At 43.2% G+C, this 144,179-nt stretch overlaps 1 protein-coding gene across 1 annotated transcript; it reads left to right on the top strand.

Annotated features, from left to right (window-relative positions):
• Nucleotides 1–25,648: 25,648 nt before the first annotated feature.
• Nucleotides 25,649–93,095, top strand: MKX (mohawk homeobox). Its single transcript, XM_063128340.1, has 6 exons — nucleotides 25,649–25,833; nucleotides 33,756–33,915; nucleotides 42,253–42,406; nucleotides 43,695–44,030; nucleotides 88,935–88,968; nucleotides 92,791–93,095. The coding sequence occupies exons 1-6, from the start codon at nucleotides 25,649–25,651 to the stop codon at nucleotides 92,975–92,977; spliced, it is 1,056 nt and encodes a 351-aa protein (XP_062984410.1). The 3' UTR covers nucleotides 92,978–93,095.
• Nucleotides 93,096–144,179: the final 51,084 nt, after the last annotated feature.

Here is a 144,179-nt window from a genome sequence, read left to right as displayed (position 1 = left end):
CAGCTCCTGCTGTTTTTTTTGGCAACTGAGATGTTTTATCCAAATTTACATGGAATACAAGTAACTCATGTGTTTCATCTTTTCTTTTCTGTTTTTATTAAACAAAGACTGTAGTCAATTGTGTTTAGAGCTACAAATCTGTTTCTCTTCCAAAGGGCTCATAAAGCCCACATATGAGAGTCCTGCATCAGGTATCAGATTGCTTAATGTTGGGTTGATCCTGGCAGGCCTCATGAAGGACATTTTGCATTCAGAGGTAGCATAACGGGAGCAGGGAGGGGAGAGCAAATCCATGTGACTGTTTCTGAGGTTGAAAGGTCACCACAAGATGAAAGCATATATCCATGGAAAAGTGATCTTGTGAATGCTAACGCCTTATATTGGTCCTTCCAAAGAGTAGCTACAGTCCTTGGTTGCAGCTGAATAAGAACAGGGCAGTCCTTTGCAACCCTATGATCTTGAGCAGTTGCCTTGTCAACTCCAGCATACCTTGCACTCCACTTGTTCACAAGTTGTTTTTCACTATGAATCCTGATCAGAGAATTCCAAAAGTAATTCAGAACCCCTCCCCACCCTCCTTTTGACCAACCCAGTTGTGCTAACATATAATAATAATAATAATAATAATAATAATAATAATAATAATGTATTTATTTCTTACCCGCCTCTCCCTTTGGATTGATATAAGCAGTGCTAGCTCCAAGTTTTTGAAGGCAAGAGACCCTCCCTCAGTGAGTCTACCTTCCCATCACCGTTGTCACCAGCTGCGGTTGCTCCTCAAACTCTTTCTCATCATTGCTGCCATAGGTGTGCACAAGGGGTGTGCCCGAGCACACCCTAATGTCTCTAGCAGTGAATTGAGGAGGCCATTGAGCAGGGATCCATAGGGAGATCCAAACAGTGGGAACAGTCCTCCGACTGTTCTCTGGCTGTGGAGTAGGGCATCGGTGCCTACAGTGTTTAATCATAAATGAATCAAAACAATGACCTTTAAGACTGATATTCAATAAATGTTTGCTTTTAAAAAAAATTCCTGGGTGCACACCCTAATGAGATGTGCTGCACACACTTATGATTGCTGCCACTTGCTTGCTTGACAGGCAGAGAGAACGTGAGCAAGTAGGCAGTGGCCTCCTTACCAGTGTTTTCTGGCCCAGAGCAAGAGGCATGTGAACAAGCAGGTTGCAATGGTGAAAAGGAGAAGCAACTCCAGGGAGCTCTTGCCAATAATGGGCCCCTGCTAGGATGTAGACCCTGTGCAGGTGCCCAACCATGCTTACCCTTGACTCCAGCTCCACTGTGTATGAACATATCAACCCGATCAGTATTGTCTGCTCTGGCTAATAGAGGAGTTCTACAAGGTCTTTCTAGCCCTGTCCCTGAGATAAAGATATGTGGATATATGCCAAGGATTGAACCTTAAGTCCTTCTGTTTGAGATCTCATACTTTTGCTATTTTAACTTTCTTTTTAACAGCAAGCCAACAGCATTTTCTCAATATTTAAAGCTATGTGAATCAAACTATTGTCACAAGTACGATACACACATGAAAGAACCAAAACATCCATACTGATAACTGTTTAGCACCTTTTTGTTGCAAAGTCTGCATGCATGTGAAAACATTTGTGCTTCATTAAAGTGAGAAATTAATATGTGATTGATATGTGACTGAAGCCTGGTGAAACTCAAAACAGCGACCTCTGTGCAAAGAGGTGATGGGTTATTGGGGAAAATGTGAGACAAACTACATACTATATTGTATTTTATATTATGGTTTTATACTGTTGTTTTATATTTTGAATGGTTTTAATTTTTGTGAACTGCCCAGAGAGCTCCGGCTATTGGGCGGTATAGAAATGTAAATAAATAAATAAATAAATAAATACTACACACAAATATGTGTGGACACATGAAGTCCTGCTACCATTTTTTTATTTAAGGGGGGATTTTGAACAGAAACTTAACAGAAGCTGCTTAACACTTTCCATACTAACCATTTTGCTGTTCTTAATTCTTCTCCAACTGCTTTCCCACCTCAGGGTTCTAGGTGCTTGTTTACCCTTGCAAACATTCCTTTGGAACCAGAGAAGCAGTGTGTGTGTGTGTGTGTGTGTGTGTGTGAGAGAGAGAGAGAGAGAGAGAGAGAGGAAGAAGGACAAGGATAGAAAGAAATAGGTGGTGAGAAAAGGGTTAAAAGTCTTCCTCTCCCCCAACTGCTGCTTCCTTCAACATGGTCTCCTCCCAAAGCAGTTCTTAGGACATCCTTACAAACTTTGCTATATAATGTACAGTTAGTCCCTCAGGTAAAATCTGGTAAAAAAAAGAAGAAGTAAGATTTGTGAGGTCCTGAGAGGGCTTGTGTAACTTAGGCAGGATCTACACTACTGCTTTTTAATGACATTCGCAACTGTTGGGGCTCATGACCCATTCCATATACCATTTTCAAAGTGCTTTCAAAGTGTTATATCCTGCTGGGTGTAGATCTGGCCTTAAAGAGCTGCGCAGAACACAGGATTTCTCCTGGCGTTGCTTTTCTCATCACAGGACTGCAGTGATAGGGGAAACCACATCTGTCAGAATTTCCACTTAAAGGTACAGGAACACACTTGGCATTTAGAACTTCATTACACGCATCTTCCTCTCTGTTTCTTAATGTGGTCAGAAGCCCAATACTATGCTCACCTAAGGCTGGTTCAGATGTGAATGATTTGGTTCTGATAAACCATGGTGTATTAGACCAAGAATGAATGCATTATGCGCATGCGCTCCCTACGAAAGCCCTCAGGCCATAACCCTTCGGTCTCCATCGTTACAAGCACCTTTCATCTATGGATCAAAGTACACATTGCATTAAAGGTGTAATTGCATTTAAGATACCTGTGATTTTCTTTTTATAACAGCCACACTGGGGGCGGGGGAGCTGCTTTTTGCTTCTGGAAGAACACTGCCATTGACCACACACCCTTGCTCCTGGTCACCCCTGCTTTCTCATGACCACAAAACACTTGGCGGCTTTTGCATGGTTTTTCCTCCCATTCTGAAAGGTTGTAATGTCTCTCCTAATGCTTAGATACTGACAATAAGACCTTTAAGCTACCAGATGCAGGTATTTTTGGCCTTGCCCCTTTGCCTTTGACCCCACCCACCACTAGAATGTGACCCTAAAGACCTTCTCTGAAATTGAATTTGGCCCTCGGACTGACTGAAAGAGGTTTCCTGCCCTTTAATTAAATATTAAGAAGGTCTAAAGAGTCACAAAAGTCATAGCAGTATGGTCAAGATGCTAATTGCTTCTATCTGTGAGCATTCTTCACAACTAACTTCATTTTGTAACCTGCAAAAGGTGGACTCCAGCCTGTGACTTGCCCGTCCCTGTGTTACAGCAAATGGGATATAAACCACTATCTCCAGAGCTGGAGCGAAAATGATTCATCTGCAGAAGTGTTACGTACCTAACGAATGGACCCTCAGGCTGCCACTGCTCTTTCTGTGTCTAATAGAAAAATAGTGTGCAAAAGAGAATGCGTTCATTGTCTGGTACAATCGGTCCAATATCCCCTTCCTTACGAGTTCCCTAAGTTGCTATATGGCAGTGTTTCCATTTAATTCTCAATGAACAATTCACTTTTGTGTTATCCATTCACTGTTTGGGAAAACAAACGTGAGAGGGGAGGAAAACCATGTTTGTGTATATTCTTTCCTAGTATTTACATAGAAATCTGGCCTCAAACACTTAAGTAGCTTTGAGGAAACTTTAATGGATGAAATAGTTCAAATAGCAGTGCTGCTGAGAATTTTAGAAGCAGTTTAGATGTTAAAGAACCATTTTACCTTCATCTCTTAATTCTAGGACAAACAGATGGAAATCAAGGGGAGTGCACAGTCAGAGATGAGGACAGAGAACGAGGTGTTCCAGCTTCAAAATTCACTTTCAAGCTATATGTTCTGGTGATCTGGCTTGTTTGAATTCACAGTGAGAGCAAGGAAGCTATTCAGGAAGGATTGAGGGACTGGTAGAGGTAGTCACGTACACAGATATCAATACACACTTCATGTTTCAGAGCACATATGATTGTTCTTCAAGGGCATGAATATTTCTCTGGTTATTATGAAATTTAAAAGTTAACCACAAAGAAATGCTCTTAGAATGTACTGCCTTTTCAAATCTTTAGCATATCCAAGAGGGAAAAATTATATATTTTTAAAATTTTATTTCTATGTTGCCCAATAGCTGAACCTCTCTGGGAGGTTTACAAAAATTTAAACCATAAGTACAGCATAAAATATAATATGTAGGCTATAATATAAAACTACAATACAAAAGTACAACCAGAGTAAAACCATGCAGAAATGCAGAGATTTAAAATGCAGATTTAAAACAGCAGAGTTAAAAGACTAGGATAGTAAATTGCTAAAATACTGGGAAAATAAAAAGAGTACAACGTTGCTTTCCCTTGCTTTCCCTCCCTACACACAGATATCTCCCTTTCTCTCCATACCCCCGAAACCTAAAATAGTGTCCTTGAGGAAGAGGAGAGCACAAAATTCAATCCCAGGCTCCCCAAAGCAATGGGGAGAAGTTGCATGGCTCCTTCTCATTTGCCTGGGACATTTGGTGACACTTTATCTGTCCTCAAACCATCACAAGAGAATTCACCTCACCCTCATTGCTTTGGTGGGGTTGGGCATGGCCTCATCTCCTTTGCTGAAGCGGCAGTAGCCATTGGCTTTGCTACACCAGAGCTCTGGGATGGCCCTTTTGCAAAAGAGATTTTCAAAATGGATCAGGATCAGAGCTCCCTGCACCATCTCACATGCATCCTGATCAGCCCCTCTCCCTATTACCAGCACAACATTGCACGACCAAATATTATAAGGGAACCGGAGGGGGACATTACGTGTGTGTGTTTTGGAATGACCAATGCAGTGTGGTGTAGTTGCACGGCTCTTTCTCATTTGTCTGGGACATTTGGTGACATTTTTATTTATTTATTTAGTCTCACCAGTTTGCTATTGGGGGAATGAGTCTGATGTGACTGGCCATGCCCCCATGGCCGCCATTTTGTGACAGCACCCATGGCACTTTTTCAAAATTCCAAATGTGTCCACCAACCCAAAAAGATTAGGGACTCCTGTATTAGACAATACAGGTATCTGTATGTTTACCCCCTCCATAGCAGCACTGGGGTCTGTGTGATTTGGATTGACACAGTTTGGATATTGCTCAAAGTACTTTGCCTTCCTGATAGGGAGACTATTGCAGAAATTACATGACACTAATTTTGTAATTCTAGGGGAAATTCCATTGTTTCCTTTCCTCCACCTTGTTCTCTTGTTGCTTTATTTCACAATAGGGAAATATTTAAATAAAAAATGTGTGTTTATATGTAATGATGTGGGGTTTTGGGTCGTTTTTTGCTTCTGGCCTTAACCAAAAGTGGAGATACTGAAATAAAATGAGAAGTGTAAAGTTAGTGTGTTGGAGAAAGTTGCTGAAAGCTTTTTCAACATATTTTCTGGATCAATGAGATCTTAATGAATATTAAATAATCAAATCAAAGTTCAACTCACCAGTTTGGTTGAAGTGTTCGGTTCCCCTATGGAATGAATGCAAGCTGTGACTAGTCATAGTGCTCTATTTGAAATGACTAGTCTGTGCTGAAACATTAAGGAACCTTAGTTCTCTTTCCTTTCAAAGCTTGTTAAAAGAATTGCTACCCTAAAACCTCTCAGAGTATATATGGGACAGATTAGTTACCTGTTTCTTGAGTAGACTTTTGACTCTGTTAGATCCATCTGCATTTCCTCAGCATTACCAAGAGATGGTGCTCTCAGTTCCTAAGTGATGCCACTTAAGTTATGGTTACTAATACAAAGGGAATAGTGCTTAAAGAAAATATTGTGCACACCAACTGTACAACTTCAGCAGATTATTGAGTATTATTTGAAGAATCACATGCTTACAGACTGACATTTTGTTCCTCTTATGTCCTTGTGTCTAGCAAACTGTACTAGCAGAGTATTCAATCCGTTCAGAAGAAGAGATAGATCCATTAAGTTCGCCTGACTTGACATGTGCTAATTTATTGAACAGAGGTAGATAATTGTTTTAATTTGTGTATCATGGAGACCCCAATGTAAGTCAATGCTCCTCCATGGATCCCAGAATTTTTTAGATATTTTGTGAAACTAATTCATTAAATATTGGCACAGAAATCAGGCAAAGTAGTTTTTGTGGTTGTATAGTGCTTCAGTTTGTGTTTCAAGTATAACCGTGAAGTCACCAGGCTGGTTCAGGGAGAACAGAAAATTATGGTTTGGTGCATCATGGAAGAGTCTTGTTTGTGGCTTGATTATTTGTCTTAGTTCAATCAGGCAAACTACGGTTTGTCCAAACCATAGCTTACCTGCAAGCCCAAATGAATTGCAATTATAGTTTACAGCCATTTGTTGGGAATTAGTACTAAGCGGGGAGGGGGGGGGGACGAGTGCACAGTAGGGAATGAGTGACCATGTGGGCACTAGACTCATTTATGTAGTGCCAAACAGTTGTTTGACATTACGTCTGAAGGAGACCATGGAATCATACGAGTAATAGAGGGGTCTTCAGGAATGTAGAGAGCAACCATGCCTACTGCAAGAGGGGTGTTTTGTTCTTTTAAACTGAGTTATTGAAATACCTCAGTGAAACTGGAGCAGAGGTGAGAGTTATCTCATTGGTACAAGTAATTTTTGCCAACTTTTGAATCAAAGTGATTCTTCTTTAGGTCTTGACATGCCAAACATGGGGGACCACATATGTACTTCAGTGCACACTAGAGTGACACTACCTCATACTTTGGCCTTGATCTGTGGGACACTTGCCAAATGGACTGGCTACCACCAGACCACATAATGCCGAATCCATCAGGTGAAAGAGTTCATTAAATATCTCCATTGCTTTATATGAGGAAGAAAAGTCAGAAGGAAAACCAAAGCAAAGAGGAAAATCAAACAAACCGCAGGAAATGAGGGAAATATGGCAAGCAGAACAGAGCATGTCAAATAGACGGAATACCATGCAAAACCAGGAAACTAGTGTCATACATCAATGACATCAGCCGGTTGAGCATAGCAGTCCTCAACTGAGCCCTTAACAGACTCCTTTGCTGTGAGTTTTGCTCATAAAGCCTTCTCAGAACAAACCTGGAATCACAGAGGAAGAACTGTGGGTTTTTCAAACTCTGTAATCTGGGCTTTGTGAGGCACGTCAACACAAGCACTTATTTCCTTTTCCAGACTGACAATTGGAAGCAAGAGAGGTAGGAGGTGAGGAAAGGAGTCATGATTTATGGCACTAGAATTTGCACCATGTCATTGCTCCTTCCTCCAGACTGCATCACTCATACACAGGACATAATCATAATGTTTAGTATTGATAAAGCCCTTTGCATACATTATCTTAAAAAAACAACCATATAAGGTTGACCAGTATTACCCTCCCATAGAGCAGATGGTTTTGTGTGTATTTGTGGCAGGGTTGAGGTTAAAAGATCATTGCTTGCCCAGGGTCACCCAGTAACTCTAGCTACATTGACCAGCTCATTCATGATTCCAGATCGTTACAAGTGCCATGCACACGCATGGCCATGATAATCTTCTGGGAATGGAATGCATTGCCTCTCACTAATTCAGTGGCTGGGATGGGGAATGTGTAGCCCTCCAGATGTGCCCATCATGCCTCACTGGCTATGCTGGTGTTGTGATTCCAAGTCCTCCCACCGAGATGTGACATACTGAAGAGGTCTGCCATGCAATCCACAAAGTTATATATAGTAAACAGACATCTCTTCACTCCTGAAAGGGGTGTGAATGCTAGGAGCTATCCTCTAAGATTAATTTGCCTAAAAAAGCAAGACAGTTGCCTATCAACTAAATGGACAGTTTCTCGCCATGTCCAACAGGCTTTTCCTGGACCCCTCCTTCATGCAGGATCTTCAAGCTGTAACCTCTGGCATGCGGCTACTCTAGTGGACCTCCTCTCAATTCCACCCACTTCACCCTGCAGCAGACTCTGGGATCTGTCAATTCTGATGCTGACAGGGGGGGAAGATGATTTCTGAGCCTGGCCTTCCTATGTGATAAGCTCCTGAGAAGAGTCCACCTTGACTCATGAAGGGTCTTGGAGAATGCCCTTCTCCACTTCCAGTCTTGGCTGGTCTTCCTCAGGTTCTGAATCTAATCCAGGATCCACACCAGGGAGACTGGGCCTGATCCTGACATTTATTTATTTATTTATTTATTACATTTCTATACCGCCCAATAGCCGGAGCTCTCTGGGCGGTTCACATCTGATGGGAATTGCAGTCCATCAACATCTGGAGGGCCACATGTTCCCCACACCTGCTCAATGCATCTATGAAGTCCAAGCTGCCTACAAAGACTTCTATGTTCATTTCAGTATAGGGGGTAGTTAGCACTTGGATAGGTGTCCATGTTTCATGCTCCCTCTATTGAAGTGAACAGAGAATCCCACTTCTGCCAAGAATTCCTTGCTTCATTAGCGCACACATGGAGTTCCAGATCAGGGACAATGGGCGTGACCTTCACAAATATACCCCAAGGTGTCCTTGCCAAAATCAAAAGCCCATTGGGTCAAATGCTGATACCTAATAAGGGGACTACAGGAATTGACCAGTAGTTTCCACTAATGGCTGCAGCAATAAAAAAAACCCCATAACCCTCTCACTGAGTGAGGAATTGTTATCACAATTAGGCACAATAGATGAAAGGCACACAATGACATGCCTTCTTTGAAATGTCATGGTCCTCACCAGAGTGGTTGTCTGAAGAGTACCTGCCATATATAGCAACAATGGCATAGTTTTCTTTCACAATGATGCATCATTGAAACTGAGCAAAATGAATGTATCCTTGGAGACGTTTAAGCATTTGGAATGTTGATATAACTCCTGAGGAGATGGCGGCTGATGTGGTCAACTGGACGAAGCTGGTGTTGCATTGTTCTCCCTTTCCAGAACAGTGGAAAGTTCAGGAGAGCCAATACAGGGTCAGTTTCTTTTGGAAGAGAGACAATACTGGAGACGTATGGTACCTGTGTAATAATATTGACTTACAGATCTACATTGCCCCAGGTGATGCATCCTGATGAATAGTAAAGTAAGCTATCTTTGCCACCTTCACTGCCATGCAATAGGTACAATGATACATTCTTACACATGCTCCATCACCTTCATGATGAGTCTTATGCAACTTATGCTCCAGCTGTCTTTTGACCTGTTTCATTGTCAAGAGCTCTCCAGTAAACCAGCTCCACAGTGCCAAAGAGGGTACTCAGGAGCAATCATATCAGTGGACCGTCACAGCTCACCATTCCTCAGTGTGACAAGGGCCTTGACGGAATCACCGGCTCTGGCTACTGGAAAATTCCCCCAGAACATTCAAGAACCTATTGGATTTCAGAAGTCTCTGTAGGTAGACCCTCTTAATGGGTCCCCCACCCCTGCAGGCACCATGAGACCAAATTTCATCAGAAAGTGATCTGCTCATGGTAACGAGGACATTTCCATTCCACCCTCCAAAATCTAGGCTCATGCCTAGAGACAAAGGCCAAATCAAGGTTATGCCCTGACCTACGTGACCCATCATTGTCATGGAAGATATGAAATCCCAGCAGGTCCTCTTAAAGCAGTCTGTATATCTATCAGCATATTAATTCTGTACATAGCTGATTAACAAGCAGGGAGATGAGGGGTGGAAACAGAACTAAGTCAGGATCTGCTGCTGCTGCTACACAGTATTTATTTAGAGCCCACCCTGCACGAGATGTTGTGACACGTCTTCAGTCTAGAGGTCTTACGATCGGCAATAATCAGCAATAATATTCTAGCAACCTGGCACATGCTGCAGTGCAGCTGATTAAAAATGCTCCATTAAGCTATGCTAGTAAAGAAATATTAGTACTGTTGGTTGCCATAAAAATATTTTATTCAGCAACTGGAGGTGGACTGGAAATAAAACGATTCCATTTAATACTGTTATGGCTGCCCAGATGGATGACCTGAAGTACAAGGGGTTTGAATCTCTCCCCTCCTCCCTTTTATTACAGACCATTAAGCATTTGCCTTTACCTCCTTTAATTCATTATTGGCAAATTAGCATGGCAGCTTATAGGATTTTAAGGCTTGCATGGCACTCAGTGCTCATCTATTTCAAAGAACTGCAGCATGGATCCAAAAACAAAAGTCTGCTAAAAAATCTGGGGGAAAGAGCCCATGGTCCTCCAGATGTTGTTGGACTCCACCAGCCCCTGCCAGCATGCCCAATAGTCAGTGATGATGGAATTTGTAGTCCAACAATATATGGTGGACTACTGGTTCCCTACTCCTGGTTCAACTCATATAATGCACCATAAAAATCACTATAAGGGTTCAATCAAATCACTATATGCATGCATACAAATCACTATAAGGGTGCAATCCTAAGCATGTTTAGGCAGAAAAAAGTCCTACTACTCCCAGCATTCCTCAGCCAGCATAATGGGGAATTATGCCATTATTCCCTAATACAAAAGCAGGATTCAGTATGCTGCCCTATATGGAAGCGTCTCTAAAGCAGTGATTTATTGCATGTTTGTGATTGACCACTCATGGAAGTTTGTGGGTCTATTACACAATGCCATCAATTTCCAGGATGTCTCCCATGCTATCCCCCAGAAATCCTGCTTTTAAAATAATAATAATAGAGAAAGTGTAGTAATATCTGGGAAATAGCAGGATCACCCAGTGGGTAAATTTGGCATTGCGCTTTAATTATGACACTAGATGGCGCTGTCTCATTAAAGTGAATGGGATTGAATGAAGTGTGCAGAGAGAGAAAGTATTCAATTCAATCCATGTGAACACCCGTGGCTGCCCATGTAATGGTGCCAATCATAATCCCAGAAAGAAAGCGGAAGCAGAAAGCCTTGGTAAGGCAGCAGGATTTTTAAAAATATATAGAGAGAGAGAAACTCTGGAAAGCCATAAGCATTCTACCTTCGTGTTTTAATTGTAGGCTGCTTTGGGATTTGATCTTGGCTGAATAGGAGAGTATACATATAATAAATATATTAATATTCAGCTGATTTCCCTCTCTCTCTCTTTGAGATTCCAAACAACAGCTCTAGCAAGGTCTGGTTCATATCTTTCTCTCTTAACAAGATGTGTGTGTGTGCGGGGGCGGGGGCACACCTTCCAGTGGTTATAGGTGCTGTCTGTCCCCAAAGAAGTTACCTGCAACTGTGCTTCACAGTTCCCCTTCAAGCCTTCTCCTCACTTCACACTTTGGACATGCATACTTGCCTTCTCTTGGAAATATGTCTCACAGAAATCAATGGGACTTGCTTTCAGATAAAGAATGGGGTAGGTAGTTCAAGCTGCAAATCCCGTGAATTTAAAGTTGAATTTAATCCTATGAATTTATATTCTTATAATGCAAACCAGACCTTTGAGGGCCCCAAATCCATGAGACCATCAGGAGGGGGGGGGGAATCACAGTTCCCTACCATCTCTTCTCCCACCCCCCTTCTGTCGCACAATACGTCCTCTTTCTAACGGAGAAGAAAGTGGAAGTAAACAAAGGCAGGATCTACACTACTGCTTTAAAATGGTTTATAACAGGAGTAACAACTGTTGAGGCCCAGGACACACTCCGTATACAGTTTTCTAACCGTTTTCAAAGTGTCATATCCTGGCTTGGTGTAGATCTGGCCAAAGACCACGTTCAGTGGGCATTTTTTATCAAACTGCTTATCCTGCATTCAGCAGGAGTTCGAGGCTAGTTTCGCCTCTAAAAATAAGTTGGACTTACTGGGGTCTTATTTCGTGATGGGAAGAAGGCCAGATGGAATGGGAGACACATGGGAGGTGGACAGCGTTATTAAAAGGACCTGTGAAAAACCGTGAGTGGTCAGTAACAAGAATGCAATAAACTGCTCATCTGATTATGCTCCATGAGCACTTTAATTTTCTGTGTCGGTGAGGTTAATCTCTCACAATAATATCTAAGTTGGCTAAGAACGGAAGGGGGGGAAAGCATTTTTGAACGCTTGCACCAGTAATGGCAGGCACTTGTAAAACTGATTTGTTGCTCTTTTCAGTTCAGTGATAGCATTTTATGACACAGTTTGCGATGTCCCAACCCTCAATAGTTGGAAGCATTTCTAGATCTTGTTTCTGTTTTAAAGCTTTTGTTAACACTGAATTACAAGGAAACAGAATAACCCTTTTAAATCTATCTAACATCTGAATCCACTCACATAATAATGTTTCCTGGTAATTAAAGTTATCTCCTGCTCTTACAAATCCTCCCTCTGCCTTTAGATGTTAGCTGATTATTCCGTCCGTTTGTTTCTCCCACGTTTAAGTTTACTTTGCCTTGCTGTACTCTTGAGCACCTGTCATTCATTTCAGGGTTGGTGCAGGTGGATTGCACACTTAATTGGGGGCCTACTGTGGTAGCTTTGACCTCTGTTCCAAAACCTCAGCTACCAGCCCTTTCTTTTGCGCATGACCTCAGGAAGGATTGGCTTTTCTGCAAACCTTGCATGTTTCCTGAGACAGCTGCTGCCTGTTGTCATCTCTCCTCACCCCTTGCAGAGAGGATGAAGTGTGACTGGACCAGAGTTAGGAGCCGACTTCCTGGCTCAGAGCAACTGATTTACTTTTCAACACAGTTTTGGGCAAAGAACCTTAATTAAAAACACAAAGCCTCCATTCTGTATCCCATTGTGAATGTTAAACAAGCTCTGAAAATAGAAACAGGAGTTAACCTTGTTTTCATTAACAACTCTTTTTTTTTTCAGTGCGTGATCTAAGGAATGAAATATGGAAACAAGAGGAGGTGTGTGTGTGTGAAGTTTGCATGCAATTATTTGGTAGATCTCACTACAGTAAAGGCGTGGATGGCGTTGCATTGGTGCCATCTGCTCCTGCCTCTCCATCGCTGTCTTTGGCAGCGTTTTCCCCAGCACAGCTTTTGCTTTTTCTCAGCACTGGTTTCCAAATGTTGGTTTGTGTTTTTCATCCCTCCCCCTCAAAATTTAACTGCTCCTCATCCTCCATTTCCCAAATGGAGCAGCAGAATTCTGTCCCCTGATTCTACTTCCCTGATACCAAGAAACCTGGGGGCTGCCCATACACAGCCAATGGCCTGTGGTGGCTGCAGATCTGCGCAGCATCAGTTATATGATGCAGCCGCAGATTCACAGCCACCGCGGGGCTTGTCCTGCAAAGCTGTGCTTTGAAAAAGTCGGGGGCTTACCCTGACTTTTTTGGTGGGAGTGAAGTCAATATGGCTCTTCTGCCATCTGACCTCGCTCTGGGGCCAATCCGGGGGTGGGGATAGTCCTGTGGAAGGCAGCTGGCAATTGGTCATTGGAAACCAGGAATTGGGTGGCGGTGGGTGTTTCCAGGACCTGGATTACTTCTGGAAACCCCACTCTCTCTCCTTGGCAGCAGGATTACCCGATGCCACCCTGGGTAAGGAAAACCACACAGTTTTGGGGGAGGCAGCACCAACTTGGAGCCATGAAGACAGCCCCCAGGTGGCTGGAGATGCAATCTAATTGACTCTAGAGGATTCTTTCCTTTGGAAACACAAATAGAAACAAAGTTGCCGGAATACAGAACATCTGCATTAGCTTTAATAAAGAGGAGACAGTACTGATAAGAACATAACAATTGCTAAGCTGGTTCAGGCTAAAGATCGTTTGAACACAGTGCCCTTTCTTGGACAGAAGTCCATCAAAGAGATATGCTATGGATGCTCTGCATGTTGGAGGTAGCCATTCCGTATTCTTTATCCCCAGCATTTGGTAATCAACTATATATTCCTTTTGATCCCAGATGGTCCATTCTTATCTATTATGCTTAATAGCTATTGATAGACCGATTTACTATGAGTTAACTTAGGCCTCATCTACACCAAGCAGGATATTGCACTATGAAAGTGGTATGAAAGCAGTATATAAAAGGCAGGAGCCACACCAAGAAGGATATAGCAGTATGAAAGTGGTATATGGTATTTGTCAATGGGCCCCAACAGTTGTCAGTGCACTTCAATACCACTCCTGTCTTTTATATACCGCTTTCATAGTGCAATATACTGCTTGGTGTAGATGAGGCCACAGTCCTTACAAAACCTCTCATCCATGAGTGGCAAAGCGCATCATCTTGACACAGAATCATTATGGAATTCAGTTAATTATGCATTTTGCAAAGAAATCCCACAGCCATATCTGGGGTTGGGGATGCCCTACAGGCCTTCTGCTGAATTCCTTCTAACAATGAGTGTCATCAGATGGAAGGAAAATTATGAGTCCCTACCATCGCTTCTCTGTGCCCGCTCCTGTCCCACAATACTTTCTCTTTCTTTCATGAGAAGAAAGAGGAAGTAAACAATGACCATGTGGCCCATTCAGGGGCTGTTTTTATCATGCCACTTTTCTTGCACACAGCTGGAAATGGTGGAAAATTTGTTTCCACAAAAAAAAGTCAGACCTTTTTGGTGTCTATTTTGTGATGGAAAGCAAGCAAGAAGGAGCCGGAGGCATACGGCAGCATCTAAAAGATGCATGAAAAAACGTGAATGGGCAGTAGTGAGCATGTGATAAAATCTGATGAACCCCAATGTTTCTAGGGTTGGAAGAAGAAATTTCAATGTTTAGGAGGTACAGCCCTAGATAACCTATTCTCTCCTAGTTCAATGCTGTTGCAACAGGTATGGTGGGCAGCTGTTTTGCAGTGCTGTCACTGCAATGCAGTGGATGAGGCCCTACATGATCCTAGAACTGAAAATCAGAAAAAATGAACAAAACTGCAATCCTGGTTGAGGGTTGAGGGGAAATGCCCATCCTGATCCATGCAGATGATGCTCATGCATATCTGATCCCTCCTTGCTTGCATCTGAAGGATGGGCTTGATGCAGATTGGGTGTATCCCCATCCAGGGCCACTAGTTCCATACAGGGAAGTGTCACTAAAGCTCAGTTGGGGCTACTGTCTGCAGAGAGGGGAGTTCAGACAGCATGTTCTAATCTGCGCAACACTTTCAAAGTCTGTTAACACAGTCTGCACCAAATCCTTCTTAGCAAGCTGCTTGTGCTTCCTCCCTCAGGGTAGCTTGTGGGTCCTTTACATGATGTCATCCTCCTCCAGGACCTCTCCTGTGTTTTGCAACTATTATTGTGGGGTGTGTGGTTTGGTGTGTGTTTTTCTTAACGAGGAAACTCTGGTATTTTTTCTGAATGGCATTACAGAACCCTCGTGAATTGGACAATTCTGCTATACCACAGTGCCACATAGTGGCTGTGTAATGGAACACATAGAAAAGCAGAGAAAGACACACACCCAGGGTGTGTGTGTGTGTGTGTGTGTGTGTGTGACCATGTGTAAAGGAGCTGATTTTAATACCACAAAGAACCCAGAAGCAGAAGCTTCAGTAAAGGTGCGGGTTAAAAGCCTCATGTAGAAAAGCCCTAGATCATTGTGGACACTTACCGCTCACTGACTAGTTAAAAGCTAGCTAAATACCTTATTTAGCAAATGTCACATTTGGCTGTCTCAAATCTGTAGGCATTATTTGTCTCCCCTCACTCTGAATTGTGAAACAGCCTATAGCCTGTTTGAAACAGCCCCTCACTTTGAAACAGCCTATAGCCCATCTTTGATCAACGTGGCTTTGACACAGTCCTGCAATCTTCCATCTTGGACTCACTTCTGCTAATTTCTGCTTACTTCAGCAGATTGTAAGGTTATAGAATGTATTGCTGAAATAACCTGACTACTGCCAAAACCCTCAAAGGTATTAATTAGGATTGAAAGCAATAGCAGTCCAATAACTGAGCTATTGGCAGGGGAAACATTGTGTGGGAAAGGGGGGCAATTGTACATTATGCACCTTATTTTAAAAAATTACTGCTCTTGGAACACTTTAAAATGCTTCATTAATCCTATATAAGAAAACAAATATTTCAATTATCATTTAATATAACAATATCTGTTCACAACAATTATAGCATCAGAATTAGAATTTCCTTTCTTCTAAGAACCATGCAGTCTTGATCCCAGACTATTTGTCTTTTGTGTGGAGAATAAATGTTTACCAAATTGTTGGTCATGATCCACATGATGTTCTCTTCTGCTGGTGGAGAGTATTGTCCAAGAGCTCAAACCTTTCAGTTTGTGTTCCTAAGCTTATGTACTAAGGAGTAAGTCTTCCTGAACACAATGGGGCTTACTTCTGAGTAAACATGCTTAAGATTGTGCTGTAAATCCAGTTGCTGGGCAAATTTAGTTCTTGGTCCAAGAAGCAGAACGCTGAACTAGATGGCCCCTTGCTCTGATCCAGCCTGGTATTTCTTATGTTCTAAGCAAGTATAGGTAGCATTGGAAGTGGCTGCACAGTTGTCACAATCACCTTTTGCCATGACATCACTAGTCTGGAGTAAGTACACTTCCTTTCTCTTCTCAATCAATAAAAATATGGGCTGGATCTAGATTTAGTCAATCTTAGAGCAGACCCATTGAATTGAATGGGACTTAAATTAGTCACGAGTAACTTGAGTCCCATGGATTTCAGTGGGTCCACTCTAAGTATAACTAAATTTGGGAAGAATATGTAGTTATCCACTGAGTAAGTCTATCTATATTTCAGAGTGTCAAGTTTTCTCTCTCTCCTCTCTTTCTCTACATAGACATAGGTTAGACAGAATAGCTTTCTTCCGTCCTGTGCCCTCCAGATGGCCATGCTGGCTAGTTATTATGGGACTTGCAGTCCAACATATTTGAAAGGCACCAGGCTGGAGAAAGCTGAGATATGCACTTATGACACAGCTGTTTGGTTACAAACATCCAGCATACATCATAATTGCCACACTAGTTTAGTTTACCTTTTTATTAAAAGGTAAAATTATTAATTTTATTATTAAATTATTTATTATTAAAATTAAATTATTAATTTTTCTTATTAAAAGAAAAAGAAAAAAAACCCCAATTTACAATAAGCAGTTTACAGTATTAAGTTATAACAATACAAGAGGCCATATGAATAAAACGTCAAAATAAACATGTTAAAATCATTCAAAGGCGGTTTGTAAAATCGGGGCCTCAAAAGCTTACATTAGGTGAGCTTTTGTCAGTTCTTTCAACTGTTCCTGCTGCTGGACTGATCTTCTGCGCCTGCAACCACGTCCTGCAGCAAAGGAGAGTATTCGCCACAGGGTTGGAGGACTTGGATCACGAAAAGAGGGACCTGGAGCAGATCTTCAAGCAGGTGATGAAAGGCGGCTCCCACAGGACGGGACGTTAGGCCAGATCTACACCAAGCAGGTTACAACACTTTGAAAATGGTTCAGAAATGGTATATGGAGTATATGGTATATGGCCCCAACAGTTGTCAATGCTGTTATAAACTGTTTTAAAGCAGTAGTGTAGATCCTGCCATTAACAGTGTGTGTGTGTGTGTGTGTGTGTGAGAGAGAGAGAGAGAGAGAGAGAATGGATGAACAACCTGAACTAAAGTCAACCCCACTAAAGTCAAGAGTCAAATGGCTGAGCTATGCACAGTTGTGGCCCGGGCTTGAACAATTTAATGTAAACTGTCCCAATAGTGTGGAAAGGGAAGAATTAAAGTACCCTTCCCAACCTGAGGCCTGCCAGATAGGTTAGACTGCAACTCCAATCATTTCCAGGCACCAGATAATCCTCTCTACTCTTTTGTCTATTTTAAGCCTGCCAGGGCATAAATGGCTGCTTTCCTGTTTGCCCAGGATTAACACACACACACACACCCACACCCAATTCTTTATGGATGAGAAGAGCATTTCTACACACTCCTCCTTAGGAAGAACATCTTGGCTCTCGAGAATTCAGCATAAGACGACTTCTTTTTTGCCTTGGAAATGGACACGCTGCCCAACCCTATGAAGATTTAGGCATGGCACTGCGTTCAATAGGGATGATTTACTCCCATGCATGTGTGAATAGGATTGCAGACTTTTCTAGTCCCACCCCCTGCCCATCCTCACCCCGTTTCGGTTCTCTGCCGTGAAGTTATTTGGTGTCGTGTATTATTCGTTGCAGTGTTTACACAGTTCTCCGCCGTTGATCCACAAAACACATATGCTGCCTTGGGTTCCTTGGAGGAAAAAAGGAGGGATAGAAATGCAATAAATACATAAACAAACCGTAAAGCGCTTCAAACTACTGTCGATGACCTCTGTGTGTGTTGTGAGATGACATTTGATCACCTGTGGTTCAAACATCAACAGGTGAGTATCGGGTCTATTCTGAGAGATATAAATATACAACATATACATTGGCGCCTCGCACAAATTGTCATCGACATGAACAGGTACAAGGCATTTGGGCACGTAAATAATGATGGTTGTGTAGATGGGTGAGTTACTATCACGAAGTCAGTGACTGACAGGGCAATGAAAGAACCCCCCTTTCTCGTTTGAAGTGTGGGGCAATCAGAGATATCTGCCCGGAGTTATCTGCCTCGAAGGAGCCCCCGTCCCCGTCTCTTCAGGCACTCCCTCCCCCCAGGACCGGTGCTACCATAGAGGCCACTCAGGCGGCCGCCTAGCGCACCAAGCTAAGAGGGGTGCCGGGCACAGCGCAGCACTCATGCGCGTTGGCTGTCAGCTGGCCTGGCCAGACAATTCAGCTGGGCCTGGGCGGGCGAGATGGTGCCCCGTGCCTGCCCAGCCAGGGACGCTGGGGTGGGGCGGCTCCACGTTCAGACTTCCAGAACGCACGGGGGGGGGGGGGGAGAGAGAGAGAGAGAGAGAGAATGTATGGGTGCATGGGGTCTTTGAGTGAATGCATGTGTTCATGCGTGTGTTTGTTTGGAGTGAGCGATGCTGAGTGTGTGTGTGTGTGCGCACGCGTGTGAGTTGGGGGGATGATTTGGAGGTGATATTCCTCTTAAATAATGCATTTTAGACCCATAGACGTTCCTTTCCAATTTGTTTGCTAGAATTGGCATGACGTATTTCTTGCACTTTAAAATAAATTTAGCAGTTTCAAGTTTTGTGCTTCTTATTTTTTCCAGGAAACATATGTTCTTAAAAATCAAAGTTGGCGTTTTTGGTTTTTTTTTTAAAAAGTAGCTCACCTTGCCTAGGGCAATGCACCACCCCTGCCTCTCCCCCTTTCGCAGGGATACCAGGCGGCGACTCAATGGCCACGGCGCGTCCGTCTCGAGGGCGTTCCCAGTCCGATGCTGGGCGCATGGACTGGGAATTTGCCCCCTTCCTTGCCTTGGCCTTCCAGGGGCCCTGCTCCCTATTTACTCAGAAGTGAATCCCGCAGAGTTCAACGCGCTGAAGGTGCGACGGTCTTGGACTCCCGTTCCTAGAAACAATTCCCATTTCATTCAGTGGGACTTCGGGGTAGACAACAGGCATAGGATTCGCTCTGCAAAGTCTACGAGAAATGGGCACGGGCTGGCAGCCTTAGACGGTAACGTGGAGACAGCCGGCGGCTGGCTGTTTGGGGGTGGTTGGGGGGGGGACGGGACACGTCTCTTCCCGCCTTCTGGCTCTCCTGGAAGGAGAGGTTATTTCTCCTCCCAGCCGTCTCCAAAACAAGGGCGGCCTCAGGGGCACTCCAGAAGCGCCCCCCAAGGAGGAAGGAGCAGCCTGGCCCCGATCCCGCAGCGTCCCCTCTCGCGCTCCTCCTCCGCCCCCCCCTTCCCCAATGTCCTCTTGACAGACAACGCCGCGGGCTTTCCAAGCCGCCGCCGCCCGGGAAGCTGGATACGCCAATGGGAGGATGTTCGCAGACTGAGCGGGCCAGAGGGGAAACATGAGAAGGCGCGGCTATTCACGTTCCCGGGCCCGGCAGCTCCTGCCTGGGCAATAAAGGCGAGCGGCGGCCGCGGTCAGAGCTTGTGGTTCAAGAGCTGCCGGGGGCTGCGCTCGCGCGCTGAGAACGTGTGGAGGCAGCTGGGATGGGAGTGGAAGCAGCAGCAGCAGCAGCAGCAGCAGCAGCCGCCGCCGCCGCCGCCGAGCAAGCCAAGCCGGAGCCCAGCCGAACCGCGAGAGCCGCAGCTCGCCTCAGGTAGAGAGACCTCCTCTGGGATCTATAAATGTGCGTGCGTTTGGTATGCGTGGCCTCTCACCTCTCACCCCTTCCACGCACCCAGCCGCAGCAGCTCCGGATGTACAGAGTCGTGCTTCGGTGCTCCCCCCCCCAAGCCCACAAATACACCCTGCCTTGTGCTCGCCAACGCCCCCCGTTTCAGGTCGTTTAACGATCGTGCTGCCCCGCTCTTTCAGCGCGCCCCTGGCGAAGGCGGTTCCACCGCTCGCCTCACGCAGCTCTGCCCGGGCATGGCGTCGGGAGACCCGGGCTGGCGACGCGCAATAGAGACCTGGCAGCTCGGCGCGTGGTGCGTGTGAGTTTGTGTGCAGCGTGTGTGCGCGCGCGCACGTGCGTGCGTGCAAATCAGGACAGTGCCTGTGTGTCCCCTCAGCCTGGCACACTTTCTCTTCGTGTTCGGGCGTCTTCTTCTCCTTGTTCCCGTTTCTGAAGGGAACTTGTCTGGCTTTCAACGAATATCTGAATGGCCCTTGCGATGGCTTCATCGTTGAGAAGAGAACCGGCCACCTACAATTATTTGAGACAGAGAGAGAATTCGGGGATATGTTTCTAAGAGTCTTGGGTGTGTGTTTTCTGTTCGTGCCAACACGAGTGTTGCAAACGTTCTCGCGTTTCCATCCACTGAACGTGTGTGCCTGCTCGGTGCGCGTTCTCGCAAATACTGGGAATGGCATTAATTATTATTATTGTTGTATTTTATTATATGGTTGAATCTCTCCTTCAACTGCCTCTTGTCCCTTTTGTGAGCGCGATTGGCCTAACGTGGTGGGGGGGAGAGAAAGAGACAGAGGGAGGGAGGTCCGGGGCGGATCGAGGGAGCTTTCTGGGCGCCTGGGCGAAGGCAGCGCGCTTTGTTGCCCTCCGTGGGCGACCTCCGCAAGTCCAGCGGGAGGCGGCGCGCGGAAGGAAGGAGCGAGCGGCGGCGGTGGCGGCGTGAACGCGTCGCCTCCTGGTGTGCTTGAGCGGATGTGATCGGACTGTCAACGGCGCGCTCTCGGGTCCTTCGCATGCGGCGAGGGCTCGCTGCGGACGCCGGCCGGGCAGCCTGGCTTTCCTCCTTCAGGAGTTCGCGGGAATCTGGGTCACTCCCCCGCCCCAGTCCTCCTCCTCCTCCTCTTCCCAGAACCTCATCTAAAACACGCGTTCTAGACACCGATGTGCTGCGTGTGTGCATCACTCAACTAGGAATGCGAGACGTCTGTCGGAAGAGTTGTAGGTCAGAAGGCCCTCCCCCACCCCACCCCATCCCACCCCCGCGGGGTTCGGTTTCTGTATTTGGGGATTCTTGAAACAGGTCATTTAACGCAGTTTTAATTAACTGCTCTTTAACGACTACTCCTACTGTTATCCCCCCTTGCTCCCCGCCCCCTCTGAGTGGTAAAACCAGATGGATTTCTTCCCTCTGTGTAAGCATACTTGTGGCCAACGCGGGGAGTCTCTCTAATCCCGTTTAACAACTGTGGTATTTACCTCGGATTAATTTAAAAGCAGAAGTTGGATCTCCCGTATGCCTTCGCTGCCTACGCCGTAACGTGGGAAACCCCTTTCCCCCTTCTTCTCCCTTGTCTGCGGCGGTTACAAAACTAGCAAAGCGCGTGCAGTGTTCCACAGGGGGCGGGGAGGGGGGCGAGAGGAGGGCCCGAGGCCTTCCTTGCAAAACAAGGGGGTGGGGTGGCGTGGCGTGGCGTGGGGTGGGGGAGCGCGTCCTCTGAAACGTCTCCACGAAGAATCCTGTCAAAGGACGGTTTGGGCTCATGGATGAGACCCGCAGAGGGACAGGAAAAGGTGCGAGGAAAAAGCGGCGGCGGCATAAAGAGGCGCTTGTAGCGTGTCCGCGCCGCCTATCAATGTGCACACAAACGCGCACCGCCTGTCCCATTCCGCGAGGAGCGTCGCCCGGGCCGTCCTCGCTACGCAGGGGTCTTGGAAGCCGGCCCTGCGGCGGAACGAATCCGGCGGGGGCTCCCGCGCTCCTTCCAAGAGCGGCCCTGCTCGTTTTTCATGCGGACTCGTCAAACAGCGTCTCAGCTACATCCTCGCAAATATTGACAGTGGCCATCGCGGCTAATTCCTCGGGTTACTCGGACGTTTTTCGTTCGAGGCAAAGGGGGCCGCTACAGCAGCAGCAGCAGCAGCAGGCCGGCTAAGCTGCGGCACGCTTTCTGGGGGGCAGAGAGGGGGAGGGCTCAGGTCTTGTTTCTCAAGCCAGGATGAAAGCGAAAAATGCCCTCTCGGTTGTGGGGGAGGCGGGGAGCCGCTGGCTGAGCGGAGCCCGAGCTCCGAAGACCCCGGCCAAGGCACAAAAGCGACGCGCCGATGCCGGAGCTGGGAGGCGCTCAGCAAAGCCCTGGAGGAGATGGCATCCCCCGCCCATGGACGGCTACAATGCTGAGGTTTATAGGGAAGGAGAAAGAGGAGGGGAAATTTCCCAGCTCGAAAGGCGTCGGCGGGGATCGTGAGCAAAATATTTTTAAAAAAGAAAAAAGGGCAAGAAGTTTATTAGTTTTCCCGAATCCCGTCGGAGGAAGAGCTCACCACGAGAAAAACCCGTTTCTTCTCTTCCGCTGTCTTGTCTAAAAGCAGGCGAGAAGGGCAAATGGAGTGCGGTGCCCATCCTGGAAAGTTGCTTTTCCTGTCTTATTTAAGGTGCCCGATAACAATCCTGTCCCAGGCAAGTTTACTGGGAACTTGGCCCCACGATGGAGTTCAGTGGGGCTTACCCCCGGGGAAGTGTCTGTAGGATTGCAGCCTAAAGATCTTACCCACCCAGCCCCGCATGCACACGGGTGAAAGTGCGCCTCTTAGGAAGTGGACTCCAGTTCATGGAAGCTTGTGCCAGGACACACGGGTTAATGCGACAAGAAGACGCTGTAGTTTGGGGGACAAGAGTCACGCGGCAAGCCTCTGCGAACTGTTCAGATGATGGGTGTTGATTGGTACTTACTTACTGTCCGAGCACGTGCTTCCGGGCATCCCTGTGAGATTGGCCATTAGCCAGGTGAGACAGGTGAGAAACAGGCCCGCCCTGTTTTTCCTCCTGTACCATTCGCGAAGACGACGGCGAATTCTGGGCTTCGGGGCTTCAGAGGTCCGTGGGCGCCAGCAGGCCCGTTCCCTTTCGCCGTGTGCCGTGACCAGGGCCCCTCCGCCTTCCATTCCTGGTTCTAACAAGCAAATCCCTAAGCCTGCTTTTACGTTTGCTGAATGGGAGCTCCGCTCTTTGCTCTTTAAGATGTGAAAATACAACGAGCGTGACTTTGAACTGATGCAGAACAGCAAGAGGAGCGGAAGGGCTTCCGACCTTGGTTTTAGGGCTTGGAGCTGGCCTGGAGCCCAAATACCTCTCAGTTCGTTTGAAGCACCGAAGTGTCCGTCCCCCCTTTCGAATATCGTTATTTGTACTACGTGTGCATGGCTACTTCAGGTGGAGAGAACGCTGAAGAGAAACTTTAATCGCCCAGGGCGCCCCGTGTACCTTCGTCATGGGCCTTTACAGTCACGTTTAAAGAACTTTCACACAGGCGGGTTGAGATGCGTCTCTAAGCTTCTCTGGTGCTGTTTGTGCCAATCCTTAAAAATAGATATAACGTGGGGGAAAGGGGTATACATTCGCATTTAGCAGGGTGGGGGAGGTTAAGGAAAAGCCGATTTAAGCCTCAACTGAAACAAAAAAAACTTGGGACCCCAAAAGTTGGTAGGTGACCCCTCCCCCACCGCATCTCTCACGCCATCCATGCTTCGTCCCGCATTCTGTCCTGCTGCCAGAACGTAAAGGGCACCTGAGGCTTAAAACGGTTTCGCCCGATTGCTTTGTAATGCCCATGTAAAAGAAAATGCCCAACAACGAATGAACAAACGCTTTTCCCGGGTTCAATAGCGCATATACAAGGGCCACACGCATTCCCATCAAGAAAGGGGGTTGAAGCTCAAAAGAGTGCAAAAGATTAAAAAAAAATAAACTAAAAAGGCATGGTAGGCGTCGTGGGACACAATTCTGTCTAAACGAGTCTTTAAAATAAACTGAAACAAAGGTATTCCCCTCCCCCTTTCATTGCTGGAGGTGGGAAAACCTAGCATGGGGTTGCGGTCTTCAGATATCCTGAGCCCCCTGAACTATCTCTGGCCACAGCTAGACCTAAGGTTTATCCTGGCATCATCCAGGGTTCGCCCCTGCCAGAGCACTGGATCCCCTGTGTGTCACCTAGATGAACAGGTTTGACCCCTGGACGATCCAGGGATAAACCTTAGGTCTAGCTATGGCCTCTCTCGCTCAAGTTTTTGAGAGGTTCATCAACTTTCTCAAAAACCATCATTTTGGATTCCAAGGTTACCCATGACAGTTTATTTCTTCACGGGTGTTGAGGGGAGGAGAACGCACTTCGGAATACTTGCGGGTAATAGCATCCAGACGTTAGCAGCGCGACCCAATCTCTTCGTATCAGTTTAGCCACGACAGCAGGGAATGGAATTGTGGCGGCCTACGGCTCCATTCTCCATTCCGAGAAAGGGCTACGCTTCTTTTTGAAACATTCGTGGGCCGCTAACTAGTGTGTGTGTGTGTAGGTAAGTAGGCAGGTATAAATGTGCGGGAAAGGCGAAACATTTGAAGCAGCCATGTGGCGTGGGAAGAGAGGGACACTCACACCCCCTACCCCAGCGGTGGGGAAGGTGCAGCCATCCAGTGTTTGTCGCACTGCAATTCCCATCAGCCTTAGGCGGCATAGCTAAGGGCGAGGGGGTGCTGGAACCACCACAGCCCTGCTCTACACGGGCTAAAACAGCATCCCGACTCTTCAAGCGCACCACAATGGAAAGTCGAATCCAGGGGAGAGCCAGTGTGGCCTAGTGGTTGGAGTGTGGGACTTGGAACTCTGGAGGTCCGGTTTCTAGTCCCCACCCCACTTGGCCCTGACGATGCTTACTGGGTGGATCTGGGCTCTCGGCCTTACCTACCTCACGGGGATGTTGTGAGGATAAAATGGAGAGGAGGAGGGGGGGCATTTTAATCCGCCTTTGGTTCCTTGGCAAGAGGAAGGGCGGAAAGGCGTAACATGAATGTGGATCAATCGATCCATCCACTGAATTCCAAGAGGCCTGACGTTGGTGTAAATCCGGCTGGGCTCGGGGGGGGGGGGGGAAGGGGGCTCAGCCAAGTCGCGTTGGCGAGTTCACGCTGCCTACCCAGGGCTTACGCGAAGCGGGCGGGTTCAGTAGCCGCCGCCGCCACGGTCTCCGCGGGCCGCTCCGCCCGCCCGCCCGCCTGCCAAGTCCGCTCGCTGCCTGCCTGCCTGCCTGCCTCCCGCCGCGATGCGTCTGGCTGATCTGCCTCGAGTAACCTGATGCTTCTCCTTTGCAGCACCCGCCCGGTCCCCCGCACTTCGGAAGCGCCGCGCCGCTCTGCCCGCTGATCCGCCTCGCCCGAGCCCCGGCCGGGCTGCTGTCGCCTGAAGGAGCTCGTCCGCCCGCCCGCCCGCCCGCCCGCGCTCCCCCTCCGCCACCATGAACACCATCGTCTTCAATAAACTGAGCAGCCAAGTGCTCTTCGAAGAAAGCGCCGCCGAGCGGGACAGGAGCGGCAGCCGGCCGTACGGGGGGGTCCTGGACGTCTCCCCCCACCCGGAGGTGCTCATTCCGGACAGCCCCTCCATTAAGGACAACCTCAGCCTTCGGCACAGGAGGACCGGGTAGGAGCAGGCGGAGGGATGGAAGGATGGTGTTGGGGGTCGTGGGAATGCGGGGTGGGGGAGGGAGGAGGAGGAGGAGGAGAGAAGCAACAGGCATTTCCTATCACTGCGGTGCTGGAATGCTTGTCCTGATGGGAACCCAATTCACACGCCTTTGTCAAGGCTCAGTTTGTGAACAGCTTGGCTACTTTAGCTCTCCCGCCTGCCCCCCCCCCCCCGGCCCATGTTAATCGGAGGCAAATCTCGCTAAACTGAACTTGCTCCCAGTTATGCCTTAAGATCGTGGCCCTACAGCCCAAGCGGATATGCATGTTTACTCAGAGGTAAATCCCACTTGTGATTACTGAGACTAACTCCTTCACTGTGCAGAATTCTGCAGAAGATTGCTGTCGAGCAGTATATTATCATTGTTGCTCTCCAGATGTTTTGGCCTACAATTCCCATCAGCCCTAGCCAGTCTAGTCAATGTGGAGGTGTTATGGGAGTTGTAGGCTGAAATATCTGGTTGGCCACAGTTGCCCTCTCTATGATAATTGTATCACTTCTTCAAACGTATTGAGCTTGTTGCTGTATATGGATGGGCTGAGTGTCAGAGAGAATAAGGCGTCAGTCCTATACACACTGAGCTGGGAATAAACCCCTCTAAATATAATGGGACTGGGGGCTGTATAGGAGAGGGGCTATGAGTAATTCAAGGGTAAACATTAAATCTACCATACCCAATCCAAAGGTAAAGAAAGCATAGTGATAAACTTCAGGAAATACTACTTGATATTACATATGAGAAGCAGAACAAAAGATATGTAATAAACCACCAATAGACAGAAACAGTGAATTGACTAATACAGAATTCATTGGTTTAAATGGACATCCCAGCAGCTTTATTTATTTATTTATTACATTTTTATACCACCCAATAGCCGAAGCTCTCTGGGCAGTTCACAAACCACCCAGAGACAAGGAGATAATTGTTCTCTATAGTTCTTGGGTTATATATCCAATATTAGTCTAACTTGTGTCCCATTCATTTCAATGTGTCTACTCTAAGTAGGACAAAAATGTATTTCTAAAAAGGGTTGTTTGGTGTAAGCTGCATGTTTATTACAATTTCCTTTCTGCTGAAGAATGGGATATGGTTATTCTGTATTAATTGCTACAGCAGCCGTAGAGATTCAAAGTGCTTTGGATTTTTAAAAAACTAATCCATTATAGTACATATTGAATTATGTGCCCCAAATGATCAGTTGTCCTTTTTGTTCAGAAACAGTCAGAAAGCCAGGGGAAGGAGGATGCCTCATTGCCCACTCAACAATTCTAACAACAAAGAGTCTTGTGGCACCCTAAGGACTAACAATTTTATACTGGCATATGCTTTTGTGGACTGTAGTCCACTTTATCAGATGCATTGTGTTATTGAGAGTTTCAGGTATATATGCAGTACATGTGGTGGGGGAAGAATTGTAAACAGGTCGGAAGGAAATTAAGTGCAGAACGTACTGACAGTGACAATCACATTCTACACGTTCATTTGCAAGTTGGTTCCACTTTAACAAAGTGAGGCAGACTTAAGACTAACCATATATAAGAACAGGCTGCAAATATGTGGATAATTGGATAAATATTATATGGTAAAGAGATATCCAAAATGCAAAAGATTTGGGGAAAACATCAGCTCATACTTCTAGCAGCATTTCAGGTTGGTAAGATGGTGACTGTGTTCCATCAAGGTTTTATTACCAGCTGATTCAGGCAGAATTAGATTTCAAATAAAATATTAAAAAGCAAAAAGCCCAAGAGGCTAGAAAAAAGGTGAGAATTGGTGGTGGGGGGAATAAAACAAGTAGCAGATGTAGCTTAAGAGCAACACCTTCTGGAAAAATATTGGTATTACAGTCTCAATCCACAAAACCTCTCTTTATCCAAGTCAAAGTACCCACCTCTGTGCCCCATCTTAAAATGTAAGTGCTTGTGTGTGTGTTTTCTGCCCCAGGCACCAAAATGTCCTGTGCTGGTTCTGTGTAGTGAACAACTCCCCTCTCCTGCATGTGATTGAGTCGTATGTGTTTTTGTGCATGTGGTTGTTTCGGACACTATGGCTGCAATTCTGTGCAAATTTACCTCTGTATTAATCTCCCTGGATTCAATGGACCCCCTTCCACTGCACACAATTGGGCTTCATACTTATTAAACTGGATATTCCTGAAAAGCTAGGGCCTGCCTAAAAGGTGAGGCTAGGTTGTTAAAACCTTCCATTGGATGATCTTCTCTGAGGGTTCATCTACACCAAGCAGGATATTACACTATGAAAGCGATATATAAAAGGTAGAAGCCAGAGCAAGCAGGATACAGAGGTATGAGAGCAGTATATGGTATGTGTCAATGGGCCCCAACAGTTGTCAGTGCACTTCAATACCTCTATAAAGCAGTAGTGTGGCCTCTGCTTTTTATATACCACTTTCATAGTGGAATTTCCTGCTTGGTGTAGATGAGCCCTCAGTAAAGGAATGTACAAGCATTCTATCAGGGAACCCTTTTTGCCTTTGCCCAGTGAAGAGCTCCAGGTGCAACTTATTATCTGGTAATAGATATCTCATCGGCCATTACATGTGTCTAAAATACTAATTGCATATCATCGCTGGATTGTCCATCAAGGCCAAATTTTAATTCCATGTATGATTGGCCTGGTTTTGATGTGCAGATTCCTGACCTGTGTAGTGAGGTGGTGTTCTCATGGCAAGCAGACCATAAACAGATGTGAGCCTGAGAGCACTGGAGAAGAGGAAAGCAAAGGAATTGCTATAACATGCATAGGTGATCTGGTGACTTCCAGATGTTTAGGACTACAAAATTCATTAGCCCCAGTCAGTATGTCCAATGGTTGAGACTATGGGAGTCCAAAATATCAAGAAGCCACCAGATTGCTTAACCTCTCTGCTACAGCAGTTTGAATACTCATGTGTTCCGACCGTTCAATGCAAAACCAATGTGGACTTGGATCTTGCTATTCTGTTTTAAGAGACTTGTTCTGTCTGTTCTGATATTATTTGTACCTAGCCAATGGCAGGGGGAAATCTCTATAGGGATCATTTGTTGCAGAGTTTTCATCTGGAACTCTCTCTCTCCCTCTCTCTCTCTCTCTCTCTCTCTCTCTCTCTCTCTCTGTGTGTGTAATTTACAATCATGTTTAAACAATTCTTGTGATACAGAAGTTTCCCAAACTAGAGCTGGGTCAGACTAGCACTATAGAGGCTGCTTGAAGTTTTAGTTAATATTTGGGTGGATTGATTGCAGGATCTATGCCTCCTAATTAGCATATTTATTTTAAAATCTAGGTAATGCTCACAACTGATCCTGGCTGTCTTCACTGCAAAACTGCTTGGCCATTCTTGCAGGGGTGTTTGTGTTAAACAGCATGTGATGTAAAATGAACAGGATTTCACATTTGATGCACAGGATTTTAAATATGTGAATCTCAGCTGGCCTGGAGTGGGAATGTGACCCTTCTTCTGCTGCTTCAGCCCTGAGGAAAATTCCTCTTCTGAAGCTGGTGTTTGCATTGGGATCTGGTCCCCCACCGGTGCCAACCATCAGGGATATTTAGAGGCACCATTTGTGAACAATGTAAGCCCAGAGAGTGGTCTGCAAGCAGATGGTATGGCTCAACATTATATAACTGAACTGGTAAAGCTAAGATGATCTGACCCTGGGCAGTACATGGATAGGAAGCCAGCTTGGCAAGCCAGCTTAAGCTGTTTTGCGAGATCCTTCAAGCAACAGTGCTGAAAATATTGCAAATATGTCAACTTCCCTTACAGGGGTTAGCATCACTGGTGGTGTTTATTTCATTCAGTACATGTATAGCTTGGTTTTCTACCACGGTATTTAGTTTTGGGTTACATTAGCATAATTTATATGCTGCTTTTCCACATTGCACCATGATAGAGCAGTCTCCCATCCAGAATTGACCATACAGGGCCCTACTTAGCTACAGCAAAGTGGCAACATCACTTGCCTGCAGACCATGCTCTGGGACATATGCCTTGTTTCAACCACATCTGAAAATGGGCGGTGTGTGTGTAACTGCTTGCCAAGGCTGAAAACCCCCAATGAAGGGCTTGGGCTCTACAAGGGAGGACTCAATCCATCTCTCTGCTCCCTCTTCTCAAATAGATCCCTCTGCTTGGCATCATAACCAGCAATCTGGCTGTACTGCTGTGGGTCTGGACCTGTGTGTGCAGCAGCCTGCTGCTAAGTGTGCATCATGTCTGATTGATTCCCATGAATGTGAGGCTTTGTGTGTTCTGTTTTCTCCCCTCACCACTGGTACTATGTGCTTTCTTGTGCAAAGCTGCCATGAGTCCTAATGGGATTTACACATCTGTAGTCTTACACCACTGATGGTAATCCCTGTTCTGTTCACACACAAAAAAAAGAGAGAGAAAAAGGTGGTGTTAAAGGGACGGTGTGTGAGTTCATCAGCTGCGCTGGTCTCTTTTACACCAACTCCGGACCTACCTGAGTAGGGATTCCCCACCACCATCACTGCCCATGAAAGAATTGGAGAATTCCCCCATGTATCTGTAGGCCAGCCTGACATGTAAGAAGTGACTGAAGAGTTAAGTACCAAATGTTTTCTGTTAGCGAATGCTGTTTTACCTTCTTCCCCCTTCCAGTTTTTTTTTAAAAAAAACACCTGCTTCCAAGGTCAGGCAGTGTTTCCATGGGGTCTCTGTTTTTTATAAGAAGCTAAGAGACCGTGTGTAGACAGGCTCCAAAACTACATGACAGATCACATTATTGCAGCTAATGACATGGCAGGTTCTTTCCCTCGTGCTCCTGAGCAACGGCCTTCAGGTTTGCTTGCTGATTTGCTTGCTTCTTGCAGTGTTATTTCAATGACTGTGTAAATCAAGGGTAGGTCACTGCCATGGGCTACAACTCATATAGTCCCTGACCATTGGTCATGCTGGGTGCTGATGGCCGGTGTGGACAAAAACCAGGTCGCTCACCCCTGATAATATGTTTCTTGATGTTATTATTATTATTATTATTATTATTATTATTATTATTATTATTATTATTTATTTATTTATATAGCACCATCAGTGTACATGGTGCTGTACAGATAACACAGTAAATAGCAAGACCCTGCCGCATAGGCTTACAATCTAATAAGTTGTAGTAAACAATAAAGAGGGAAGGAGAATGCAAACAGGCACAGGGAAGTGTAAACAGGCACCGGGTAGGGTGAAGCTAACAGTATAGAGTCAGAACAAACTCAATATTTGAAGGCTATAGGGAAAAGAAAAGTTTTTAGCTGAGTTTTAAAAGCAGTGATGATTTTCAAAGCAGACTAGGGGCTCTTCTACACCAAACAGGATATTCCACTATGAAAGTGGTGTGAAAGCGGTATATAAAAGGCAGGATCTACACTACTGCTTTATAGTGGTACTGAAGTGCACTGACAGCTGTTGGGGCCCATGACACATCTACACCAAGCAGGATATAACACTATGAACGCGGTATGAAAGTGGTCTATGGTCTGTGTCAAAGGGCCCCAACAGCTGTCAGTGCACTTCAATACCACTATAAAGCAGTAGTGTGGCTCCTGCCTTTTATATACCGCTTTCATACCACTTTCATAGTGGAATATCCTGCTTGGTGTAGATGAGCCCTCCGAAAATGAAACTACCATGGTAGTGGGGCAAGCTTATTTGTGACCCACAAGCCTATTTTACTGCAAAAGGTAGAGAAGTGATTATACATAATTTGCACATTTAGACTCTCTGCTATGCTTATGATGGATGCACCATTTTCTACAATGGGCTTTTCCGCAATTCCTTTAGATCAGAGATGGGGAACCTCCAGCCTGTGGGCCAAATGTGGCCCACCATTTGTCCCCCCGGGCTTTAGGTGAGACTCCTCCTCCTCATTGAAGCCTCTCCCCCTCAGAAGGCTGTGGCACGACATGGTTGCTTCGCTCCTCCTTCTCTATAAAGGGTTGGTGAAGGAGAAGTGATGCTGCTGTGCACTTAGCTGGTCCTTTGAGGCATTGCAGAGTCTGCTCAACTCCTCCTGTGCCTGGGCAACATGAAGGAAGAACAAACAGTGCCTTGGTGGGCTTTGCTCCACCAGGCTTTCCCTAGCTGGGGAAAGCCCAGATGGAGCAAAGCTGGCTTCCTGACTGAGGCCATGCTTTGGCCAGGACCCAGTGATATCAGGGTCTGGGGTCATGGGGTGGGACCTTTGGCCCTGGATATCTCTGGCCTGGGGATGATGACAAGCCAGCCCCCAGCCCAAAATTGTTTTCCATCTCTCCTTTAGATCTTTGTATAAAGAACTATTGCCTTCATGCTCCAATCATGGGCCTCCCTTGGACATCTGTTGGCCATGGTGAGAAACGTCTGGACCAGAAGGACTTCTGGTCTGATTTAGCAAGACTCTTCTTTATGTTGCTTCTTACTGTTGCTGGTGACAGTGTATAGTAATAAGAATATATCAGAGCTGTAAGCATTAACGGGCGTATTAATCAACAAGGACTGAAATTCCACGCATACTTAGTTTGGAGTCAGACCCATTGAGCACAGTGGGGTTTATTTTTGAGTAAACATGCTAATCCAATGCAAATTAGTTGCTGAGACAAAGGCCAGATCTACACCAACCAGGATATTACACTTTGAAAGCAGTTTGAAAACTGAATATGGAGTGTGTCCTGGGCCCCAACAGTTGTCACTACTGTTATAAATCGTTTTAAAGCAGTAGTATAGACCCTGCCAAAGTTCCACTGAAAGCAATGGAACTTAAATTAGTCATAACTAACTTGTTCCCATTTTTTCCAAAAAGTCTCAACTAACTTCAGTTGGATTCAGAGTTTAATGATTTGATGGGTGGGGTTGAGAATTAAGGGCACTTTTGGTGCTTGTGTGTTTAGGTTGATGTTGTAGGCAATAAAAAAATGTGGCCTTTTAAAAACCAGTAATACCAAAACACTGAGTGGTTGCTTTTGTTCAATAGCATTTATTTCACCTTTCAATATCTCCAAAAGTATCAATAATGTTTTGGTCATGTACACACACACACACACATCTATATCTCTATATTTCTGATAGATTAGTTCAAAAGACAGATGAACAATCAATTAAACATTCTTAAATTGGTGGGTACTCAGAGCCAATAGCAACTCATGTTTACAGTTCATAGATCATAAAGTATTATGTATGTACACAGATTTGTATAATTGGTATTCCTCCTCGTAGGATATGTACTATTCATGTAAATATAATATATTTATTCTTATTTCTGTCTGCAGGGTCATACCTATAACTTCTCTGTGTGTGTATATATACATGTTTATAGATAGAGGAATTGTACTTTCAATGAAATAAAGGTGAGATAGAATCCAGTCTCTGAAACTTGAGGGAGTGAAGGGCAGAGGGAATAAATACATGATTTAAAGTACAACTTGAGTTCCTTATGTAAGTTTTGTGGGAGTCCCCCCACCCCCACCCCACCCCCCGTTACGCAATTGGTCTCGAGCACTTCAGTTTCATTGTGCAATTTATACATTGTACAATTCAGCCTTAATCTTGAGGGAAGGATGAATAGTAATGTATGGTTTTCTGCAGTGCAAGCTTCAGGGCTTGTATAGCATGAAAGAAACATCTTCTTTCCATATTGATATAGCGTGCGTCTACTTTTCAGTGTGGGGTGTATCCTATAGTACCCTCGCCATGATGTTACTCTTCATCAATCCACTGCCTACATTCTGTGGAGCGGTTCCCATGGCACTCAGCTCAGGTTCGGAGTTCTTTGAAAATGAAGACTTCCACTGCTATGGTACTGAGAGATGGGAGGCTGTCAAGAGTTCATTGCTGACAAAGCCATCTTGCTATAAATCTCTTCTTTCTCCCGGCACTTTGCAGTACCCGGCAAAACAGTGGGAAGGTGAGACACAAGCGGCAGGCCCTGCAGGACATGGCGCGGCCATTGAAACAATGGTTGTACAAGCACCGAGACAATCCGTACCCCACTAAGACAGAAAAGATTTTGCTGGCTCTTGGCTCCCAGATGACTCTGGTACAGGTAAGAATGAACTCTCATTCTCTTGAAGCTTTCCTACAAGGAAGGTATTTATTGTGCACTCGTGATTCTTTAGATGATGTCATGATCGTCCAGTTTTGCTTCTGTTTTTTAGGAGCACTTTCCAGGGCTCTTTTTAAAGCAGGGGAAAATGGGTATTATTTCTGAAAGCCAAAGAAATGGTGGTTCCTTGCTTGTTGTATTTGAATTATTCCTCTATATCACAGTGCCACCTAGAGGACATATAGTGCAAAAGCTCTTTGGGTAGAGCTTGGATCTCAATTTTGCAATGAAACCAAAAGTAGATACAGCGATTAATGTAAAAAAGCTCTTCATCTGTGAAGACTGGCTTGCTTGTTTGTGCCACTAAACTAAGAGTCTTAGAGCTAAGGTAGATGTGATCTCAGCAGATCCATGTATTTTAAATCAAGGTCATCCCAATCATGAAAAAAGCATGGTGTGTGTGTGTGTGTGTGTGTGTGTGTGTGTGTGTGTGTGTGTGAGAGAGAGAGAGAGAGAGAGAGAGAGAGAGAGAGAGAGAGAGAGAGAGAGAGAGAGTTAACCAGTAAAAGGCATTTGTGGGAGGGGAATATCAAACCTTCCTCTTCCTGTGGCTTATCTCCCTACAGTCTGCTGCCCAAAATATTTTCCAGCCAGCCAAACTTGGATAGGGGAAGTGGCTGTGCAGATGTTGTTGTTGGACTGCAACTCCCATCAGCCCTAGACAGCATAGGTATGGGATGTTGGGAGTTTCAATCCAACAACATGTGGAAGGCAACATGATTTTTAGGTGAATTTTGGGCGAGCCCTTAACTATACCAGCAAATCAATAACTAGCCTTCCCCAACCTCATGCCCACCAGATAGGTTTGACCACAGCCCCCATTATTCCATGACCAATGGCCATGCCGGTTGGGAATGATGAGAGTTGTAGTCCAACACATCTGGAGGGCCATCAAGTTGGGGAAGGCTGCTCTAGTGGGAAGCTACAGAGAAGTAGCGAGAGTACTATTCATTTCCAAAGCAGCTTTGTGAAACCAAGGTTGAGGGGGTGCCTAGAGAATGATGTTGCCTTCCATGGTTATCTTGGCCCCTTTGATAATGGTGGGACAATCAAGGTTCACAACAGTCTTTCTAGAATGCCATCCACAAGGTACTGAGTCAGTTCAGCTTCCATTTATTTTAAGTGGACTTAGGTTAGACTAGAAAGCACCTAAGGGCCAACTGTTTTCAACTCTGCCTTCTCCACTTTTCATGCCAGTATGTTCCACAGAAATAAAATTACATGTTTGGTAAAAGGACGCTTCCTTTCTGTTTGCAAATATGCCTTAGTTGACAGAAGCACGTGGTCCGCCAACCCCCCAAAAACACCTCCCAAAACAGACACTAATAAAAGTATTCCAGATGCTCTTTCCACACTTTGCCCAGAAATGCAGTCACATCTGTATAAAAACACATAATTGAAAGGAAAGGAAAGAATGAAACTGTAGTCCAGATCAGATTATTGATTACAAAAAACTGGTCCTCGGAATCAAAAGCAGAGCATGATTTCAACTCACACCTGAGTGACTGTAGAATAACCCTACTGCAGCCAAACCGATTCAAATTGACATTGATGTATCTGTGAGAACCGGTTCATGTTTTTACATCTGTTTGAAAAATGGTTCTCATTCCCAAAAATTGGTGCGTTCCAGATTACCCAACAGTGTTGCATGACTGGCTTTAATCTAGCATTGTCAAGTGCCAGGACGGTCCTGGAAAGAACCGAAATAAAATTTGTTTTCTTGATTTGTATTTCCTAGTCCTACATTCCTACAGCTTAGATTGGGCCTTCTTCTCTTCTCATAATTCTGTCCAGTTCCTTAATTCTTTGCAATGCTCTTTTTATTCAGTTAGGTGATTTTATGTTGTTGTTCTGTCAAAAGCAGTGTGTGTTTTCAAGAGGTGTTTGGTTACTTTTATAAGTAGGGCCAGTGCTGAGTTACAAAAATCTTAATTGATGATTCATGCTAATTTTAGCTGATTAGGGAGCAAACCTATGCATGTTTAGACAGGAAAAAAAAAGTCCTAAATCCTCCACCATCCATCAGCTGGCCATGCTAGCTGGGGAATGCTTAGAGTTGTAGGGCTATTTCCTATCTAATGTTGCTCCCCGCCTCAATCCAAAGGAAGAGGCGGGTAAGAAATCATCATCACCACATGTATACGTTTGCACCCTTAGCTGATTAACTCTGCATAAATGTGCATATGTTTTAAACTAATGGGGGCATCATCTCAAGAGGCTTATATTTATTTTGTTTACTTACTTAAAATATTTCTAGGCTGCCTTTCAGGATGAGAGCCCTTCCAGGAGAGCATGCATTCTTCTTTCTGCATTCTCCATTCCTCTTTTAATCTGCAGCTTTTGTATTAATTTGTGTATTTTTTAGAAATCGTTTAATTGGTGTCAGTCAAGTCAAGATGTGTTGAATCAATGACATGTTGCAGCTTTAATTCATAGTTAATGTAGAAGTATAGAAAACAGACTTCCTTCTAACCATAGACGCTGCTGGTGCCAAATAACTTCCTGGCTATTTCCTTTATCTGTATCTCCCCCTGTATTACTGAGTTGTTCTTGCCATCTTCTTCTTTGACTGTCCCTTCCTTTGGTTCTATTCAAATTAATTTGCATGCAAGGCCATGCATTAACATATCTTGTGTATTCGTCAAAAGTCTATGGAAAGCTTATGGAAAATACTGTTTCACATTTTCCTGAGTTGTGAAGTTCCAGGTAGTGGCCTTCTGTGGAGGTGGTGATGGTGGTGGGTGGGTGGGTGTGTGTGTGTGTGTGTGAGAGAGAGAGAGAGACAGACAGACAGACAGACAGAGAAGAGAGTACTAGAGATGTATGGCATCTTTTGTAACATCCATTTATTTACAAGTTTGGAAAGACAGACTAAGCAAGCACTTAGATAAGTGCTAGTTGTTAAATCACCATCTGTTCTCCAAAACCAACACTCTACCATTTGGAACACTCTAAGGCTCCCCTCTTTTGCCAGCCAGTTGTAAAAAAAAAAACCTAGGCTTTTGTCTCAGCTGGCAACGTCCTGGTTCCAAATTGGTTTTCTTTACTCTCCTCTTCTGTGGTTTCATTTATTTATTTGATTTATACCCTTCCTTTCTACCAAGAAAGTGGTACTTAAGGTAGTCATTTCAATAGGCCTACTCTAAATAGGACTAACATTGGATACAACCCACACATTGTCTAATCCCATGGCAGAAAATTTTTGGCTAAAAGGAAAGGAACTTTTTAAGAGCCCCAGGCCTGAAAAGGATCACTTGGTCTAAGTATGTCGAATAATACTGTGCCTGATTATACCCATGCAACCCTAGCAAAGCCAATGGAACAGCATGTAGTGCAAGCTACCTAGTTCCTTCTATTCTGCTTTAGAGTTAGAAACTTTATACTCCTGAAATTGCAGAACTAGAACAGGAAGCCATATCCGTCTAAAAGCCACAACCTATATTTATCTCACCAATTAGCCTCCAATTTGGAGACTAGCAATTTGTCCTGCTAATTTGTAATGAATATGTCATGTTTTCATTTGCACTATTCCCATAGGGGTGGATTTATTTTATTTTAAATTTGGGTCTAGCCATTCATATGATGATTTTTTTTAAAAAAAAGTCTGAATATTCTTTCCAGAAGGGGAAATATGAATGGCTTTATTGTTGAATATGAAGTTATTTGCCACAGTATGACTAATGTACTGGTTCTGGGCTTCTGAGAATTTTGCAATATTAAGATTTTCACAGGCATATATAGCATGCAGCTTACTTGGCAAGGGAGAGTATTTTTACATGAGTCAACCCTCTACAAGATCACTATCGTGTAGCATGACATAAGATACCACAAGAATTGTTTTTCCATCTAACAAGATACAGAGTGGGATTTATTTTGTAAATGATATTTTTATCATTAATTTAGTTTTGCTGTTTGGAAAAATGGAAGAGCATCCATGAGATCAAAGCTGAGAAGCACATTTGCTGAATGGGGCCACTTTTATTTATTTATTCACCTATTTTTTATCCATTCTATATCAATAGATCTCAGGGAGAATGCAACAATAAAAGAATTCAGTATGAAACAACCATCACATAAAATCAGTATTAATCACCCAAGCAACCAAAACAAAACCAAGCTACAGTCATTAAAATCCAATGACTTGGGTAAATAGCCAAGAAAACTGATGTCTACACCAGCTACTCTATTTCAATAGTATAGCAAGACAAGCAAACTGAGCAAAAGGGTTGTAAAAACATGGCATTCCCTTAACTTAGTCAATCAGACTAATTTAGGCCTTTGCTAGACCTAAGGATTATCCCAGGCAAATGGAGGGGTCATCCCTGCCTGCTCCCGGGATCCCCTGTGTGTCATTTAGATGCACGGGGATGATCCTGGGACAATCCCGGGATATAGACCTGGTCTAGCCATGGCCATAGTTAGGACCACACAGTCTTCTTTTAAAATTTTATTATGACATTTATATCCTGGCTTTCTCCCATGATGGAACTCAAGGTAGCATACATAGCATTCCCAAGTGGTCACCCATCTGGAAAGCCCCATCCAGGAGCTTGGGCTACATGGATACACAATCATTGGTTTGGAGAGAATGCACAGAAGAGAAGACCCAAATCACCTTTCTGCTCCTGCCTCCTGAACAGATCTGATTGACTCTACTAAAACCAGCAGAAAAGTTTAAAAGCAATAAGATCAATGAAAACTGTTTATGTGCAACCTTGGAGAATTTAGCCTTCAAAGGCTTTAATAAAAAGCCATGTTTTAACTTGGCACTGAAATGAAGCCAGTGTCGATGCCAGTCGGGCCTCCAAAGGGAAGGTATTCCACAACCAGGGTGCCACCACAGAGAAAGCTCTTACTTTCTTATCAAACCTAAACTTATTTTATTTATTTATTTATTGCATTTCTATACTGCCCAATAGCTGAAGCTCTCTGGGCAGTTCACAAAATTAAGACAATTCAAGTATAAAACAACCATATAAAACCATAATATAAAATACAATATAAAAGCACAACCAAGATAAAAACAGCAGCAATGCAAAAATACAAATTTAAAACAGCAAGTTTTACTGCTTTAACAGTATAAAATGTATAATTTGTAACTGAGTTAACCTATAAAGTTGTAGTATTTGTCATAGTTATTGAAATTTGCAGAGCAATTTTATTTAAATATCTTTAAGCCTACTTTTAGAGAAAAATCTCTCCAAGACCAGTGCTCAGGACAGGGTGAGCATTTTCCCCTCCTTTCTTTCTGAGGACCTATAGCAAACTGTGAACTTTATCTCTCCTTAACCATGTTGAACCTGTAGGATAGTTCAGTCCCAAAACTGCCAGATCTAAAATGATCCCATAATGGTTTCCATGAGGGCAAGGAAGCAACCAAAACACAAGTATTTGGGGATGCATTCTTTTATTACAATGATCTTATTTCATTCCTAAGTGCTGAATTTTGCTGCTTGCTGGAATGCTTTGAATAGGAACTCTTCATATTCACATGAATAATGCTTGCAGCTGACATGGAAATGTTGAATGCACAGTGTTTGCTGTTGGCTTTTTCAACCAAATAGTAGCAAACTTGCATAAATCATGCTGTTTTGTATTGCTCGTATAAAGAACTATGTGGATAATATCCTACTTTCTGTTGTTGCATGTGGCAGTCTGATAACGCCAAGGTATGCTTCTGTGCTGCTCTTTGGCAGCCAAATCCGTCATCTAAGACAACTGCTGCAAGCATTAATATAACAAAGTATTTGATTGGAAAGCTGTACATATGAAGTTGCCTTATATGGAGTCAAAACATTGGTCAGTTGTGCAGTTGGGTTGGGTCTTCAGGCTAAAGTGACCACCCAAATACTGGGTTCATACAACACGATAACCCATGATGGTTTATTTTCTGGAACAACTCATGATGGGTTAGCATATTGTCCATGGGAGGTCCCCCACCCTCATGGTGGGTTATTTCTTCTAAATAAGCCACCCTGAGAACTCATGGATTGTAGTAAGGATTATTTTACCTATATTGGGTTAGCGTGTTGTCTGAACCAGGCCAGTGTGGGGTTACAGAGATCACCTACAGAGCTGCTTGGCAAGAGCAGCCAAAAACGGTGCCATCGCTCTGGTTCTCTCAAGCAATCATTATTCCTGCCTCAAAGGAAGCTGGGATACCTGCCCAGCTGGGCAAGAGGTCTACAGGAGGAGGAGGGGTGAGAGTGGAGTGAAATAAACTATTCTGTGTAGCTTGTTTGCCTGATCATCTAACGGGAGCACTGTAGGTTGCTTGCATAACCACCTACCCAGTGTAGCTCGCCACCTTCCACGGGTTAACATGACGTGTGAAGCCAGCCAGAGCATGGCAGGTGATCAGGGCAGTGGCAAACAGGCTTGGCATCAGTCTAAAATATATAATCCAGAGGCAGCAAGTCAGTCACATATGTGGTTACAGATGTTCATTTTATTATATCTATCTACCTACCTACAACAAAGTGGTGCTTCTTCCCAAATAAATGTGTTTTGCATCAGGGCTGCAGAAGCAAACTCCTTTTTATTCCTATAGTCCTGATGTTGGACCACAACTCCCATCATTCCCAGCTGGCATGGCCACATCTGGAGGGCACTAGGTTGGGAAAGGCAGAGCTAGCTGCATCACTGACATTGGTGTTCTGGTCCTTGCAGATTGCATGGCCCTGTGCTGGTGCCAAGGTACTGCCTTATATCAGACTTGCGAATTGGTGAGCAACCACAGCAAGCAGCAGAAGCCTGCAACTTGGCTGAGCTGCAGGGATCAGAGGTGCTGAACAAGCATTCCACATCCTTGAAAACTGCAGCTATCTTGCTGTGCCTCATGTTTGCGCTGACGCAGGAGGAGCGTAGTCGGCTTAGCAAGCTGCATCCTTCCTATCTGAACATCAACAAAGCTATATGCTGTTGCTTCTTGTTCCTCCAGGCCTGCAGAAGTGCAGAACAATGTAGATATCATCATCATCATCAACAACAACAACAACAACAATTTCATTTCTATACTGCCCAATTCCTGAAGCTCTCAGACGGTTAACAACAGTTCACAAAAAATGCAAACAATACAGCATTATGATAAAACTTAGTCTAAAAAAATTGAACATACAAAATGTAAAATAATTTAGGGTGCAAGTCTGTGGGTTGCACCCTGTGTACTCATAAGTCCCTGAACTTGGGGACTTAGGTGTATCCAATGCAGGGTGAATGGAGGGGATCCTCTCTTCTGTGTTCTGTCTGTCCTGCACTCATTGCTGGACACTCATTTCTGAGTGTCTACTCAGGGAGCTTCGGAGTGGGAGAGAGGAGACAGCATGTCACATAGGAAGCTGTCTAAAGCAGCTTCCACATTCTCCTCCCCTCCCCACCCCCAAGAATGCCTCTCTTGTTCTCGGTTTTATGAGCATGAAGAGACAGCCACCACAGTTCACTCCATACTGGCTGCAAGAGGGGTAAGAAGTGCAATTTCTTGGCTCTGAGCTCAGAGTGCTGCCTCTGAGCTCAGACCCAGAAAACCGAAAAAACTTATGTCCCTCCAGATACTGTCTAGGGTACAAAGGATTGCTCCGCTAAGATGCTAAAAACAATTTAAGAATTTCAATTATATACCAGTTCAAGACTACTGATATAATTACCTTATCATATGCCATTAAATGCCTAGGACTAGAGGGTAATTTTAATCTAGTGCCCCTCAATGGTGACCCTCAAGATATGGCCTTCAAATGAAGACTTTTAAAATATATATGTTGCTTTTCTTATAGCAATTATTCATAGAATCATAGAATAGCAGAGTTGGAAGGGGCCTACAAAGCCATCGAGTCCAACCCCCTGCTCAATGCAGGAATCCACCCTAAAGCATCCCTGACAGATGCTTGTCCAGCTGCCTCTTGAATGCCTCTAGTGTGGGAGAGCCCACAACCTCCCTAGGTAACTGATTCAAAGGGTTGCATCCAATGTTAGCCCTACGTAGAGTAGACACATTGAAATGAATGGGATGTAAGTTATTCCTGACTAATGCAAGTCCAATTCATTTCTATGGGTCTACTCTAACATTGGATACAACCAAAATCATTTATAATAAAATTAGATCCTAAAGCATCCCAGATACTTTCAACTTTCACAATGCTAATGTGTCACTCATTAAAACGATCGTGAATGGCTTGCTGGTCTGTCTTCCATCACGTATTGTATGACATGCACAAGTGAGAAATCTTGGAGTGCTCTCTCCTCTAGATGGGAGCAAAACTGATGCATTTGTCTTCTATTTAGGTATCGAACTGGTTTGCCAACGCAAGACGCCGCCTTAAAAATACTGTCCGACAACCAGACCTCAGCTGGGCTTTACGAATAAAGCTGTACAACAAGTATGTTCAAGGAAATGCTGAAAGGCTCAGTGTGAGCAGCGATGAGTCATGCTCTGAAGGTTTGTTTTTAATATTTTCATAACATTGTCCATGCAAAGCCAGTAAAATTGAAAATGGCTGCTACATCAATAGAAGTTGAGATGCACACACACACAGATGTTCATTAACTTTAAGGGGTTCAGATGCACCTATCCTGGAAGCTACAAGCAGTTCTGAGTAAGAACTACTATAAGCCCAGTGCGGACTGTGCTATTGGCATGGTGAGTGGCAGTAGTGTGGCCTATCTCCCTCCGGCAATATTGGTGGCTCCTCCATCTCCCAGTGGCTGCAGCAGCAATGGCGATGGGAGGTCTTGTGCTGGTCCTGACCATTGTACTATATGATTCCCCAGCATAGATTGCCATCAGTCTGACAATGCACCAGCAAGATTCCTGCATCCAATTAGATACCATATAACATGGTGTATGTCAAATGATACAGTGCTCCATTTATTTGAGTATCTGATTTCATAAACAGTTGATTGGCTAAAATTGTTCACCATACAAACCTGCTGTTCATAAATCGCCTTGTGTATGCCTTATTGAGGCACAAATATGTTTCCGAGCCCAATTCAAGGTGCTGGTCTTAACCTATAAAGCCCTACTTGGCTTGGGACCGCAATACCTGATGGAACGCCTCTCCCGACATGAACCTACCTGTACACTGCGCTCAACATCTAAGGTCCTCCTCCGAGTGCCTACTCTGAGGGAAGCTCGGAGGATGGCAACAAGGGAGAGGGCCTTCTCAGTGGTTGCCCCCCGACTGTGGAATGATCTCCCCGATGAGGCTCGCCTGGCGCCAACGTTGTTATCTTTTCAGCGCCAGGTCAAGACTTTTCTCTTCTCCCACGCATTTAACAGCATTTAACAATGTTAAGTTTGTTTTTAATGGACCCCAGAATTGTTGTTTTTAAATGGATACTGTTGTTCTTATACTGTTTTCATGTTTTTTAAATTTTTGTATACTTTTAATGTTTACTATTTTTAATTGTTGTAAACCGCCCAGAGAGCTTCGGCTGTGGGGCGGTATATAAATGTAATAAATAAATAAAATAAATAAATAAAATATAAAGATGTTTAAAGAAAGATTCCCCTTCTAATTTTTTTTGGGGGGGAATGATCTGTTTGCTGGGGAGGGGAATGGATGGGGGTGGGAATGTGACTTGGTAGTGTGCTAATGGATTTTAGAAAATATCATTATGATAATCTAGTCTGATCTCACTTTTCCTCTAGATACTTAATTAGGTGTATTCATTTTTAGAAAGATACGTAACTAATGTTTTTTCTCTGATGGGCCTTGTCTCTTCAGATGGTGAAAACCCTCCTAGAAGCCACATGAATGAAGGGGGATACAACACAGCAGTTCATCACACTGTGATTAAAACTGAAAGCTCCGTAATAAAATCTGGAGTAAGACCAGAAGGGAGTGCCAATGAGGACTACGTATCGCCCCCCAAGTACAAAAGCAGTTTGTTGAATCGCTACCTGAATGACTCATTGAGGCATGTCATGGCCACAAATGCAGCCATGATGGAGAAAACACGGCAAAGAAACCATTCGGGATCATTTAGCTCCAACGAATTTGAAGAGGAACTGGTGTCTCCGTCATCCTCTGAGACTGAAGGCAATTTTGTGTACCGGACAGGTAGGGTAACTTTTCGAAAGCCATTGTCTTTTGTTCATTCATTTATCTTGGAATTTTGGGCTTCCAATGGTGCTAATCCATCTTCTCAGAGTTGTTATAACGCATGGCACTTTTAGTATGCCAAGTACTTGAAAATGCAGCCGTCTGATCAACAGTCTAGTGAGGTATGTCATAATTATTCCTGTTTCTGCAGATTGGTAGTTTAAGATGAGAGTGAATGCCTTACCTCAGCCCCCTCCAAAGAGTTCCTATCACTCCTAAATTCCAGACTGAGAATACAGTTAGCTGGTCCACATTGGCTTGGTTGAACTACGACCTTTCTGAGATGCAAGATCAATGTTGGATTGTGTGAAGCACACATTAAGAAGGTCTTTGAGCATGTGTAGAGCAACTTACTCTCACTGTACATACTATTTCTTTGTTCATGGAAGGTGCAATCCAAAGGAACTGTTGATAGTGGATATCCCAGAGTTGAGGAGACCAGCATTGAAATGGCTACTGTACATATTAAAGTTTGTATTTAGGTAAATCCATATAAATGTTGGCAGTGATCTCAGCTAGGAATGTAGCTTTGGCAATCATTGTCTCAGCCATGAAAGAGAGAGAAGAATTGTGGGGAATGGGTTGGTGGGATTCTTGGAAATTTGTAGATATTAGACCAGTTTAGGGCCTTCTTTCTTTATCCTACAATGCACATGGTATGCAGGAGTTATTGAGATGCAGAAGTTTATATCAGCAACATTAGTTTGAACCACTCCTGATGTACTACACTGGTGACTGAAGGTTCACCTCCAGTTTCTGGCTCAATACCATTGCTGTTCAAGAATCTAAATACAGGTAATAAAACCTAGTCTTGAGTTGGAAGCCCTTTAAGGCTGTAGATTAGGTGTCAGCATCTGCTGATCTCAAGCCAAATCCAGACCCCAAAAGGTACCATCTGGCCCACGATTGTCAACCCAATAAAAAGCATCTGTGCAATGTGACATAGCAAAAGGCTATTTAGGGAGAAAAGGTATCTGACCTTGATCCACCAATCCTCATCTCACTCTTTCAAAGTATCTGATCAGGAAACAACATTGCTGACCAGTATTCTTCTAAGTATGAATGGAAAAGGCCTTGAGTTTCGTTGGGATAGTCTCCTCTTTGCACCAACCCATCCCCAAAGGAGAGACTTGTAAGGGAGATAGAAAGTATTCTTTCCATAACACACTTTTAATATGCAAAGTGCTTTGTCATCTCTTTGGATAGTCCATTCTTATAGTAACACTGTGAGGTGGGTCATTCATTCTATTTATACTGTGTCTCCTCCATGTTAGGCTCGGATCATATGTTCATAGGGATACTGCTCAAAATGGCCTTCCCATAGCAAGTGGTCCCTGCAAGTGGAATTACTTAGCACATGGAATGCTATTGAATGTCTACCACTACAGTAGCCACCAGGAGTGTGAGTTCAGGGCATACACATTTGCAATATGATGATGGCACTCAAGGTGGGGAAGCACTTGTACATATTGTGGTCCTTTATGCCTGCAATTTTACATAAATTACGCTATTTATGGCTATGATTTTGCGCAAATCCCAATTTCCATAAATATTTCCAGCCATGATTTTGCACAAATAATGGCTCATGGACAAAAAGAAAAAAAGGCGGAGAAAAGATGTGAGATCTCGCCAGGCACCCATAGACCATCTGGCAGCTCTCACCACACATGTGCCAGTATTGGGCAAACACTGGGAGCTTGGCGAACAGAGCATGAACAGGATGCAAGGGAGTTTGCCCATCCCTATTTGCAGGCCAATGAGGGGAAATAAGGGAGGGGTATTTTCCAAGAACAAAAGGTATTATGGGTCTTGTACAAACCCAGGGCTGGTTACACTGGTGCTATTCTAAGTCTGTTGTCTGAAACCCTGCAGAACTGCTACCAGTCAGTATAGACAATGTAGATGGAACCAATATTCTAACTGGGTATAAGGCAGCTTCATATTGGTTTCTTTGAGTTGCATTGGAAGGGTGACCATATTTGGAAAACAAAAACAGAGGATATCCGGGAGGGGGGAAGCGGCTTTCCAGGGCCTCTGGAAAGCATGTCACCCCCCTACCTTAAAGCCCCCAATTGGAGCGGAGGAGGGGAAAGTGTATCATCCCCCCCTTCCTCCACTGCTCCAATTGTGGCCTTTTCTATAATATACGGGAATGACACGCTTTCCCCTTTAAGGCTCCCATTGGAGCAATGGGGGGGGGGAATGACGTGCCTCCAGAAAGTGCATCATTCCCCCCGCCATGTTAATGGCGGTCTTAAAGGGGAAAGCATGCCGTTCCAGGACATTATAGGAAATTACAGAAAATCCCCCCTGACACCCAGGACAGAACAAAAAAAAGGACAAATCCAGGGAAATCTTAACAGTTGGTCTCCCTATGAATTGGTCTGTCTACTTCTGATGACTTGGGGCTCCCTTTGGTTGCATGTCTATACAGTGCTAAGAATAATGTGTTCCTGGAAAAACAAGTGATTCGTAGACTTTCTAATGAGGCCCACAAATTGAAATTTGCCTTGGCTCAGTCCACAACTATCAATTGTATCCTACCATGTGGGATTCACTCTTCCATTTTAGCATATTATGGCCTATGGACCTGTCATCATTGCCAACTGTTTTAGAGTCCTTTCACAAAGATCTTGGAAATGAGACCAAATGCAATTTGAGAATCCTCACAAAATGCCTAGAGCCTGAACTGTGCTTTGCAACCTTTGCTTGCAACTTCTTTATAGCTCTTGATTCACCTTCTGGGAACCCCTGTCCTGCTTTAAACTAATGCTCGCACTATGTTTTTTGGTATTTCTTCTGCAGAATGAGAATAGCTTTGTCCTCTTGTGAGAAAGGCTTTTTCCTCTTCACTTTATCTCTTTCCACATAGCCAGATATATATTTTCAGCCAAAGGACATACATGGGTCAGATCCAGACTTGGTCATGCTTAGAGAAGACCCACTGACATCATTGGGACTTAAGTTAGCCATGACCAAAATCCCATTGATTCCACTATTCTCCGTATGACTAAATCTGGATCCAACCTACTTAACTCCATACCTATATTCCTAGAAATGAATAAATGCATGATCTGTTTGATCTAATTCCCAAGAGTTCCAGACCTTCCCTAGGTCTTCCACTTAAAGACAAAGTGACCATACCTTTCATGTAAGTCTTGGGCTGAGGGGACCGCCTAGGCACAATGTATTTGGAGCTCCAAAACGTTTTGCGTAGAGTAGGAGCTGTGGTTGCAGAGTGAGTGTTTTCCAAGTGAAATCTCTTGGTTTTTGAATGCTATTTTTCAACATTCCATGTGCATTTGGTCTACATTATGTGATAATCAGCTGCCAGATTTTAGTTTTAAAATGAGTGTTGTTCGAATGAGCACATGGTAACTTAAGACATGTAAACTTCTGGTTTTCTATACTTATACAACTGGAATTTAAAAATGGCCATAATCTTGAGTTAAAAAAAAATGTTACTGGGCTCCGTCTTTTTGCCTGCCAGCATTTTAGCTTTGAGTGTGGCGTGTGGGAAGGCACTTTTAATAGGCCAAGGCAGCTGTATGATAACCACTGCAGCATTAACGGGTTGAGCATTTGGGGAAAAAACTACAAATTGTTACATGACCACTCTAATCACCCTGTTCTTATGCATGCAGAACTCCTCCTATTTAGCATGCTGTTAAGCTTATCTTTCATTACAGCAAGCTCAAGTCCAACAATGAAGCTGCTTTAATTCTGCCTGCTCTTGCCAAGTGCAAAGGGGCACTTCTAGTAACACACACATGGAGGGATTTGTAGTAGAAAAAGATGTTCGTAGCCATAAAGCCTGGATTTTTTTCCTGTGTAAACTTAAATTGCAAGTGCAGAATTCATTATATAATGCATTGAAGGTGTATTAAAGCTAAAACCCCTTGCATTTAGTCCTAAAATATGTGGTATTCCATAATTTATATTACTACTAACTTTCATAAATGTGTTGGCCAATTTTAGTTCATTTTGTTCCACAAACACCTTGAAAATAATTTGTACCTTTTGGCCTATTATACTTTTCAGATATCTTTCAAAACTTCATATATAAGAACATTAGAGGAACTTTAAATGCGAGGCTCTTCTTTCATTCATTCTGACCTCCTTCCATATGATTTGGATTACAAAACAGGCATGCATAGCTGGTACAAATTAGCATTCTGAACTATATTTAACAGTAGTTGCTATAGCATCTAGAGATCATGTTTTATTTTTTGTTTTATTTTTTAATAATGATCTATATATCGCTCTAACATGGGACTTCCAATAGACTTTCTAAAGGACTGGTCAGGTCTGTTCCTACTCAAGTGCAGCCTCAAATGCTCCTAGTCCTTCTGTGATCTGGACCAAGGAAAAGTGAAGTGTTGTGATGACATTGTACTGCTGGCTGGGTGGGGGAGGGGGGAGAGAGAGGTTTGAATCTGCACACAAGTTGAACAAGTTTATGGGTTGGAGGAAAGGATTTTTGTATCAAATAACCGTAACTCGCCACATAGACACTTGGCATGGCTTAAAAATTTCTTCTGGCTTTCCACATGGCCTTCTGTTACACATCACATTCTGGTTTCAGTTTAGTTGTACAGGAGCTTGGTGTTTAATGATGAAAATGAAACATTGCAATTTAAAGTTTGTATGGACCAAAGAGTGAACTATTGTCCATTAGGGTGACCATATGGAAAGGAGGACAGGGCTCCTGTATCTTTAACAGTCGCATAGAAAAGGGGATTTCAGCAGGTGTCATTTGTATGCATGCAGCACCTGGTGTAATTCCCTCTTCATTGCAACAGTTAAAACTGCAGGAGCCCTGCCCTCTTTTGTATCTGGTCACTCCAGTATAGCTGCATGCATGCAAATGACACCTGCTGAAATTCCCTTTTCTATACAAATGTTAAAGATACAGGAGCCCTGTCCTCCTTTCCATATAAAATCATAGAATAGTAGAGTTAGAAGAGGCCTATAAGGCCATCGAGTCCAACCCCCTGCGTAATGCAGGAATCCACCCTAAAGCATCCCTGACAGATGGTTGTCCAGCTGCCTCTTGTGTGGGAGAGACCACAACCTCCCTACATAACTGGTACCATTGTCATACTGCTCTAACAGTCAGGAAGTCTCACCCTAGTGTCCATTCTAGCTACGTCTTTCTAAATTATATCTTGTGCTAATTGTGGAACCAGTGAAGTGCTCTTCCTTTAAGCCTAACACCCCTGATCTACTTAAGCAGGTTTCCCTGAACATATTGCTTACTGGATCAGGAACCATAGGTACAAATTGGTGCATGCTGAACTGTGCAAACCCACCCACATTGTGGCATTTCTAGCTATGTGTAAATAACAACAGCTGAATCTAATGCATCTTGATGGGTTTATTCACCACGGTGGTAGGTACATGGTACCACTTCTCTCATTTCTTCAAAACCCAGCTCAAAACCCACCTCTTCCATATAACTTTTCATTTATTGTGTAAATAAATGAACAGTGTGGAGTTGTGGTTAGAGCATTGGACTGGGACTCAGGATATCCGGGTTCTAGTTCCCACTCACCCTTGAAGCTCACTGGGTGGCTTTGGGCTAATCACCGACTCTCAGCCTAACCCGTCTCACATTTTATCCTCTCCAATTGTGAGGATAAAATGGAGAGGGCTATGTAAAGTTGCCTTAGGATATAAATCTAATAACAAACTAAAACATTCCATTAAAATGATTTCCCACGTTAGATTTAAATGAATGATTTGCTGCTGCTGCTTTTTACTTCCACTTAACTTTATTATCAGTAGTGTATGTTAAAATAATATAATAAACTGTAGGAGGGTATAGAGTATCAGTGCCTACGTACAGGTTCTGCTGTGAGGTGAACTTTCTACTTCCTCTCTGCCTTTTTAACCCTTTAGCAACACACACATATATGTGACATTCCTCTCCCTCCACTTCCCATTGCTCTTTGTTTGTGGCATGCTTTGAGCTTAAACACCAAACAGGTAGTCGGGAGACATGTTTATCCAGTTAGGCATGTGTTCAGCACTTAAAAACAAACCAACCTTGTGAATGGGTGTTGTTTTAAAAACTTGAAAACGCTACTCTGGGCAATGAGGTGACTTTGTGATTGCCATGCGGGCCAGCCAATCAGCACTCTGCACAGCCAGTGTCTGCACATAAAGCGGCAGACCTGGCTGCTCTTGCATTCATTTCTGGATTGGACCTAAAATGCTACATGTGGGATCTATAGTAGGCAGTCTCTACTTGGGCTACTTATGTCTGTATGCAGTTCTGCTTTATGCAGAGGTAATGCAATGGAGTCGTTTGCATGTTTGGAGCATAAACAACATCCGTGTTCATTGTGATCTAAAGTGGTAAGCAACCTGGTGCCCTCCGGGTGTTTTGGAGTACACCTCCCACAAGCCCCAGAGAGCATGGCCAATAGTTGGGGATTATGGGAACTGTAGTTGAAAACTCTGTAGAGAGTTGCAGGCAGAGTAGAAGGCATGCATTTTCCCGAGCACTGATTGCAGCTAAACAGCTAGTGAGTCCCACAGAGCCAGGCCTAGCAAGGGACTGCCAAGCTGGAGATTCCAGAGCAGCCCTTCCCCTTGTTAGCGGCTGATTGGTAGGGATGTCAGAGGAATCCATCGGGGTGTGTGTGTGAAGTTCGCTGAGCTTTCATCAGCTCGGCCCCCAGAACTTTGGCTCGCTTACCTGCGAGATGGACCAACTTGATGCAGATTGCGTTAGGCCACCTCATGGATTTTTGTCCCCCCCTTAAATCAACATTTATGCAAATTGCCACTTCAATTTGCATAATTTGAGCAAATTTAATCTGTAATTTGTGCAAATTGTGGGTGTTCTATGCTTTTATTTGCACAAAATGCTCCCGTAAATTAAGGCAGAAATTTGTGAAAACTACAGAAATTGTGCCCAAAATGTGCATAAGTGTCGATTTAAGAGGGAGGGGGACGGAGAAGAGTTTTTACGGGAAAGCCCACAGCTCAGCTCACAAATGCAAGCTGAGCCAGGGGCTCTGGGGAAATCCAGTGGGCGTAAAAATGACTGGATTTCCCCACAACAGCCATCCCTACCGATTGGTGCTAGGAGAGATCTCATTCTAAAACTTCACATAGTGATGAGTGGGAGGATTGTAGGGTGCTCTCCGCTGACACCTGTGCCAGGTGTGCACTATCAGGTGTGACTTGTGGATGCTCTCCTTGCAGGTGGCTTCTGCAGAAACCAACTTTCATGCATTGACTCATGGGAGCAACTTATAAAAAAAAGCCAGCGCTTATTTTATTTATTTATTTATTTATTTTTGCATTTCTATACCACCCAATAGCCGAAGCTCTCTGGGCGGTTCACAAAAATTAAAACCATTCAAAGTATAAAACAACAGTGTAAAAACATGATATAAAATACAATATAAAAGCACAACCAGGATAAAATCAGCAGCAGTGCAGAAATACAGAAATACACTTACTGTCATGCAGTGCATTGGGAGCTTAATTTGTGCCAGGTCTTGGCACCAGCACTGGTCTCTATAGCAGGGCTTATTCCTGGAACAGTAAGAATCAATGTAAAGTACAGAGTTCTTTTCCACTGAGGAACGACAGTTAAACATCTTGCATGCACATCAGCGATTAGGAGGAAAGGCTTTCAGATCAGAAGTTGGTGCTTGCAAACAGAACGGAGCTCTTTCTAGAAATGACACACTTATCTCTCTTTCTAAAAATGATGCACTTAAGAATATTTAAGGTCCAGGCTGTGTTCAAAAGCTGGATCCTCTGACTTTTATTCAGAGATGATGAGCAGTAGAGACAACTGAAGCAAAGGAGAGCTGAAGGGGTGGAAAAGTCCTCGGCTTTGGTTCATTTGAGTTTGTGTTACTCAGGGGAGCCGGGGAGCCAGAGCCCATAAAAATGAAGCGATTTAGATGGGGAAATCTGGAAAAAAACTGCTTTTTTAAAAAATAAATCAATGGGCTTTTAGATCTTGAAGACTGTGATTTATTTGTAGGTGTTTATGCTTAGGGGAGTTTTGCGGCTTCTGGAACTGTTCTCACTTTCTCTGTTACTCTCCTCCTCCTTCTTTTTGTCCCCTAAATTTATGGAGTTTGTCCTCCGATATCTTCTTTTGCAATAGACCATGAGCCACAATTCCCAGTGGCCGTTCTTAAAGGTTAGAGTGCTCTATGACTAGCTGGAAGACTTTTCAGTGGATGGGGGATTTATTTCTATTTTATCTTATCTGCTTCACCAACTTTTTTCTTTCCAGTTAACTTTTACAAAACAGAACATGTCTTTTTGAAACGGGGGCTATAAACTGTACACTTCTGTCGGAATCATTCATCTTAACATTTGAACTGCATTTTTGTGAAATGTGTTGCAGATTTCTCTGAAGGAGACAGGCATTAAAGGCAAATGCTTTCCACTGCAAAGTGTGAAGCCAAATGTATTTAACAGCAATATGAGTATTTGAATATCAAATACAGCACAAATTCACATGGCTGATATTTATAGGGTACACATTTAAAGGTGTTGCAATGTCAACTGATTAAAAACTCTTTTTAATGATCCCTATTTTAAAAGTAATAAATAACTATAATTATCAGCTGTAAAATACATATTACAGGCCCTGACAACTGGTTGTATTTTGATACTATTTAATGATACACATAGGGTTTTTTTTTTCTTGAATAAGTGGCAGTAGCAAATAGTTTCTATTGGTTTTTAAGGTATGCATCTTTTGACTAGGCTCAATCGTTTATGAAGCTGACACTCATTCCAAAAGGATGGTTCTGATTTAAGAATCCGCTGCTCTTAAATCTCTTAACTATGGCTTAACTAATAATATGAACGGTGATATGGGGTACTTCCAGACAAGGCTTTTATCGCATCATCACCGTGCCTCATTCACAGAATTTTATGGGTGAGTAAGACACCGTTGTCTTCAACGTTGTTTTTTAAATCTTGTATACTTTTTGATGTTTACTATTTTTAACTGTTGTGAACCGCCCAGAGAGCTTCGGCTGTGGGGCAGTATCTAAATGTAATAAATAAATAAATAAATAAATAAATAATTTATAGCCCATTCCCATTGCTTCTTCCATATTTTTTCTTCTTTCTGAGCCACGGACCTTCCAACTCTGATTGCTTTTCTTTCAGTTGAGCACAGTCCTGATACCAGAGTTTGGCCTAGGAGAAAAGACACTGGGAGAGACAGACTGTAGGGAGCTAAGATGCAGGTGGAGGGGGAGGTTCTGCATTCCTTGCCTGCATGCCCCCCGTCTATGTGATTGGTGCAGCTCCTTTTTGGTTTGGCCCAACTAACTTGCTTCAATGGGGCTTAGACATGATTCACTCTGCCTTGAAAGGGGTCATCCAGTTAAGGACACCAGTCTTCGGGACAATTTTAAACAAATGTGCAACTCTAAAAGCCCTTGTATTCCTGTTGCTTTTCTGACCTCCATGTATCTCTTCTAACATCTAGTTCACTTTTAGGACTGCATCCAACAACATTAATAAGAAAATCACCATTTCAGAAATACGATATTTAAAGAGTGTGAAAACTGGAAAAGAATGCAAGATCTTCTATACTCAATAAAAGAGTTACTGATTTGATTTGATTTGATTTTAATTTTAACTTTTAATACTGGGTAGTTTCAAATAGTTTGTTCTTGCCCAGGTGGATATTCAGTTTGTGGGTCATGCATCACAATTCTTACTGAGAGAAGCTCATACCTATCTTCTACCCTGCAGGGTTTTTTTTTTTTTTTTTTAAATGTTTCTCTTAGCTTTGGTGTGTGGTGCATTGATGCAATCCTATTCTAGTTAGCTGCTCTGTTAGCAGGTTCCTCTAATTCCATGATCCCCTGGGGAGAGCTTTTTTAAAAGCGTCATGGGCAACTTCTTGTCCAAGTCCATTTAATAGTAAATTGTAAGGGGATGTCTGAAGAGTCAATATATACAACTGGTTTGCTCCTGGCAGCTGCTTCACTCCTCTCAGTCCCTGGTGGTGGCTGCTTGTACATAGATAATGGACCTGCTTCCTGGCCATGCCATGCACAGATTTGTGCCACTGTGTAGGTCATCATTTGCCCTGGCCACTCTGGGATCAGGTGTGTGTGTGTGTGTGTGTGTGTGTGTGTGTAAATGTAGAAGATGGAAAATTAACTCCTTGCCATGAGATCCTGGGTACATCAGTGTTTGCTGCAGAAGGCAAAGTATGAAGGGGAGGCGCATGGCCCTAAATGGACACAAGTAGAGCCATGGCAGGTTTGGGGAATCTCAGCTAGGAATGCTGGAGAAATTGACAATGGAATCCAGTGGCTTTTCCCACATCACACAGATTCCATAGAATTGCAGACCAGATTTTTTTTTACTTTCCAGAATTTTAAGCAAATTTAGTTGTAGGAGTTTTTAAATTTGTTTTAAAGCTGAACACGTGCAGTTTCCTATAGGCTAAAGCATGAAAATGCATATTTTGGGTGGGATTGTGCAAGTTTGGTGGGATTTGCACATTTTCGCAAATGCAAATTTGTGCAAATTTGAGAAATTGGAAAAAAAACCAATTCCATCAATGAGCGGATGACAGAATGAGAGGGACTTGACAATCCACAAAACACAGATGGAATGGATTTTACAAAATCTGTACATCCCTTCTCTCAGCTCTCTTTGGTACCTATTTACTGTAAAGATTACAGGGGGCTGTCTGTACGTGTTCAAAGTCCTGCGGTGGCTGCGAATTGGCACTGTGTCAGTTATATTATGCAGCTGCAGATTCGCAGCCATCACGGTGCTGTCCCACAAAACTGCACTGTTAAAAAGTCAGGGACTTACCCTGACTTTTTCATTGGGAGCAGTCACCCCAGCTCTTCCGTCATCTGAGCTTGCTCCATGGTCAATCTGGGGGGCTTTGCGGGTGGATGGTGACTGGTGCTTGGCTGCTAGAAGCCAGGAAGAGGGTGGGGCAGCAGCTTCAGTACCCAGATAACCGCTGGAAACCCTGTGCTCCATCCTGACATGAGGATTACCCGATGCCACCCTGCGGGAGCAAAACTACAAGATTTGGGGGGATGCTGCACCATTTCACCACCATAAAGGGAGGTATCTGGTGTGTTGGGGGTGCTGTGCAAAGTGTGTAGCAGCAGCACCACAAAGGGAAAACTACACATGGTCCTAAATTCATTCTTAGGAGTCACATTAAAACACACATTCAACTACAATAGCTGAGATGGGGGGGCATTGTTGTAGGGACTGCAGAGCACAGGAAGGACAGGAATTTAACCCTTTCCTTCCCCACCACAGTCCTGATGAAAATAAGCCTTGGTATTAGCCCTGAGGAAGTAAGTTCCCATTGGCCAGTCTTATTTTTCTTTTGGAGAATGATATGGGGAGGATGATATTCAGCAGGACTGTGGTGGAGAAGAAAAGGCTAAATAGCCCTGCCTTGTGCAATGCAGTCTGAACAAAAATGGGTGGAACTTTTTAACATTTAAAAAGAAAAACTGATGTGGCTCTTAAGTGTATTCAGAAAGGAGTCATTTCTTCCTTTTGAAGATCTTCCTGTGAAATTGTATATTATTATTATTATTGTTATTATTATTATTAAAAGATCTGTAGGGCTATTCAATTTTTATCCTATGTATCTAAGTGTAGAAAAATAAATGTTTTTTCAATTAACAAGTAAAAGCCAATTTCCCACTTTCTGCTGCGCTTGGTTAGAGTGTTCCAGTTCCTTATTTTGACCTCCAGGCATGGTTTTGTCCATACATTTCAGCACACGGACGCCTGCGTCTACGGCTAATATCATTTTCATGAGCAGAACTCTTTTTAACCAAAGATGTTTTGCAGGAGAATGTTGCCACCCAATCAAGCACCAACCACCCTGCGTGAGCACATGTTAAGACTTGAATATTGCTGCTCAGTTGAACTGAACTGAAGCACATCTATACATTAGAGGAAGTAATAGTATGATTAACGTAAATGTCGATTCTGCAGTAGCGGGAGCGGGGGCAGGTGGAATTGGGGGGGGATTTAGGGAGACTGTATTTCTTGGCAATAAAACTAAGGAAAAGAGGAGCCCATAAAAACTTAATTTCTTTCTGGAAAAATGTCTGACTTGAAACCTCGTACCTGGAATAGTGTTCTTGTGTGTTCTTGTGTGTTCCAGCCTATTTCCACCACTTGGTGTAAATAAAACAATCGCAGCTAACAAATTCTGCCGGCACCACTGTTTGTTGGGTTGCTCCATGTCCCTCGTGTAATATTAGACTACCATGGCGCTGTTCGTATTGCTGCATTTAAAGTTGTATCAGTATTTCCATGAAATCCTCTCTCTCTCTCTCTCTCTCTCTCTATATATATATATATTTATACACACACACACATACATCGCTAAGCTTTTTTTATAATCCAGCTGTAAAAATTCAGTCTGGGCTGAAACTTGGCAAAGCACTGGGTTTATTCTCCCATCTGTGCTGAATAGATTTAAGCAAGTACATCTCAATGGTATCAGTCTGTGCATTAATGTACCTGCAAATCTCTCACTCTTTGAAGCAAAAATAAAACTGGAGGCAATTTACAGGGAGTAGATGTACCTGGGGGGGGGAATAGCTTCCCTTGCAGACCTGATATAAAATAGGATTTTATTTTATTTTTAAAAAGCTGTTATTCTTTAAAAAGTTAATTATTTTGCAACCAGTTACATTTTTGCTGTGTTGTAGATTCAATAATAACAATGCAGTGGTTGCTGTTGACTTCCACAAAAGTGAACCTTTTCTCATTCCACTCCAGCCTCATCATTTCCTGAAACTTCTGTTGATGAGGCTCCTTGCTCTTTAAATACTGGCCTGTGCCTGCATTTTGCTTATCCCTTCAGCAAGTCTTTCACCTGTGCGTCACAGCTGATCACATCCATTTTATCCACACAAGGTGTGCAGAATTGGCACTTGGGCAGCATCTACACTACTTATAAACATAGTGACCATTGTTGGGGCCCAGGACACACTCCATATACAGTTTTCAAAACGTTTTCAAAGCATTATATCCTCTTGGTGTAGATCTGGCCTTGGGCACATCACTTCTGTTGGGGAGAGTGAGAGGGCACCAGGGTTGAGTTTGGATGCCCCTTCTCTCCCTTTGTGGCTTTAGAGCTCAGTGATGCAGCTAGAGCTGTGTCAGGTTGTTTCAGAAAACAACCCCGGTCTCTGCATCCCAGGAGTACCCCCCCCCCCGCCCCAAATGACTACCCAGTGAGTGGCAGGTGATGGGAGCAATGACAAACAGGTCTAGATATGATCACCAGGACTGACCCCCCCCCCCCCCAACTAGGCTGATGCTGCTCAGTGAAGCATCCTTTCTTTCCCCTTATTTAATTTTGTGAACCGCCCCAAGAGCTTTGGCTATGAGACATATTAAAATATAATAAATGAAATGAAATTTACAAAATAAATTGTATAGTTGGGGCAGCCAGCTAGACATGGACATGGTTCCAGGAGCTCATTTTATTATTTTTTCTTTGAACTTATATTATCAATTTCTGCAGAAAACCAGTGCTGAAGCCCAAGTAAATACATTTAGCAAGAGAGTGGCGGATGCAAATTCCATTTTATTCCTTAGTCATGATGGTGCGAGGATTTAAGCGAGTTTAAAATGCAAAACCAAACATTTTGCATTTAAAGTTTTAAAGCATTCCTTTAAAAAAATAAAAAACTGTTGTGGTTGTCATTGTTGTTGTTTGTTCTAATATAGGAGCAGTTGTATAGCAAGGAATGGCGTGAGGGTAGGCATTGGGAATGTTAGTTGTGGCTGTCTAAAGGGTCCCCTTGAGAGCATGAAGTCAAGAGTTTAAAATTACCCACCTGCACCATTGGTAGAACCAGTACTGATCAACTGTTGGAAGTGGAGACGTGTTGACTTCTATTGCCTTTTCCACTGCATGGGCAGAGAAGCAGTTTGGGCTCTCAGAGTACTGTTGGGACCGTTTGTTCTTACATCAGGCAAAACTAAATTTCATCAGATACATTCGGAATACAAGTACTTTCCTGTGAAAATGTTTCTGTATCTCTGAGCCTTTGAAGTTTATCCAAAGAATCATAGTGTTACTTTTCACTTCAAACTTGTTGGTTAGAATGATAGTTTCCTTTCGTTGGGAGAGGTTTCCCTGAAAGAGAAATCTCTTCAAGTGGTTTTTGAAAAGGGTTTTGAAATGTTCTCATATATTCTTTTTTCAGTCCTCAGAGTTGTGCTAATATATCTTTGTCTACTTTGGATTCTTTGTACCTTCCGCTAAAACGGGAGGTTTTATGCAACCCTCAAGTTAATGAACTAACATACCCTTATCTGTTTGAGCAAATTCTGTTTCTCTTTATGGAGTTGTGGTTTGTGTTCTGACTTCCCCTTGTGTTTTTTTAATGCATTTATGTGTTCCACTGAAACTGACCATTTGTCCATAATCACAACAGCAGAGAGACTCAATTTGGCTGCAACCAGAATTCCTTTCACATGTCTCAATGTGCCTTCAGAGGAGCATTTATGGTGGAATCTGCATTCCAGTAAAGAAGAAGAAAAATTAAATAAACATCATTGATTTTAATACATCTGGATTTGAACCATAATGCCGCAGTTCTTTTATTCCTAGTTACCTTCTACTTCACATTCAAAGCCACAATGCAAAATGTCTGTGATGCCACTCAACATATTTCCATCTTTAAAGAAACTCAGTAAAACAGAGTCCCAAAAGGGTGAATATGTTTAGATAAAAGTCAATTTAATTTATTTAATTTATTTATTGTTAACATTTCTATACATCTTTAGCTGCTAAAACACCATTAAGGTTGCGTACAAGAATTTAAAACAATAAAAACAGGAACATTAGAGTTCTACCTCTTTTCTAAGGATGCAGTTCTTTTATCCAGCACAGTACAGTGATCTTCTGTGGTGTACTTCTTAATAATGTAGAACTTCTGTGGTCCATCACTGTGTGTTGACAGGGCCGGTGCCAGACTATTTGCGCCCTAGGCAAGGCGAGCTACTTGTACCACCACCCCTAAAAATTGCCAACTTTGATTCAGCCGTTCAAGAAAAGTTTCTGAACTATTATATTTTTCTTTTATTATGTTTTTTTCTTAAAACAGCTAACTTGTATAAAACTGTGACCCTTAAAGGGCAGTACTGCGCCCCTCTGAGGTCTGCACCCTAGGCGGCTGCCTAGTTGGCCTAATGGTAGCTCCAGTCCTGTGTGTTGACTTTATAAACCAAGAGTGCATATTCAGGACCTCTTAATAGTTCTAACATAACTAACCTGTGCTAGGTGATCCTGAGTATGCATTCTTGCTGGAGAACAGGGCCAAGGGTAGGCATGGTGGGGCACCGGCCAAGGGCCCACAACCCAGCAGGGACCCACTGATAAGAACCCCCCCCCCCCCGATTTGTTCCTCCCCTTCACCTGCCTCTCATTCTGGCCCAGACAACAGTGGTTGTGAGAAGGAGGAATGGTGTGTGCCACTGCCTGCTTACTCACTGGCTCTCTGCCTGTCTAGCAAGCAAATGCTAGCAATGATGAGAAAGAGGATGAGGAGCAATAGCAGCTGGTGACAATGGCAGTGAGATGGTGGACCCACTGAGACAGGGGACCCATTGAGGTTGTCTTGCCCAAAGTCCCTCAAGTTCCTGGAGCCAGCACTGCCTGAGAACATAAGTGCTTTTCTGGATCAAACCAGGGTCCACCTGGTCCAGCATTCTGGGCATGAATCAGAGCAACCAGCAAATACTAGAGAGTCCACCAGAAGCTGGCCTATCTCCCCATTCTCAAGGAAATTAAGAAATAAACCAGCATGCAAAGAAGACAAAAGTAACATGTAGATCAGGGATGGGCACCTTTTTATTTATTTTATTTATTTATTTATTTTATTACATTTATATACCGCCCCACAGCCTAAGCTCTCTGGGCGGTTTACAACATTAAAAATAGTAAACATTAAAAGTATACAATTTTTTTTAAAAAAAAACATAAAAACAGTATAAAAACAGTATCCATTTTGGTCCTCCAGATTTTATTTTGCATACAACTCCCATGATCCCTCACTATTGGCTATGCTGGCAAGAACTGCTGGAAGTCGTAGGTTGTCTTGCCCAATAATGCGTTTTAAATTAGGTCTTGGATTGTCTTTGGTTAATGGTTTAATAAATTGTTTTTAGATATATGTTGCGTCTCTCTGTTACCTGTTTATATGGTTTTATAAATGTCTTTCTTTTTAATTGTTTTAATGTGTTGTAATTTTTGTGAACCTCCCAGAGAGTTTCAGCTATGAGGCTGTAGAGACATGTAATAAATGAAATGAAATGTAGGCCAAAACAGCTGGGCAACCACAGGATTCCCACCCTTTATTTAGATTAAAAGCACAAGAATGAAAGTAGGAGAGTAGCTTTTAAAAAGGTTAACATATTGCAAGAACTGTCATGCTGATAGTTCAAGCAAAAGGCACATGAAGAACAAAACTCTCCAAGAATCTCGTGTTAGCAGTGCTTGAGAGGAATGGAAGTTACTTTTGCTTGTTTGCACTGAAAAAGGGACTTGTGAACTGCATTCAGGCATAAATTGGTCCAGCGAGCAATTAATGATACATTAGGAACTCAAGTTTCTATATAAGATCAAGGTTTTCCTGAACTAATCTCTTAATGGGCTTTGGAAATTGATATAGACTGCTGTTGGTCATGAGTTTTAGTACTGACCATATATATCATTTATGTTGTGTTTTCTTGTTAGTCCAATTGCATCCCTCAATTGTATTGGAAGGTATAGTGGGAAATTGACAGTTGGCCAGATCTCATCCTTGTTACATTGTTTTGTGTTTCTAAGTGTGCAGCTTTTGAACCAATAATAATAATAAATTTATTTCTTACCCGCCTCTCCATTCTGATCAAGGCGGGGAACAACAGTAAATATAAAATACATAAAACTGAAATAAAACTTAATATGCATTGTTAAAACAGCCTAAAAACACTGCCAGAAGAGATCAGTCTCAATAGTTTTCTAAATGTAAGAAAGTATATTAACCAAGGGCGTTACTAGACGGGGCTGTAGCGCGCGTTACCTTCTGCAGTCGTGTCGAGGCTTCCAGATGACGTTCACTAGGATCCGTCGTTATCTTGCGGTGAAGCCTCTTTCTCCCGTCTTTAAAAAAGTGAGTTCTAGTGCGCCTTTTCCTGCCGGCCCGCGCTAATTCGGAGTAGCTGTGGGAGGATGTGAGGTCACTGCGGTCCGCACTGGTCAGGAAAAGGCGTGCTAAGGGGAGTGGCCAGCGGCTTCGGTCAAGCCGCCTCCGCCATTTGTGCCCAGTCCGCCAGCTGGGGCAGCGCAGCTGAGCAGCTTTTTTTTATTATTCCCACAGTGACAGTTTGCGCAGGAACGGAGGACCGGAAAAGTGGCTGGTGTGCTGCTGGGGGTGGGTGGGGGATGGGTGGGGGATGTGTGCCTGTTTTTTCTACTTCAACCTCTGCGTGGGTCACTTTTCAGAAAAGCGGGCATCCCACAGTCATGGGAAGTTGGTGACTCCTCGCGGTGGGCAGCCACAGCGGCCGCATAATGGTGGTGCTGTACGCTGTGCCGAAGATGTAAAGGCTAGCGGGGACTGAAGGGGACGCTCCAGGCATGAAGGGCTGTGTGCCTGTTGGTGTGGGTACGCGGCTGGAAGAGGGCACAGCTGTTTCTGGGCTGCTGCCATGCCTACGCCCAGATGTGGGTTGGGTCCGTGGGATGGGGGGGAGGGCACAGAGGCGGTCATCGCCACCGACATTTCAGAGGCATGATGGGAGATGTAGGCACAGAGTGCCCATGCAGACAACTGACCTCGGGTCATATTACACCCGCCACGACCCCCATCAGGAAGTGACCGCATCTATGTTGACCCTCAACGCCGGCACTCGCTGGTGCCTGAGGGGGCTGGTACACAGCAGCAGCACCAGCAGCACTTCAGCTGGCACTGCCGGTGCCGCCACCGCCGCGGCATCGCTGACGGCTGTGCAAGCGATCTACACTGTTTGCGGTCTTTTGGACTTGCGCAAACCGTGCGGTGAGCAGGAAAAACCCCCCACAGAAATCAGGCCGGTTTGGCTGCGCAACCGTGCTCAAGGCGGCAGCAGCACAACCGGCGCAAACTTCCGCCACAAATCTAAGGAAGGTGTGGATCATGAGGCGTCACGGCTGAACGGGGAAATCCGCTTTCACCGCTCCTCAATGACGGAACACCCGGTAGGTCTAGCAAAGCCCCAAGTATGTTAATGTAGCATTTCAGAAAGAGAAGTATTGATAACTTCAGTTATAGCTTGAGAACTTGAACATATCATGTGAAGTTGCTATCATCCGTTATCATGTGATGAATAATCAAAGATGGTTTTCTCTCTTTCAACACCTCTAGAAATTACGTAACGATGGGAACCAAATTGACAGGAGGTAATATTTGTATGGATTGGCTACCAACCACAAACTAAATGGCTATTCTTTAAACTGTACATGGGAACTTTCCATTAGATTAGCTCATATAAAGTTGGGGTTATTGACAGATTCTTGATAGGGTATTGTCTGCGTCAGGGATTGGGTGTTCTGCAGCCCAGGGTTATGGATTGTTCTCATACGAATGCATAGGATTCTAATTTTTATTCTTTACTAACTTTTAGCCCACTTTTCTTCATAACATAAAACAGCAAGAACAATAAAACACAATAAATAAATAAATAAAAATCCAGATATTTTAGCAAATAAACAAATCACATTAATATAACTGTCAATAAATAAAAAAGATGAGAAAACAAATAGAGCAATAAACTAACAGCACCAGTTAGCAAAAGAGAACTGTAATATCAATAGTGCTAAACTTAAAGTGCCCCCCCCGACGATGGAATGAGCTCCCCACTGAGGCCTGCCTGGCACCGACACCGTCATCTTTTGGGCACCAGGTAAAGACCACCTTCTACTCCCAGGCATTTAATGGTATATGATGAGGCATCTATGTCTGCTGTTTTAGAACAGGGCTATTTTTGGGGGGAGGGCATTGGGCTCATCTACACCAAGCAGGATATTCCACTATGAAAGCAGTATGAACGTGGTATATAAAAGGCAAGAGCCACACTGCTGCTCTATAGCAGTATTGAAGTGCACTGACAACTGTTGGGGCCCATTGTCACAGACCATATACCGCTTTCATACCACTTTCATAGTGCTATGTCCTGCTTGGTGTAGATGAGCCCAATGTTTATTTGTTTTTAGCCGTTTACATTGTTTTAATTTTTCTGTGTTTAAACATTTAGACTATTTTTATTACGGTGTATTTTGTATTTTTATCAATTGCTGTAAACCACCCAGACAGCTTCAGCTATGGGGCGGTATAGAAATGAAATGAAATGAAATTAAATTAAATTAAATAAATAAATAAATAAATAAAAGCATTTAGAAAAAGGAAGGGGTAATCAATCAGAGCAGCCAGAAAATGGCAGGTAGTGATGCAACTTACAGTGTGGAAAATTCATGATAGTAACTTTGAATAACAATAATAATAATAATAATAATAATAATAATAATTTTAAAATCATGATGATAAGTTTCGCAAGAACTCTTTGTGAAAGGGAGCTTTTTTATATATAAAACTGTGGCCTTTATCTTACTCCCAAGATGGGCTTCCTTGCTTGCTTGGGCAGAATGCAATGGTTTGATGGCCATTATCTGTCTTGTTTCTACTAGTTCAAAAGCACATGGCCAGCTCTATACAGTAGTTATGCTGCAATATGCAAGTGTCAAATATTTAGAGCATTTTTGCATCAATGGCGTTACTGAATTTGAACTGCCTCCTAGCAGCTTTTTTCTGACATCAAGAAAGAGAAAGCACCATACCAAATTTCTGTGATGTAACAAAATGTAAAACGTATATATAATATTACACGAGCCTTGAGAAGTACAAAAACATAGACTAAAGTATATAGTGTTGGTTATAACCTTTAAAGCCCTACATGGTTTGGGTCCAGGCTATTTGCGGGATCGCCTTCTCCTGTACAATCCGCCCCACACACTCAGGTCCTCTGGGAAGAATCTACTTCAGTCTGCCAAAATTAGTCTGACAAGTATTACCCAGAGGACCTTCCCTTCTGCTGCTCCCAGACTGTGGAATGGCCTGCCGGAGGAGACTCGTCAACTTAACAGTCTTTTAGCATTTAAGAAAGCTATAAAGTCTGATCTATTCCGGCAGGCCTATCCAGTGGAAGTTTAGGATGTTTTAAGATGTTTTAATAATGTATACTATGTTTTTAATTCAGTTTTATGGATTTTATACTTACTGTTGTTCCCTGCCTCGATCCAAACGGAGAGGCGGGTAAGAATTATTATTATTATTATTATTATTATTATTATTATTATTATTATTATAGCACAATATGTCAATTTGTGAAAATATGTCTCAAGTTTAATTGTTGTTGTTAACAACATAATGGGTAACATTGATGATAAATCTTAAACTTCAAAAATATGTCGAGTTCAAGGTATTTTCACGCTTCATTAAGCATGGTGGAGCTAGATTTTCTTGTTGTTTTTTCAGTAGAAACATTTGTTGCTGCTGTTTGCATGATTCCTTTTAAAATTCTTTTCTTTTACTTGAAAAAAAAGCATTTATCCTACCCATTTTTGACAATATTCTTCACCTTCTTTGAATCAAAGTACCAGTGAACTCACAATCAAGTAGCTAATGCCATTCACATGCTTTCTGATTCCGTTTTTATTACTGCGTTCCGAGCCCTCCAAGAATTTCTTTTTAAAAAGCTATATCCAATGTGAGAGATTCTATGGAGTGAGGGAGTGACATTTTTCTATGTCTTTCGCCATTATAAAAGTGAATGTCAATGCTGTGAGATGCCATAGAAGTCGAGAAATTTCTGTACTTATTTCTCTCTCCAGCATGTTTAAAAAAAGTTGCTGCTCCTCCTAGCGTGTTTGCCATCTCTGCCTTCGTTGCAGGCCTCAAGCCTTTGTCTTCTGCATTCCTAGTCTCTCTTTCTTTACCTTAGCCTATCGTTTTGCCAGCAGCATGGCCAAAAGACCTCTTGGCCGTATTTCTGTCTGGCTCTTGCTAAATAGGGATCTGACATTAGGATACTTTTCTCTGGGTTTTCCTTCTCCCCCCTGGGAACAATACTTCAAGAGCAACCTGCTTGTCCAGCATATGAGCATGTGGAAAATACACTGCCGTGCAATAATGATTTTCAGATGGTCCACTGTGGCTGCAAATTGTCCCGCAAGCAGCCGCTGCTTCTACTGTAGCACCTCACCACCTTGCCAAAGTGGGGCTCTGGAGAAAGCCCCATATTTTCATTTGCATCGTGGTGAAATGTGCTACGTTGCACATACCTTACGGAGAATCGTGTTGATTCCAGCAAACGGAGTAAATTTTCCGGCAGAGGCTTGCGTTCAGAGGAGCGTAATGTGTATCGATGCCCCAACTTTTCATTCCAGACTTGCTGCTAAAATTCTGGAAAAAGTCTGGTTGTGCCAAATATCCACAACGGCAATGGCAAAAGCATCCGAAATATTGTTCCACAAATGAATGATTTTCACATATTTTGCTTTAAAGCATTGAGAAAGATTGGGCGTGGGGGTTGGGGGAAGAGAAGAATGGCTTTTAAATTTCAAATAGTTTCTTTTCGCTATTCTGCTCAGTGAGAAAAAGCACATTCTTTAAAAAGAGCCTTCAATACTTAATCTTTAATTAAAGCCAACATTTTCTTTTAATTTTAAAAGGCTTGACTTGGACTGAAATAACAAGGAACATTTTTCAAACTCGGATCCAAGCTGCTGTAGATACATTTTCTTTAAACCACGGAGCCTGCAGTTAGCTTCCTTGCTCTGCCAGACAGACTACAAATTGTTTCTGTGGGCAACAGGGACTGGGTTTCTGAACGCCAGTCAAGCAAACAAGCAAGGTTGTTTTTCTTGAGTTGTTCCTCCCCTCGGGTCCTATTTATGAATGACTTAAACCCTGTGTACGATCATATGTCATGCCCTTAAAATAATTATGCAGAGATTCTCTGCTCTTTGATCCTTCTGTGTTCTGCTTTTGTGAGCCACTGAATAGCAATTAACGTTTGGAAGATAAGTGCGGCAATCATGGAAAAGAGAAAAATTGGGTGAAATAAAAATAAATGAGATGGCAACAAATCAGAGAGGTTGGAGGTAGGGGAGAAAGAGATGCCCAGTTTGAAAAAAAAAACCCAGACAAATGTAATTTGCTTGAACAAGCTTGGTTGAATCTCGGAGGGGGATTACAGCTCACCAACAATATGAGGTGCTAATTTTTATTTGTTTGGCCTATTAAGATTCCAGAGTTGTATTCATTCAACGCATTGAGCAGTGTTTTGCTTTCCTTTAGTCTGTTCTTATAATAATACATCTAAAACAACGGTGCCCCTCAAAGATTAATCAGATTTTTCTTTTCTTTTCTAAACCTTTTGGCGTGGCATTCATCCTTGCTTTAAAAAAAAATTCCCGGCTCCTCCTTTCATTTTGCCTTTTAGTTGTAAATGGAAAGAAAAGTGAAAGTCTGACTATTTATAGTCAAAGCCTGGCCATACCTTAGCGATCATTATATTTTAATGTTTTGTTTGCATTTTAGAATCAAGGCTGAGCAAAAAGTCAGGGAAAGATATTTTACTCTTCATATGTGTGTATATTTTTTTACCAAATAGTTTCAAAAGGGAGCCACAGTTTGGGTTGTATTATCTAGTAGTAAGGATTAAACATTTAAGAAGGATTTTGTGTAGGAACGGATGAATCGGTGTAATTCCAATCCATGACGCCTTTGCAAATGAACAACTATGTGTCTTTTTTGTCTCATTCCCATGTTAAACTGCCATATATATTGGGGTGTAAGGGGAACCTGCATGAAATATTTTCTCTTAAAATCCACATTGCTCTCAAAATAAGCATTGTAAAGCACACTTCGGTATGTTGTTTGAGCAAAGAAATCTGTGCAAAAGCTAGGGATCAGGTAAGTTCATATCCAAATTCATCAAGACCAAATTTCTTCAGCATCCCTAACTTAACATTTCCTGTTCTTTTAATTTCTTGTTAATTATCCCCATTCTTGGACAGCTGAGATTTAAAAAAAATCTTGCTGCAAACCTATTTCGCATTCATGATGCCTTGCAATACATGGACTGGTGCTTTGTATACATTGTTGCTATAATGCATTTCCCCAAATCTGGTAAGTAATTTGCATATTATGCAAATTATGCAAAACTCTTATTTTGCATGGAAATGAGTGTGTGTTTAAAAATAATGCAACTTTTCTGCATGCAAGTCAGTGGGGCCCAAGGTTTATGCATGCAAGCCAACACTTGGTTTGGGGTAGCAATAGGTCTGAAGTTGCAAATGAAACTAGATTGAACCTTGCTGCAACTGTGTTGTGTGGGGATTTTGATCGGAAATCCAAACCAGCCTTGGTTCCACCTCTAACCTGCAGTATTTAACAATGGCCTACATTGCAGGGTTGTTGAAGACTACATTCCCTTTGCTCCCTCCCCCAAATCACACCTAATCAGCATTGGCCGGGCAGTTTTAAATGTGTAAAAACTATTTTTTTAAGAACAACAACAAATGAATCCCTCCCTCTGCACTATACAAAATAAGACCTGAATTAGAAAGAATCTAAATGTCTGCCTTTTTTGTTACCTCTTATTTGGTGATAGGACATACTGCTGCCAATTACAAGCATGCTAATATCCTGAGATCTCCATATTTGTATAGGCAGCTCTTAGTTCTACCCCAATGGAGGGGGAAAAGAACTTCAAAAGGAACCAAGAAATTTAATCTCACTGCTTCCATTATTTATTTATTTATTTAAGTATTTTTATGCCGCCATTCAGCCAAAAAAGGCTCTCACGCGGCTTACAAAAGTATTTCTTGACAGTCCCTGCCCACAGGCTTACAATCTAAAAGACATGACACAAAAGGAAAGGGGATTGGGAGGGAGGAGGAGGAGGGGGGAAAGGAAAGCAAATTCAGGCACTACAATCTTAGTTGCATAGTTCAGCAGTTACAGTTGACAGTTGACAGCAGGAGGGAGGGGGCTCTCAGCTGGAGCTGGACCCAGGCATGGTGGAGAGGTGCCTGGCTGCTGCTTCCTCCCCCACTGATGGCCTCTCCTTTACATGCCGTTAACTCCCTGTGATCTCCCTCATTGGCTACAACAATGGATGGTGGGTGTGAGCTTGTTTGTTGCAAGATGGAAGGCCAGAGACTTGCTTTTTACAGGTCGGCTAATGGACTAAACAGGCACTGGCTGGCATGGCCAGAATCCAGGCCAAACCTCACCAACTGAGCCATATGGCATAATGTTCTAATATAAGAACGGGACGTACATTACAGCTGGTAAATACAGGCTATGGCCTAGCAAATTAATTCATTGTCATCTTAGACGGCTCTGTTAATTTCAGAATTGACTAGTATGCTTGCTCTCAATACAAAATATATTATTCAGACAAATATGTTGCTCTCCTAAAATGTGTAAATGTGATGTACGTGGGGCTGGATTAATGATCAGTTTGGGGTCTTCTATGTAGACAGCTCGGCAAAAATAAAAGGCGCTTTTTTCCCTTTCTTTTTTTGGCTAAGGAGACATTTTTCTCCCTCTCTCATAATGCCAGAACCCAATGGGGTCATCCCATGAACCTGATTGGTGGGAGATTCAGGACAGATAAAAGGAAGGACTTCTTGATACAGTGCAGAGTTAAACTATGGAATTCACTACCATAAGACATAGTGATGGCCATCAATTTGGATGGCTTTAAAAGGTAGCTAGACAAATTCCTGGAGGAGAAAGCTATCAATGGCTACTAGTCCTGATGCCTCTATGCTATCTCCAGTATCAGAGGTAGTAAGCCTATGTACATCAGGTGCTGGTGTGTGTGTACTATTACACTCATGTCCTGCTCGTGGGTTCCTGGTCAAAAGCTTGTTGCCCACTGTTTGAACAGAATGCTGGACTAGATGGAACCTTGGTCTGATCCAGCATGGATTTTCTTATGTTCTTTCTTTGTAAAGTCTTTTACTGTATAAAATACTTGTGGTATGTCACAAGGGTGCACAATCTGTGGTCCGCCACTCCACCTCCCTCCATGCGGCCTGCCAAACCTGCAGATGCCCTTCACAACCCAAAAGATCAGCACAAGGACCCTCAACCAAGACCAGCTGTGGGCCCGGCGTCAAAAAGGCTGTGTACCCCTGATATAGAGAGGGCATTAAATTAGTGGGACATCTTTGCCATCCAAAAATTAGGCCACAATTTTCTATATGCGGAAAGCCTTCCTACACAAACCTATTGAAATTGATTAGGATTGTGCCCATACGCTTTGTAAACCAGGCCCAGGAAGGGGTTGTGGGGGAAGACAGACAGACAGACAGACAGACAGACAGACAGACAGACAGACACACACACACACACACACACACACACACACACACAGAGAGAGAGAGAGAGAGAGAGAGAGAGAGAGAGAGAGAGAGAGAGAGAGAGAATTATCAGCACTTACCTTATGTTGCTGATATATTGAAAGCACTGTCTCTTGTAAAGTGGAATAATGACCAAATTACAGTCTCTTGTAAAGTAGAAAAATGATCACACCTGGAGAACAGTATCTCTTGGTAGTTGGTGAGCCAAACAGATAGAGCTGTATCTGTACAGATATTATTTTTATCTACAGATTAGACAAAGGCTAGTATTCCTTTGTGCCAGTGCAGTCGCAGGAGTGACCACTCACGCAACTGGGCTTTTGCACTTCTAAAGTAACCCCAAACAAATAGAAACGCTAATTTCTGGAATAGGGCAGTTCAGCAAAGCTCGCACAAGGGAGGTGTGCTGACTTTTCCCATTTAACAAATGAGCGTTACTAGAGCAACTCTACTGGATGCTGCCCAAATTCATGAAGGACGGCATGTGAAAGCGGAACCCCCATGAGCAGTGAGAGTGCAATTGTGGTTGCAAGACAGTGGCTGCCTCCCTCATGCCATGCTTGTGGGTAAGTTGGTCCTCCTTGCATCATTAAAAAAGAAGGCAGAAGAGGAAACTGATTTGCATAAAATTTGCATATCCCAACTTATACGTATCTATGTGTACATAGAAGGAATTACCCTAATTTGAACAGAAATACAATGCATCTCACCACTGTGGGGAAGACGGTGACCTGCTCGGTCTGCTCCCGAGGTGATAACTGTTAATGGACATCTCCAAGGCCCCTGTGGCTGTCTCTTCTTAGGGTTCTTAAACCAGACTTGGACTGCACTGCTTTTCCAGTGAAGACCTTTCAAATGACAGGCCCTCAGATAGAGGGTGCCTGTGTAGAGAAGGGCACATGGCCACCCTTTTTATGAGCCACTGTTGAAGCAGAAGGGTGGACCAGATGGAGCCTTAATCTTTCCCAGTTTAGTTAATTCTTACATTCTTGTAAGGATTGCAACCTTAAATCCATGCTGGGCAGAAGGTGGGTGCTTGTTGGTTGCTGAGATGATAGCAAGCCACTTCTTGGATTCTTAAGCAAGAGTGCAGACTCAGGATCATTTAAGACAAATAAATTATACTTCAACTGTTAAGAGAGAATGAATTTTTGGATTATACTGTAAAACACATTCAAGTGTTCTATATAAATAATAAGCACATGCTCATATACAGAGGGGGAAGAGATGACCCAAGACTGAAGTCAGCCCACCCTTTCTTTAAAGGTGCATGAGATAATTTGGGAATCTCTCCCAATACTTTTTACTCAGCATTTTGCTACTTATTTCAATAGCAGCTCAGGCTGCCGCCATACTGACATTGCTCTACCACTTTCAGCTTTATTTATTTTCATTTAAAAACATTTTTATAGCGCCACCTCGCCGTTTCTGGCGTCGTGGTGCTTTACAACAATCCATAAAACAATTTCCATTAAAAAAACCCTCAACCCACAGTAAAATTTCAATCACCCCTCCCCAGACTCTTGTGAAAGGAAGAACGCCTTACAGAAGCGTTTAAAACAATTGGCAGTGGGAGCCTGTCTAATCTCCGGTGGCAAATTGTTCCACAACCGGGGACCAACCACTGAAAAGGCCCTGGCTCCTACACATTCCAAATTGTAACGAGGAACCGTCAGGGCACCCTGCTCCTGAGAGCGAGTCTGCCAATGGTGGGACACAGGAGTGAGGCGAGCACTCAAGTAACCAGGGTCCAAGCAGTGCAGAACTTTATACATAGTTAACAAAACCTTGTAGCGCAGCCTAGCAGCCCCTGGCAGCCAGTGAAGCTCCTGAAGCACCAAAGTGATAGAAGACCACTTCGGAAGCCCCTTGACCAACCTGGCTGCCACGTTTTGAGCAGCCTGTAGATGCTGGATTTGCTTCAAGGGAAGCCCTGTATGCCACAAGTTGCAATAGTCAAGCCTGGAAATAACCAGGGCATGAACTGCGGTGGTAAGATCTGCCTCTAACCAAAAGGGGCAAACTTGGCGGAGCAGATGTAATTGGTAAAAGCAGCTCCGGACAACAGCCCCCACCTGTGATGACATAGTTAGGGATTGGTCAAGAACGACACCCAGGTCTCGCGCCTTGGTCACAAACCTCGGTCGGATTCCTGAAAATGAAACATCTGTGAGCTCCTGCATTGAATCTGCCAGTTGCTGACCGCAACCAACCACCATCATCTCAGTCTTCTCTGGATTAAACTTCAGATTGCTTCCGGACATTGAATTACAGAGCTCAGCCAGGCACTGAGACAGACCAGCAACTGCCTCGCTGAGGTCTGAGCCCACTGAGATGTAAAGCTGGGTATCATCGGCGTACATATGGTACCTCAGCCCGTGGGCTCTATTGAACTCTGCCAGTGGCCTCACATACACATTGAACATGAAAGGTGAGAGGATAGAACCCTGTGGAACGCCACAGGGAAGGGCTGCAGGGGCAGATGCACGTAGGGTGACCAATTGTCAGGATTTCCCCAGATATGTCCTGGTTTTTGTTCTTTCCATGGTGTCAGGGGGGATTTTCTATAATTTTCAATAATGTCCTGGAATGACACACCTTCCCCTTTAAGGCTGCTATTAGCATGGCAGGAGTGAATGACATGCTTTCTTGAGGCACATCATTCCCCCACCCCGAGCTCCAATTGAGGTCTTAATGGGGAAAGTGGGCCATTTGTGGACATTATAGAAAAGGCCCCAATTGGAGTGGGTGGTGGTGGTACAGAATGAAATCCTTTCCCCTCCTCCACTCCAATCGGGTTCTTTAAGGTGGCGGGGGAATAACGTACTTTCTGCAGGACTCAGAAAGCTGCTTCCCCCCCCCACACACACACACTAGGTGTCCTCTTTTTTGGTTTCCCAAATATGGTCACCCTAGATGCACGCTTTTGGACTGCCAACCCAGAGAGATTCAGACACAAGGTTTACTTTACCTACCTACGTTACGTGAATCAATGTGCACGAGTTAACACCAGCCAGTTTCTTTTCATAAACCTGTGTCAGTGTGCTTCAAACCAACATCCCCCTGGTGTGAAGAGAAATCTTAGTTTGGATTATACCATCCATGAATGCAAGAAATATATGCTAATTTTTTCCACTGTATAAATATCTGCCAGCAGAGTAAACAAGATTCTGCTCAAAATACACACGTTTTGTAATTAAAGCACAGCAAGGTGCATTTCCTTTGGTTCCAATTATTAACATAGCTTTTCATTTAGGCTCCGTTCTCTGGAGATAGCCGAGTAATTTATAGTTACATGGAGGTTGTTTTGATACAGAGACTTTCCTTTAAAAAGGAGTGAAAGTCACAGATCTTGTGACATTCTGTTCTGTTTGCTTTATAATGTTTTTGGGTTGGGGCCCACAAAAGCCAGTGGGAGACACACTATGGATATTTGCTAGGCTGAGGCCCAAATTCTCTGGCCACCATCTTCCACCAGCCTATGATACGACGCCCCTAAACAAAGAATGATTCTTCCTGAGTAACGCATGTAGTGCAAACTCCACAGAGGTCAGAGGGGCCAATCTCTTTGTTCAGTAAAAATATTTATGCTCAGATCCCAAAGACGTTATGAATCATTTTTGGTGTTCTAAGGTCAGGATGTGGAATAAATTATTCCAAAAGTTATAGTAGCCAAATATTATTCCCTCCAAAGGTTTGTGTAATATCTGTTTAACTGTGGTCAGATGACTGCCATGTATAATTAGAGGCAGACTTTGTGAAGTTATAACTGCGTCAAAGCAGCTGAGCCATAAGCATTGTTAAAGACATACTGGGGTGTGTTTCTTCATTAGCTAACGATGTACTAAAAGCATTTAAGAAGCTTCATTAAATTGCTTCAGGCCAATAGCCTACCAAGCCCTAGAGTTTTTATGTGCTCTAGGGTGGCCCAAGCAATTAGAGGTGGAGGACCTCTCCCAAGCTCACCACGGAGTAACTTGTAAATGATCTGAGATCTTTCCTCAAAATATATGGATCTCACTTTATTTTTTCAATCCAGGGCCCAGAAAAGCTATCCAACTCTCAGACTCTTGATTTTGCCATCTTCTGTGTAATGGAACAGAATAGGCATGAGTAAGAAGTTGCAAGGGCAAAAACCAAGAGGGGAGGGAATCCTTCCCCTCTACTTGCCTTCTGTAAGTTTCAGGAGAACTGCACTAGCATCTCTACATGCAATTGCTAAGAGAGCTGTGAGCACATTCCAGTCTCTTCTCCTCTGTTCAGCTGCTGGAGCTTCCCGGTTGAGCATGGTTCTGCCCCCCCAGTGCTTATATTCTAAAGTTTAGAACCAAAAGCATGAATAAGCTCGTCCCTCTCTTCAAATGCTCCTGCAGTCCCCTTCTTGGAGTCCTATCACATGACATGTGGTTACTGAGCTACACAAGGCATTTATTGTGCACTCATCATTCCCTACTCACAGTCCATTATGGGTTCTTTAGACAATGCCATGACTGTTCAATTTTAAGGAGCACTTTTAGAGCAGGGAAAATGTGGTATTATTTGTGGAAGTGAAACAAGAAAAGCTTTTTTCCACTTGTTTATTTGTGCTATTCCCCTATACGACAGTGCCTCCTAGTGGCTATGTAGTGGAAAAGGAGGACTAGAAATGCTCTTTGTGCAGTGCTTGGATCTCAATTCTACGACAAAATCAAAAGTAGTTGCAGTGGATTAACAGCCTTGTGTAAAAAACAACAACCCACTATTTGTTCAAGCAACTTTTAGGATTGGATGGTGCACAGCTGTTTCATACTTGTATTTGGTCAGTTGTGATTTACCTTAAATTCTGATCATAATTTGGACAAATTAGGAAGGTATTTGGCTGTCAGGTAGGGTCAACAGGAAACACCTGAACAACAGGCTGACAGGTCAAGTAGTCAGTCTTCCCACTCTGGCAAGATGTACTATATTTAAATTATAGTAATTCTTTCTAAATTTACATATGCAATTTTATGCAAATTGGTCCCCCTTTTGTCCTTTTAAAATGTTTCTTTCTTTATTATTAACATTTATATACCACCGTATTTGCAAAAATGCTATCAAGCCTCATCTTTTTTGGAGCTGCGTAAGTGGCCACTTCTCTTTATGAAAAATACCGGAAGCCCCGACATTTCTAATTCTTAACAGAAGCAACCCATTTTTGCAACATTGTTCTCATTCAACAGTTTTTCGTCCAGTGTTAGACAGTGCCGCTAAATATAGATGTTTAGGGAGAGGTTTAATTTGTTGGGTGAAGGAAGCAACAAAAACAGCTCCTGTTTTCACTCTCAAACTTTTTTTTAACCCCAAAGGAACAAAAAATGAACCGCCGAGGGAGTTTCAGCTATTGGGTGGTATAAAAATGCAATAAATAAATAAATAAATAAATAATTTAACCCCTGAAACCTAGGCTAGTTCTACATTACTGCTTTACAGCGTTATTGAAGTGTACTGAGACATGTTGGGGCACATTACACATTCCATATACTGCTTTCATAGCATTATTTCCTGCTTTTTTATTCCATTTTTTATCAAAATACCACAACAAATGTCTTTGTTTTTCCTACGAGGTATACATGCCTAAGAGGGATATAGCATTACGACAATAGGATAATAATAATGATTTGATACAAGGTTTAGATCTGGCCCTAGATTCTGGGTGTGTGCTTTTGTGTCTGAGCTTCTTTAAGTGATTTATAGCACACTCATTACTGGCTACTCATGGATGCTCGCGGGTCCTTTTGATGACGCTGTCAGCCCCCTGCGTGTCTTCCACTCCCTTTCTCAGTTTCAGCATCACAAAATAAACCTCAGAAAACCTGACTCTTTTGAGGTTGTGCTATAAAATGCTCACTAGAGGGTGCTGTCCCATTGAAATGTACAGACCATGTGGTCGCTGCTCTCTTCTCCATGTAATTGTGCTCATTTCAAAAGCGGAAGAGAATCAGGAAGAGAGCAACGGTAAGGAAACACGAACTACCCCCCCACCCTGGTCTGGAAGTCCTTTATATCTCAAGTATGTTTCCAAGTCTCCTCCCCTTCCTCAAGTGAAGGCTGGGCTGAGAGAAACAAGAGGGGGAAATGGAGCCAGTCCACCAGCCCAGCTGTAAGATTATGATTTCTCCTCCTCCTCCTCCTTCTTCTCCTTCCTCCTCCTCCTCCTCCTCCTCCTCCCTTCCTGTTCCTTTTGCTAAAGGTGGGCCTGGCGGGCCGCACATGGCTCACCGGCCAGTAGTCACCCTCCACTTCTATATAGGATTGCTTTCAAAGACTGAACTTACAGACTGATGCCAGAATTGTTAAAGAGTAATTTACTCTGCAAAGCCTGTATTCATTCATGTCAGGAAGGCTAACATTAAAAGCAAAGCTGAAATCAATATTCCATTCCTCAGTTTGGACAAGAAATTTAGTTCAAATATTTGTTCAGTTATCCTTATTTCCATTTGCATTATATTCCCAACCAGTTTTGTGTGTTTTGCCAACAGAGAAACCCTGAATTCCATTTTGTTGGATGTTCTGAAGCTGCCGCTCCAAGTCTTTGCACACACAATCAGCATTTTGTCCTTTTCACTGAGACACAGATTTCAAGACTGCACAACTTATACTTCTTTAATATTTGTCATGTACTAAATCCTGGAGAGAACAAACAAAATCTGAGGTGTCTAATTAATCAAAGTCAGAGGCAGTGGAGGCTGGTGGCTCCGATGTCAGTGGGGCAGTGAATCCAGTCCAGGTTTATATCAGAACCAGTCAGAATTCTAAAGGAGCATTCTAAGGTGAACGACCAATTGGTTAATATATATTTTTAGTTTTGGAGCTTCTCTAAATGAGTGATTGATTGGCCACTCACAAAAGTTTGCAGGTCTTTTAAACAACATCGTGAATGACCAGGATGTCTCCCATGGCACCGGTCGAAAATTCTATCATAAAAAGAACCACTTTTAAGGAGGCAACATCTGAAAAAAGCAGGATCTTCTACCACTAGATGGTGCTGTCTCGATAGAACTGAAAGGAGGGGAAGCATTTAATTCAAACCAGCTGGTCATCCCCCTCCATCCATGTAATTAAGCCCATAACAATTGTCCCAAAAAGCAGGAAGCACAACACCCAGGGTAAGCAATAAAATTTCCCCTTAATGTAAAGATGCCCATGTACACATTGTGTGCAATCCCATTTCCCCAGTATGTGCATGCTCATGCAGAACTGGTTGCAAAGTGGCTTCCTCCAAGGAAAAAAAATCCTTTTGGAGTGATTTGGAGCAGATCCATTGTCGCAGGAATGCAACAACCAGTTTAAGTCACTGGAGAAAATGTCCAACAACAGGCCCTCTGTAAGCCAGATAATGTCAGTCATGTAACCTCCATCCTTTGGTGGGCCAGGAAACAGTTCTACACCCTTGGTAATCTGGCAGCAGACTTATCCTTGGGCACTGTGTGGCTCAGCCCCAGGACGGTGAAACGCCTCTCCTCCAGATTTCTTGTCAAGATTGGAATGTAATTTGGGCATGTAGTTTTTTCCACAGGGTGCTGGAGTCCTTAATATGGGCATGAACCACCCTGGGAACTACATGTTCCAGAGTTCCTTGCACTTGGGATGCTGCTGAGTATGCTTATGACAGTGTTCCAGGCACAAAAGAACCCTTAGACATGTTGTTTTCAGTGTGCCTGATATCTATTATAAGGAATAAAGCACCCTAGAAAATAACACATTCCACTTCCTCAGTAGTTGGGAAGTTGCTATAAGCAGAGTTCAAGCTGCCAGAGAGTGAACAAGGCCTCATTCCATCTCTGCTGTTCGAGAAGGGGGAGGCAAAGGAAGATGCAAGACCCAGGGCTGGTGAAGGTTTTCTGAATCCATGTCACGAGGCACATGGCAGAGTCTGAACTTTGGAATCAGATTTTGGGGGGGGGGGGGGAGAAACCTGGGTTATATTCTGATGTGTATTTACTTAGGGTGCAATCCTATGGGTTGTGTCCTTGCAAGATGGTAGCCTCCAAAGTCAGAGACTTCTGTGTGTCCTCCGCTCAATGGGTTTTTTGCCCATCTAGCAATGGTGCTTTTTTCCATCTAGCAACGATGCTTCAAAGGGAGAAGGAAGTTGGCAGGAAGAGGCTCAGGATAACTCCTTCCCTCCCTGCCCACCAGAATGCCCCTTTTCCCATTCCCCTAGGTTGATTTTTCCATTACATATTTGGGAAGTATCTTGATTGGCCAAGTCCAATTTCAAATCCAGCCAAGGAGAGTTTGCCAAATCACCAGCTGCTTCATACCTAAAGCCCAGGCTATCTCTAATGCTAACTAAGAATGCCTTTAATCCACTATCAATTTAGGATCCCAAAGGTATATGGGGTGCATTCTCAGTGGCTGTACCTGAAACGCCCTGCCAGATACTGAGGCTAGGCATGTTTCATAACTGGCTACCTAAAATGGGACTATAATAAACAAATGTCATTCATTGAAATGTCTGTTTTAGCTATATCTATTGGTAACATCCATGTAGATTTTGGCTTTTTAAAAACATCCATAAACACATGTCTTCCCTGTGAACATTCCTGTCAGTTCTTCTAAAACAACATGAACTCTAGTTAACTCAGCTTGCCCTTTGCCATAACTCTGCAAGTCTTTACACTGCATACCTCACGTCTGCCTGTAAACTGTGGTTTGGGAGAACTGTGGGTAACCTAGCAAATTACACGAAATCACCACTAAATCACATATGTGTGTGTCATTCAGCCATGTCCTGCTATTTTCCTCTTCCCACTCTTTCCTCCTTTAGATTATTTGGAAAATCTGGGTCAACAGAGCCGCCTCCAAAAGTAACAAAAGACAGTTCACACGAGATGGGACAGAGAAACAGTTGAGTGTGCTTGTGCCAGATCTGGTATGAAAATCGGAGTTGCTCAGTGCACTGCCAAACATGCTATCTGTATTTTACTTTGCCTTTCTTCTGAGCCAGAGTTCTTGTTTCAGCATCTTACTTGTAGAAGAATCTAGGGCAGGGTTGTGGATGCCACTGCTATGCTAAATCATTCAGAAGAGTGCCACATCAAGGGTTTGTTCTTTATCCCATTCTTCCCCACACCACCTCTGTCCTGCCATTTTCTCGGCCAAGATATAGGTACAAGTTTAGGCCTGCATCAGCATTAGATCCTTGAGCCTAACTGTAGTCTTTCTAGTAAAGGTGGGCTGGACTGTTGGGTCAAGGTGAAAGTTGGAAATTAATTACTCAATTGCTTATTTATTTTATTACATTTCTATACTAGCCAATAGCCAAAGCTCTCTCAGCAGTTTACAACAATAAAAGCATAAAGTACAACACAAAAACCATTATATTATCATTGCATTTATATCTCGCCTTTTTTCCTCCAAAGAACCCAAAGCAGCATACATAAGTCTCCTCTCTATTTTATCCTCACAACAACAACCCTGTGAGGTGGGTTGGGCTGAGAGTCTGTGACTGGCGCAAAGTCACCCAGTGGTTTTCTATGGCCTAGTGGGGATTAGAACCCGGATCTCCCGGCTCCCAGTCCGACACTTTAGCCACTACACCACACTAAAATCACCATTTATAAAATCTTTGCAAGTGTTTGGGTCCAATCCTATGCATGTTTAGACAGGAAAAAGTCCTACAGCTCCCGGCCTTGCTGACCCCTTTATACTGGAAATATTCCTTGAAATATTTGACCACGTCAAATTCACTTAAATTTTTTAATAGAGTACTATTAGAGGGAATGTTGATAGACCCTAAAGATCCTGGTGAATGTCGCAAAATATATATGGAGAGAACAAGGACTGTGCACAGTTGCCTAGCAGTCATCCCTGGTGGCCACTAGCAAAACTTTATGGAGCTAAGGAAGAGAGCACTAAGGTGTGACAGCTATCTAAGACTTGGGGGAAACCAGGCAAGAAGGCCTTGGAAGAGGAGCTGTTCTAGCCACCAGTTGTAGATTTGGGGAGATAATAAAGGGCTTGAGTGGGAGGCCTGCCAAAGGAAACAAGGCCTGAGGACGAGAGCAGCCTCTTCGCCTCCCCCCGCTCCGCAAATCTTGACAGGAGCTGTTGTTGGAAGAGGAAACTGAAACTGTAGCTGCTCTGTGAAGCTCCAGTGAAATCTGTGTCTCTCTCTGTGTGTGAGAGAGAAGAGTGTAAATCTAAGTTGCCTGTTAGGCTTCATGACAGTTCTGTAATTTCACCAAATATCTGTGGGGTTGTCACGTTCCCAACAGCTCCAGCATTTCAGGCAGTCACTATAATAGAACACATCTGCTATGCAAAGTGCTTTGTACGGTTTGCTTAATTGCATTTTTAAAAATCGTCTCCCCACCCCTCATTTATAATTTTGTGTTCGCTAACATTATTTATTGTTGTTGTTGTTTGTCAGACACTGGGACAGAAGGGTTAGATTTTGTGGAGAATTCTGCATTCATTGGCGGTGGGGTGGTGGTAGGGGAACAGCAGTTCTATAAGGGCAGAATGACAGAGACTGAGAATCATGGCAGGGATAAACAGTTGGCGGCCCTGCCCAGACCCGTTGATCCTGATCCTGGGCTAAAGTGAGCCACAGCCAGTTCCAATAGCAATGAAACAGGATGGACATCCTGATAAAGAGAAGTTCTATTGTTTTTAATGGGATCTAGTTTTAATGAACTTTAAACTGATTAGGGGCTTTTCTGCACAAGGCAATTCATCGCTTTACCAAGGCTTCTGCTTCCAGGTTCTTTGTGGAATTACAACCGGCTCCTTTACATGTAGTTTTTTCCAGGGTGTGTGTGTGTATGTGAGTGTGTTTCTCTGCTTTTCTATGTTTCATTACACAAACCATAGGTGGCACTGTGGTAAAGTGAAACTGCATAAATATACCAGAGTTTCATGCTGACATTCACAGAAATACCAGACTTTTCTCATTAGAAAAAAAAAATGGGTATGAAGCACAGGAGAGGCCTTAGAGGAGGTTGCCATTGAGTAAAACACCTGCAAACATTCTAGAGCGAGGAATCACAAGCACACGCAGACACACACCAACACATACACACATATCCATTAAGGAGGGGAAATGGAATAACAACTGCACAATGTCTTTTTGACTGGTATCGCTAGGAGCCTTCCATCTGGATGTACCCTAGAGTCATTATTACAGGCCATAATCAAAGCTCCCTGAGATGAACTAGGAAAAGGAAGAGAAGAAGTGTTTTGTTCCCGTTTCTTGGTTTTTTACAGTGCAGTCCAGTGCATGTTTACTTGGAAGTCAGTCACAGTGTTCAATGGGGTGGGCTGGAACTGATAGGTGCTGATGTACAAAACATCTGGAGGGCACCAGGTTGGGGAAGGCTGCATTAAAATAATAAAACAATTTCCAGCAATAAAAGTCATGTGAAGTAAAATGCAGCGCTAGCAGTAGGGATAGACAGTAAAATGCTTGGGAAAATAAACTTGTCTTGATCTGCAGCTGACTTATACTGAGTCAGACTACTGGCCCATCTAGCCATTATGGTTGACACTGACTGCCATCAGCTCTCCGGGGCTTCAGGCAGGTGTTTTCCCAGCCCTACCTTGAGATGAAACTTGAGACTTTCTGCATGCAAACCACATTCTCTACCACTGAGCCACCATCCCTCCCCATCTGGTTCCTGAGGTTGGCACCCATGCATGTGTCTCCCCATGAGAAGGCCTTTTCTCAGATCGCCACTTGCCTAATCTCTAAAGGCAGGGGCAATCAGAGCAGGGCCTCTGAAGGTTACAAGTGGTGGGCAGCTGCAGATGGGAACAGGTGATTCTTCACATAACATGATACCAAGTTGAACAGTATGTGTATACATCACTTTGAATTGTGTCCAAGGAAAATTGGAACCCAGTTCAGGTTATATAGAGAGAGATGTTCTGGTGTTTTGGAGTGAGGGCAGCCCAGCAAGCTGTACTCTGTACTGTTAAAGCACTGTCCTTTACAGGATTTTAAAAAAACTCTCACACAATAAGACACATCTGGCAAGCCTAATATACACCAAGAGATGTACAATTTTGTGGATGAGTGACTTATTTAACACTTGCATTATTTAACCCAGCTGTGGTATAATTCAACACAGTATTATTCCATTGTTTAAATTTTTGCAAAATTCCACTGTTTCTTTGTACACAATTAATGTCCCTTGGAGTGGTGTGCAATGTATAAAACTCTCAAAATAAGCACTGCGTTGTATCCTCAGGAGACATCATGAGTGATAAGTCTTGGTTTTGCTATTTACTGAAGGAAATATATTGGACAGTCATCAGAAAAAGGACTCTGTCTCTCTCTCTTTCCTCTTCCCCTTCTGCTGTACTTTGTACACAAAGAGGCTGTTATGTGTACCGAGCCGCTTTCCAGCCCTCCTGTACAGTTGAGCTGTTCATTTCCCTCTCTTTGGGAGCATCTTTCACACAATAAGTAGGAAAAGGAGAATGCTTTATAATGTGAAACAAAAAACTGTAATTCACGAAGAGTGACTTTCAGCCGGGTGTCACATATAATGCTATTTATAAATCAGAAATGCTGCCCAAATCCAGAACATTTTACACTTCAGGGGTAGATTCTGGAAGCTCCCTCTAGAGATCAGGGGTGCTTTCAGGTGCACAACATTGTGTAGCTCCTATGTTTTTCCCTCCTGTGCCTGGATTTTCTGTCATAATATAAACAGGTGGGAGCAGTGGGAAAATATGGGAAGTTTACAAATGGAAGACAACATTATCTGAACCCCTGTAAAATTCCATGAACAAGGCAGGGTGATTGCACAATAAACAGCTCATCTGGAAGTACCCATGGGGCTCATCTACACCAAACAGGATATTCCACTATGAAAGTGGTATATAAAAGGCAGGAGCCACACCAAGCAGGATACAGTAGTATGAAAGCGGTATATGGTATGCGACAATGGGCCCCAACAGTTGTCAGTGCACTTCAATACCTCTATAAAGCAGCAGTGTGGCTCCTGCCTTTTATATACTATTTTCATAGAATCATAGAATAGTAGAGTTGGAAGGGGCCTATAAGGCCATTGAGTCCAACCCTCTGCTCAGTGCAGGAATCCACCCTACAGCATACTTGACAGATGCTTGTCCAGCTGCCTCTTGAATGCCTCCAGTGTGGGAGAGCCCACCACCTCCCTAGGTAACTGGTTCCATTGTCGTACTGCTCTAACAGTCAGGAAGTTTTTCCTGATGTCCAGCCAGAATCTGACTTCCTGTAACTTGAGCCTGTTATTCCGTGTCCTGCACTCTGGGATGATCGAGAAGAGATCCTGGCCTTCCTCTGTGTGACAACCTTTTAAATATTTGAAGATTGCTATCATGTCTCCCCTCCATCTTCTCTTCTCCAGGCTAAACATGCCCAGTTGTTTCAGTCTCTCTTCATAGGGCTTTGTTTCCAGACTCCTGATCATCCTGGTTGCCCTCCTCTGAACACGCTCCAGCTTGTCTGTGTCCTTCTTGAAGTGTGGTGCCCAGAACTGGACACAATACTCTAGATGAGGCCTAACCAGGGCTGAATAGAGAGGAACCAGTACTTCATGTGATTTGGAAGCTATACTTCTATTACTTCTATGAATGCAGCCCAAAATAGCATTTGCCTTTCTTGCAGCCATATTGCACTGTTGGCTCATATTCAGCTTGTGATCTTCTCGTTTGTAGTATTGCTGAGCCAAGTATTCCCCATCTTGTAACTGTGCATTTGGTTTCTATTTCCTAGATGTAGAACTTGGCTTTCATAGTGGAATACCATGCTTGGTGTAGTTGAGCCCTTGGACTGGCTCTTCCAGGGGCTTACTGGACTTTGAAAGCTGCCACCCCCCATCAAGGACTTGCTAAGCCAAGCCAAGGCCTGGAACGCCACAGCAAGTCATTCAACTCATCAGTCCTTGACAAGGTGCTATTTCTCACCCATAGGCTAAGGAGGTCGTGCCTTGCTTCAGAAATAATCTGGATTTATTTATTTATTGCATTCCTATACTGCCCAATAACTGAAGCTCTCTATTTAGAGACATCTAGCAGCCATTTGGGAAAATAACACAGAAGCCAAAATTATTTCTACACTGGGGATGACATGGTTCACATATCTTTATAAGATGCCTCTTTAAATTGGCCTCTTGCAGTGTTTTTGCCTGATTTTTTATGAGAACAATATCGCAACAGTGTGCTTATGTAGCATTCAGTGTCAATCTTGCTGCATTTTAATACATTTAAACCCTGCCTTATCTCCGAGGAGTTCTACGTGGCCTACAACAAAGTCAATAATTTAACAATTAAAAACACCCTTCCAATTTATAGCATAATAGAAAGCACGAAAAGAGAAGAATATAATAAATACGTGGTACTGAAAAACAGCATGTTGCAACACAGAGCTAGTATTGAGCAATGATTAATAACTTGGCGGTGAATGCTACAGTTTTAATATTGTTGAACACGCAAAATGTCTATTAACTGTGTTTAGAATTCCAATAGTAAGAGATTTATAATCCTCTTGGAACCAACACAGAACAGGCATTCTAGTCTTATTAGAATGGAAGTGGGATGAGGCCTGCCTAACTAACCAGAAAGTAGCACTCCCCTGGTGTTAATGAAATGCTCAGGGTCTTGGAGACAAGCAGAAGAACAAGATTCCACAGCCAAGAGCTGGGTTGTTGTTTTTCAGTTGCTGCATAAGAGCGTCTTTCATGCTCAAGGATTTTAGGAACAGATCATTTCATCGATCAAAGATGAATGGCCTTGGAAAATCAACCTCTCTGTCTTTCAAAGAGGTTGCATCCTAGAATGTGTGGAATGCTCAGATCTTCATTGAAGACGATGTGAGATGAAGGCACTGGACTCCTAGAAAAATCATAGAATAGTAGAGTTGGAAGGGGCCTATAAGGCCATCGAGTCCAACCCCCTGCTTAATGCAGGAATCCACCCTAAAGCATCCCTGACAGATGGTTGTCCAGCTGCCTCTTGAATGCCTCTAGGGTGGGAGACCACAACCTCCCTAGGTAACTGGTTCCATTGTCATACTGCTTTAACAGTCAGGAAGTTTTTCTTCATGTCCAGATGGAATCTGGCTTCCTGTAACTTGAGCCCGTTATTCCATGTCCTGCACTCTGGGAGGATCGAGAAGAGATCCTGGCCCTCTTCTGTGTGACAACCTTTCAAGTATTTGAAGAGTGCTATCATGTCTCCCCTCAATCTTCTCTTCTCTGGGCTAAACATGCCCAGTTCTTTCAGTCTTCATAGGGCTTTGTTTCCAGACCCCTGATCATTAGGGATGTACTCCACTTCTAATCGGAGCGGCGAATTAGAAGCGGAGCGGGGTGCTTCGCCTCCCCTTAAGGCGGAGGCGAAGAGGATTGGGGGGCCGGCGGAGCATGGCGAAGAGGATCGAGGTGAAGGCGGATCCTTCGCCTCGATCTGGAACCTTTCCGCCGGAAAGGTAAGTGGGGTTTACCGGGCCCTGCTGCTGTCGCCCATGCAGCGACAGCGGCAGGGCCCGGTAACACCCCCTCCTCTCTCTTACCTGCCTCCGTCCGCAGTCCCTCGGCTTCTTCAATTGAGCCCGCGGTTCAACCAGGAAGTCTAGGCCGCACTTGCGAAGCACCCCGCTCCACTTCTAATTCGTCGGTCCGATTAGAAGCGGAGCACATCCCTAATGATCAGGGGTCTGGAAACAAAGCCCTATGAAGACAGACTGAAAACATTAACCAGTTTCTTCCGTGGTAGATTTCTGTGGTGCATGCTGAATTCTGATGAGAGTGTGCCACCATCCATGCATCCCCCAATGGCCTTAGAATTGCAGTCTGTGCTGCAATCTATAGTTTGGCCTTATTTTTCCCCACTGACTGTTTTTCTTTTATAGCTTTCCCCACCTCTAAATAAAGAAACATTGTGCTTTTATGACTGTGGATTGAAAACCACACTGAACTCACTAATGGTGATGTGCATGTCTCAAAGCAGATGCTCAGCTACGTTGCTGTAAGTCCGTAATGAGAAAAAGAGTGAAGCAAGCCTTGAGCAAGCTGGTATATGATTTATGCGCAAAGAAGATAGAAGCATAAAGAGGTATAAAGAGTGAAGCAAGCCTTGAGCTGGGCTGGGCCAACCCTATTGGCCCAACCCAGCTCAAGTTGTGCATAGGTATGCATGACTAGTTCTGCAAGAATTTGGATGCAAATTCAGATGTACATCCAATTTATCCCCACAGTTCTTGACGTGGTGATTCTGAGCACAGTCTGATTTATCTGAATCAGGGCAAATGTGTTTTGATAAGATTTTTCTCAATGAATTCCAATGTTATAAAGAAAAACCCTTTCTGAGATATATTCTCTTGCAAGATGGAGGCTGTCTTGATGTCTTCTTTGCCCCCAGGTGGCTCCAAATCTGTGTGGTGTTGGTTAGATGACGCAGACGCAGATTCAAAGCCACTCTGGGGCAAAGAGCTAAAGATGCACAGCTGAAAAGTCAGGGACTTATCCTGACTTTTCCAGCCAAAGTGCGGGCAGCCCAGCTCTTCTGCCGGTCTGTACTTGCTCAGGAGCTATTCCGGAGCTGCTCCAGGGGTGTTCCCAGCAGATGGTGATCTCTGATTGGTCACCATCTGCAGGGGCGAGGGGCTGGCTAGGGAGCAGAATTAGCTAGAGTGATCAGATACAAAAGAGGGCAGGGCTCCTGAAGCTTTAACTGTTGTGAAGAAGGAATTTCACCAGGTGCTGCATGCATATAAATGACACCTGCTGAAATGCCCTTTTCTGTGCAACTGTTAAAGATATAGGAGCCCTGTCTGCCTTTCTTTAGGGTCACCCTACATTTGTGTGCACTTTTCGAAACGTATGGATTTTCCCAAGTGATTTCCCCTAAAATAATAATAATAATAATAATAATAATAATAATAATAATAATAATAATTTATTTATTTATTTGTTACCCGCCTCTCCCTCCAGATCGAGGTGGGGTACAACATATATATACATTATGTGTGCATTTCCCCCTAATATATACATTTTGTGTGCACATTTCCTAATTATATAGTTTTGTGTGCATATTTATAATTTGTGAAGTGCATTCCAAAATCTGGAAAAGTGTAAATATTGCCATATAACTGCATTCTGCTTCATGCGTATGAAAAGGAACTGTGAATTTGGTAAGTTCTCATTAAATTGACAACCTGACCTGCTTTGGTTACCCATCCCTACTTAAATATAGTCAGGGAGCAGTAGCCATGAGTACCACAGGGGAAAAGGGTTAACCACATCAAGTGGGGCTGGCCCTACCATTAGGCAGAGCAACCTCAGGCAGCTGATTTTTTCTGTCCTGAAAGGGCAGCATATTGTTAATTATTTAATGTATTATTCTTGAATTTTTAATCTCAGGGAGAAGCATGTGTGGGATATTGGGGGGAAATAATTTGGCAAAGAGGTGGCAGCCCCAACTCAACACCATAAATATGGCTGAATACATAAGAATTCATAGCTAGAATATTAAAGCATAAAGCCCTCTGCTTGGATGAAGAAATCTGTCAGTTTCACTTTCTCCCAACTGAAAATGTGAGAATCTTAGACTCTTTCCATCCAGTTTACTGGAGTGGGGGAGTAAGACAAATTCATTATAAAATACCCCCCTGAAATTCTCACCCATCCCTATGTGGGGATGCCTCCCCAGAACCTTCAACTGGTCAAGCTGCTAGACTGTTGTGCAGGACCAGCAATACGGAGCCTATTTCATCAATTCATAAACAGCTTCATTGACTGCTGGCTTTAATCTATGGGTATTAGGAGCCAGGTATCTAAAGGACTAGCTACTCCCCACATGGACCTCCCAAAAGTTAACATCCTGCTTTGAGGCCCCCTGCTTTGAGGCCCCCTGCTTTTAGGTGTAGGCAACCAGGAAAGAGATTTTTCTGTTGTGGTGTCCCATCTGTAGAACAGGAGCTTTGCTTCATGCCAAATCTTCTACCATTTTGTCAATGGGTGAGAACTTTTTTAGTCACTCCAATTTTAAACAAGAGTTTGTTTCAATGGGTTGGATCCCAACTAAGGCTGCTGGCCCACCCCTCCTCCCTGTCTAGCCGATGGCTACCAATCAGGGGTCAGAATCAGAATTCAATAGGACATACTTCTGAGTGGGCACATTCAGAGCTTCATCCCACATACCTGTTTCCCTCGAATTATCCCTATAGCCTTCAAATATTGAGTTTGTTCTGACTCTATACTGTTTGCTTCACCCTACCCGGTGCCTGTTTACACTTCCCTGGCCTGTTCGCATTCTCCTTCCTTCTTTATTGTTTACTACAACTTATTGGATTGTAAGCCTATGCGGCAGGGTCTTGCTATTTACTGTGTTATCTGTACAGCACCATGTACATTGATGGTGCTATATAAATAAATAAATAATAATAATAATAATAATAATAATAATGTTACTACTAGGCGGCTAGATCCTTTGCATACCAGGAAGTGGGTTTAAGGGGGGAAATGTAAAAACATCATAAAAAATCAATGGATGACTCAATTCGATTCAAATTTGGTATGCTTAAAGCTCTCCTTAATATCTATTACTGTACCAATTTTGATGTCATTATCTTTAAAGCTTACGCAGATGTAAGCATTTGTTTAATTTTTCTTCAAATCCTGTTCCTGCACCCCAGTGGTCACTCAGAAAACAACAAATGATACGCTCGAAAACTAGTAGCAAAATATTGCACTTCTTTTGGCTAAGAAGCGCAATTAAAGGAGGATGCATGGGAGTACTTCCCAATAAAAGCAGATTATAAGCTGGAAAACTTCAGAGTCCTTTGCATGCAATTCACGGTGATTGCACAGTATAACGCTGGTGTGATAAAGCTCATAGGCCTATGCTGTAATTGATTTCAATGGGACTAAAATATGACTAGCATGGCCTGGATCTAACGTAGCCTCTGCTCTTCTCTTTTATTTGCTGCTGCTTTTTTAAAAAAAATAAATCTGGTTTGCTATTTACTTTTTAGCGTTAGAAGTTGTAAACCTGAAGAGCAAATGTTTTGAACAAATAAATAAATAAATAAAAATAATAAAAATAATCCACAGACTATAAGCTGCACTGCTGTGGCCCACTATTGTGCCACAAGAGATCTGGCAGTGTGCCAGGAAAAGTCAATAAAATGATGAAAGGCTCCCTTCTAAGATGCAAGTGTTGATTTCAATGGGTCTCCCCTTTGTATGGTTAAACCTGGATCCCACTCATAGGCTTTCATCAGGATCTCTCTTTGTTGTATAGGTTCATGTTTTTAAAATTCTTTAAAAAGCTTATTGTTGAATAAACACACTCTTTTTGTTTCCATAACGTTAAAAAATACTTTGATGAAAATAGAAATTAACAGGATTATTGTCTCCTTTCAGATACTCTGGAGAATGGACCTAACAAGTGTGAAAGGTGAGTAAAAGTTGCCTTTGCCAGTTGCATATTTCAGAAGTGGATGTAAGGTACTGGGAATAAGATGGGGGGGAGGACATCACAGTGTCTCAAAAGGAATGGGTTTTTGGCAAGCGGGCCCGCTGAATACTTGCGAAACGTTGATGGCTTTTGCAGAACATGGAGGGCTTTAGCAAGCAGCCAAAAAAGAAGGCTCACTCCAGCAACCTTTGTAAGTCAGAGGAAAGGGGGGGAGTACAAAGCCCTTACTTTTGCTTGCAAAGTAGTGGAGGTGGTAGAGGAGAATGATAACCAATGGAGAGACCCCATCTCAGGCTACACCTGGGAAAATGTTGCTGAAGAGAATCTACAGCCCCCTCCAGTGAAGATTGGTGGCGCTGATGTCAGTGGGACAGTGAATCCAGTCCGGGTTTCAGTCAGAACTCTGAAGGATCTGTCCAAGGTGGAGAATTTAGAGTTCTGACTAGTCCTGACTGAAACCTGGAGCGGATTGAGTGCCCCACTGACATCGGAGCCAACAGCCTCCACTAGCCCCCTTCATGGGGTTGTCTATACGAGGGGAACGCCCCAGGGCAGCTCCGCAGTGGCACTAGGGCATTTATATGATGCAGCAGCCATTGCGGAGCCATCCCAGGGCTTTCCCCTGAAGCTCCGAATTTAAAAAGTCAGGTGGAGCAAGGTGACGATGCTGCATCTCCATCTGTTGCCTTGCTCAGAACTTGCAGCAGAGGTGTGTCACGACCAATGGCATCCCCTGATTGGTAGCCATTGGCCAGACCGGGAGGAGGGGGTGGGCCAGCAAGCCGAATGGCCGCTGGAATGTGTATGCGCTTTTCCAGTGTGGCCAGAAGGACACCCATGCCGGAGAAGTGCGTAAAGGTAAAAAAGTTTAGGAAAAACTGGGGGAGACGTGCAGATGCACCACGGCAGCCTAGCACCGCAGCAGCGGAGGCTCCTTCAGAGGCAACCCCCCTGCTCACTCCTTAGGGTGGGGGCAGCCCACAGGAGCGCAAGCGTGGGGTTTTGAGGACTCGTGGCACCAATGCGCCATTGTCAAGATGGCCCCAGCAGGAGGCCATTGGGGTGAGGCCCTTTTGCCCCAAGCAGCAGTTTTTCTCTTGCTGCTTCTCAAAATACACCCCCCCCTCCGGGAGGTTTCTCTCTTGGCTTGAATATGGGGCTGTTGAATGGCTGCACACAGGGCAACTGCTTCAGGGGAGGGAAACCCCCCCACACACACAGGCCACAATCTTACCCCATGGATCACCTCCAGGAAGGGGGGCTGTTGCGCAAGCAGCAGCTTTCCCAAGTGTAGCTCTTGAAAGCAGTACACACACACCTGCCCCCACGCAAACCAATGGGGGGGGATGCCTCCATTGGATTGCATGGAATACTTTGAAGCCATCTGCCTTCAAGTCCTTTTTCAGCTGCTTCCTCATCCCCCGCTTGCCATGGTGAGTTTTTTCAATTGTTGGGAAATGGAAGGGAATAGCAGCTGGCGGAGTCTCCGGGTGCAAGCGGAAACCAAGGCCTGACGCGGGTTGTGCCCACGGCGATTCTCCTTGCGGCCATTTGAGCAGCCCTGCTTCCAATCCTTGCCCCATTCCAGTCTGGCAGCCCATGTGGATGGGCAGACGTGGGATCAGGTGGCGCAAGGGGCCAAAAGAACTGGGCCTGACCCACCAAAGCTTCTGATTCTTGCCCGGCTTCTTCATCTGACCAAACGGTTGCTCAGGTACCAGACGGAGCTGTTGTCGGCCTGCCCGTCTGCCGTTACCCACATGGCTGGTTGATTGCCGGCTTGCTTCCCAGCTGAACTATCTCTTAAAACTTGCCTCCAGAAAATGCAGACCTTCGCTAGCTTTTGAGGAGGGTGGGAGTGTAAGGGTGTCTGTCACAGTACACACTAGTAAGTGTGTGGGTAGGATTTCATTTCATTTAACATTTCTAGACCCAGTTAAAATGTCCGCTGGCCCCAGGTTTTCAATACATAATTTGTATTAATGAATTCTTTTTTTTTTCCTGCTGCTTTTCCTTCCAGTGTATTTCACTTTGAAACCTGTGAAGAGGTCCTCACTTTTGGTGACTGCTGGGGGCGGGGGCTGTGAAAGGCTTCACACAGCTTAGCAGGGGTGGTGTTCAGGCTCCCTGCTGTTGCTCAGGACCTTTTCTTTTCTATGTCCTGATGCCAGCTTTCTCCTTTATTTATTTATAGCAGCTTTATCTTACTCCTTAGCTGAAAAAGGCTCTCAGGCTAGCTTAGTTACAAATATTTATAATGAGATGGTCTCTGCCCTCAGGCTTACAATCTAAAAGACATGACATAAAAGGAAAAGGTATTGGGAGGGAGGACGGGGGGGGGGATATTCATGCTCAGTAATGAATGTCAGGACTCAGAAAACCCATCTCAAAGGAGGGGGGAGCTTTTAAAGCCTCCAAACTCTTCTCTGGTTTGGATCAAAATCTGAGCTGGAGAAGAGTACCCCCACCCCCATCCCAGCAACCCATCCCCCCATTCCTGTTGCCTTGCTACTCAAAAAACACTCCCATTCTTGTGTGGGAGAGGTGCAGCTGTCCACCTGCCTGCCTTTCTCCAGCATTCCAGAATCTTCTCTGCCCTGGGGCCACCAGTTCCATTGGCTTGTGTGTGTCCCTGCTCTCCACTGCCCCTGTTCCCTTGCACCACCTTATTTCATTTTACCGGGGGGGGGGGGAAAGGAGGGGGTGTTTCGTGGGTTGGGGAGCTGGCAGGGAAGGCTTTGAGGGGCCGTGGGTATTGTTTCTGAGCCTCTATTTAGATTAGCTCGAAAATGTCCCCAGTTTTGGGGAGAAGATTAGCTAGTCTATCCATGTGGAGCTTTAGACAGTCCACCTGCCTCTCTGCCACCTGCCCTCACTCTGGCTTGGTGTGCAAAAAATGGTACTGAATAGAAGTGGGCAATGCATTTGCCACCTCCACCACCGCCACCAGGGCCATAAACAGGTGGAAAAGAAGGAGAGCACAGCGAGGCTTTTGTGAGACGTTTTGCCTTCCCGAAAGGCCATCTGAAAAAATGGTTTGATGTGGATCGTTAGTATCAGGGCTATTAAACATTCTTAAAGGCAATCCAAGTAATCACAGTATTATTTCTTTTAGTTAGCTCATAGTGCAATCCTACCATATGCATGTTTAGACAGAAAAAAGTCCTACAACTCCCAGTTTTCCTTAGACAGTGTGGCTAGCTGGGGAATGCTGGGAGTTGTAGGACTTTTTCTCTCTCTAAACATGCCTAGAACTGCGCCCTCAGCCACTGACATTCAGCCTTATCTCAGCCTCCCCCAACCTGGTGCCCTCCACATGTGTTGAGTACATCATACCAGCCAGTCCAATACAACTAGGGCGACCCTATGGAAAGGAGGACAGGGCTCCTGTATCTTTAACAGTTGCATAGAAAAGGGAATTACAGCTGTTGTCATTTGTATGCATGCAGAACCTGGCGAAATTCCCTCTTCATCACAATAGTTAAAGCTGCAGGAGCTATACTAGAGTGACCAGATTTCAAAGTGGGCAGGGCACCTGCAGCTTTAACTGTTGTGATGAAGAGGGAATTTCGCCAGGTGCTGCATACAAATGGTACCTGTTGAAATTCCCTTTGCTATGCAACCTTTAGAGATACAGGATCCCTGTCCTCCTTTCCATAGGTCACCCTAAATATATCTGTCTTATGTTGGTAGAGAGACTCCTTTTTTAAGCATTTGAGACACGCTGTGTATCATTTTTTAAGTGCATGACAATCATCATCATCATCAGACACAGAAACATTTCTTGTTGTTTGATTCTAGTGCAGCTAACAGAAAGAGATCACACAAGGACGAGACGTATTGGAAAGAGATCAATGCAGCAATGGCCTTAACAAACCTTGCGCAAGGGAAGGACAAATTGCAAGGAACAACCAGCTGCATCATTCAGAAATCATCACATATATCAGAAGTAAAGACTGTCAAAGTGCCACTAGTACCGCCATTTTAAAGAGAGTTGTTAATCTTCCTTTTCCCCACAAGTGGACATTTTTCATGCCATTGGTTTTCCCATAAAATCAGAACAAGAGGTCTGAAGAAAGGACTGAAAAAAACAGCTTTCTTTTATATCAAGGTCAGTAAAATAATAATAATGGGCACAGCCCACTGGAAAGTTCTCTTTCACAAGAGTCATTAAAATGGATGGGAGCCTCACAAGAGCTTGGTTGTGTTCTTGCGTGGGTCCTGTCCATTTCAGTGGTGCTTGTGCAGGAGAACTTCCCAGTGAATTGTGCTCACTTATGGCAATAAACCAGTGCTCCCCTGGAGCGAAAGTATTTTGTTGCTGTTGTTAAATGAAATGTAAAATCAGTTCTTTAAAGGTCATGTAAATTATGGGAGGGAAACCCTCCCAAGTTTTTTTTTTTAAGTCAAACTATTAACTTATTTTATTGTATTAATCAAACTGCACATTAAGCGTCTGCATTGCTATAACAATAAGTGCCTTGCTTTCTTACAATAAGCTACAACGTGGGCATAGCTCAAGACAACTGTGCCTCAAAGTGTCAACGCCATAATGCTTAATCTTTGCATGTAATTCTGAATGCATCCTGACCAGTTTAAATCGGAGCTCAGAAAGGGTATTTTCTCTTTTCTTTTAAAAAGCCCTTCAACATTTGCCTTGTATGAATTAGAGACCGGTAAATCTCAACAATGCAATTGCTCCGTTTTATAAAGGAAGAGTCCACTATGTTACCAAGTAGTGTACAGTTTTTCTTGTCTAAGTGGGGGTGGGGGGGAATTGCTATGCATGTCTAGTTTTTTTTCTGCCTGCATTTGAAGTATGTTAAGATACCAAAATAAATACTTTTGATAAGTGCAATACTGGAGAGAGAGAGAGAGAGAGAAAACTCTTTTTTTTTAAAAAAAAAGTAACATCCTGATTATTTTAAATCAGGGCATTTACATGAGATTTAAAGCAGCCCTTGCTCAATCGCATTGTAATGTAAATGTAAACAAACAAACAAAAGATACATTGACCAGAATGGTCATTCAACATTACAAGGCCTCTACTCAGTTTTGTCTTCCAGATTGACACTGATCAGAGGTGAATAGCAAAAGGAATTTAAGCCTCATGTATGAAAATGCTATGATTCTTAACTTCAAATGTAGTGTTCAAATGTTTATAAAAACACCCATTGTGAATGTTTAAGTCCTTGTCGCAATGAAACCATCAGTAAATCCAGTTTGGATTCCTGCCTTTCAAAGCTCTCCTTTTGACTTATTGAAACTGTTATGTAAGTAAACAAAGCAGATCACTTTTTTTGGTACCAAATCAACCTATGCTTTAGTTTGTTATTTATACTGGAGCTCAATAAGTTTCCACGACGGAAACTGTTATTGCCTTAATGCATCCAAAATGTTTTTATTTTGGTACGGAATGTATCAAATGAAGACAATCCCCGTTTCAATGAAAGGGGCGGGGGGGGGGGGGAGAAGGCATAATGAAATCTATATATTATATAAAGTGAAAAGCCCAAATTAAAAACATATGGGGCACACAAAACACCAAACAATTGTGGCACTGACTCAATTTAAAGTCAAAGTAGATGCTAAATTAGGCATTAAAAACTACATTTTAAACCCCTGGATTTGATTGCCATTGAGTAAAGTGAGTTGTATAAAATAGGTTTTTATGGAGGTATACAGGATTTTTCTTCAACCATACAAAAATATTCTAATCAGGTTCACCTTCGTGAATAAACAACAGTAAAGCCAAATATAGTTTATATTGAGTCGGTAAAAGAAAACTGGAAAAAGAGTTGATTGTCTGTGGTCCAGTTTAGGGGAAAGTTGAAACCTAGTTTGTTTTCCTTAAATCAGGTTGAACGTTTCATCCGAATAACGGTATCCAGATTAAATTTGTGAATCTAGTTTGAGAGTCTCATTTGTAAATGGGTTCTCAGTGTGGGAAAGCTGCTAAGCCCTGTTTCATTCAACACAGTTTTGTCCATTTAAAAAATTGAGCGAACCCTAGTTGAGGTTAGCGAAGTGGAATCACAGCCCTGTTCATCAAGAAAAAGTGTAGGTCCTCATCCAGTCCCTGTCCTCACACATGCATGGGATGTATGCAGTCTTTCTGTAAACAAAGCTTTTCATTTGCAGGATGACAACAGCCAATGTGTGTGTAGGGATGGAGACAAATGGGTGTGGAGGGGATTACATTAAGAAATCTCCACACGTAGAGCAACACGGGTTGCAGCATAGGGCTGGATTTCCTTGTACATTTCCTTGTGTGCTTGTGTTACAGTAACCAGCAATACAGCCAGATCAAAATAAACCAGGACAGGATCTACACTACTGCTTTATAATAGGGTGACCATATGAAAAGGAGGACAGGGCTCCTGTATCTTTAACAGTTGCATAGAAAAGGGAATTTCAGCAGATGTCATTCGTATGCATGTCGCACCTAGTGAAATTTCCTCTTCATCACAACAGTTAAAGCTGCAGGGGCTATACTGCAGCTATACTGTGACCAGATTTAAAAGAGGGCAGGGCACCTGCAGCTTTAACTGTTGTGATGAAGAGGAAATTTCACTAGGTGCGACATGCATACGAATGACTGCCACGACACAGGCTCTGAACACCAGACCCGGCCGAGGCTACTCCCTGCTCAAGCCAAGCACCACCGCTTGATATGCCTGAGGCAAGGGATAAAACCCACCTTCCTCCAAACTATGTGGAGAAAGGGGTTTAAAATGGAGAAGGATTTTAATATATATAATAATGCGCTGTGAGTTATATCTGCTTAGGTGAATGATTGTCAGAGTGGGTGCTGAATGTGTAAACTTCAGATTATAAATGCCAAACAGACACGTGGGATTTTTGTGGTAGTTTTAAAACAAAACAATCAAAATTTATTTTTAAAAGTTCATAAGCTTTGTTTCAAATAACAACATTTAAAAACCTTTTTGAAACCTTCCATACAATCCGGTCACTCATTCACATTCGCGCTTTCCTTTTTCTCACACAATCACTCTTGAACTTTCTTTATCATCAGTATTGATTGATATACCTCAACTACGTGCACACCACACTCTAAAGACACCACTCACTACACTGACCCTCAAATTTCCCAGAACTTAAGTACCATAAATACAGAGAGCACTACAGACTCTAAGAGTACCTAACAAGTCTCCCTGAAAAGCTTTCCTGAAAAGAACAAGAACAAGAACTCTCAATCCCCTCAGTCGTTCCCTTATATATCACTCCTCCCCCCTCCCAAGACATTCTAACTCCGCCCACTCAGGCCAACATTCTACAAACCACAGACTTACAAACTGCAGACATACATTTGGAATTGACTCTTGGGGTGCTGAAATTTCCTTTTCAATACAACTGTTAAAGATACAGGAGCCCTGTCCTCCTTTTCATATGGTCACCCTACTTTATAACAGTATTGAAGTGCAGTACAATGTTACAGGCCATGGCACATTCCATATACTGCTTTCAAAGTGTTATATCCTGCTTTGTGTAGATCTGGCCCAGGTTTCCATATTAAGTCTGAATTGTGTATTTTTGTATGGCTAAACTTACTGGATTTTTAGCCCCAAACCTCTGCTTTTAAGAAGGCCCTCTGCAGTTCTATTAGTGCAATCCTAAACATGTCTACTTAGAAGCAAGACCCAATGACTTCAGTTGGGCTTACTCCCAGGTAAGCAGCCATACGATTAACAGCCAAAGTTGTCCATTTCCTGGATATATATGGCAATCTACCATACAGTGAGGAGGATCAAACCTTTGGTGAAGCTGACTTTCAGGTATGCAAAAATTTCCTCAAGCATAGCCAGATTCAATTGCACTAATATAATCTAAATAGCAGATATCAACCTTGATGTAACTTGTAGAATGCGCCTTGATGTAACATAGCAATTTTTGGTGGTTGTTTTTAAAGTATAATTAAAATGATTTGATATGAAAAATATTTTGTACATAAATATATATATTTTTACTTCTTTTTTTTTAAAAAAAAAGGGCTGTTTTGCATTGACATAAAAACAGGAAATTTATGTTATGACTGTATGAACAGTTGAAGTATACTTTTGATTGACTTGCATCTTTATGCAAAAGTGGTCTCCCCACAACAATGACCCTTGAGGCTTGATCTACTGGATTTTGTCATAACAATGTGAGTTTTTAAATAAAAACAGAGAGTAAACACTTCACGTTAGTTCATACTATTATAAGTTATTCTGGTATTAACTATTTTGTGACAATAAACTGTCTTGTCAAACTTTTCTGTAAGATATAGACTTTGTGTTTTTCATTTGTATGAATGACAACAGGAAGAGGGAAAACAAAAGAACAAACATCATTGCAGGAACAAGGCTTTACTGGAATAAAATGGGTTTTTGGGGGGAGGGATGGAGTCACAATTTTTTTAGGGACACCCATGAAAAAATACCTCCCAGAGCAGATTCACTGCCCCACTGACAATGGAGTCACCAGCCTCCACTGCATCTGAGAACTGTACCTGAGTCTTCTGCAATGTTTTTCGAGGGGTTATAGGGCATTTGTCTTGGAGTGTGCAGTGCAGCTTCTTGGCCCATTTTTTGATAGCGTTCTCTTCTTTGACCAAATAAGGTTAGGTTCATCGTATTTCTACCAGGCTTGGCCAATCCAAAGGGCCCATCATATAGGATTGTGTTTTATTTAGCCAAGAGTCTTGCTAGGCACTTAAAAGATTCAGGGCCCAGGCACATAGGACATAGATCTGCATACAATTTGCATATGATAATTTATATCTATATATAAATATTTAGAAATAATTACTAGGAGTTATTTCAATTTCACAGAAGACAAAGCCAGCCAATGAATTCCTCATATAAAGCGAATTTGCATCTCATCCCAGATCCATTCCAAATCAGCAGTTCATCTTCAATTGCAGTTAATTTGCAATCTCTTGTTGCCACCTCACTTCTCTCTAGTTCCCTCCTGGAAGAAATTTGTCCCCCACCTTAGAAGAAAAGCTTCCATTCACATCAATGGAAGTTTTTCTTCTAAACTTAATTGACATGTGAGATGGCAGAGAGACTTAACCATTCCCTCGCTGGCTGCAATCTCCCTTGAAAATCACCAGCTACATGGCAAGAAATAAATCTTAACTGGCATCAATAGATACTCAAGACTCTGGTGATCAGATCCAGGACTCTAAGAAATAGATTAACAAAGCCTCATGGACCTAGGCCTAGCAATGCCCCTGTTCCCTTCTATGCCCAAAGAGGACTGTGATGCTTGATCACACATAGCCCCAGGCAGGGGGTGACACAAGACATTTCACTGCCTTAGGCGAAGGACAAGATGGCAACTCTTTCAATTCCATGTACAAATGGCAACTATACTGGCAGATTAAATTGTCTTTGTCATTGATGATGTGGCAGCATCCTTCACTGTATCTGAAGGCAGCAGGCTAGCTTAGGGAGAGCATGGCAGGCTGCATTGCACATAGGTCTCTCCTCCAACAGCTGGCTGCCGTCTCCACACATTTGCCACCTCAGGCCACTGCTTCACTCTGTCTCATGGTAGCGCTGGCCCTGGTTCTAGCATCATGAAGCCCCTGTTAGAAATGCAAATGCTTGCTGCTGCCAACCGATTCTCCATTTTTCAAGAGAAAGGGGCCAGCTAGCCTGGGAGTCAGATGCAGCCTCCTTTCTGTGAGTTCCAGAGACAGCAGGACCTTTCCTGTAACTCCATTTAGACCTCCTGCCTCACTGTGAGAGGCAGATTCCTCTGTGGCTCCCACATGGACACAAGAGATGATTCCCCCCACCACCACCCCAAAAACAGGGGAGAAAGAAAGCCCACCACAAGCCAGCGGGCATCCTTCTCTCAAAGAGAACAAAAATTCACTATCGCGACTATGGAATTTCCGGTTTCCATGTAACAAAAATTCAATTAAACACTCAGGTTTTAAACTTAACAAACACTTGTCTTTGTTTTTTGTTACATTTTTCCTTTAATTTAGTCTTCTTGTTGCTGCATGGTTTCTGGAAGCACAGGTTTAAATGTTGTCTTAAAAATACAAGAAGAAGCATGCTCCGTGCTAAGTCAACGACTAACAGAGTCACAGTTATTTATGATGTAGAAAACCAAACATCATTAGAATTGCTGGTTTTTGTTTCAACATATGTAACCATTTTAATAAAATAAGTAACTGTTTGAAAAAAAAATCTTGCCATTTTGGAAATAAACCTTCATTCCTTGGGCCCTAGATTTCATATGCATGTTCTATTCACATTAAGTTATTGCTCAATAGCAGGGCTACAATCCAATAGAAAGTTAAGCATGCGTGAGCCCACTGCTTTCAATGGGCTTAATCACACTTAACTCATGTGTTGGATGGCGGCCCAGATGTTTATGTAGAAAGTGATACAGAATTTATACAGGCAATGGGAGGTAGTGGCTCACAGCAGTGCCCTGGCACGTAACAGCCGATTGTATCTTCGTGATAACAGATGCGCGTAGCAAAACCACATCTGATGATCTATGTTGAAGTGTTTAAAAGACACTCAGTATTATGATATATTAAGAATACTATGCCAGATCCTTTGGCTGCTGAAAAGCATCATAAACACATATGCTTTGTATTCTGACCTTCGTGTTTCATGTCTTTGGTTCTGGCTAGATAACAAACTGCTTGCTTTCGGAAGATCACTGTCAGTTCAGTTTCCTCATCCAATGTTCGAAAAAGCTGGCACTGCACAGCACTGAACACCCCAAACTAGCTACACCTGCTGCATCAAACACTCCCATAGCTGAAGACAGGTTTCAGAAACCTGTTATTGCAGGAGAAGAGCAATCATTCTAGAAGGACACAAACATTCCTGACCTTGGATCCAGGATTGTCTTCTGTGGATAGAAGGGCTCAGTTCACAGAAGATCCCTTTGGCCAATTTGGGGAGGGGGGATCCCCTCTTTCCCCCCTGTCCACACACACATCACAGCTCAACCCCATTCAGCAGCTTTCCTCCTGGGTAGGGTTGGAGGGGCTGCCATGGGGGAAAGGGGCAGTGAAGTCCATTTCCACACCCCCAGTTGCACACACCTAACTCTAGATCCAACTCCTTGTCTTGCTGCCATAGAGCTAATAAGATCATTGAAGTGAGATGACATTGTCCAGTCAGCAACAAATAATGCACATGTCAAGGTTTGGCCAAATCTAGGATAAAGGGCCAGCAAAGATCCATAGATCCATGAATGGATCTCCTTGCCAGTCAGTGTTCGGCCCTGAACATTCAGATTTCAGAATCTTTTCCAAAAATTAAAGTCTGTGGGCCAAAAATTATTATATCTACAGGCAACTGGAGAATCCAGATTTAAAATGAACCTTTGACTTTCCCCATATTCCAGTGCTTATGAACCCATACACACACACACACACACACACACACACACACACTTTGACCCATAGCTAAAATCCTCCCACTTGACATCAGTGTAGAAAGGGGTTTATAATGAAAATATGCATTAAGAGGAAAAATAGACAACGTAGAATAACAAGGGCCATGCATGCATAAAACTATAGGCTCCCTCCATCCTCAGTCTCCTCTCCCCAAACTATTTTAATGCAACTGTTATGTCAGCTTGGGTTACTGGCAGTGGATTGGGCTGTTGGCAGTAGATGATAGGCCTGGCTCAAGACAACTATAACTCACACACCTGACTTTTTAAGCAGCTGAAGTCTGGTTTCTTAATGTATGTTCTCTTTTATTTGTCTTGTTGGTTCCTTCTTCAGGTGTTTTTACTTTCCTGATCAGCATTCTTTTTTTTGGACATGATACCTCTACCCCAATTCATTTTTCCTCTTTCCTGGAGAGCAATGCAGGTTCGTTTAGGCCAGATATAATTCTTTTGTTGGACCCCATAGCTATTATTATTATTAATGTCTCCTGTTGACCAATTGTTTTCTTTCCTCTCAGTGTCAAAAGCAATTACATCACTTTAAGAGCAGTGGGGTCAGTTTGAAAACATATCTACCCTTTTCAGTACATATCCCTTTTGTCACAGGTCAAGTGGAGAAACACCAGCTCTGCATTGCCCACTTTTTCTTTTTTTGTGTGGTTCTGTAGCAGCCTTTCTCAACCTGAGGCGCTCCAGATGTGTTGGACTACAACTCCCAGAATGCCCCAGCTGGCTGGGGCATTCTGGGAGATGCAGTCCAACACATCTGGAGCGTCCCAGGTTGAGAAAGGCTGTTCTGTAGGGTACTTATAGGCCAGCGCCTGTGACATCACAATGCAGTTTTATAACTATAAGAAGCAGAGTTAAGTAGGTACAGCTAAAGGTATAAATATTTCTTAGAAGGCAGACAGCTCACATGAAGCATGAAGAGAGGTAAGACTGAATGTTGAACCAGCAGTTGACATTGAAATGCTTGAGAGAACGGCAAATTGCAAAGACGGACTCACACCTCTGGTGAAGGTTTCACATTGACTACTTTTAAAATGTGAATCTGTCTTCACCCTCATTGTGATATACTGCTCTATTACTTCTCTGGGAGTTCAGGGTGCTTTTTTTTACCTCAGTAGATATATACTTTGTTTTTCATTATTATCCCATCATAGTAAAAGATGGGGTCGTATCAGGTGACGCTGTTTATTTCTCCCAGCTCTCTTGTCAAGCTCTTTGTTGCTGGACTTAACAAACACCACACAATTCTCAAGGTGCAAAGACCTCAAATGTGTTCACTGCTGCAAAATCGCCTCAACCAGCAGACTCCCTCATCTATCACTCTGTACTTAACTACTACTGCTTTTGGCTATCTTAACTCCCTAAAGGACTGTCATTCTAACCATAACTACCTAAGACCTGCCAAGACTCGTTTTATGAGCTGCTGCTGAGAGTTTAGCTATTTAAGGCTGATTTTTAAACAATTTTCATTGGCGCTTGATGGTACATGCTTGATTTACGATGCCGTAAAGAACCACAAATAAGGGACATCTCTTTTCTTTATGGTAACACAATGTTACATTATTTTACGCTGGGAGGAAGGATAGGTTTCTCACAGGTTATGGAATTTATTCTTGGTTCTAATATGAACTCCTGGTGTAGCTATGCAAAGTGCTTTTATTTTTTAAAAATGATTTTTTAAATGTCTTTGTGGTATGCAGTAGTAGAGAGTGGGATCCTCACAAGTCGAGTCTCCTCAAAACAGGAAGACTATGAAATGCTGTGGGATCAGTGAACCAGAAGTTCTGAACATTTGGCCTCTGCTATGGCTTTTTTAGCTGCTTGAATGCTGAAGTTGGCTAGACCACAAGGATTTTCCTATTAGGTAACCCAGCAGAGCTGCTAGGGCTACAGACAACACTGTGTACAAAAGCCCTTAAATCCTTGCCCCTGTACAGAAATCCACTCTAGGCTTTTCTGTTGACCGGTAGCTAAAAATAACATAGGTGAAAACCAGGAATATCTAAAGGCCCATTAGAATGTTATACCCAATGCTTAGGTTAGTGATGGGCCACTTGAGTTGTATGAGATTCAAGCAAAATGCTTGTTTTGAGCAATGGTATGAACACCAATTAGAGACAACTTGCTGCATATTCTTCTACACAACTGATGAATTTAAGAGGGGGGAAATTGGTTCGAGAAGAATAAAAATGCACAAAGTACTCATGTCTTTTGCAATAGCAGCCTTGAGGTGACACAAAAAAATTGTAAGTGTACATTAGTTGCCAATGGCAATTCTGACCTTATTTGCCAACCAACAGCAATATTACTTAATGCTAGTAGACTGGATGAGGGCCTAGCAGGCAGGTATGAGTTTCTATGTTCATATTTTTCTTCTCTTCTTCCTTATCTCTTATTAGCAGTGTTCTTTCATAAACATGTCCCAGGGCAGTAATGAAGAAAACAGAACATGCAAGGTTGGAGTAACCCTGGAACTCTTTCAAAATCATAATAAATATTGCCAGTAGATGATGAATAGAAACCTGGATCTTAGTTTAATGAAGTCAAATGCCCATCCATGACCATTTAGCTGAGATTTGGGAGCTTCCAGAGTGTCAGTTATTTTATATGGGTGTCACAAAGCTGTGTGATCCTCCAAAAGAGGTTTTGTAGGGGGAGGGATCCTCTTGACTTGAACCGAACCACCACCTCTTGCATTGGTGTCAGGATCAGGCCCGTTCTCCCCAGTATGGGGGACTGGGTTTGGAGGCTGAATTGGACTTGGAGACTGAAGAAGAAGCTGAGCCAGACATATACCAGCCAAGACAGGAAGCAGGGGAGGAAATTCTTCAAGACTTTTCAAGAGTCAAGGATGAATCTTCCCAGGAGCTTATCGTAGAGATCATCCTCCCACACTAGGAACACAGTCTCTGTTGGAGGGGGAGGGAAAATTGGCGTTGACAGATTCCAGAGTCTGCTACAGGGTCAAGCAGGTGGAGTTGAGAGGAGGTGGGAGACGGTCCACCAGAGATTTCAACTCAAAGACCCTCCCTGAAGGAGGGATTCAGTAAAAACCTGTGGGCATTGTGGGGAAACTGTCCATTTTGTTGACAGTTGCCTTGCTTTGTTAGGCTAATTAAGCTTAGAGGACAGCTTGTATGGCAGGCCTCTTTATTGTCTCACATCTCAGTAGGAGGGCTTGGAAACATGACAATTAACATAGCTTCCAAAACCCAACTGTGCAGGTTTTACCAACTCAGTTGGGCAGATGACTTGGCCAGCCAGCTATGCCAACCAAAATAACAAGCCACCTTATACCAAATCAGAACACTGGTCCACCTTTCTCAGTATTTTCTACGTGGATCTCCAGGGTTTCAGGCAGGGGACTCTCCCTACCTGGAGATGCCAAGGACTGAATGTGGAATGTTCTCCATGCCAAGCAGGTGCTTCAACACCCCAGAACTATGGCCCTGCTTGAAACCTAAATATTTATGCTACAACAAAGGGCTGAGTGCAGATGAAAAGAAATCAGCACTGTTTGGATCATTTGGCAACGTCAGAATTTTATGGAGGCACAAGGAAGAATCATAGAATCATAGAAAAGCAGAGTTGGAAGGGGCCTACAAGGCCATCGAGTCCAACCCCCTGCTCAAGGCAGGAATCCACCCTAAAGCATCTCTGACAGATGCTTGTCCAGCTGCCTCTTGAATGTCTCCACTTCAGGGATGCCCAAGGGGTTAAATTACCCTATTGTGTTTGCTACATGGCAAAGAGCTCCATGGGAGATTGAAATATTTGTGGGACGATATCCAAAAGCAGCACTGCCTGGCACATGCTTTAATTAACCATTCTTCTTGTTGTTGTTCCAAGAAAAGTTTCAGTTGCCCAGGGAATATTATAGGGGGATGGGGGATCCCTGGGGGATCGGGGGGGGGGGGGGAGGGAATTACCGTAAGCCTAGGAAAGACAAGCAACACCAACCAGCATTGTCATTTGCACTGTCCTTCATTAAAAGTTTGGGAGTGGGTAAATGAGCTCACATAGGTAACAGGGAAGGAAAAGCCAAGTGTACTCTTGCAATATCATAATATAGGGTGACCATATGAAAAGGAGGATAGGGCTCCTGTATCTTTAACAGTTGTATAGAAAAGGGTATTTTAGCAGGTGTCATTTCTATGCATGCAACACCTGGTGAAACTCCCTGTTCATCACATCAGTTATAGATGCAGGAGCCCTGGCCTCTTTTGTATCTGGTCAAGAGGGCAGGGCTCCTGCAGCTTTAATGGTTGCGATGAAGAGGGAATTTCACCAGGTGCTGCAGGCATACAAATGACACCTGCTGAAATTCTATTTTTCTATGCAACTGTTAAAGATACAGGAGCCTTGTCCTCCTTTCCATATGGTCACCCTAATAGAACTCCATCCTCTGCATGTCTACTAAGAAGTCAGTTTGGAAGTAACTTCAAATTTAAGGAGAGGCATGTCTCTTAGTGGCTATTAGTAAGATGGCAACATAGCAACTTTTGTAAATGGGAAACTCCCTGGAAAAGAGTGACAGTTAGAAGAGGAATTAGAGGGCGTTCTGCACCGGTGGAGCCATTGCAGTTAAGCAACCGCTTTCAGCTTCTGGAGAATGAGACTGAAGGACAGTTTGCAGAGGAAGAAGTACAGGAGGCACCATGCAACAGTGACCAAGAGACAGAAGGTAGGTCAACCAAGAAGAAGCGAAGAGTAGTCGTTGTGGGAGACTCCCTGCTGCGTGGGATTGAAACCCAAGTATGTCGTGAAGACCCATGGACTCGCCAGGTGTGCTGTCTCCCTGGAGCACAGATTAGAGATGTGACTGAAGGGTTACCGAAGCTCATAAAGCCCACGGACACATACCCCTTTCTTCTCATCCATGTGGGAACAAATGATGTCGCCAAGCAGAGCTACAAAGAAATCATTTCAGACTTTGAAGTTCTGGGAAGGAAACTGAAGAACTTTGGGGCCCAGGTAGTTTTCTCATCCATCCTCCCGGTTCTTGGAAGAGGATTAGAAAGGGAAAGAAAAATACTCCGGATGAACGACTGGCTTCGAAAGTGGTGCCGTCGTGAGAGTTTTGGATTCTGGGACCACGGGCTACGCTACTTGGAACATGGACTGCTGGCAAGGGATGGGTTGCACCTCACAAGGGCTGGAAAGAATGAGTTCGGCCACAGCATGAAGAACTTCATCAGGAGGGCTTTAAACTGAATCTTGCGGGGGTGGGAGACGTAAATTTTGAGGCAACAATGGATGAAGGCCAATGCACCACAGTACAGAGAACAGCTCCAACAGAGTCCCAAAATAGTGTCTGCAACAAGGTAGGAACAAAGCCAGACTATAAAACACATGGTCTTCGATGTCTATATACTAATGCTCAGAGCATGGGAAACAAACAGAATGAACTTGAACTCTTATTACATGAAGGCAAATACGACTTGATAGGTATAACTGAAACTTGGTGGGATGACTCCCATGACTGGAATATAGCAATTGAAGGATATAACTTGTTCAAAAAGAACAGAAGAAATAGAAAGGGAGGTGGAGTTGCACTATATGTTAAAAATACCTATCCCTGCACAGAAATACAGGCGGATGAGATTGAGAGCCCCGTCGAGAGCGTCTGGATTAAAATAAATGGGGCTAGGAATAAAAAGAATATGATAATCGGAGTCTACTACCGACCACCCAATCAAGGAGAAGACGAGGACGAAACTTTTGAGAAACAAATTGCCAGTGTTTCAAGGAAGTGTGATGTAGTAGTGATGGGGGACTTCAATTACCCTGATATCTGTTGGGAGACCATTACTGCCAAAAGCGGCCCTTCCAAGAAATTCCTGACATGTATGGGTGATAACTTTCTCCTACAGAAAGTGGTGGAAGGAACTAGAGGGTCAGCAATCCTTGACTTGTTATTGACCAACAGGGATGACTTAGTGGATAAAGTGGCAGTTACGGGAACTCTGGGGGAAAGTGACCACGTCATACTTGAATTCTTGATTATGAAGGAGACAAAAGTCGAGCGTAGCCATACACGTACTCTGGATTTTAGGAAAGCTGATTTTAATAAACTCAGAACTATAATAAGTAAGGTCCCGTGGCAAGGGAGCCTAAAAGGAAAAGGAGTGCAGGATGGGTGGGAGTATCTAAAAAATGAAATTTTAAAGGCACAGTTACAAACAATTCCAACAAGGAGAAAAGATAGAAGACAACAGAGGAAACCAATGTGGCTCCACAAAAAGCTTATTGATGAACTGAAAACAAAAAGGGATACATATAGGAAGTGGAAGGAAGGCCAGGCTACAAAAGAAGAGTACAGGCAAGTGGCGCAGAAGTGCCGAAATGGCGTCAGGAAGGCTAAAGCTGTGAATGAGCTGAGATTAGCGAGGGATGCTAAAAGCAATAAAAAGGCTTTCTTCAGATACGTGAGTAGTAAAAGACAGAGGAAAGAAATGGTGGTTCAACTGCTTAATGAGGATGGCAAATTGATAACAGACGACAAACAAAAGGCTGAAGTGCTCAATTCCTACTTTGCCTCGGTCTTCTCCCAAAAGCGGATCTATGACCCCCCTGGAAAAAGTGAAGCAGAAGTTGAGGGGGCAGGATTGCAGTTTGAGATTGATAAACAAATGGTCAAAGAACACCTAATTTCCTTGAATGAGTTCAAATCCCCAGGGCCCGATGAACTGCATCCAAGAGTAATGAAGGAGCTAGCGGAAGAACTCTCAGAACCTTTGTCTATTATCTTTGCAAAATCATGGAAGACGGGTGAGGTGCCGGACGACTGGAGGAGGGCTAACGTTGTCCCTATCTTCAAAAAGGGCAAAAAGGAGGAACCTGGGAACTACAGACCAGTCAGCCTGACATCCATCCCTGGGAAAATTCTGGAGCAGATTATAAAGAAGTCAATCTGTAAACACCTTGAAATCAATGCAATGATTACTAGAAGCCAACATGGATTTGTCAGGAACAAATCCTGTCAGACTAATTTGATCTCATTTTTTGATAGGATAACCTCCCTTGTGGACTGTGGGAATGCTGTGGATGTCATATATCTTGACTTCAGCAAAGCTTTTGACAAAGTACCACATGACATTCTGATTAACAAACTAGCTAAAAGTGGGCTAGATGGAACAACTATTAGGTGGATCCACAGTTGGCTACAGAATCGGACTCAAAGAGTACTTATCAATGGAACCTTCTCAAACTGGGGAGAGGCAACGAGTGGGGTGCCGCAGGGCTCAGTCCTGGGCCCAGTGCTCTTCAACATTTTTATTAATGATTTGGACGAGGAGGTGCAGGGAACGCTGATCAAATTTGCAGATGACACCAAATTGGGTGGGATAGCTAATACCCTGGAAGACAGAAACAAACTTCAAAGTGATCTTGATAGGCTGGAGTGCTGGGCTGAAAACAACAGAATGAAATTTAATAGGGATAAATGCCAAGTTCTACATTTAGGGAATAGAAACCAAATGCACAGTTACAAGATGGGGGACACTTGGCTCAGCAATACTACAAATGAGAAAGATCTTGGAATTGTTGTAGATCACAAGCTGAATATGAGCCAACAGTGCGATATGGCTGCAAGAAAGGCCAATGCTATTTTGGGCTGCATTAATAGAAGTATAGCTTCCAAATCACGTGAGGTACTGGTTCCTCTCTATTCGGCCCTGGTTAGGCCTCATCTAGAGTATTGCGTCCAGTTCTGGGCTCCACAATTCAAGAGGGACGCAGACAAGCTGGAGCGTGTTCAGAAGAGGGCAACGAGGATGATCAGAGGTCTAGAAACAAAGCCCTATGAAGAGAGACTGAAAGAACTGGGCATGTTTAGCCTGGAGAAGAGAAGATTGAGGGGAGACATGATAGCACTCTTCAAATACTTAAAAGGTTGTCACACAGAGGAGGGCCAGGATCTCTTCTCGATTCTCCCAGAGTGCAGGACACGGAATAACGGGCTCAAGTTAAAGGAAGCCAGATTCCGGCTGGACATCAGGAAAAACTTCCTGACTGTTAGAGCAGTGCGACAGTGGAATCAGCTACCTAGGGAGGTTGTGGGCTCTCCCACACTAGAGGCATTCAAGAGGCAGCTGGACAACCATCTGTCAGGGATGCTTTAGGGTGGATTCCTGCATTGAGCAGGGGTTGGACTCGATGGCCTTGTAGGCCCCTTCCAACTCTGCTATTCTATGATTCTATGATTCTATGAAACAGCAGTACATACAGTACCAAATGTCTTCAACCTCAACAGTTGTTTATTATAAATTACAGAGCAACTTTCTATGACTTGTAAGAGGAGCATAGACAGCTTAACCGAACAGCTGTGACTGGTGTGATGAATACCTTTCTATTTAAATTACAGTATTTATTTCAAATTCACGACTATACATATAAATTACACGTTTATGCACATGTTATGCAAATTAGTGTTATCTTTTTTGGTGATGCACTTCCTCTTTTTAGCGATGTGGAACTGCTCACTTTAATGGATAGAGGCAAAGTAAATGGGTCCACTGGAAGTCTTTTGCCCAAGGCCCACAAAAATCTTGGGCAAAACACTTTTTGCCATAAAAACCTAGGTGGCAATAGATTTATCCCAGCATGCACAGGACATTTCAAAAACATTTTAAATCTTTCTAAAATACACACTACAGGGGGGAAAAATAGGGACGAAGACAAAGATCAGCCTATGTCGTAACATATATTTTGATGCTGAGACTGCTGAAATAAGATGCATTTGTAGTGGAAGAGATACTTTTTTTCAAACATTTAAAAAAGGCTTCCTTATATAGGAAGACCTGTGTGGCCATTTTGGAACTTCCTGCTCTACTAAAACTAAGAACATAAGAAGAGCCATGCTGGCTCTGACCAAGGATCCATCTAGTCTGGCACTCTGTTCCTACAGTGGCCAACAGCTGTCGACCAGGGACCCACAGGCAGGATACAGTGCAACAGCAACTGGTGTATACAGGCTGACTGCCTCTGATACTGGAGGTAGCACATAGCCATCAGGACTAGCCAACCAGGCTCAGGTTTAGAGAAACCAGGATTGGAACCCTTGGTCATTTGCTGTAATGAATTCGCTAGGCACTTCGAGGAGAAAGTTGCTTGTATTCGCTCAAAAAAATAGGCATCGATAGCCGTCTTCTCCAGGACTGTTCAGAGTTCTCATTACTCCATTTGAAAGGGTTAACATGTTAAGCTTTTAGATACGGATTCTTTGCACACGGACCGATTGCCTTTAAATAATAATATTCTTTTCTGTTATGGTCTTGGCTTTCTAGAAAAAACAGTTTTTCTCCACTAATGCTATCTTTACCACAACAGCTTAAAGTAAAGCATTTACCACATCGTCCATCATAAATAAAATTCAATGTTAGAAGTACTCTTAGCAGCACTATTCGGGGGCCTTTTAGAAACAAAAATGCAGGCAACAGTCTTCTTTTTACAATTTCCTCACAGGCGACGGAGGTGGGAATTCAATCTACAGTTTATATTATGAAATATGCCCCAGTATCTGTTTCACCGTGACACGTACCAGCATGAAAATGGCATTTAGTGGGACAGGGATTTACAACTGGACATTAAACATGGGCATGTGGAAACATTATTAGGTAAATTTATACTTAGTTACTCTTTGCAGTCTTTCCCATAACAGCAACAAAATGGCAGTACAGAAATCATGTGCCAAGTATTGCATTTGAGCCTGTTTTAATGGAATGTCGCGAAAGCAGCCCTTAGTGAGGAGCCTGGCTGACTAATTGCCATATATCTTAATAAGAAACATCCAAGTGGTTCACATGCAAAGAATGTCGGGGTAGTGCTGCAACTCTGAAATAAAAAGTTAATAAATAACATTTTGGGAGTTCTATGATGAAAGAAAGGTGGGATATAAATGTACTAAATCAAATAAAAATAAATCCTCAGTTTATGTGCTGGTCCTGCTCTCCTTGAATTCGTTCAGTGGAAGTTTCACCACTGACTTCCACATTGCTCAGAAGAATCCCAAGAAATTGTACAAGTTACTGAGGGTCCTAAAACGTTAATGAATTTCCTGGACTCTCTGTTTTCCCCATGGATCCAAACACAGTTCATGAAAGAGTCTACCCAATGCCAATCCTCTCTCTCATACTACATCCCCAAAATAATAAAAGGTGACCAGGTCTATGCTCTGCTTCTACTGCTGCCATGCCAAATTTCCAAATGCAAACAAAGGGATATGTTACTCTTGGTCCATCAAGCCCAGAATCAACAACTCTGACCGGAAGGAACTCCCCAATCAAGCAAAGAACTTTCACATGACCTGCTATCTTATTTTTTTTATTATGTTTCTATCCCCACCTTTCTTCCATTGTGTAACTCAAGGTGGTTACATGCAGGCCCCAGGTAGTCACCCCTCCAAGCACTGACCAAACCCAGACTTGCTTAGCTTCAGCAAGGTAGTTGCCTTATTTGCGTTCTGGCTATGCTTTAGGGGATACTAGGGATATTCTACATGCAGACAAAGCATGTCATCTGCCACTCAGTTATGGGGCCTCCCTAATGCTTTTTATCCTCTGGTTGAATAGTAATCTTGATGCTTTGAATGATTTTTATAATCATTCTTGATGTAAGGAATATGACTGAGAAAATAAAACACATATCTGATTAGGGGATCTACTCTAATAGGAGCGAGTACGATCAAAAATGAGGAAAACCTCTTCAGTGTGCCTATATCTCATCCTCGAAATGTCACCCAGCAGAATTATTCCGAGCCAGGCTCGGAACCAGGCTCAGGTTTAGAGAAACCAGGATTGGAACCCTTGGTCATTTGCTGTAATGAATTCGCTAGGCACTTCGAGGAGAAAGTTGCTTGTATTCGCTCAAAACTTGATGCCACAGTTATTGCAGAGCCTGGGGAGGTGTCCAGTGCCGGGTCTGGTCATGTTTCTTTTGATCAGTTCCAGCTGTTGTAGCCTGATGATGTGGACAAGATGCTTGAATCAGTCCGTCCCACCACATGTAAGCTTGACCCTTGCCCATCTTGGCTAATATGATCTAGCAGAGGTGGATTGATTGGGTAGGTCCAGGGGGGGGTAAAGGCCTCACTCTGTCAGGGGAGGGGAGCCTGCTACCTTGAAAGAGGCTGTAGTGGACCCTCTCCTGAAGAGGACCTCCCCGAATAGTGCTGCTAAGAGTACTTCTAACATTGAATTTTATTTATGATGGACGATGTGGTAAACGCTTTACTTTAAGCTGTTGTGGTAAAGATAGCATTAGTGGAGAAAAACTGTTTTTTTCTAGAAAGCCAAGACCATAACAGAAAAGAATATTATTATTTAAAGGCAATCGGTCCGTGTGCAAAGAATCCGTATCTAAAAGCTTAACATGTTAACCCTTTCAAATGGAGTAATGAGAACTCTGAACAGTCCTGGAGAAGACGTTTAAGAGCCTCGTGTGGCGCAGAGCAGTAAAGCAGCAGTTTCTGCAGCTGAAACTCTCCCCATGGCCTGAGTTCAATCCCAGCGGAAGCCGGCTCGGGTCGACTCAGCCTTCCATGAGTACCCAGTTAGCTGGGGGAAAGGTAATAACAGCCGGGGAAGGCGACGGCAAACCACCCCACTATAAGGCCTGCCAAGAAAACGTCAGTGAAAGCTGGCGTCCCTCCAAGAGTCAGTAATGACTCAGTGTTTGCACAAGAGGTTCCTTTCCTTTCCTTAACATTTACTGATATACATGCTCTTTGAAATTATCTATCTGGTTCCTAGAAGTTAAAGCATAGTCAGTGCAAATGAATTCCCTGCACCTTTCTGACAACTAAAAGCCTGATATTATAACACTGGAAAGATAAATGTTCACCTCCTATAATGCAATGGATTTAGGAGCTTACAACACTTTCAACATATGAATACGTGGTGTATAAGTATCCTGCGAATGGTTACTTATTTGAATATTTGGTCTGCTTTTGTTTAAATTTATGTATAGTTCTTAGAAAACTATATGTATATATATGAAAATACACACAGCTACGCATTTTATATGTATGCATTGAAATTAATATATTCAAATCTATGTAGCCTTATTTTTCTTTCTTTTCTTTTGTTGAAATTGTATAATAAAACTTTTTTTTTAATGTGAGCACATATTAAACAATTTATAAACATTTTTGGAGAAGTTCTATTGCTTCCATCCATGTTTGGGGTTGGGAATGGGGCATATTAACATGCTTTGTGAATATAAACACAGTTTTATACCTTCCTAGCTGTGGTATATCAGATCATATGTGGTGCGTGTGTATGTGCGTGTGGAACATAGAGGAATTAGTTCTCAAGGCTCAATACAAATTATTGTATAAATGGTGTCTTGATCCTCAGAGTATGAATAGGATTTATCTTGTGAATGCATTGAGGTGTAGGAAATGTGGTATGTCTGCTTGATGGACATTATGTTTGCTGTTTATGCCCCAAGGCTCAAGTATATTGGCTTTAGATAATGTTTGTTTGTTTATTACTATATTTTAATAGCATGTCATAACAGAAGTTCTCCTGAGAGCTCACGAAGTATAATGCTAAAAACACAATTAAAACACAAAATTTTAAACAGAGAGACCTCTAAAAACATTAAAGGTTTCAGTAAATAAAAAGGTTTTCATCTAGTGCTGAAACACACACACATAATAATGGTGCTGGACAATCATCTCCAGACAGGCTCTGCACGACAACTGGGGTGCCGCCACAAAAAAGGCCTTGCTCCTTAGTGGACAGTGCCTCACCTCATTTAACAGGGGCACTCAGAACAGGGGCTCTGGGGAAGATCTTAAGATTAGAGTAGGTACATATGGAGGAAGGAGCCTTTTAGCTAATCTGGCTCAAAGCTACTTAGGACTTTAAAACCAGAACTTTAAATTGGGCCCAGAAATAGACTAGAAGCCATGCAGCTGAGAAAGCATAGGGATAATATGGTTTTAAAAAAACCAGTTAATAATCTTCTGGCCCTATTCTGAACCAATGACAGGTTCCAAATTATTTTAAAGGCTGCCCAATGTACAATGCATTGCAATAGTCTGAGCAGGAGGTTACTAGAACATGGGTCTTTACATAGGGTGACCATATGAAAAGGAGGACAGGGCTCCTGTATCTTTAACAATTGCATAGAAAAGGGAATTTCAGCAGGTGTCATTCGTATGCATGTCGCACCTAGTGAAATTTCCTCTTCATCACAACAGTTAAAGCTGCAGGGGCTATACTGCAGCTATACTGTGACCAGATTTAAAAGAGGGCAGGGCATCTGCAGCTTTAACTGTTGTGATGAAGAGGAAATTTCACTAGGTGTGACATGCATACAAATGACACCTGCTGAAATTTCCTTTTCAGTACAACTGTTAAAGATACAGGAGCCCTGTCCTCCTTTTCATATGGTCATCCTATGTAAAGTTCAAGAGCCATAAGAAAGGAGAGCAGCAGAGGCCTTGAAAATCCCCATCAGGAGGTAGGACCCGGACAGCAGATTGTCCAGGCAAACAGGGGACTGTATTGATCAGGGGTCCTGATTCTGTCAGGTTCTAGTCAAAATAGATTATTTTGGATTACCAAGATGCAACAAAGTCACTTGTGCAAAAGGATGACAGAAAAAAAGGATGCAGACAGAAAAATAAACAGAGAAAGCTCACACCTCCCATCAACCAATGAAGCTGTCACATCTGAAGGCCTACCTGGGTTCCCAAGATACATGAGAAGTCATTCCTAGGCCACAAATGTTCTACAGCCTGGTTGTGTATGTTTATCTGCATGGAGCTAAGGTTTATCCCAAGATTGTCCTGGGGTCAAACCTGTTCATCTAAGTGCCACACAGGGCATCCAGCGCCCAGGCAGGGACGAACCCGGGATGATCCTGGGATAAACCTTAGGTCTAGCTACGGCCTGTGTTAAACTACACATCTCTATGCATTCAAACAGCATATAAGATACTGTATCAATTCACATCTGACCCCCTGCCAATGTCAAACCCACTTCACCTGGTAACAATCTTCCCCGCTATATTCAGATGTGTTGTATTTCTGTTTAAACTATATGGTTGGATCTAAACTTAGGCATACTTAGAATAGGCTCATTGATTTAATTTGGTCATACATTATCATATGTAAAGTTTTTGGGTTGTCATTTGTTCTCTTTTTTGGTGATGCATAAATAGTCACCCTTCATACAAATAATCAGACAATCATATCTTAGTTTAATTAAATCTTAATAGTTTTCAGCCTGACGTAAGTCTACCAGCGTTAAGAATACCCGCTATACCAACACAACAAACAAGATTCCACTGCAGTAAGGTGTTGCATGGGGGGCAATTTTGGAAGCAGGGAGTAGAACTGCCATCTCGTTTCACTTGAAGCATAATTCTAAAAGAATTTTGGGATTCCTTCTTAGTTGAAACGTCTGATGGGTTTTGAGTGAAGGTAAAAGAGTTTCATTAAAATAACTCAGGAAGGTTTTGAATGTTCGAAGTAGATAACAGGGACAAACATTTAGTACTAGGTTTACATCAACATTCATGTATTGTTAATATCTGCGCTCCCCCTACCCTACTCACACTAAAGGAACAACTGAATCATATATTGGTACATAAATATTGCATTTTTAAAGCCTGTCTTTTCCCTCCTTTTGGAGCTTAGTGGGCAAACAGCCTAGAAAGACTAAGGTATGTGCCAGAGTGTGGATTTCTGACCAGCATTGCATATCCAGTTCCAGTCTCAAATCATAAGTCAGGAATGTTCTCCTATTGCACCTTTCCAGCTCTCTCCTCACTGCTGTAATGACCATGACAGAGAAGCATGTTTCTAAGGTGCAAAAGTCAGCTTGGTGGGAAATGTACCAGAACTACTCTTTCCACTTACACATTTTCAGTGGTCCAAGAAACACAATTAATTAGTGTTATTGAGCCGCTTTGCTCCCTAATAAAATTATTTCAGAGTGGTTATATGATGAGCCAGGGGTACTGTAGTCTGCACACTGAAGTAATTAGCAAGACCTTTGATTATATTACGACAAGTTAAAACACGTTGTTTGGAACCCTACACACATGGAAAACACATGTTGCCCTGAATCCTGTACATAGTCATTTAGATTAGAGGTGTTGATGAATTGTGTGGAAATTATTACACAGTCTGATGGCATATTATGGGCAGCCCATCTATGTGCTTCTCAGACACATCATTTGAGAAAAGCAGACCTTTCCTTTCTTTTTAAAATAGAACATACAAAACTAGTGCATCTCAATAGTCTTTTTAGGCAAACAAATGAAGAACAACGTAGAAAGGATGTTAATACAAAAATAAGGGAATACGCACAACATGTTACATCATAGCTGTAACAGTGTGCTTAGTCCAGTGTTCTTACTTTTAAAAGACTGTATCATCTTATCGTTCAGTCATAAGGCCTGGGACCCAGCTAATGTACCATGGTCAGTCTGGAGAGCTATTCCAGAAAGTAAATCATATTTTCCCATTCCACGGGAGGCATTTCCACACAACAAATGGGAACACAGTTTAAATACTTGCCACATCTCACAATGGATGCAAATGTTCAAGTTCCACATTCACAGAATAAAGGGCGTACTCTGTGGCCTGTTGTTGCATGCAAATCTGATAGGAGATCTGACTTACACATTACCTAGAGTGGTGTCATTACTGCCACCTTTGTGGTTACGCTACGGTGACCATTCCAGTTTAGGTAATGTGTATACCTTGTGCCCACATCACTGGGTTGGACTGTGCGGCTAGATTCCATGCTGGCAAGGCCTAATCCATTAGAGGTTGTTGTGTCAACAGCATGATACATAACAACACATCCTTCCCTAATTATGTGTGCAGAAGAAATAGATTAGGGGTAGGAGACATGGTGCCCTCTAGATGTTTTGGACAACAAGTTCCATAATCCCTTACTATTGGCCAGGCTGGCTGGAGTTGATGGGAGTTGCAATCTAAAACATCTGGAAATTCTCAAGGTGCCTCCCCTTGATGTAGACGTCACCTAAAATGGTGTGGACTAACCAAGGAGAATGTGACAACCACTCTGTTCCAGATACTGTGTAAACTGGGCCTGAGACTGTGATCTTGTTTAGTTTCTTTTTATCCCACTTTTCTATGCGGAGTATCCAAAGAGGATTATATAAAGTTAAAACACATCCCGAAAATGAAAACAGGATTAAAACAATTAAAACCAATCAGTAAAACAAAAAAGCACGGAACAGGTATTAAAAGCAGACTAATATAATCAGACAGATATAAAAACGTAAAAACTACCAGCAGCAAATTAAAAGCAGTATCACATTCTAAAAGCTGAGTGGAACAAAACAAAAGTCTTCAGCAAAATTGTAAAAATACTGAGAGATGGAATGCAGTGGCATTTCAGTGGCCAGGATTGTCTATGACAACCTGAGAGCCAGTGTGGTGTAGTGGTTAGAGGGACAGGGTCTGGGACTTGGGAGATCCAGGTTCTAGTCCCCACTTGGCCATGATGTTCACTGGGTAACTTCGGGCCAGTTACTGACTCTCAGCCTGACCTACCTCACAGGGTTGTTGTCAGGATAAAATGGAGAGGAAGGGCATCAAGTAAGCCACCTAGGGATCCTCGGAGGAAAAAAGATGGGATATAAAATAAATTAAAAATACATCATTAAATCTTGGTGCTGCCACAGAAAAGACCATGTCTCTAGTAACCATCTATATAATTTCATGAATGGGCAGGTCAATACATGTCACTGATGTGAAGGACTGGAAAAGAGTAGTACAGGAATAGGACTACTTACTGTTCAGACATATTAGGTGAGTTCTACCAACTGACCACAGCAAACCAAGATATATATTGTAATGATATTTCTCCTCCCTTGCTTGCTTAGTTCAAAAGCCAATGTTTAATTTGTTAATCTTATGTAAACTGCCCAGAGAGCTTCAGTTATGGAGCAGTATAGAAATGTTGTAAAAATAACAACAACAACAACAATAATAATGTTCAAAACTCTTAGGCTTTGAGTACACCTTGGAATATCACAGTGCCTATGAACTCCAGAGAAAATGGGCCTTCATCCATCCCATCTCCTCTTTTTAGAAAAGTCATACATACGCTCTTGCATTACGTAGGCTTCACTCAACACTATAAATGACTGATGAGGATATTTCTATGGCAAGAAGAAGGGGCCACTGCAGCTGGAAAAAGCCTCCATGGTAAATCATCCAAAAGCACTGGAGGTCAAAATCCCACCCTGGCTAAGAGCAGAAAAACCTATTCCCTACCTAGACAGGGCCCAGAAGAACTCTTGCCCAATTAACTGCTACAGGTGGATAGCTGTGCATCCCCCTAGGTTTGTTTTAAAAGTGATCACATATGGTTGGACTGGGTAGTGATCTCTTCCATTCATTTGACACCTTTGAGATGGAATATTTTGGGTGATAACTATCATTCCCCACCACCACACACAAGAAACTCATAAAAAACTAATCTCTATCAATTTATGATGGAAAGAATTAGGAATAATATTGAAGCATAAGGTGTTAGCTAGTCTCATTCCATTCCATTTTAATTTTAATTTAAAAAGCAAAGGTTCAAAGAAATGCTTGCTTTTCCCAGATTTCTCACTCTATGTGTGTGTGTGTGTGTGTGTGTGTGTGTGTGTGTGTACGTACATGAAGTTCACCATATCAACCACTCTCTAAAGATTCATTCCCACTAGTGGCAATGGGAAAGTTAGAGTGATAACCTGATGAAACTCCTGTTGGCTTTTACACATGGTGGCCTTGTCACATTAATGTTCCAAGACAGGTCAAAACCACTACTTACTTCTTCTTCCTGCAACCCATATTGCAGTGGTCAGCAGTGGAAGATCCATGGGACAAATCCAAGCCAAGAATTCACCGGCTGATACTGCCCTAGGTAGCTACCTACTACTCTTATCTCCTTCACCAATGGCATCTTCCAGGAAAAGTTGTTGAGAGAACATCAAAAATTTCTCCATCTGGATAGGCTGGGACTGATGAATTATTAGGAATTGTTATCTGGTAACTATTCCCGGTACTTCCTGCAGTTCTTCTTTGGATGACAGCTGTGACAGAGCAGGGTTACAATGAGAGCACCATGTGGAGGATGCAAAGTATGAAGGGATGAATTGCTGGAAGAAGCTTGAAGATCGCACGGCCCCAGCATTGCATCTCCAACCAATGTAATTGTCAACTGATGCAGTATTTGGAGGGTTTTCCAAGACTTATTATTATTATTATTATTATTATTATTATTATTATTATTACACACATTTTTATTGTGAATTTAACAAACCAAAACAAAAAATAAATCATGAAAAAGAAAAACTAAGAAACATTACATGCATAGGAATATCATCAATTTTTTTCATCAGATATATCATAAAAAAAGGAGGGGGAGTTATGTATAGGTTTCAAGAAAAGCAGAGCAAATATCCATGTACTTATCCACTCGCAAGTGGCGTCTATATAATACCTGTTCATATGTTGATAGCTTTGTTAAGTCCTAAGTCTATTGCATTATGGGAGGTGAGCTTTTATCCTTCCAATGTGATAGTTATAAGTCTTTTAGTTGTCACAAGGGCTCTGAAAATCCATTTGCGCTGCCCATGTGTTAATTTCCAAGAAGCTGGTAGTAGTTTAGAAGGACATGCACATCATTCCATATTAAAGACTGTTTCAGTACAAAGTTTATCCTTATTATGACCTCCTCCCAAAAGGGGGCAACTACTGGGCATTGCCAAAACACATTAAAGAAGCATTAGGTTCATTACATCTCCAACAATTATGCAAGGTAGACAAAGGGCTAATCTACACCTACCGCCCTTTCGCAATGGAGGAGGGATGGTTGCGATGGCTCCCTGTTTCTGCGATCACCACTGACTGGGCACACGTGAGCTTCCTGCAAGTAAAGGAGAGCTGTTGCATGAGAAAGTGTTCCCCATGACGGTGGTTCCGAATGTGTATTGGCAGAAGTGAGCGGGACTAGGCAGATGGGTACAGGGCATGGAATATGTAGCAGACACATAGCAACACATAGGTACTGTGTTGAAAATGTGTTGCTGTGCAGAGATATATTTGTTTTTCTTAAAAAAACCACTAGGCAATGAAACACGCAGATGCCCATGCCCATGCCCATGCCCCTGGCAGTAGGTTGACTCTTCACTGAGCCAGGAGCTTGCGCTGAACAGCAACATCTTCATGAAGGGGGTGTGCACACCAGTCGCGGACTTCAGGATTGTAGCAAGAGAGCAGGAAAAAAGTGACAAAAGCAGTCAGTGATATTCCTGAAAAACTGAGTGGTGGAGCCAAGATCACAGTGGGATCAGCTGTGGCCTGGTAGGGACGACTTCAATATTATCCCAGAATAAATGGCTGGTATAGACGTGGCCAAACCCTTATTAAAAGGGCATTGTGACGTCCAATAGGGTGACATGCCACAATTGTTATATATCAGAGCTTTCATAAAATCCAAATATCTACTTGTGGATGATTTCACATAAAAAAGTGTGAAACACTTCATCACCCTCACTTTTCCAAGGGTAGACAAGCTGATGCAGAGGGCACTATCCTTAAGCAAGGCTAATGACGTGTATGGGTTGCTCGCCAGTCAAAGCTACATCCAGTGTGAATGAGCCCTGAACTAAATTCTTCAAGTGGTGGGCACATCACACATGGTTTTACTTTCCAAATGGCTTAGAAGAGCTTCAATGAACTTTCAAGTGCTGCAGTAGACATACAGAAAACCTGGGGCTATAGGTAACCTAGGGCTTGTCTATATGCCCTATATACTCCATCATGGCTGTGCAATTGCACCCCGTTGTTTAAATGACAGAGCCACCAACTTGCAGCCACATCAGGCTTTTCCTCGCCAAACTGCGCTTTTTCAAAGCGTTGTTTTACTGCGACTTTTTCAATTGCTCCGATGTCACCATGCTGTTTCTTAGGCCCTTTCTACTCCTAAGAGTTATCCCAGGAAAATGGAGGGATCATGCTTGCCTGCTCCTGGGATCTGCTGTGTGGCATTTGGATGCACAGGAACAATTCCGAGATAATCCCAGGATATAGGGCTGGTGTAGACATGCCCTTAGTCTGTCAGTGGTGGCTTCAGTTCAGGTTAAGAATGTGGGCACAGCTAGAGGAGGATCCCTGTGCAGGGTAAGCGCAGGAATGCAGGGCAGGGGGTGGGCTTGACAAGCCCAGGAATGGCTGCCATGGCGATGTGAAACTCTGGGGAATGAAAGGAACGACAGCTATGATATATAACGCAGAAATTAAATGAATTGTAGCAGTGCATCTGGGCTGCTACAGGCTTTCAACATTGCGCAGAGTTACCAGTTTTTTAAAAATTATTATTTCCAGACCCTCCCATTTCCTCCCCATTCTCGCCATCTGACAATGGCGCTGCAGTTGTTCTTGGCTGGACAGCCCGTGCTCCTTCCGGCTGTGTAACTCTATCATGATGTTGCAGAGTTTTGGGGGAATCAGCTAGCAACGAGGTGTTGTAGAGATGCTCCCCTGGCCACAGGTCATTTAGGGCTTTAAAGGTTAAAACTTGCACTTGAATTGGTCTTCAAAGCAGATGGGAAACCAAGCATGGAGCTAATATTATCAAAGCCAAAGTAGATGGGAAGCCAAGCATGGAGCTAATATTATCAAACTCTCTCTTGCCTATGATGAATCTTGCTGCCTTATTTTGGACTAACTGACATTTCCAGAACGTATTCAAAGGCAGCCCCGCATCCCACATAGAGCATGGATTACTGTAGCAAGGAAGGATAAACATAGTTTAATGCTATGTTCCTAAATTGATATTGCAGAAGGTAATTTTGTGGCCATACCTCAAACTGCAGAAGAAGAGGGATAACATGCTCAGTGGCTTTCATGGTTGCTGCTTTGCTAATCTAACCTCTGTTTGCTGCTCTGCCTACGTTACCAGGACAGAAAGTGCCACATTTGCTGACAGTCAGGGACCCAGATCACTGCTTCATTCCCCATCAGCCCCTGGAAAAGCCAACAAGATGGTAGCACCATCTCTGTTAAACTTTGAGACAAACCAGTCCCCTTGCCTTGAATGTTTCCATAGCTGTTAGCAACCCATAAACTATAAGCTCCTTGATCTTTTGGAATATGTTGTATGGAAGCCAAACCCTTTCTATAACCACCCAAGCTTTCTTCTACTTCTCTGCTGGCAATTGACCTTCCCCGTGTTGTAAATAACCCCCTGCTCAAGTCAAGCTGTTTTAGAAATTAAGCACCTCCTCATTTGATAGCATATAGCCAAAGCTTTACAAAGTACACAGATTTCATTCACACTTCTTACATCGTCTTTCCATTATGCTCTCCCCCTGGGGAATTTAATCTAGTACCTTTTCAGCAGATTCTTCATGCTTCACCATATGCAAGGGGTTGCACCACCTTGCACCTTGTGAAATCATTTGAACCTGTGCAAGGTAGGGGTAAATTCACTTGGGAGATGAGCAAAAATCTCAGATGAGCAAAAATCTCAGCAGCCCACACATCCACAGACAAAAAGTGCTGAAGTGCTGTGTCATCTGAGGGACTAAGTGCCAATCTTCATGTTCAAAAGAAGCATGGTATATACTCCTTCCTGGGCTGGACTACTTCAGACAGCAGTTAGGAGGTCATAGATTTGAATGGTCCCCAGCATGAAAACACCCTGCATGTAGAAAACTAGAATGCTAGACTACAACCTGGTCATTCTACAAAAGAGGACAGAGCTCCTGCAGCTTTAACTGTTGTGATGAAGAGGGAATTTCACCAGGTGCTGCATACAAGTGACACCTGCTGAAATTCCCTTTTCTATACAAGTGTTAAAGATGCAGGAGCCCTGTCCTCCTTTCCATAGGGTCACCCTATAATTCAGACTGGGAAGCATGGGACAGCTGGGGTGCAGCTGCCTAATCAAGAACAAAAAACAGAAAGAAAAAAAGAAGCTAAAATTGTTGCTTAACTCACACACAAGAACTTCTAGTTATGGCTCTGAAAATGGCTGCATGATATTGAGGCAAAGAACTGAGCGCCTGTTTACTTCCGTCATTATATAAATGGACCCAGAAATGCTTCTCTGCTTATTGCTGAAATACAACAGGTGCTCCAATTTGTTTACATTACATTAGCATTATATTACTTTTTTTTTTAAAAAAAGGAATCATTTGAGACCTTGAGCGTATATGCTTTGCTTTTATAAACCTTTGAGTCTTATGCTCTGTAGAATTGCTTGCTCCCTGAAAGCATAAATCTACCAGCTTTTGTCAAGCCTCTCAAACCAACAAGTCGGAAGCAATAATTACTACAGAGCCCCTGTTTAAAAAAATAAGGAATTGTGGATCTTGTGAAGCTTTATGCTAAGGAGGTAGATTTATTTTACTGCAGAGCTATGATTTCAATACGCTTTAAAGGGTGGAGAGGTGGGGGGGGCGGTTTCTGCTTAAAGACATTAATTTAATTTCTACACCTGGCAACAACGCGTCTCCCACTCCACCCCTTGTTTGACCCTAATTATTGAAACCAGTAATGACAGGAAATACATCCAAGGAAAAAAAAATGTTTTCCTAAGCTACTGGAATTTCTCTGTAGTTAAGGATGAATTTACTGAACTTGATAATAAAACGTGTGTGTTGTTGTTTGAAAAGGAGCCTTGGTAAGTCACTATAAGTCCCTTGATGCTTACCATGCATTCAAACACTTCCCACGGTGTATTTCCTTCCCCTATCCCCGCCTCACTGCTGAGGTGTTTAGGAATTCCCCACAGAAACTGTGAGAACTGCACTCATTGACAGAGGGTTGTATCCAGTGTTAGGCCGTATCAACACCAAGCAGAATATGACACTTTGAAAACAATTTGAAAACTGTATATGGAGTGTGTCCTGGGCCCCAACAGTTGTCACTACTGTTATAAACTGTTTTAAAGCAGTAGTGTAGGTCCTGTCTTAGTCTAATATAATCCCCATTCATTTCAATGGGTCTATTCTAAGTAAGACTAACATTAGGTACAAGCCAGACCTTCATTGCCTTGGCTAGCAATGGTCAAGGCCAGTTCTACTATCAGACCTCACATTTTGGGCACCGTTAAACAATTGCCAGGGTCACCCTTCCATTAGGCAGAGTCAGGTGACCTCCTCAGGTGGCATCGGTTTCCCTCTTTTGGAGGACAGAGTGGTGTATGAGAGAAAACTGCTCTTGGGGGCCCTAATTGTAACCTGTGGTGGAGGATGCTATCCCATCACCAGCGTTGAAGTAAGATTCAACTGCCAGTTCAGTCAGCTTCTGTACATGGACTGGGGAAGGAGGTGCCATCTTGTCCTTTGCCTCAGGCAGCAAAATGTCTTGGGTCAGTCCTGGCAATGGCAAATTAATGTATGACGCATACTCCTCAATAATTAAGGCAATTCCACATGACTTACAGAGCTGAAATTTGGAACAAATGTAACTTAAGGTACCCTAAAAAGAGTCATTTGTATTTCATTCCTTTGAAATAGGAAGTCTAGAGGCACAGGGCCGCCCATGGAGTGCAATCAGGGGCGCCATGGGCTCTGCTGCCAAAAAAGTCGGGGTAAATGCCCGACTTTTTTGGAGCGCAGTTTCCAGGGTTTCCAGATGGCTTCGCAATGGCAGCGGCATCATGTAGATGACAAGCCACTACTGTGAAGTAACCCTGGGGCAAACCCTTCATGTAGATGTGCCCAAGGTAATAAAGTGAGGCTTAGAGGCCTGAAGTTTTTCTGTTGGGAGGGAGCATCCCTGAGAGGAGTAGTTTCATTTCTCCTGTTCAGATTCATTTCCTGCTAAGTTTCATTTTTCCAGTTAAGTTTTATTTCTTCAGGGTTGAAACAGTACTTTCTGTTTTGGGGGGAGAGGGTATAAAAAGAGGGGAGAAAGCCAGACAGACAGAGAACAGGAAATGACAAAAGCATGAGGAAGCAGCAGCTGGAATAGGCAATAAATGCAGCTAGGGTAAAAGAACTTGAGTTTTGCAACTTTTATGTTCTTTTGATGCCTTTGTATCACTCAGCTCTATTGACTAAATACCTGTAATTGTAATTTGCTCTTTTAATATATTAGTAAACTATTGTGTTAAACCTAAAGTGCCTGGTGTGCCAATCACCCCACGTCTTCAGTCTAAACCCCACGTAACAGGGAAGGGGAACGTAAAAGAAGGAAGGTGGGACTCTCAAGGAGGCAGGAGATCCTTAAAAATTTGCTCAAGGAGTCAGAGGCCTTTGGTAAGCCTACCTTAAAATCCGTGACGGAGGAGGGGAGAGCCCGCGATGCAACTATCATGGGCTGTCGCCCTAGTCCAGTGGTTCCCAAAGTGGGCGGTATTGCCCCCTTGGGGGGGTGGGATTGCATAGGGGGGCGTTAAGAGACAAAGGGATGGCAGGGGGCGCTGGCAGGCAAAGGGGTGGCAGGGGGGCGCTCGAGGTGGTCTCTCCAGAAGGTCCTAAAACCCAGGGACCGAGCAGGAAAGAGCGGCAAATTCAGCTGCTCTCCCCACACCGCTTCTGCTCAGGAAGGACTTTCTCACTCACGCAGCCGCTCTCTCCTCCTATCTCAAGCCCACAGCGGCCCCACCAGAAGTAGGGGGTGGGGGAAGCGCCCACAGGAGGCAGCAGAGCAGGAAACAGCAGCGAATTCAGCTGCTCTGCCCACTCTTCTCCTGCCTAGGAGGGCCCAGGGCTTCTTTCCTGCTGGAGCTGCCGCCGCCTGCCCGCTCGCTCACTCCCTCGGCCAGAGCTGCTCCCTCCTACAAGCTGCCCCAGCAGACCTCTCGCAATAGTTGCTGCACAAGGCAGGAGCAGCAGCCATGTGGCAGAGAGGAAGGAGCATGTGGAGGATGGCGGGCGGCAGAGCAGCTGCCAAGAATAGCAGTCAGCCAGCAGGCTGGGTGGGGAGCAGGACTGCTTGTGCTGCTGCAAGGTATCACCAGGCTCCCTTCCCCTGTCAGGAGTTGCAGATTGGGGCCATCTCCCCTCTGAGCTGCTGCCCTCCTGTCCTAATCAGCCCGGCAGCTATTGTGAGGCTTGGGGGGAGGGGAGGTTGGAGAGAGAGAGAGAGAGAAAGAGAGAGAGAGAGATGCTGTGTGTCTGTGTGTGTGCTCCCACCCCCCAAAAAATTTGGACTACAACAGGATTGGGAGAGAAAAGAAAAGGGGGCGGGAGAGAGAATTGCAATTCCCCAGGTCCTTCCTGGCTAAAGAAGATTCAGCAGCACCTTTTTCCAGAATGCTTGCTGAAACCATTCCTATCTGCCCTTGCTTATTTCAGGGTTTTTTTAAAAAAAATAATTTGATTTCCCCACTCCCCCCCTGCCCCTGATGGGAGCAGGGCTCCTGGGGAGCGCTACGCCCCATGTGCAGCTTCTCCTGGCTGCACACGAGTAATTGCGCAGAGCCAGGAAAAGCCACGGAACGGGCTACATGCTCGTGGTCTCGGGCTCAGCCCGAGGCTGTGGGAAAGATCGGGCTGAAAGGGGTAGGCTATATCCCAGGGCCATGGAAGGTTGATCCCTCCCTGAACCCGGGATTCCCTGTGCATCATCTGGACGCACAGGGGCGATCCCGGGTATCAGCCTGGGATATAGCCTGGTCTAGCAATGGCCTAAGACAGAGAATGAACTCTGACAGTCAGACATTCCATAAACTTTAGCTGCTGCTTATCTGCATATACATATAGCATATATTGCTATAAAGATGGGGGAGGGAATCCAAGGAGTTATTAATGAAACAGTTACAGGTAAAAGTAGGCCTGGATTCCACATTATGCCCAAAGGACCAGAATGCTTTGGAAACTATCATCATCATCATCATCATCATCATCTTCTCATTCTTCTCATATATTGTCATTCTTCAGTTGCATTTGACATGTGTCAGACCACCATTAGCAGCACATAGGAGAAAACTTTACATTGGCTCACTCACTTCATTAAAGCATGCTGGATGTGACCCAAGATATATGATTACCAAAGTCGTGGAGATTGGGGAACGTTTGCTCTACATTTCAGGCTGCTTTGTTTGGCCAGAGGTGTTCCTTGTCTTGGCATTTCTGATCCATTTTTCCCCCCAGACAGGTGGCGTCTTCCCTTCTTAGCTGATCTGTTCTGTATGTGTGTTGCAGGACGTTTTTCTCCCTCATCCCTTCCCATAATATCAGCTGCATTTCACCTTCTAAGCAATAAAATGAGAAAATAAGCCCCAGTAAACTTAAGCACTGCTTAAACGTATGTCTGAATCAACACAAAATGCACCTGATCGTTTTTATTTCTTTCTGTTTTCAATGATTGTGTGAAAATTTATGGGTGGGTGAATTTTCCCCTTGTTTGAAAGCACTCCACACATCTGGTTCTCCACTCGCCTGGCTGGCCACATCTGTTTGCACTTGTGCTTCCCATCCACAAGTCTGCACAAGGTACAGCAACATTTTAAAATATAGCCTTTTATAGATGTCACTGGGGGGTGGGGGGTGGGTGAAGCAGTAATAGCCATGGCAGCTACTGAACCATTTTGGCTGCTGAAGGCAAGCCCTTTTACCTTTCCCTGATTGGTGAGCTTTATTTCTTCAAGCATATGAAACTTGGTAATACTTATTTAGTAGGCACTCACTAAAACAAGCTAAAGGTGCAATCCTATGGGATTGCTGCCTGTCAGACAGAAGCCTTTGGGCTCAGAGGCTTTTGAAAATCCCATGCCCTCGTGGGCTGTTGCTGACAGGACAGAAGGAGGAGACTCCTCCAAATAACACCCCAGATAGAAGGGGCTCTGAGCCTTTCTTGGGGCTTCATCAGACAAGGGGGAAATTACGGTTCTCTACTGTCACTTCTCCTCCCCACCCCTCTCCTGTCTCACAATAGTTGCTCTTTCGCACGGAGAAGAAAGAGGAAGTAAACAAAGACCACGTGGCCCATTCAGTGGGCGTTTTTTTATCACGCTGCTTTTCCTGCACACAGCAAGAGATAGCGGCAAGTTTCGCTTCTAAAAATAAGTTTGACCTACCGGGTTCTTATTTTGTGACAGGAAGAAGGCTAGAAGGAGCGGAAGAAGCATGGGAAGTGGACGGCGTCATCAAAATGACATGTGAAAAACCATGAGTGGGGCAGTAATGAGCATACGATAAAACTATTGTCTGATGACGCTCTGTGTCACTTACCCAAAGTGACCAGGGGCAGGTGTTGGAGAAGCCACAGAGTTCTGCGGATCTTGACCTCACCTCTCCCCCTTTCTTTCTCACCTACTGGGATGCACCCTTTTCAGTCTCTACGAGGCCATTTCAGTTTGTTATTGCAACCTTGGAAAGCAGCCGGGGTTGTTCTTTATGCACCAGTGGCAAGGGAGTGGGTGGGGAGGAGGGATTGGAACTCAGAGTCTCTCATCCATAGGGTGTAGCAATGGGAGCTCTGAACATCCTCTATCTCTGGGATATTCTCCCAGAATCCCTTAATGTGTCCCTTCAAAGCCTCTATAGTGGTTTGCCATTGAAATTTGGTGGCAAACTTGCCACCATGCTACTTAATTTCGCTGGTAGGGACATGGGCAGTGGGGGCTGCACTGGAGGGCAGGGAGCTGCATGTTGTTCACCCCTGCTCTGAAAGGTAACATATACATTTATTAAATAAAATAAGTGAAATCTTCCCCAGGAATGGTAAGTTAGAGTCAAGTAGATGTGACTTTAAATATGTGTTCAAGAATGTGCTTAGACTGGCTTTAGTTACAAAAAGCTGCCATGGATCCCCCCTTTCCCACCATGCTATTTTCCCTGTTTCAATTTGATTTCCAAAATTTTGAAATCAGGGCAAATAGCCCTACAAGGGTGATTTTTTTTAAAATGGCGGACGTGACACCTCTCCTTGTGAGTTTGTCGTGCAGCGTGTGTTAACGGAGACAGGATCTCACATTAAACATAATGCGAGATCTTCCCTCCTCCTTCATGAGATAAAAGGTAGGTATAGCTAAGGCCCATGACACACAGTTTATCTCAATTCCAGAATTACACATTCTATTCCAGTGAAAAAAAATCTTACCATCAAATAGCTATTATCCTCTTGTCTCATAAATTGGCAAGGGATCTCCACGATGCTCAAAGATGCACTTACAATTACCTGGTCTGGACTATGCATGGATCTCAGCTACCTTGCACTCTCCACACCCAGAAGATCATACTAGCACATGCAGAATGAATATGCTTCGCCTTCAGAATCAATTTTTAATTGATCAATTGAGTACAGAAATTCCCCAATACTTTTCTGAGAATTCTCATTCTAAACCCTCTCCACTACTAGTTTGGGATGCATTCAAGGCTTTGGCTGGAGGATGGTTCTTATCAGCTGCCAGGCAATGAAGAAAGTGAGGCTTCACATATATTCAGAACTTTCAGCTGAATTGCAAGACTTAGAACAAAAGCATAAGAGAACCATTTCAAATAAAATATATGCAAAATTGACAACAGTGTGATCCAAACTGAATATAATGGAAACCCAACACATCCAGAAAGCATTCCTGTATACTAAACAGGCATACTTTGAGAGGGGTAACAAGCAGGGCAGATGTCTGGCGTGGAAACTGAGAGGTACTCAAACTAAAACCATCAGGATCCTGTCAAACACCCTTTCTACTAGGAAACATGAGATCTGGTCTGTATTATTTTCAGACATAAACATGTCTCAGTGGCCACATTTCAACCAAATAAAGGTCTTCCTGAATGCTTCACCTATTCCAAAGATTACATTAGAGCATAGGTCAGCTTTGGAAAGGTTCATCTCAAAAGTAGTAGACAAAGTTATTTTTTAAAAAATCAGAACCAAAACACATGCAAATCTCCTGGTATTGATGCGTTTATAAATTTTTCAAGCACTGGTTGCTTAGATCTCTTACAGATCTGTTCAATCATTTTATATCAGGACATGGAATAACGGGCTCAAGTTAAAGGAAGCCAGATTCCAGCTGGACATCAGGAAAAACTTCCTGACTGTTAGAGCAGTACGACAATGGAATCAGTTACCTAGGGAGGTTGTGGGCTCTCCCACACTAGAGGCATTCAAGAGGCAGCTGGACAACCATCTGTCAGGGATGCTTTAGGGTGGATTCCTGCATTGAGCAGGGGGTTGGACTTGATGGCCTTGTAGGCCCCTTCCAACTCTGCTATTCTATGATTCTATGATAAGAGGCGTAACTCCAAGTAAATAGTGTGATGCAAAGAACATAGACATACCAAAATCAGACAAGGATCTAGCCCTTCCAACATCTTTCAGACATATATCTTTAATTAGCTAGTATTCAAATAGTTTTACTGCAGTTCTCACTCGAAGGCTGAATGCAATATTTATTTATTTATTTATTTATTTATTTATTTATTTATTACATTTCTATAGCCAAAGCCCTCTAATTACTCAGTATATTCATTCAGCTAAAACAGGATTCATTTCATGTAGGCATTTGGCAGGTAATGTGCAACAAATCATAGAACATATACATAAAACAATTTCGTCCCTTGATGCAGAAAAAGCTTTTGATCATGTTGAATGGCCTTATCTTAAATAACTACTTTGACATTGGATTTTGAGTCAACCTTTTTTAAGATTGTGATATCCAATTATCAAAATCGTCAAGCAATTCTCTCTGTTAATAATCACAATTCAAGGACTTTCATCTACAAGGCCAGGTTGCCCATTGTTTCCTTTACGGTATGCCTTAGCCGTTGAAACTCTTGCCATTGCTTTTCATGTTAATTGGTGAATTCAAGACATACATGTTGTTCATACAGAACATAAAGTGGGCATGTTTGCAGATGGTTTGACCCTCTATATAACAAATCCAGTATCAGCACTGCCAGTAATAATCTTACCGCTTGATGATTTGGGGCACGCCTCTGGTCCAAAGCAAACTACCATAACCCAGAGATTATTAATGTCAATCTATCTGCAGTGACACAAGCCAATCTAAAAAAGAAATTTCCTTTTGTGTCGGTTATTAAGCTTTGGCAACATTTGAGGGTTCATGTCTCTCCCTCATTACATGAACTCTATAAACTTAACTATCAGCCATTGTACAAAGAATTCACTCAAATACTCAAAAATGGGTTAAGGATAAGTTATCATGGTCTGCTACAATAGCTATAGGAGGAAATGAATATCTTGCCTAGCCTCCTTTTCTTATTTCAAACAATTCTACTCCAGATGTCTATTCCAACACTGGCCAAATGCAACAAACTATTGTCAGATTTCATCTGGTCAGGACAGAAGCCAAGGTTTAAGGAAGTGACAGCAGTTCTAGGCAAAAGGAGGTCCTGCACAGCCAAATTTGGAATTATATTATGCTGCTGCTCAAATGAGATTTCTTGTAGAATGGATGCATCTCTCCTTAGAGCACCAGTCAGCACTTATAGAAGAACAAGCAGTGGGCAACCACCCTCTTGATGCCTTGATATGGGTCAGACATTGTGATAAACCCAAGAGTATCTTTGAGCATCCAGTGATTAGAGACACTATACTTACTTGGGAACACTGATGGAAAAAATTAGCTCCTGGTCTGTCTCCACTAATATCAGTATTGTATCATCCAGAATTCGCAGCACAGGTTTCTGTTATTGAATAGCAGCAAATGTTCATAGCTTTTTTTAAAAAAAATGATAAAGGGGAACCCCTCTCCTATGCAGATGTTTTGAAAAGAACTGAACCAACCATGCTGCCTTTTTTATCAGAATCTGCAACTGCATCACTTTCTTAGCCTGAATCACATTAAGAAAGTAGTTAAACATCCACTTATTTCTTTTGAATCTTTTATAGAAGTTGCTGTAACTTCAAATAAAAGTTTGATATCATCTATTTATAAAATCCTCCAAATCCCATTATTGGATGACAAGCCATCCTATGTTTGGGCATGGGACTTAGGTGAATCTTATTTCAAAATAAAATAAAAGTTCACAAAAAAAGAGAAGGAAACTAGGTGAGGTTTCTCTAAATTAGTGATTTATGCACACTCATGATTGGCCACTCATGGAGGTTTGTGGGTCCATTACACAATGTCATCAACTACCAGGACGTCTCCTGTAAGGCCACAGCTAGACCTAAGGTTTATCCTGGGATCATCCAGGGTTTGTCCCTGCCTGAGCACTGGATCCCCTGTGTGTCACCTAGATGAACAGGTTTGACCCCTGGACGATCCAGGGATAAACCTTAGGTCTAGCTCTGGCCTAAATCCCACTTTTAAAAGAACTACAGATAATGTGGCAATATCTGCAAAAAGCATGATCTCCCAATGTGTAAACTCGGTATTGTGCAACAATCACACCACTAGATGGTGTTGTCTCAATGGAAGTGAGCGGAGCACACAGAGAGGAAGTATTCAATTCAAATCATGTGGCCAACTGTGTAACTGAGCTGACTGGAATCCCAGAAAGAAGGTGGAAGCAGAAAGCCCTAGTAAAGCATCAAGATTTTTTTAAAAATGTAGAGAAGCTCTCAGTTTCACATGTCTGGTTTCACCTGCCAGACGGGGCAAGGTGATTGGCCAAAGAGACCCAAAAGCCTGTCCTCATACTTCAGCCTACTAAAACATGCTTCAGGAAGCTGGGAAATGGAAGGTAGTAAATGTCTGGGCGCAGTTCAAGGAGCTTGGACTTGCCCAGGTTATCTACATAGGTGCATTGTGGGCAAAAGACCAAACTGCCCATTCCGAGTTACGCTCCTGATATCAGATTTAACTCATCTCTTTAATCATCCATTTCCCCCCTGACATTCCACAGCAAAACTGTTGCCTTTCCTGGGACCTGTTAGTGGAAATGACAGCACACCAGGACATGTTCAAAAAGGTGAAATATTGGCAATTTGCTCATAGGATGACACAAGCGTCTGCACAGCATGGATTAATAAAGTTTTGCCCTGAGAATGACTGGGGAGAAAGCCAGAGTATCTTTTCTGTTAGTTAAATAAAGCAGCCTACTTTTAAGACAGTCAGAAGTGTAATTTGTTCATTTCTCAAGTCTAGCAACGCATGCAATCTTTTCATGAAGCAGTCTGATGGGGGGGGGGGGAACGTATGACTTGGCTCCAAAAACTGCATATATAGCCAACGGAATGAAGGCAAGGAACTATGGCTACTGCAGAATGCACTGCTTTTAGAACAGAGGCACAGACAAAAATGAAACATTGTTTATGACCATTTGAAAAAGGCACAACCACCCTAAAAAAAAAATCACCCAACAACCCTCAAGAACATCTTCTCTAAATTTACATCAAAATATATATTTTCCAGATTTATGCTCCACCTTTTAAAAGGCTGAGACAGGCTGTAGTCAAGGCAATTTACAAACTTGTTTCATAAAATAAATTAAAATCAGTTTAAAACACAATAACTAACACGGAACCCAAAACACAAAAATCACAGCAGAGCACAGTGACAGAAAGAGTGGACTAATAGTAATAGTTTCTCCCAGCCATATCAGCTCACTATGATAAAAGCCTTACAATGTAGATAAAAAGAATTTTTGGCAGTTTTGTGACGGTCAAAAGAAATGAAGCCTGGCGGACTGTGTTGGAGAGGGAATTCCTTAATGAGGTCACTGTGGCGTTACACCCCACAAGCCAATTCCAAATGTATGTCTGCAGTGTGTAAGTCTGTGGTTTTTAGAATGTAGGCCTGAGTGGGCGGAGTTAGAATGTTTTGGGAGGGGGGAGGAGTGATATATAAGGGAACGACTGAGGGGATTGTGAGTTCTTTTCAGAGATTCTTTTCAGGAAAGCTTTGCAGGGAGACTTGTTAGATACTCTTAGAGTCTGTAGTGCTCTCTGTATTTATGGTACATAAGTTCTGGGAAATTTGAGAGTCAGTGTAGTGAGTGGTGTCTTTAGGGTGTGGTGTGCACGTAGTGGAAGTATATTAATCAATAATAATAATAAAGAAAGTTCAAGAGTGATTGTGTGAGTAAAAGGAAAGCGTGAATGTGTATGAGTGACCGGATTGTATGAAAGGTTTCAAAAAGGTTTTTAAATGTTGTTATTTGAAACAAAGCTTATGAACTTTTAAAAATAAATTTTGATTGTTTTGTTTTAAAACTACCACAAAAATCCCATGTGTCTGTTTGGCATTTATCATCTTAAGTTTACACATATAACACCCACTCTGACAATCATTCACCCAAGCAGATATAACTCACAGCGCATTATTATATATATTAAAATCCATTCCCCATTTTAAACCCCTTTCTCCACATAGTTTGGAGGAAGGTGGGCTTTATCCCTTGCCTCAGGCGTACCAAGTGGTGGTGCTTGGCTTGAGCAGGGAGTAGCCTCGGCCGGGTCTGGTGTTCAGAGCCTGTGTCGCCCCATAAGAAGTGGTGGCAGACGGGAGGTCTGGTGTTCAGAGCCTGTGTCGTGGCAGTCACCACCTTCAGATCCAGTTCAAAGTATTTTAAATGTCTGTATTTTAAATGTTTAAATATTGGAACATATTTAATATTTTTTTTAACTTTTGTATATTTCTGTTCATAGGTTTTAACGCATATGTTATAAATTTTGTAACGCCGCCTTGAGGCCCGGCATTGGGCAAAAGGTGGGATAAAAATAAATATCGTAAATAAAAAATAAAGTTTAGGGGAGGGGGGAGGCCTTGAGCAAGACACCTTCAGTGGTCCCGTCCTTCTGTGACCTTTTTGTTGTCACCAGCCGCTCTTGCTCCGCCTCTCTTTCTTATCATTGCTATCCCTTGCTTGCTTGACAGGCAGAGAACTGCTGAGGATCTACACTATTCATTACACCGTTGTTTAAGTGCATTGTTGCGTCCTCCCTTGCTACGTTACAAAATGCAACTTGAGCCCAGTCAATCGAAATACCTTTTCTTCTATCGTTTTACCCGGGCACACTCTTCTTTAGAACGTTCTTCATTATGCTCATACTGGCTCTGAAGTAAACCTCCTTCTTCCGGTGACTCTGAGCTAGACCTGCCGGGATAAGCCGGCAGGGAGGCGGGGCGACGCGTAGGGACAAGGGAAGCCCTGCAGCGTCTTAAAGGGGCCACGTGCGCCCCGAAAGATAAGCAGTTTTTTAAAAAAATTAAGCCTCTGTCCCCTCTTTCACCGCCCTCCCTCCCCCTCCCCCTCCCCTTCATCGCGTTGTACCAGCTCTCCCTCCCCTCGTCTAGAAAAGCCCTCACTTGTCCTAATCAGGAAGCAAAGACCATGGTCACGAGACATGACTTTGAAAGACGGCATTGAATACAACGAAAGGTTGGGGCACATTGTTAGTTTTAAAACGATTTTAACAGAAAGTGGAACGGTTTTAAAAGTCAGAAGAAACGTAACAACAGCATCATCACGTGACTGCTGATGTCATCTCTGCCAACTTGTTACGTTTCATCTAGACAAGTGTAGACGGGCCCCTGGTGAGGCCAATAAGCAGTGGCACCTAATGCTGCTGCTTCTCCCCACCACCATCGCCTGGGCAAGAGCAAGAGGCAAGGGAAGAAGCAGGTTGTAATGGCGAAGAGGAGAAGCAACTCTTCTCAGTGTTTCCCTGCTGTGTGGGTCCCTCAGGAGCTGCCTGATTATGCGTACCATCAACGATGGCCCTGAAAACCTCCTTCTAGGTGCAAGGCTAAATTCAGAAGGCAAAACCCCCCAGAACAGGGCTGCATGGTACATGCTCTGGTATAAGGGGAGCTCTTGTGGAAGATAACAGTCCCCAAAACAGCCTTCCCCAACCTGATGCCCTCCAGATGTTTTGGACTTGGAACTCCCATCCACTCCACCCATCATGGCCAATTGGACAGGAATCCTGGGAGTTGTTGTCCAAAACATCTTGAAGGCATCAGGTTGGGGAAGACTACCCTAAAATATCTGTGATCACAGCATGCCATAATTTAGCCATATAGGCAGCCTGGTTTACACATTTAGTCATGAGAACCTGTACCCAGGGATGGAAGGATTTGATGTGAATCTGGACAAGACTAATTTCATTCATTCATTCATTCATTCATTCATTCATTCATTCATTTATTACATTTCTATACTGCACAAGAGCCGAAGCTCTTTGGACTTTATCCAGAGATGAAGTTGGTCACTAGGAGAGCTAAACCTGGAATGGCTTTAATCTGCTGTATTTCGGTTTTGTTGCGGAATTGAGTTCCAAGCACTGCACGAAGAGTGTTTCCTTTCCTGCTTTTCCACTACATAACCTTCAGGTGGCACTGTGGTATAGTGAAATAGCACAAATACACAATTGGAAAAAAGCATTTCCTTTAACTTTTACAAATAAATATTGCATTTTCCTGCTCTAAAAAAAATTGCCGGAAGTGCTCTTTAGACACAGAAGTGAAGCTAGAGGGCCATGATGTCATCTAAAGAACCTATGAACAATCGTGAATAGGGACTGATGTCCACATGATAAATGCCTTGTGTTGAAAAGCTTTTCAGCTTCAGGCAAGCTGGTAAGACCTTTTTATTTTGCTAAATCTTTATCGTAGGTACAGGTTCTGCCTGCTTGTTTTTATGCTGAATTGTTTCATCATAAAACCATCGATTTTAGTGTATGAACTAAATTGTGAACCGCCCAGAGAGCTTCGGCTATTGGCGGTATAAAAATGTAATAAATAAATAAATAAATAAACTTGATGTTCACAATTTGTGATGTTTCTACTGTGTATTATATGTATTATACTCTCTGTGTTATGTACGTTATGAACTTTTTTGTAAGCAACATTCAGTTTCCTTTATAAATAAAAGAAAGGAGTATAATTTTAGATTAATAAGTAAAATGTGGTGGAGAAAAGAAAGTAGCCACAGATTTTGAGCTTTGCACCAACATACTGAAGATCCATGTCTTTACAGGACAAGACCAGTGATGCTTCAAAATGAGGCTTTTACTGTGCAACTACACTGCCTCATTCATGGAAATTTACGGGAGGTCCAGATGACACTGGGGCTCAAGGATGGCATGAGATTAGACGCCAGAAGGACCATGTTGGCCTTTCTCCATCCTGAAAAGTTGGGGTAAGTCCCCGACTTTTAAAATGTGAAGCGTCTCTGGAAAGCCCCGCGGTGGCTTCGATGTGGCTGCTGCATCGCATAATCGACGCAGCGCCACCACAGAGTTATCTTGTGGCTTCCAGAATGTACAGACAGCGCCCAAGCTGGATGGCCGGCTATTACTTAAAAGAAGGCATCAATTGCTTGGTGGATGACTTCTTTTAAGTAATATCTGGCCATCTAGATGATGCTACAGAGAGACAGTCTTGCCCTAGCAAGTCATTTCTGCTGGCTTCTTCTTTTGATCATAGAAAACGTAACTGGCTCCTCTTTATCTCCCACCCAATTGCTTCTGCACATGAGGCTAGGTGTGTCAACATTCCGGCCTCCTTTGCCATCACATTCTGTGCCAGTCACTAACAAGGCCTTGTGGAGCATTTGATTTCATCATTTGTGGAATGGTTGGAAAAGCAAAAGGCAGATTTATAACAACACTTGCTCACTCTAGGCCAACTAGCTTGGCACGAGAAAAGAGCCCAGTTTTTCAGAACAGCTCTTTGACATTCCATTGTGAGCTAAAGTGTTTGCAAATTACAGTTTTGAAATGTCCAGATGTTTCTGTTGAGAAAGAAATGGATGGCCTGAAAGGGGAAAGAGGAGGCCTGCCCTCAGGTATGTTGCAAAACTGTCAGCTATGCAGTTAATGGATGGCATTCTATCATCTAAAAACTACTAAATTTAGGTGATTAATGCGTTGATACTACAGTTGCCGTATATTTATAACTTTATCCATCAGTGTGATGCCATTTGCACAGCATCATTGTGAAAGGTGAAAAGGAGGAAAGGAGATTAATCTGTCATCCTTGTACAGAACAGCAGCAGCGGAAAGGTCTTCCTCAGGCAAGAGCTTTTCACATGAAACAGACTTGTGGTTTCATGTGTTTCGTTCGCAGCTTGACCCTCGGTATTAAAAACACAAAGACGCAGCTTATTTCTGTTGTATCTGGTTCTGTTTTCAGAGAGAACTGGGGCTCAGTAGGAGCTCACACAATTTTGAGTTTCAAAATGACTAAGCAGGGCAAGATAAGCAAGATAAATAGACCAAAGACGGATGGAAAGCAACAAGGGAAATCTTGGAGTGACCACCCATGGTGATTTAATAGGAATGGCCTGTCTAGGAAGATAACGTGGCTAGATAATGTGGTACTAGCTTTCTATATTACCAAAATGGAGGGAGCTTTGCATCTCTTGGGCCTTAAGGAGCAGGGTGGTGGTATAGTGGGAGTAATTAATGGACAATCAGGACAGCTATTTACCTCTGCTTGCCTGGATGGTCAGCCACCCAGGACATGCTTTGAGACATAGCCATCTCTGCAGAATCACAGAGAACTGAAATTAGTTTTCTCTAGCTGAAACTGGAAGACAGAATATAAAGACAGGCTGGATTTTAAGAAGGATTTCAAGAACTTACATCTGCGTGATTATCTGCCAGTGCATGTACTGGGACCCAACACATTTTGTTGCCTGAAACTGAACTCAAAGAGCACCTCCTACCAACATGTCAAAACTTTCGCTACACCAATCAGGCACCAATTTTTGCCTTCATCTGCCTTCCCTGTCTTTGTGCGGCCTGAAGCTAGTCACTTCACCCAGGTGCATGGCAGTCCTGGTCCTGAGCACATGCTTAGCAAAGTTTCTGGAGACAATGAATCAGGTTACACCCACTGGGTAGGCAGGGGCATTCGTCAGCTACTTTGGATGCATGGACTGCAACACTATGTTGGCAGGAAAAAAATGCCAGTGTACTTTTGCATAGGTGGGAGGCTGCTGTCTATCCTGGCAAGACTCCAGACATCCCATTTTTCTCCCTTAGGATGTGTATATTTAGGGGTGAGGGGAAGAGTGGAAATGAATTGGAATCATTGGGGATCAGTCTTATCCCCAATGACAAATAACATTACAACTGCAAAAAGAAAGAAAAAATACAAGGAGTATAATGTTAAACCCTAAATGACAGTGGCTGCTTTCTTACTTTCAGGGCCGGCCCTATCATTAGTCAGAATGAAGTGGCTGCTTCAGGCAGCAGATGTGGTAGGGGCACCAGTGTGGTGTGGTAGCCTGCCCTGCACCCCTAAGTTAGCTTTCTGTCCTCAGGTGTGCTGGAGGATGCTCTTCCATCACCACGGTTGATATAAGATTCAACTATCTGGTTGACTTCTGAATGGGAGGGAGCAGCATTTTACTGCTTACTTTGATGCATCAAGAAGAGGGCAGACAGCAGCCATCTCCCAAGGATTTTCCTCTAAAAAATGTCCCCCCCCTCCTGCCTTTTCCCCTTAGGGGTCCTTTACAAGTTTCCAGTGTGGCCATGAGACCCCTACAATATTCTTTTCCCTAATAATGGAACCATCATTAGAGCAAGAAAGCTAATGCCCTCAATAGACAAAAGGGTTAACTCAGTCATGGCTGCTGTTGCTTCCCACAGAAAATATATTATGCATGTATATGTAACCCAGATGCTGTGAAATAAGTAGTAGTAAAGCTGGTCTGGTTCAAAATGAAGATTAAAATGTGGCTCAGGCTGCTGAGTTTTCTTCATACACTTGTAGACCACACAAAAGAGGGGGTAAATACACTTCCGTTGGAATAACCTTGCAAAGGTTATTTATATATAATTAACATAAAACAGCACTAAATAAGTTATTTGAATTAGTTGTAAAAATATATCATTATCATATAATAACAAAACTACACCCTTGAGCTTTTACTGCAAGTCCCTAAATCGGTCCAAATAATGTATCCAAATAAATCTACATTGAAAATGAAGCAAAATAAATCCAAAATTAATGTCAGAAGAAATAACCACTACCAATGAGGATGTAGAATCCAGACAGGGTGAAGAAAAAAATATCGTCATGCGCTCCTAATTTCTCTGAATGGTGAGAGGTTGCAGGAACAGTGTTATCAGATGTAGTTTCCTTTGGATGAAAGATTGCTAAAGATTTACTTACAGAGTCTTTGCATGTAACAGAAATTCCTGGGTTCTTTAACTCAGGAATTGTCGCAGCCACACAACAGTGAGTGAGCACACTGCCTCTTGCACACTCGTCACTTCTGCTTTCAGTTAGCAACCCAGGAATATCCTATTCTTGGGTTGTTAACGTGACATCTGAACCCAGAATTCTGGGAATAATAACAATAACAATAACAATAACAATAACATGTTAGGGGTTAAACAACCCAGAGTTAACCCAAAAATTGGCCATAGTTTGTTCCTGGTTTAATTCTGGTTTACTTAATCCCTAAACAACCCAGAGTTACAGGTTCGGATACCACAATAACAATTCAGCAATGGGATGTTCCTGGGTTGTTGACTAAACATGGAAGTGAGGAGCACATGGGAAACAATATACTAGCTCACTCCTAACAATTAAAACAACCCACGAATTGATGCATGCGAACCAGGTCTCTGTTTGCTTCACTTATGCAGAGGCATTCCTACAAGCCAGCTGATCAGCTACCCCATATCAGATCCATCAAAAGTACAAATCCTTCATAAAACTGGTGCAAAAATGAGTGTATACACCACAAACAAGAGAAGTTCTGTCATACTAAAAAAGAGTTTAGAAATAAATTTGTTGTAGAGTTGCCTCTATCAAAGCTGGGGAGGGAGAGACTTTTCCTAAAAGCGAATCAATGGAAACGTGGTGGAGACATTACTGAAATTAGGAGTTATTGCTGGGCTGGGTATTATGGTACTCCAATAAAAAAAACAACCCAGGAGTTGGTGCTATTACAAAGTCCAGTTCTCTGTCTCCATGTCTGAGTACCAAGAGTTCCATTCGTTGCCACCCAAATCCAGACCATTACACTATATCTAACAGTTAATAGCACACATGCGGTTTGTTAACTTTTACTCTCCTTGGATTCAGTTGCACATGGTGTTGACTGCCTATACCTTTAATGGGAAGCAAGGGCTCTTGGGGCCTTGTTGCATCAGACCAATAAAGCCGCTGCTTTTGCTTCTGAAGAAAAAAGTCTGGTCAGCTTGGCTTGCTCGTCTTCCAAGAAGCAAGCAAAAAATGCTATTTAAAATCTGGTTAAGATTATGCATTTTCTGCTTTAGGGGTTTGCTAAGCTCATTATAGAAGCAGAATGAAATTCCACAGTAGATTTAACGTTTTTATTGTTATGATTTTCTGTGCTTTGCTGAGCTAATAGAAAGTGACTTAGGCCGCTGGTGATCCAAGAGGGGGAGAAAAACACAAGAATTCTACAAGCCTGAATGCCATCACAAGACTGTGGCTACCAGTTTGGCTACTTGGATGCTCGGATTATTCCAAGGAAGGATTACAAGGATTTCAATGTCCAAGATATTTAAAACCATAGAGATGGAGATGCAATCATTTGCTTTGTTTTTGAAATGGTATTCTTTCTTGAAATGCTGTCAAACTAGGGTGTACCAGTCACATCTTGCATTTTATAAGGCCTCTGCCACTAGACATTTGCTAAGAGAAGCCACCCATTTCCCCCACTCCTCCTCGCTCTCCAATCATCTGCTTATCACTGATGACCTCCCAGATATTTTCATTCCTTACCTCACTCTCTCGAGCTGAGCGAAGCACTGGAAAGTCTGATTGTAAAACCATCTTGAAATATGTAAGAAGCTGGGAACCGACTCAAATGAAACAAGAATTACCTTGAAACCCTAAACGTCTGATGACAGAATGGTCCTGTTAAGTACAGTTTGGGCAGGAGAGAAACAAGTGTGTGTGTGATGCCAGCTAGAAGCTTCCATGGATGTACGTGGTGGCCAAGACATGGAGTTACTGCTTTCATACTAAGTATGGTTTATTTTGAACTTTGGGGATTTCTCCAGTCTTAAGTTCAGTTCATCCCAAATGTTGAGGGGTCGTGCACTCCGGTCACTTAAAAAAATTAAAAAATGGTGGGCATGATGCCTCTCCTTCTGAGGTCGTCACACCTCACATGTAAATGGAGGAGGGATCTCACGATAATCACATCAAGGGATCTTCCCTCCTCTGTAGGGTGACCGTATTTTGGAAACCAAAAAGGAGGACAACATGGCCGCCCCATGGGGGGGTGCCCACCAACATGTCCAGCCCCCAAGGGGGTGTACTCACCAGCATGCCCAGCCCCCAAGGGGGCGTGCCCACCCAAACATGGCCTTGGTCACAGGTCTGATTTCACAGCACACAATTAAGACAAACCTGTTCTACATAACATCTTAAAGTTAAAATCACTGGAATAAAGTATAAGTGAGACATTCAATGTATCTGAAACTAACCACTCATTCCTACTTCTGTAGCTTTTGCTGTATGTTGAACTTTTGCTATACTGTGTGCTCAGCTACACCAAGCAGGGTATTCCACTATGAAAATGGTATATAAAAGGCAGGAGCCACACTACTATTTTATAGAGGTATTGAACTGCACTGCAGGATCTACACTACTGCTTTATAGTGGTACTGAAGTGCACTGACAGCTGTTGGGGCCCATGACACATCTACACCAAGCAGGATATAACACTATGAAAGTGGTATGAAAGTGGTATATGGTATGTGTCATGGGCCCCAACAGTTGTCAGTACACTTCAATACTGCTATAAAGCAGTAGTGTGGCTCCTGGCTTTTCTCTACCGCTTTCAAAGTGGAATATCCTGCTTGGTGTAGATGAGCCCTGTGTGTGATACAGTCTTTCCTTCCCTCAAATATCTTTTCTGACTGCAAATCCTTCACTGGATGACCATAGTCTAACCTTTCCTAACATTTAACACTGTTTCCCCATCACCTTACTGCATACTGCTACCACTGAACAAATGAAGCAGTTGACAAGTATACAACAACCAAACGATCAAGCATTCAGAAAGAGTATAAACTACTATTAGCCTGCAAACGTTAGCCATGGAACAAAATGGAACAAAATGTTAGCCATGGAACAAAATGGACTAAAGGCTACCACCTCTTAGCTTGTTTCAACTTCAACCAGACATAACAGTCAAAAACAACCGAGAAAAACACACCTACATTGAAATTGCAATACCTAATGACAAAAGTGTTGCAGAAAAGGAAGAAGAAAAGAGAGGAAAATATACACCACTGGCTATGGAAGTTAAAGAACTATGGCAACAGGAAAAACTTACAATTATTTGTTAGTCACATCAGTCACCAGCATGACATCGTGGTTGTTTTTACAGAAAATCTTCAGAAATTAGGCCTACCAAAATACATGCACGCCAACATCCAGAAAGCAGTCATACTTAAAACATGTTCAGTAGTCAGGACATTTCAGAATCAGTAAAAGACAGCATGACTTGGCAAAGCCCATCGTGTTCATCTAGAAAAACCAAGCAAGAAAAGAGAGATAGATGATGATGATGATAATAATAATAATAATAATAATAATAATAATAATGGCTACCCTGTTAATTTTTTTAAAGTTTCTTTAAGAAGGATGAACAATTGTCAGCCAGTGTTACAAAATATACGTCATGCCAATTATAGCAAACAAATTGGAAAGGAAGGTCTATGAGTCTAAAATGCATTATTTAATAGGAACATCACCTCCAAATCATCCCCCAAACTCACAGAAAACTACAGCCACCCCCACTACAAACATGCACATGCATTCATTCAAACAACCAGGCATCCCATTCAGACATCAATATACTCACACTGCCAGAACATGTGTGCGTGCACACACACACAGACTCAGCATAACTCGCTCCAAAAACACACATGCACACATGCATGTACGCGTGCATTCACTCAAAGACCCTATGCACCCCATTCACTAATACATTCATTCTCTCTCTCACACACACACACAAACACAAACACACAAATCTCAGTCTTACCTCCTGCTCGCTTCTTCTCTTTCTTCTCCTCCTCCTCCTGCTGCTTACTACTTTCTTCTTCTTCTTCTTCTTCTTCTTCTTCTTCTTCTTCTTCTTCTTCTTCTTCTTCTTCTTCTTCTTCTTCTGTGCTGGGGGGTGGGGGGTGGGGGGGTGGAGGCTGCATTGCTGGAAGTTCCTGCATGCAGCCCCCAACCACTCACCTCGCTCTCACTGCCCACCCCTTGCGGCAGCCATCTTGAATCTCGCCCGAACTCACGCGAGATCTCGGCTGTTGGCTGGGTCTCGGGAGAGTTCCCAGCCAGCTGCCGAGATCTCGCGTGAGTTTGGGCGAGATTCAAGATGGCCACCGCCACTCACCGGGGAAACTTAGGCCCGGTAAGTTGGGGTTGCGGTTGCTGTGGACCCAGTAACCACAACCCCAGTACTTTGGGTCCCAACTACGGTTCCTCCGGACCCCCAGATCTCCCAGGAGGTTTCCAGAATTTTCCGGAGGGTATGGGCAGACTACTCCTCCGTCGCGTGATAAGAGGTAGGTCTAGCTAAGGCCTAAGACATAGACTGTGTTCACACAACATGCTAACCCACATTCAATGGTTGAGTATGAGTTGTGTTGAAATGTAGGTTGTTGTTGAACCATGGGCTAATGTGTTGTTGGTTAACAGACATTTTCCACAGGGTGGCTTGTTAACCATACAGTGTGGCTTGTTAATGAGCCTGAACAAACCATGGTTTCTCAGGATGACTTTTTGAGAGGAACTAGCCACATTACATGGCTAACACTCCACCATGTGGAAAATGTCCTGAGTTTGGCCAATGTGCTAACGCACTGTTCAAGAAACAACCCACAGTTCAACAACAATCCACACTCAACCACTGAGTGTGGATTAGCA

The sequence above is a fragment of the Elgaria multicarinata genome, chromosome 1 (genome assembly GCF_023053635.1).
Source record: "Elgaria multicarinata webbii isolate HBS135686 ecotype San Diego chromosome 1, rElgMul1.1.pri, whole genome shotgun sequence".
NCBI classification, from domain to species: domain Eukaryota; kingdom Metazoa; phylum Chordata; class Lepidosauria; order Squamata; family Anguidae; genus Elgaria; species Elgaria multicarinata.
This window is presented reverse-complemented; position numbering and strand designations above follow the sequence as displayed.

Coding starts and splice junctions, on each gene's coding strand:
- MKX (XM_063128340.1), top strand. CDS start 25,649: ATGAACACCATCGTCTTCAATAAACTGAGCAGCCAAGTGCTCTTCGAA. Junction 25,834..33,755: donor CTTCGGCACAGGAGGACCGG/GTAGGAGCAGGC, acceptor GGCACTTTGCAG/TACCCGGCAAAACAGTGGGA. Junction 88,969..92,790: donor GGACCTAACAAGTGTGAAAG/GTGAGTAAAAGT, acceptor GTTTGATTCTAG/TGCAGCTAACAGAAAGAGAT.